Source organism: Pholis gunnellus (assembly GCF_910591455.1).
Source record: "Pholis gunnellus genome assembly, chromosome: 3".
Taxonomy (NCBI): domain Eukaryota; kingdom Metazoa; phylum Chordata; class Actinopteri; order Perciformes; family Pholidae; genus Pholis; species Pholis gunnellus.
This window is the reverse complement of record NC_136529.1, coordinates 7,597,371-7,741,549: the sequence shown is the minus strand read 5'-3', so window position 1 is coordinate 7,741,549 and position 144,179 is coordinate 7,597,371. Positions and strand designations below refer to the sequence as shown.

At 40.1% G+C, this 144,179-nt stretch overlaps 6 protein-coding genes across 6 annotated transcripts; 1 reads left to right on the top strand and 5 right to left on the bottom strand.

Moving 5' to 3' along the window:
* Positions 1 to 36,209: 36,209 nt before the first annotated feature.
* On the top strand, positions 36,210 to 44,826 carry LOC306694230 (synaptotagmin-2-like; the record flags this gene model as incomplete). Its single annotated transcript, XM_079156996.1, has 9 exons — positions 36,210 to 36,290; positions 37,616 to 37,844; positions 37,989 to 38,146; positions 40,570 to 40,689; positions 41,956 to 42,123; positions 42,648 to 42,815; positions 43,220 to 43,337; positions 44,341 to 44,474; positions 44,611 to 44,826. The coding sequence occupies exons 2-9, from the start codon at positions 37,640 to 37,642 to the stop codon at positions 44,824 to 44,826; spliced, it is 1,287 nt and encodes a 428-aa protein (XP_079013122.1). The 5' UTR covers positions 36,210 to 36,290; positions 37,616 to 37,639.
* Positions 44,827 to 50,691: 5,865 nt separating this feature from the next.
* On the bottom strand, positions 50,692 to 58,213 carry LOC306714776 (protein phosphatase 1 regulatory subunit 12B-like). Its single transcript, XM_079184907.1, has 7 exons — positions 57,891 to 58,213; positions 54,755 to 54,771; positions 54,497 to 54,635; positions 52,947 to 53,048; positions 52,483 to 52,533; positions 52,323 to 52,373; positions 50,692 to 51,082 (listed from the first exon to the last, which is right to left on the bottom strand). Exons 1-7 carry the CDS (start codon positions 58,014 to 58,016, stop codon positions 50,996 to 50,998), a joined length of 573 nt encoding a protein of 190 aa, XP_079041033.1. The 5' UTR covers positions 58,017 to 58,213; the 3' UTR covers positions 50,692 to 50,995.
* Positions 58,214 to 65,144: 6,931 nt separating this feature from the next.
* On the bottom strand, positions 65,145 to 80,131 carry LOC306715815 (immunoglobulin-like and fibronectin type III domain-containing protein 1; the record flags this gene model as incomplete). Its single annotated transcript, XM_079186292.1, has 23 exons — positions 65,145 to 65,270; positions 65,367 to 65,693; positions 67,038 to 67,334; positions 67,456 to 67,648; positions 67,735 to 67,820; positions 68,754 to 69,062; positions 69,215 to 69,343; positions 69,829 to 70,005; positions 70,646 to 70,945; positions 71,061 to 71,354; positions 71,460 to 71,601; positions 71,751 to 71,875; positions 72,521 to 72,739; positions 72,903 to 73,175; positions 73,303 to 73,465; positions 73,565 to 73,678; positions 74,975 to 75,167; positions 75,244 to 75,289; positions 75,640 to 75,666; positions 75,805 to 75,904; positions 76,186 to 76,325; positions 76,430 to 76,552; positions 80,095 to 80,131. 23 exons carry the CDS (start codon positions 80,129 to 80,131, stop codon positions 65,266 to 65,268), a joined length of 3,819 nt encoding a protein of 1,272 aa, XP_079042418.1. The 3' UTR covers positions 65,145 to 65,265.
* Positions 80,132 to 84,126: 3,995 nt separating this feature from the next.
* On the bottom strand, positions 84,127 to 98,338 carry igfn1.4 (immunoglobulin like and fibronectin type III domain containing 1, tandem duplicate 4; the record flags this gene model as incomplete). The annotated part of the gene is made up of 22 exons (XM_079185246.1): positions 84,127 to 84,281; positions 84,386 to 84,712; positions 85,799 to 86,095; positions 86,937 to 87,129; positions 87,287 to 87,366; positions 87,472 to 87,600; positions 87,699 to 87,878; positions 88,187 to 88,492; positions 88,662 to 88,955; positions 89,044 to 89,185; positions 89,410 to 89,525; positions 92,276 to 92,338; positions 92,705 to 92,935; positions 93,078 to 93,350; positions 93,484 to 93,652; positions 94,096 to 94,209; positions 94,364 to 94,547; positions 94,638 to 94,719; positions 94,968 to 95,067; positions 96,417 to 96,556; positions 96,859 to 96,981; positions 98,293 to 98,338. The coding sequence occupies 22 exons, from the start codon at positions 98,336 to 98,338 to the stop codon at positions 84,277 to 84,279; spliced, it is 3,594 nt and encodes a 1,197-aa protein (XP_079041372.1). The 3' UTR covers positions 84,127 to 84,276.
* Positions 98,339 to 107,718: 9,380 nt separating this feature from the next.
* igfn1.3 (immunoglobulin like and fibronectin type III domain containing 1, tandem duplicate 3) lies at positions 107,719 to 115,206 on the bottom strand (the record flags this gene model as incomplete). The annotated part of the gene is made up of 23 exons (XM_079186291.1): positions 107,719 to 107,723; positions 107,819 to 108,145; positions 109,027 to 109,338; positions 109,664 to 109,856; positions 110,011 to 110,096; positions 110,178 to 110,486; positions 110,575 to 110,703; positions 110,818 to 110,997; positions 111,107 to 111,403; positions 111,513 to 111,806; positions 111,949 to 112,090; positions 112,179 to 112,303; positions 112,396 to 112,899; positions 113,013 to 113,285; positions 113,417 to 113,579; positions 113,701 to 113,814; positions 113,915 to 114,098; positions 114,169 to 114,214; positions 114,298 to 114,339; positions 114,435 to 114,534; positions 114,645 to 114,781; positions 114,884 to 115,006; positions 115,155 to 115,206. 23 exons carry the CDS (start codon positions 115,204 to 115,206, stop codon positions 107,719 to 107,721), a joined length of 4,137 nt encoding a protein of 1,378 aa, XP_079042417.1.
* Positions 115,207 to 118,393: 3,187 nt separating this feature from the next.
* Positions 118,394 to 143,401, bottom strand: LOC306715813 (immunoglobulin-like and fibronectin type III domain-containing protein 1). Its single transcript, XM_079186290.1, has 27 exons — positions 143,235 to 143,401; positions 139,054 to 139,140; positions 133,579 to 133,698; positions 132,940 to 133,082; positions 132,435 to 132,534; positions 132,255 to 132,299; positions 130,598 to 130,631; positions 130,261 to 130,444; positions 129,988 to 130,101; positions 129,741 to 129,909; positions 129,244 to 129,516; positions 128,664 to 129,100; positions 127,576 to 128,569; positions 127,124 to 127,534; positions 126,462 to 126,566; positions 123,737 to 123,861; positions 123,455 to 123,596; positions 122,972 to 123,265; positions 122,523 to 122,819; positions 121,687 to 121,866; positions 121,433 to 121,561; positions 121,027 to 121,335; positions 120,347 to 120,432; positions 120,048 to 120,240; positions 119,646 to 119,942; positions 119,053 to 119,379; positions 118,394 to 118,926 (listed from the first exon to the last, which is right to left on the bottom strand). Exons 2-27 carry the CDS (start codon positions 139,100 to 139,102, stop codon positions 118,922 to 118,924), a joined length of 5,562 nt encoding a protein of 1,853 aa, XP_079042416.1. The 5' UTR covers positions 139,103 to 139,140; positions 143,235 to 143,401; the 3' UTR covers positions 118,394 to 118,921.
* Positions 143,402 to 144,179: the final 778 nt, after the last annotated feature.

Below are 144,179 nucleotides of genomic sequence, written 5' to 3'. Positions count from 1 at the left end.
CCCAAAGACTGGGTCGGGAGATTTTATTAGGGTCGTCCAATAAATTAGCTGAATTTCTTCCATAATAATTTGTTTAAACATTTATACCTGCGGTACACCTTTAAGCTACCTGAGGGAGGCTAAATGATTGTATTATTTTTAATAAGTGTAGCCTTTTTATAACATTGAATCCAATATGAAAGGCTAGCACACATTGTTTGTTTTGCTTTTGAGAGGAAAATAATGAGAGAACTTCATCGAAATGCATTTATTTGGTCTCATTTATAAAGTATGTAATGTGGGTATAATATGTCTTTTCAATGAAAAAAGCATAAAACGTACATACATCTCTTATAATAATATAAGGTGATACCAGTGGCGGGCCGTGGATTTTATACCTGGGCCTTCAGTGCTGTTCTACACTTCTAATAACCTCATTATGACGTCACAGCTACGGGTTATTATTTGTTTTGTGTTAAAGCCGCATATTCACATAACACTGCAACATATGACAAATGAAATAAAATGTTACATGAAGTTCAACACCTAGCATACAAAACACGAAATGCAGAGTGCAGACACATGAATACGAGCATGACGGAACGCTGCGTCATTAAGGACTTGTACGGCAAGTGGATGGCTCCTGAAGCTAAGACAAAGGAACAAATTGGAGACACTGTCATCATGGAGCAGTTTCTCAAAATCCTGAATCCAGGCCTGTGTACCTGGATTAAAGAGCGAAACCCAAAGACCTCCAAAGAAGCAGCAGAACTGGCTGAAGTGTTTTTAGCTGCTCGCCGTCCAGCAAAAGAGTACCTTCCAGCCAAGTCCCGCCCACCCACCCCATCGAGCAAGGCGTTTGGTAATGAATTTAGAGCTAATACAAGACATAGTTTCGTCCCCTCAAACGCAGCTACATATGAGCCGAGAAGCAAAGCCCTCTTAGCATGTCATTCATGTGGCCAGATGGGTCATTTTAAAGCAGAGTGTCCTAATGTACGTGTTAGTAACAATTACATGTGTTTTGCTCCCCAGTTACTTGTCAGTGAGTTAGAGAGGAATAGTGGCTCGGAATGTCAACGTGACGAACTTACAATAGCTGTGTTAATTGAAGACAGACCCTGTGTAGCTCTCCTAGATTCAGGAAGTGATCGCACCCTAGTCAGACAGGACAGTCTCCCGAGGGATTTCATTTTTTGTGGAGGGACAGTTGATATTTTCTGTGTTCACGATGACAAAGTAAGTTACCCCATAGCTGAGGTAGCTATCCAGGTTGAAGGTCAACACTACTTGCTTTCAGTAGGAGTATTTAAACAACTGCCCTATCAGGTTGTGTTAGGCTCTGATCTCCCTATCCTTGCTGAACTGATAGCCAAGCAGTCTTGTGAGGCTAGAGCTAGCTGCACCAGTGGAAGTTTGCTAGCTGTCACTAGGTCAAAAACCAAGCAAGAACAAGCTAGGTCAACAGCGGAGTGGGAGGAGTTACCGTTTGCAAACGAGGAAGTGCCTAGTGTTGAGCGCACCAAATTGTGTAAGGAAAGGAAAAGCGAAAGACAGAGGAGACGGGACAGAGTAAGGGGAACAAAAGTTGCTGAACAGGTGTCAAAGCCTTTAGAATTCGATCATTTTGCTATTCCTAGTGACATTGCTAAGCTACAGCGAGAGGACCCCACACTTGCAACGTTGTTTGCTAAATGTGTGCCCGAGTCAGCCCAAGTGAGGGATAGGGGAAAGGAAGCATTTGTGGTTAAGGGAGACATGTTGTATCGCCATAGCCAGATTGGTGACCAGTTAGTCATTCCCCAGAGTTTAAGGCCCACAATCCTTAACCTGAGCCACTCTATCCCATGGGCAGGACACCTGGGACAGGCAAAAACATTTGCGAGGATGGTTACCCGTTTCTATTGGCCCCAGCAGTACGCTGACACAGTGAGATGTTGCCAGTCTTGTCCAAAGTGTCAGTGTTCAGTGTTAACTGCTCCAGGCAAGAATGGAGATAGGGCTCCCCTCATTAGCATGCCCATCATTGATGCACCCTTTTCACGCATTGCCATGGACATTGTAGGTCCTCTAGAAAGGAGTAGTGCAGGCCACAAGTACATACTGGTAGTCTGCGATTATGCCACAAGATATCCTGAAGCCTTTCCCTTGAAGAAGATCAAGGCTCGCCAAATTGTAAACTGCCTCATTCAGCTGTTTTCCAGAGTCGGAATCCCAAAGGAGATCATCACAGACCAAGGCACCAACTTCACCTCGCACCTACTAAAAGAGGTGTACAGCCTGCTGGGAATTCAGGGTGTAAAGACCAGCCCCTACCATCCACAAACGGATGGCCTCGTGGAGCGCTTGAACAAAACCCTCAAGTCTATGCTGAAGAAGTTTGTGAATGACTCAGGGTCAGACTGGGACCGATGGCTGCCATTCTTGCTGTTTGCATACAGAGAGGTCCCACAAGCATCTACAGGGTTTTCACCTTTCCAGCTACTCTATGGACATTCAGTGAGGGGTCCAATGGATGTCTTGAAGGATGCCTGGGAGGGTCCGATGCCACGACAGCAGTGCAGTGAGCTCTCATATGTCCTGAAGATGAGAGACAAACTGGACCAATTTCAGGAGCTTGCCAATGGTAATCTGGCTCAAGCACAGCAGCGACAAAAGACGAGTTATGATAAAGCTTCTAAGAGGAGAGTTTTCCAGGAGGGCTAGAAAGTTCTTTTGTTGCTGCCAACGTCTGACAGTGGGCTCCTTGCCAAGTGGCAGGGGCCGTACATGATTACAAAAAAGGCTGGCCCTGTTACGTATGAACTCTTGTTACCAGACCGTCGGAAGAAGCATCAAGTCTTTCACGTAAACCTTCTAAAAGAGTGGGTAGACCAATCAGAGCAGTCTTTAACCATGTGGGCACGCACAGTTGTTGATGAGGAAGAACTTCAGGAGCAGTATTTTCCCACTTCAACTGACACTCCAGTGTTTCCAGATCTGAGTCATCTTACGGCAGAAAAGCGCTGGGAACTCCAGGCCCACATGCAAAAAGGGCTCTTCAGTCTAAAGCCAGGTTGTACAAACCTCATTGACCATCAAATTCATCTGCATTCACCAGAACAGCAGCCAATCAGGGACACCACCTGCCGCATTCCAGCCAGACTTGTTCCAGGACTGAAGCAAGACGTGGAGGAGATGCTGGCTACAGGAATCATCGAGCCTTCGCGTAGTGAGTGGTGTAGCCCTGTGGTGTTGGTTCCAAAGAAAAATGACCCTAAGCTGAGATTCTGTGTTAACTTTTCAAAGTTAAATGCTGTGTCTGCCTTTGATTCCTATCCAATGCCAAGGGTTGATGAACTGATTGAGCGCTTGGGAAACTTCCTAACAACCCTTGACCTGTGTAAAGGGTACTGGCAAGTGCCCTTAACGGAATCTTCGAAGGACTTAACAACATTCAGGGTTCCTAGTGGCCTGTTCAGATTCAGAATGATGCCCTTTGGTTTACACGGTGCACCAGCAACATTTCAAAGATTGGTTGATGAAGTTTTGAGAGGAGCGGACGACTACGCAGCAGCGTACATTGATGACATAGTTATCTTCAGCCGGACCTGGGAGGAGCATGTTCAACATCTTGCTGATGTCTTTCACCGCACCCACAGTGCTGGTCATCAATGCTAAGAAGTGTCACATTGCTAAGCCAGAGGTCCAGTACCTTGGTTATGTGATTGGAGGTGGAGGCATCCGTCCTCAGGCAGGAAAGGTTGAGGCGATTGCAGCTTCACAACCACCTAACACCAAGAGGAGGCTACGATCATTCTTGGGGTTAGTAGGTTGGTATCGCAGACTTATTCCGAACTTTTCATCAAGATCTGCAGTACTAACTGACATGACTCGCAAATCCAGCCCAATGAAGGTTAAATGGACTCAAGAAAGTGAGGATGCTTTCAAGGACTTGAAAAACTGTGTGTGTCAAGAACCGGTTTTGCAGTGTCCAGATTTCACTCTTCCCTTAACTGTCCAGACAGATGCTTCTGGAGTTGGTCTCGGAGCAGTGTTATTGCAAGGGCAGGATGGAAACCAGTTGCCTGTACAGTACATCAGCCGGAAACTCTTCCCAAGGGAAATGAGGTATTCAACAGTGGAAAAGGAAGCTCTAGCTATTAAATGGGCATTGGACACCTTGAAATACTACCTGATTGGCAAAGAGTTTGTGCTTGAATCGGACCATCGTGCATTGCAGTGGATCCACAGAATGAAAGACACTAATGCTAGAATTACCAGATGGTACTTGTCTCTCCAGCCTTATTGTTTTCAGATTCGGTATAGACCAGGACACAAGAATGTCATCGCTGACTTCCTGTCCCGTGACTCTGAGGAGTAACATTGTAAGGGGGGGGGGGGTGTGTGACAAAGTGGGTGAGAACACACCATTTGTCCCCATATTGCATTCATCTATAAATCTAACCATGCTTGACAATTGTTTGTTTATCATACCCACCATGTGTTCCAGAGGCTAAAGGGGAAGGCACCCAACCATTGCCTCTATTTATACACTGGATGATGTCATCCGTGATGTCATTGGGTCAGACCAAGTATCGGGGGGGAGTAGAGTATGTGTAGGTAATTGGTGTCACCTGCACTGAATTAGATCCTGCTGATAGGAGGCTCTATATAAAAGGAGATGACTGTGACTGAACGGGGGAAAGAGAAGATCAGTGTGTAGCTGTGTGCACGTGATTATGTTAGTTTATGATGAGTTGAGTTTATTCAGTTCTGCCAAGTTAACCGTTTGTTTTGTTTGATATATGTTTGGTTACACGTGTAGCAGTGCACTTTTTGTAAATAAAACACCTTTTGTTATTGGAACAAAGTCTCTCGTGTCTGCCTCCTACCACTTCAGAAGCCACTCTGGTCAGGCTTCACCAAAAAGTATAAAAACACTATACATAATAAATAACATAATATGGAGAATGAGTACCTGTGTATGGAAATATTGCACATTTTGAGAGGTGGAAGAAGGTTATGGGATATTGCACAGATAAGAATATTGCACCTTTTCATAGATAATAATATTGCACATGTTAGGTGAAGGAAAGTGGATTATTGTTTTACACATGTTTCAGCCTTTTTATTTTGCCATCATTCTGACTGTGGCAGGGAAGAAGCTGTTGAAAAAACGTGTTCTGTGGGTGATGATGCTGTCCGCTCTGCTGTGCCTCAAGTTATAGGTGCAGTGTTTGTGTCTGAGCAGAGAGTGAGCTGGGTGGAGTGATCTCTCTGATGATTCCCTCTGCTCTTTTCCGGCAGCGCTGCCCATACATTGAGTCCATGGAAGGAAGTGTTGTCCCTGTGATTCTCGCCGCTGTCTTTATGACTCTTTGCAGAGCCTTCCTCTCTGCCTGTGTGGTGTTGCCATACCAGACAGTGATGCCTGTGGTGAGGGTGCTCTCTACCAGTCCTCTGTAGGCCTGGGTGAGAGGGCGACGGCTCAGACCAGCTTTCCTGAGCAGCCTGATGAAATAAAGCCTTTTCTGGGCTTTCTTTACTGTGGCTGTGGTGTTAGGAGTCCAGCTCAGGTCCGAAGTAACCTGCATTCCCAAGAATCTGTAGCCGTCGGTCCTCTCCACCTCGGTCCCCTTGATGATAAGAGGCTGTAGAGGGGGAGGATTCTTCCTGAAGTCTATTATTATTTCTTTGGTTTTGTCTGTGTTGAGGATGAGGTTGTTCTCTTCTCCGTAGACAAGAATGTTATTTACCAGGGTCCTGCACCCTGACTCGTCCCCTCTGTATATATGTGGCCTAATTAAAAGGATGAGACCAAACACTCAGATACATTTAGATTTTATGTGGGTCTGTCGTGTAGACAAGTTAACGAATTGAGTTCGAGGCGTTTACGTAGATTCAAGCAATAGTTTTATTTATCACAGAGATATTAGCCGAGCAGTTAAACGTGCACGGTCCTAACAGTTCCTCTCCGAGTGAGAGCAACGTGAAAAGGCGCTTGGACACGGCAGCGCGGTAAGTTTTGTAGGTTCTCCTTAGAGGAGCCTATTGGTCAAAGTCAAGTTGCAGGCGGGATCGATTTTAGCAGAGCGACGGCCTGGTTGGAGCACTGAGCATATCCGCTCACACTGGCTCTCGTCCGGGATCCTCCTTCGATGCGTCTTCAGTGTGTGTGTATGTTGTGAAAGCCTAGCCTAACAGGCTCCAAAGTGTGACGTCTACGTTTTGCTATCTCAAGCTGTGGTACGTACTGTTCTCAGCTGGCAGTTTACTCCAAGATTTGATATCAGTGTATAGTTGCCCAAGCGTGTCCTTCAGAGTTACAGTTTTCTCATTCCTTTGTACAGGCGAGTGCTAGAGCGCCCCGCCTGGAGTTTTAAACCCTTCATAACCTGTAACTCGCAACTCCGCTAATTAGCACATAACGCTCTGATTAAGTGTATTTACATAACAGGTCTTTTATTTCCCCCCGACTGCACTCACAGAGTACAGCGTTAATTAGTCAGATTTTAAGGCACTTTACAATTTACAGCAAACCTAAACCATTGCTTTTTACTGAATTTAAGGTTACGATATACATATAGCTACATATAAAACACAACAGTAGTGGCTTCCTCCTGCCAAACAGAAACAAAGAACCTCGGCATCTGGGCCATGCTGTTCAACTCTCCAAGATATGCAGATAACATTCATTTACACAATTTATCACTCCCTCACTCCCTCATCAGCAATCGACCTGTGCGCTCTGATCCAAACCCATGGAACTGACGGCAGCTTCCGTCTCCCCTCTAAACGAGGCAGATGTACACATCTCAACACCAGATGCGTACAACTTAACACCAGTTAACAACAAACAGTTAACCCCAATTTCAAGGTGATTCTGCATTTATTCGTAACTTACGCTGACCCGTAGTTCAGGTATTTCTAATCAGCTCAGTCCTCAGCAGCCTCTGATTCCCGCTCTTTATTTACACATGTCGCGTGAACTCAGTCCTCTCGCGTAGCTCACGCTTCACGGTTCTTAAAGTGACAGTACAAAAACCTTCCTACACCCACTTCGCCTGGCTACACATATATATATATATATTTGTGAGCTGTGGCCAGGTTTTAACACGTCAAGCACTTCTACATATCACAATTAGAAGAGCAATATACACTCTAAAAAGCACAACACAGCAAATGTGTAAACCATTCGCCGTCAAGTCAAGGCTCGCTCCGCCGTCAACTGCCGACAGGCTCCGCCCCGCCCCATCCCGCTCCGCCCCACCCCGCCCCGCTCCGCCGTCAAGTGCAGACAGGCTCGACGGGCTCCGCTCCGCCGTCTAGTCCGACAGGCATGCCGACAAGCTCCGCCGAGCCACAAGCTCCGCCTGGCACACAAGCTCCACTGAACCGACAGGCCTATACCAATGCCAACAAACTCCCGAATCCGACAAACTCCGCCGATGCCGACAGGCTCCTCCGATGCCGACAGGCTCCGCCAATGCCGACAAGCTCCACCGAGCCAACAGTCTCAGGAGACTGTCGGATCGGCGGTGCTGCTCCGCCGAGGCTAACGCTCGGCAGAACCTGTCGGATCAGCAGAGCCGCTCGTCGGACGCTCGCGGATACTGTCGGATCGGCGGTGCCGCTCCGCCGAGCCTGATGCTCGGCGGAACCTGTCGGATTGGTGGAGCCATGAAGGCAAAGCTCCCGGCGTCAAGGCTCAAGCGGCCGCCGTCTAGGCTCAAGGCTTCACCGTCTACACTCAGGCTCCAGCGTCAAGGCACAAGGCTTCGCAGTCAAGGCTCAAGGCTCTGCTCCGCCGTCTGTTCTAGGTAGGGCCATCCAATCAATTTCAGCAAACTTCCCAGTATGATTTAATGTAAACAAATTAAGGTATCAAACACGCATTACTACCTTGCAGTTAAATATTTAACATTATTCCAACACGAGAAAAAGCAGTAAATAACATCTTATTTTTGTCACCCTCACAGGCAATTCAATATATATATATATATAATAATAATAATAATAATAATAATGACGACTATAATACATTTAATTTCACTATATTTTTTAAATAAAGATGTCTACATTTCCCTTTCTCTCCTGTAAGCTAAGCTCTTTTTTATTCTACTAAGTAAATAATCAATGTGAACAATTTGATTTTCAAGGAGGGATTTGGTAATCCTAAAATCAGTCTGGTGGCACCAAACATCCTGAGCCAAATAACAAAAAGTGGTAGCAGTCAAAGTCTATTCTGAATCCAAAGTTACAGGTCAGATATGCTACTGGTTTACACGACAGGAGTTTGGTGCAAGTATCTTACCACAGCATCCTACATCAGACCCACGGGAAGCTTGAAGTGAGCTCTGAGGCAGACTGGCACAAAGACTTCCTGCCCCCAGGTAGCACTGAAAACTGGCCGACCATCTTTACACTCTGCTGACGGCAGCCTGCGGCTTGCCCCACCCAGCGAAGTAAGCCACACAGTGACCTATCATTGGCAGGACTCAAGAGCGCGACTGAGTCTTCCCCCCAGTTCAAACACTCACCGTCAGCATTGGCTCCGAGAAGCCAGCTACTATCTGGGGGCAGTTCTGAAAATATGCTGCGGCCTACCTCAGAGCTATCCAGCTGTCCTCTGTGGAGTTGTTTTTTTTCCATACTATACAACATTTCTACAACTGTGTGATTATAAATACCGTGGCTCATTGGGTAGAGAGGGTCGTCCGGTAACCGCAAGGGCGGCGGTTTCATCCTTGGCTGCTACATGTCCTGTGCCAAAGTATACCTGAGCAAGACACTAAACCCAGCCCACTGCTCCCAATATGCTAGGGATTGGTTAAATGCAGAGCTTGAATTTCATATGTATATAATGACGACTATAATACATTTAATTTCACTATATTTTTTAAATAAAGATGTCTACATTTCCCTTTCTCTCCTGTAAGCTAAGCTCTTTTTTATTCTACTAAGTTAATAATCAATGTGAACAATTTGATATTCAAGGAGGGATTTGGTAATCCTAAAATCAGTCTGGCACCAAACATCCTGAGCCAAATAACAAAAAGTGGTAGCGGTCAAAGTCTATTCTGAATCCAAAGTTACAGGTCAGATATGCTACTGGTTTACACGACAGGAGTTTGGTGCAAGTATCTTACCACAGCATCCTACATCAGACCCACGGGAAGCTTGAAGTGAGCTCTGAGGCAGACTGGCACAAAGACTTCCTGCCCCCAGGTAGCACTGAAAACTGGCCGACCATCTTTACACTCTGCTGACGGCAGCCTGCGGCTTGCCCCACCCAGCGAAGTAAGCCACACAGTGACCTATCATTGGCAGGACTCAAGAGCGCGACTGAGTCTTCCCCCCAGTTCAAACACTCACCGTCAGCATTGGCTCCGAGAAGCCAGCTACTATCTGGGGGCAGTTCTGAAAATATGCTGCGGCCTACCTCAGAGCTATCCAGCTGTCCTCTGTGGAGTTGTTTTTTTTCCATACTATACAACATTTCTACAACTGCAGTTGGCAGAGCGCTACAGAGTCTTCCCCACAGTTCGAACGCTCACCGTCACCTTTGGTTCCGAGAAGCCATGGGCTACTATCCAGAATGTAGTTGTTAACATATACTGCAGGACACTCTCCAAACAGCTCAACACAGTGAGCATGAATCTGCTTACATGAAAGGGCAACACCCGACTGTAATAGGTTGAAAAGCCTCAGCCAACTAGCCGGATGATAGACCTTCACGTCAACAGGGAGCCCCCCAGGAAGTCTGACCACAGTCAAATAAAATAAAACTGTACTATAAATTATGAGCAGTTGTTTTCCCACGGCCTACCTCAGAGCCTCAGAGCCTCAGAGCTGTCCGGCTGTCCTCTGTAAAGTTTTGGAAGATACTGAGTTTAATTTGCATATTAACCTGGCTTCATACATAAGATGACACGTCAACATTCTAATTTATTCGAGTCAGAGAACAGTGCGTGTTCCATCCAGCATTCTATTCTATTCTCAAGGGCAGATAATGTCTTCTTTTATGAATTCACTATTTGCTAGTCCAGCGTTCACTATGTTTTCCATGGCACAGTTTTCACAAAACTCCACACATTATGACCTGTTAGCAGTAATGAAATAACACTGTATATTACAAATAAAATGTGTCTATTGCTTTGCAGAGTCACAAGTCAGAACAAAAGTTTAAGCTGTTGCAAGTAACTCAACAAATTCTCCTTTTAACATTGTTAAGCTGTCTATGTTTGCAAATTCATATTCAAATGCTAATATATTGCATCCCGTGTACTTGATGGTAACTATAGCAACATCCAATCTCACCTGCTCCTGAGTTTGGGAATTAGTCAGTTGATTTAAGACCTTAAAACTGTTTTGAACTGAAGTATTTGGTGGTTAATAGTTATTAAGAAAAATAATAATAAGTCTTTCTATTAATTATTTTTTGTTTGCGTGGCACATTTCACCGTCCGGTCTCTACTGATATGAGGTATCGTAGAGCTCTGGGTGAACATAGACGGCTACAATATTTATTTCCAGTCTCGTGGGGAGGGGAGGGGGGAGCTGCTCTCATGTGATTGGTTGAAAATGAGGCTGACATCTGATTGGCTACAGATAGGTCTATGTTGAAAAAAACGCATTTGTGAATCCAGCGACGGCAGAACAGTCTCATGAATCCACAAATGAATGTGAAGCGATTTGCAAATAAATGCAGTGCGATCCACAAATGAATACATAGAAATCCACAAACAAATACATACAAATCCACAAACAAATGCAGAAATATATTTGTGATTTTTTTTTTACATTTATATAAATCGTAATTTATTTATTTGTGCATTGGAATGTATTTGTGAATTGTTCTGCGTGCATTTGTAAATCGAATATATTTGTAAATCCTTCTGTGTGCATTTGTAAATCGAATATATTTGTGAATTGTTCTGTGCGCATTTGTGAATCTTTCTGTTTGCATTTGCAATTATTGCGACTGATCTGACCCCATAGACCTAGGTGAGAAGAACAGAACAATGGGTCATCCGCCCAGGAGGGGCTTATTGGAATCCGGCCAATCACTGAGCTGATCGATTGGCTGAGAAATGTGAAACATGATACTTTTGAGAGACTCAGCAGGGACAAAGGATCTTCGAATTGCAGAAGATCCTCAGACCTCCTCTGCATCATGGGACAGACACACCATTCTGTCCTGTGGTGTGAACGGGGCCTCATATTTCATGGAATATTATGTTTGTTTTACTGTCGATAGTGTAATTCAGTTTGCATTTGTTTTGGCTCCTCTGTTAGAGAAACTTCAGCCTCAACACCCCCTATTGACCAGCCGCCACTGGAACCAATGTTCACAGGGCAGCTATTGCACGTAGAAATGTGTTCTCAATTATATGTTATCTATTTGTATTGTCATATGCAAGCTTTATAGAGTTAATTCAGATACTGTATGATGGACAAAGAGAACAGCCAATAAGAGGTGCTGAAGGTGACATGAGTCAATAAAGTTTTACTTTGAAAAAAGAGTTCCACTGAACAGAAGTGATGCCCCACGTTGTTTTATTCCTCCGTAATTACATTCGGGTTAGCACTGGGTATACACGCCAGCATTGCTGTACAATCTACATCTGCTAACAGGTTATGGGCCCAGAGTTATCCAGAGCTACCCAGGGTCACCCAGAGAAAATTATCCAGCGAAGTACCACCGAGAGAAAAGTCGCAACATACCGCGTGTCCAGTGAGAGTTCGCATACTATGCTAGCACCATAGGTGAAATTATGAACTGTGGGAGACGAAATTTTTGGGCCATCTTCGGTTGCAAGGGCTAAAGGATACTATTTTAAATGAGCCCACCGAGGATGAAGAACCGGCAGCCTACGAGACGAAAAATGCCAAAGCATACGCAGAGCTAATCCAGTTTCTGGATGATAAAAGTTTGTCGCTAGTAATGAGAGAAGCGGCAGACGATGGGCGGAAAGTACTGACGATTCTGAGAGACTATTATGCTGGCAAAGGGAAGCCACACGTAATTAGTGTGTATAGAGAACTGACTTTGCTTAAAAAGTCGAGCAGTGAGAGTGTGACGGAGTATGTTATATGCGCAGAGACCGCCATCACAGCATTGAGAAACGCAGGTGAGACATTGAGTGACGGGCTGTTAGTAGCAATGATTTTGAAGGGACTGCCAGAATCATTTAAGAAGAGGGAGATTGGGAGCTTGTATGTCATATGTGATGAATATTTTCTTGTTGATACAACGCCAAAGTTTATGGGCTGTTAAGTCCCATTAATAAAAATATATATATACATAATCAATCAAGTTGTTGTCTTGTAATAGCTTTGCTAAGTTACACTGACATTCCGTGACTGTTCTTCCTTTTTGTGGGGTTCACCAGAGCTTTGTGTACATTATAGCCCAAACCTGAATGCTCTGCTATACCAAATTGTGAGAAAACAGAAAATCCAGAAAAAAGTATTTCCTATATTTTAAATACAAAATACATGTATTTTGTTACATTTTCTGGCACCAGTATTTTGTATTTTGTTGTAATACATTTATTTGGGGGTATTTTGTATTTTGTATCAAAATACATTTTGATGTATTTTTGCCCATCTCTGACCATGCCACATCCTTTAGTCCTCTCACTCATGTGCACAGACCCTACACTAAAACAACACACCAGAGAGAGATGAGAAAATAAAATTGTTAGGTCTTCAAATTACTGGAAACACTCTTTTTAAATTCTCTATTAATTCGAGTGGCAGTTATGTTTCAAATGTGGAGATGTTGGTTAAGATGTGAATGTCTTTATACATCTTCAGGCTCATGGAGAAATCCTTGACATGATCGTGAAAGGAATGCAGGCTGGACTGTTGATTGGACACAAAGGCAAACTTCATGATGCATTTCCTTTGGAAGTCTTCAATGTGGCTGTGGTAGCAGAGGAGAAGATCATCCTACATAAGCTCAGAAACGTCCACACAGGCGTTTGCCATTTTAATGGGAAAAATCTACTGCCTTAACCTGGAGTACCCCCGGAATTTGAAGTACACCTGTGAGTTCCTTCAGGGTCATTATGAACATTAAACCGGACCAATGCTCATCAAGGATCCATGGGCTCAGAAACAAATTGCTTAAATATGCCTATAAACTAATTAAGGCACATCTGAAGCCCCTGCATATTGTTATATATTGGGTATAGACAAAGCAGGTCAAGTTTGGTTGAAAAACCTTCGTGATGCACTACATTTATAATGAAAGCACACAAATCTTTAGAATTGTGTTTAATATAGTTTTATAAAGTTCTCAGTATCCCACATTTTGCCTCTGCACACCCTACCTTATTTCTATATCTGTCTTTGTCTTTTTCCCATCTCTCTTATTCTCTCATTCCCATTTGTCCCTCTCACCTCAACACTTCTAGTTGTCAACACATGTTGTATGTTAATATAATATGTTAAAGCATAACTGTATTGATGTTAAGGCATGTTTAATCTGTATTAGTATGCAAACATTTTCTGATTGATTTTATGGACCTCTTGTAATTATCTCACATTTGTCACTGTACAACTGTTTGTCCACAACCCCACCTACTGTGTCTGTCCACAACCCCACCTTCTGTCAGAATGCCTCCACTTTTATGTGGGAACATTGTTTTAAACAGATTTAAGTGTCGGTATGTTTGAGATGTACTTAAACCCAATGTTAAAGCTTTTGTATCTTATCTTCAAATAAATGCTATATTTTATTTATCAGAAGTAAGAATTATGGGCAATTTTTCTTTTTTTTTTTAGCAGTCAAGTTAACTTTTAAATGTAAGTTGAAACCAATTTGGAATTTAAATCCTCTTATCTTGAAATGGCAAGTTGTATACACGTGGTTAAGTTATTTTAACTTGAAACTGTGAACTACAATAATGCAGAAATGCGTGTTGGTCTCACTAGGTAAAGAACGTTTTATTAACCCGATAATGTAAAACAACTCTTTGTTTTAACTCAAGTTCAAACAAGTGACAAAAAGTTCAATCAACTCTGACAACTTAAACAGTAATGTTAAGACAACTAGAACATTGCAGTTAAATCAACTTAATGAACTTTAATTTCAAAGTAGAATCAAAGGCAGTCTTCAAGTTGAGTTAACATGCATTTTCAAGGCAGCAGGTGAACTTTCATTTGCAAGTTTAACTGACTTGAAATGTCTTACAGTGTATGGATTTGGGTGACACTTATATTATACTATACTAATATTTTAATATCAATATTTTTAATATCATGTAATTTTCCAAAGACGAGGTTTGTAACCAATTATATGTAGAGATACAAGGGAGACTGGGTCCGCCCACTTACTGTCAAAAAGAAAAACTACTCGCGAGCGAGCGAGCAGGAAAAAGACTCACGAGCGAGCAGGTTTAAACTTCGCGAGCGACTTTCGCTCGCGCGAGACGGACTTTTGCTCGCTGAGTGATATAAAAGCGCTCATCAAAGTAACAGCGCGGCTGTTTGATTTTCGCGCGCGCATGGATCTCATTTGGCTCTTGGATTTTGACAGTGATTTGTCTTCATATTGACTCACCATTCTGAATAATGTTTTAGTGCTTACTTTTTACTCGCTCCCGTGTCCTCTTGATAGCTGGGTTGCAACTACATGATGGTTGAAAGCACTCATAATTATATGACAGTATTATTAGTACACCATAGCATATCATTATTGTAGAAAATGATTAAGGTGGACTCATGATAAGAATAGAGAGAATCACACACAATTTATTTTCACTGCTTCAATTGATTGAATTACTGATTATGAATAATACATATACTGATACGCCCATACACAGATTCGCACACGCATATTCAAACTCCTAGTTGTATATACACATATATATAGTACATGATACATAAGTGCATACAGTACATATATCCTCATAAGTATCTATTAATTCGTATCAGTTAGATACTCTTTGGGCTTGTTTTTATCTACTTATTCTGAAAGAGTTGCGATAATAATTTTCGCTATAAGATCTCATTGGATGATGCATTCCATTAAGCCTACTGCCAGCAGGCACATTTAAAGAAATATCATCTGATTGATTGGGGTGATGAGGCACTTAAAATTAACCTATACATTTTCCCAACACTTACGCATTTAACTTCCTCATATGCGTTCATGATCATCTCCTGCTCATCAGCGGACAAAAAAGAGGCTCTTTCTTTGAGTTTATTTGCCGTTGTACTGTTAGAAAATCATGGTTTCGGTGATCAACGCTTCCCACTTTTGAAGTAGGATGGGCACGCGCAAGGATCATGATTACTGACGTCTGGTTCGAATTAACGAGATTGTTTGAGCGCGGATCAGCCTTTGAGGACCCGAGATAGCCTGACATCAATCATCGGGTTAATTTAAGCTGGATGATAGGACATTTGATTGACTTAGTTGAACCACGTACGAGGAACGGGGCCCAAGCCAGAAGGGGGCGATAGCGGAGCAGCTGATGTCACCCACTCTGACCTCCAGCTGTTCTGCTTTAGGCAAACATTTCACACTAAGTCCTTATAAGCCTCACAAATGTGCCTTCTGATACAAAATTGATAACTTAAAACAGATATTTAGTCCTTTTGCACATTTAGGAAATACAACTTAGCTCCAAACACTAAGAGAGCCCTAAAGCTCTCTCATTCATTGTAATGTTATTTAGTTATTTCACATCTGAAAGTCTGTGACACATTCCCCTGCACCTCAGACAACAGTATGTTGGTTGATATATCTTCTCCTAAAGACATCTAACCAACATGTTTCATTACAACGGCTTACTGACACTATACTCATCTCTACATTTCAGGTTCTTTGGACTTTAATTGGCCAAGACTAATATTTAAAGGCAGTTTAAGATTTTATTGTCATGAACACTTGTATACTAAAAGAAGAAAAGTTCTAAACAAGTTAACTTTACATGTACTTTTCTCAAAAACTGTACAGTAATATCTCTTGAAAATATACATGGGTATAGTGAGAGTCTTCATAAACAAGAATCCAGTGACATATTGACATAACCTCTTAAGGATTAGTTTTAATAAAATGTCAAATATAGGGAAATTATGAATATCTGAATGTCATTTAAGCTAACTTTACATGTACTTTTCTCAAAAACTGTACAGTAATTCTTCAAATTATACATGGGCATAGCAAGGGTCGTCATAAACAAGAATCCAGTGACATATTGACATAACCTCTTTAGGATTAATTAAATGTGGGGAAATTATGAATATCTTAATGTCATTTGAGCTAACTTTACATGTACTTCTCTCAACAACTATACAGTAAGATTACATTACATTTGACATGGAGATATATTGGGTCATCATGAACAGAACTTTAGCAAACCAATGAAGGAAATGTTTTTTTTACAGATCAAAGATTATTAGGTAATATAATTTTCTAACCTTTTTTCAATTAAAGATTATACAGCAGTGTAATTTCAGATTATGTTATTGTTGTATATCACTTAATGTACAATATGACGTTGTTTTTGACTTGTTTTATCAAATTTGACAAATTATTGCTGAATTTTGTCTATTTCTGGGCTTTTTGGGCTATCCAAGCACCCGTACCGTAACACCACGAATAGACGAGCATTACATTTCAAACGCCGGCTGACGTGACCGAGGTTCCGCAGATGACGGACCACTTGACCGCAGTGACGTACCTACTTAGCAGACGAACACAATACTAATAAGGAATAATTGCGGATTTCACCGTTTTGGCTCTCAAAACCGACTCAAGGTGTGATACAGTTATAATATTTTCGCAGTGAGGGAGTTGGGCTTTCTGTGGCTTGTTGGCTGTAACTCCTGAACGCTTTGACGGAGAGTAATGCGGACGATACCGTTGACCTCTGTGTGGAATGCTAATGTTGTTAGCAGTGTGATATGCCGGGTTAGACGCTATGCCCGAGATTAACGAAGCATTCTCTGAGTTGTTGTCTTGCCGGCTGTGGCGTAAAATGCATGATATTGTGGCGAATCTTCTTAGTTAGTTAGTAGAATAGTTTATAATGGTGTTTGAAGTGTGTAGAATGGTTAACGTGATTACATTAAGTAGACTTTTTTCGATAAAATAAAAAAAAGAAATATAATTTCTTTTTTTAAATTCTTTATGAACTTTGCTTTCTATGACGCTCTCTTCGATTAAAAATCTCGCTCTGAACCCCAAATGGGGCTCGCTCGGGTCCAATAACCCATATGGTAAAAGTAATGAGTCTTTTTCTGCACACTGTACACAAATAGGAACTTCCTGCTAAAACTCAAATGTGTGACATGATTAAGTATAAGCAGAAACTGCTCCATCAACAATGATTATAGATGTTATAGATGACACTGAGAGCACCCAGAGGAGTCATCTGAGTACATGGGTATATTTCCTGTTTCAGAACTGACACAATGAAGCTCACTTATAAAACAGAATAGAAAACAAAGCTCCAGACTTTATACTTAAGGTCACAAGTTTAATCGTACTTCCCTGGTTTCTGGCTTCAAGAGAAAGTAGCTCATGTTCACAAATACTGACTTTCCTCGCCCATAGGAAAAACATATTTTGTAATTTTTAATTTAGGTTGTGTTCCCTTCACATGGGGGATACTGTTATATCGTTTAAGGCTTTCTCTCTCTCGTGTGAACAGTTTAAAGGCCATTTTGTACAAATATTGTCTCTGAGAGCTATTATTCACCTGCCTTCACATTTAATATGTAAAATAGCTTGAAATAATTAGCTTGTTTTTGTTTTTCAGGCTGCTTCACAGTGACTGGGGTAAACAGTGATTCCTGCAACATATTGTTTGGATTTCCCTGGAGAAACCTGCAGTGGCAGCGTGCGATGCAGCTGTCCAGTGTAGTTGTCTATTGATTTCTGATGGCAGAATGAAACTTCTTTAAGTGCACTGAGCTGAGGGTCTGAATGAAGGAAATGAAATACAAGAGGAAAGAAATACTTGATACGTGATCGGTGTCTGTCCTGCAGCTCATCCCACCTTCTGCTCTTTTAAATTATTCACCAGTTACATGAAAGACTCCTGGAAACGAGGAAGGGAGGAACTAGTTTCCTTGTGTGCTGCTGAGTGTGCCGGAGCTTCACATCAACTGCTGCTGGGAAAACAGGAAGAAAAAGAAAAAAACAACTTCCCTCTATACTGCAGCAAAACCAGCCCGAGCAGACCGGTACCCCCCCCCCCCCCCCCCCCGTCTCTCCTTCTTTCCTCTCTGGTCCTCACACCTCACTGCACTCAGGTTCCTGCAGCAGGGAGGAACAGGACCCTAAAATCAAGACTGCCGGTCACCATCTTCACCCCTCCATTCATCGATCCCCCCCACCCTGCTTTTGTACTTTCCTCCCTCTCCTCGCTCTCTTCTCCTCCCTTTCCTCCTGCGTCTAATTCTCAAAGCTCAGCACTCCCCTGGCTGCCTGTGCTGAGGGGGGGGAAAGTGATGGAGCAAGAAAGAAAAGAGGAGGAGCACGGTTGTTAGTGCGCCACAGAAAATCTAACCCCCACCGCTCCATGCCCAATTGATGACAAGGAGGGTTTTTATTGAGTAGCTCTTCAGCCAATGAGTGGACAGTGCCGGGAAATACAGCAGTGGAGCTGCACCGGCTCTGATGCTTGCGCTGATTTCAGTGTGTTAGAATAATGTTAATCTGTGTTTCCTCTCCTGTCTGCCTGATCTGAGTACACGTCAGCAGCACATTGCCAAGAAAAGTCTTGTTTAAGGGTGAAACTGGGACCTTCCAGCTCTGGGGTTTTGAGAAGTCTTGGATGAGCCAAAGTGCAGATTGTTAAGAATTTTTTTATTTTTTTTGTTGTTCTTCCTGCATATCTGACCCTGTTCTCTGCTTCCACTCCTTGTTTAGGAGGCGGCACATCTCTCTTGAAGGTAAGCAGCATTTTATTTCACTGTCTCTCCCAGACTGCATCATCAGTTACTGAGGCTTTGCTGCAGGCACCTAGCCTCATTACACACATCCTTTCTGAGAGTGGAGAAAAAAAAAAAAGCTCTGCAGAGAGAGAAAGAGATAATAAATGGCTCAGGGGTAATTAGAGCAGACTGTGTTAGCGTTTTGCCAGTCGCCTCTCCTTTTAATGCACTTGAAGTAATCTCAAATCTGCCAGGGTGGAACTTTTACAGGATGCCGGTGAGTCCTCATGCCTGTACGCACTGAAGCATCATGTAGTGCTGCAGTGTAATGTTACATATCAAAAACAAACGTGTGTGAGGGTAGAAGGTGAGATGGGGATTTCTTGCGCCACAGAAAGAACAGTTACAACACTTTTCATTGGCTGCTTATAATCTGGATATGTGGAGATTGATTAAAGTATTTCATTTAGTTTTTTTTATTATAACATGAAAGTGATTTTCATTGCCTTCCATCTGTACTTCTTTACCGGGGCACATTCTTTTTTTTCCAGTATGGCCGTCTTTACTGTAAATGGATGATGAGAGGCAGCTCACTCTTATACAGTAAAAGCTCTGAGGGAGAGTGTGCAAAGTCAAATCTGCTGAGCCAGCCGGAGTGAAAAGCCCACGTAAGAGTCTGCAGAGCTCACTGTGTTCGTATGAATCTGTTAAGCCAATGAATGTGTGCCAAGTCCGTTACAACCTTTTCTTTGAATGCATTTTAGTAAAAATAGTCCCTTCACTGTGGAAGGTGGTTAAAAGTCAAGCTCTTATTAACATGCTGTTACATTTTGCGCATTACAGACTCTGATGGACACTGATTACATTGAAGCTTGAAATTCGTTACATTTTCTTGTCATTTAGGCAGCACAGTCTTTTCATTTGGCCTCACAGAAATCTCCCATGTAGATATTTCTCTGCTTTTCATATCGATTAAGAGGCTTGAGTGAATGATCCATGTTGGTAGTGCGGTGGCGTGAACAGATCAGGTGGTGCAGTGGTTTCTCTATTCCCCGGGGGTGTTATGAGTACATGACTGGGACACTCCAGAGTGTGTGAGCCAAAGGAGGAATTCCTTTTTGGCATCAGCAGTGGTGGATCACGGTGGTGTGTAGCTGCAGTATGTCCGTACTCACACACGTATACCGACACACGCAGCTCTCCTCTTGATGTCTTGTATGTCCTTGCCTTGGTGCATTTAGTGCTGCAATAGATGTTTAACAGGTTCAAAGTAACACATCTTCATATAGCAGTGAATGTGTGACCTAACCACGCAACAAGAGAGCATGCTTATCAATATTCTCTTTAAATATGATGTTTCCCCTCTATTACCTCTTTTATTAACCGTTAAGACAGTCAAGATTAGGTTGCTCATGTGACTAATTAAAAAGGGTTAGAGAAAGAGCACGAGATTAATCGCAAGAGTACCAAGCAGCATAGCAGCACATTTCTTATTTTTAAACTGCCTGTAGGTTTTTTTGGACTACGGCAAACAAAGACAAAAGAACATTTTGCATCTCAAGTTATGTTTTCTTGCTGAATTTGCATTTAGCGGTTTCTTGGTAGAGGATTAATAATATTGCACAGTTTTGCAGCCTGTGTTGGGTGTCTGGTGATGAAGTCAGCGTTTCATCTCTTAGATCCCTTTCATAAGAACTGCATTCAGTGGAAACCTGTTATAGTGATCACGTCTGTCCGGGTCAAATTGATCACTATAGACAGAAACGCTTTACAAATTACTGTACAGATTAAATCACTGTACTGTGTATAATTCACTACTACACTGTAATACTGTACTACTGTATATACAATAAAGTTTACTGTAGTTCAATTTATAATAGGCTATAGCCTAAAACCGTATTGTGCTGTTTTCAAATTTAACTTTAATAGTGTTAATAGACTACTTAGCCACAGCTAAGACACAGTGCTTTCAGGGCATTTACATTTTTTTTTAACAGGCCTGAAAGTAAACTGTATGTAACGATGCCTAATAATATAAATAAATATACAACATATAATTTTTTTCCCATATGTTGGTATGAACGAAAAGACCCAAAAGTGGACTTGATTACCATAAGCAATTTATTTAAACAGCGTTTGAAAAGAGATGGATGGATCTGTCCCAGGCGCTTGGATCTATAAAAGCGGTTGATCACTTTAAAAGGTTTCCCCTGTAATTACTAGTTTCCTTGACAAATATATGCAAGCAAGCACACTTAGCCATGCTAGTGTGTAGCTGTAGGGATGACGATGCCTGGTCAGCCCTCCAAATTAGTCCAAACTGAAATATAAAACATCACCCCAATCTCGTTAGCACCTTTAAATAAGGGCTATATAAGTGTTCACACCGGGACATTGAAATAAACCTACTGAGGAAAAGACTTATTTTCCCCAATTTAACTCTATGGGTAAAAGTATTTTTAAGCCCAATGGCATCCCATGACAGACCAGTTCCGTGATGCTTTAGGTTGTGGTCAGTTCTTACAGTTAGTCAGGAGGCCTCATCTGAGCTCCTCATACAGTACTGCTCCTCCTGAGGAGAGGTGTTCATGCCCACAGGACGTCTGCTGCTTGATGGTTCATGAAATGAGATTCTGTACTGCAGCCTTTAATCCTGTCCTCTCTAAACTGAGCTCCTCTTTAACAGGCTGTCAGGTGCATCAATGTACGCACACTGTTGATGTTTCTCATTTATACTCCAGACACAGGGTTGTGTGTATCAACAATAGTACTACGGCGTAGGTGTATATTGTGATACCAGTTCACAAAATAGCATTTGATGATATCTTTGTGTTGAGAGACCTTTTACAACCTACAGTATGGCAGACATTGATGTCAGGGGAGATGTTTTATAGACTTCCAAAAATTCTCTGTAAAAGTTGCTGAACTGATGTCTCTTCGGTTTAGCTGCAGTGTGTTTTCTGTCTGTTGGATGCTTTGAACACATTTATCTGCCTGAGAATACAGTAGAGTGGCTTTGTTTTAATGTTTGACCTGCCTAGAAAAGGAGATGTGGATTATGTAGCTTTTTCTTATTTTTTTGCCTAACTGCCTTCAAACTGTGAGTAACACAATCACCAAGCCATCAAAAGTTGACCAAGATTTAGCTTTTTTTTGCCAGTTAGTGTATCGAAAATGGATGTTGATGCTAAAACTTCATAGGCTTTCCCTGAGGAAAAGAGGCAGCGGGTCAAATCCACAATACAGACTGGAGTAACATCAAAGGGAGAGTTACAAAATGCCATACAAGTTTAAAGGGAAAGTGTAGGTGCAGAACCAGTTGTACTCAGATCTACAGCTTCAATTCAGCAACTATTATAAATTAATTTATCAATTAAGTCATTTTTCAAGTATAAACTACAACCATCATTTGGTTGCAGCTTCTCCAATGTTATTTGTTAAACTGAATATCTTTGTATTTTAGACTTAGACAAAACAAGACATTTAAAGATTTGTGAAACATGTGCTTTTTAAAGAAAAACTAGTTGTTGGCATCTTATAGACCAAACAGTGTGGAGTTTGTATGTTCTCTCCGTGTCACATGGGTTCCCTCCGGTTTGTCTGGCTTCCTCCCACAGTCCACAGTCCTACATGCAGCCTAAATTAATTAATGACTCCTGTCCAATGTCAGCTGGGATTGGCTCCAGCCCCCTCGCAACCCTGAACAGGATAAGCGGCTAAAGATAATGGATGGATGGATGGATGGATGGATGGATGGATGGATGGATAGACCAAACAACTAATCGATTTATCAAAACATGCGGGAGCTTACCTAACGGATATAATTCCAAACAATATAGGACTACTGAAGAGGAATTCGGGTCAAAAGAGCGAAGACAGAAAAAAACACATCAATATTTGGGCAGGTTGAGAAGAATTTCTGATTTGAAGCTGCACTAATCAATGATTTTTAAATAAACAATTGGTCACATGACTAGGTGTAATGTTTGTCGCTTGTGGTGACACACATGTAATTATAACTCATCAGAGCATGTTAGCGTCTGCATTATCCGCTCAATCTGTTGGGTTTATATTCTGCAACTTCACTGTTTTGGTTCAAGCTCACCGCTCTCATCAGCATCGCTTCTAGGCAGCAAAATAGCTCTAATAAACCGACTGTACACAACCTGCCCATCGCCAACCGGCAGACAGATTAAAAAAAATTCAACACTATATGGTGCGTTACCGTAGTGCATCGGTCTGCCATTTCCTTTATTTACTTGCCTCAGTGACTACAGTACAGTATGCACATGGCAGTCAGCTTCAGTTTCAGCACAGGAGGATCAATACCTTTCAGCAGATCAATTTTGAGAGCTTCATGGATGAATTAATATATTTAAGTACCAGATTGAAGCAGCAACAGTCAGTGGTGGACTGTTTTGTTGGAGAGTGATAGTCTACATGCTGATGATTTAAAACTGAATCTGATGTCAGAGAAGATAAAGGAACATCATCACATTTCTGGTGAAAGACAGACAAAATAAACAGCAGCTTTCTTGGCTTTTGAGTAATTGGTACCAGTGGAGGAAGAAGTATTAAGATCCAATGCTTAAAGCTGCAATAGTAAATATGTTCATGACACTGTTTCAGTATCACTTGGCTTTGCAGCTCTCACTTGACTTTACAGAGCTTTATAGTTTGTTTTTGCGGATTGTTTATCTGTCCAGTCCACAACTTTATTGTTTTAGCTCACTCTAATCACTTTCATTGCATCGTTTGCAAAAAAAGCTCTAAAACAGCCAGTGTAAACTGCTCAGCACCAAACAGCAGACAGACACAGTTAGCGACTAGCTAGAACACAGTGAAGCATTTAACAGCTTTAGAGACAGGTTTTTCTCTCAGGAATGGGAAGAGACCAAAAACAGAGCTAAGAGAGAGAGAATATTGGACTTACATTCATCAGGTGGGCAGAAACTAAACTCCAGATGAATCATAATGTTGCACCATAACTGCTGGATGTTTAAATCGGAAAGAAAAACCTTTTTTTCCGCTGCCTCCAAGTGGCAAAAAAAATCTGTTATTGCAGCTTTAAGATAAAGCAGCAAACCAACATGTCAAAGTATTCTGTTAAGAGTAACAGTTCGACATTAAAGATCCTAGATACTGCCAACAAAATGCCCTCAAAATATCAAGTAAAGGTACTGCAAATAGTCAAAATATAAATCTAAGGGGTTGTGATATGATTGTGCAAGAAAGTTATGTGACACAAATGTATATTCATATTACTTTTATTTTTTTGTGAAATGCTAGATATTTTTTTCCTTTTTAGGACTCTAGGACTTTAGGAGTTTAGAGGGTAAATGTTTCAACAACTCTTAACTATCTGACACATGAGAAGGGGTCCCCACTAAATACTGTTTTTTTGTAAGGGGCCACATACCTTTAGCTGTTGTATACCTATAGTAAATAAATGTAGTGGAGGAAAAAGTATAATATCTCCGTCTGAAATGCAGTGGTAAAGAAGTACGGACTATTGCACTCTAAAAGCATGATTTTAACAGTAATACAGTGAGTGTGTAGTTTTGATAGACGTGTATGTACTAGACTTTTTGTCATATGTGCAGATACTTAAGATACGGACTGTTTACATACAAAGTGCCCTTAACTGTTTACTCTGGGTCCTATGAGCTGACTATGAATAAAAACAACATTAGAGATATACTTTTGTGTGTTAACTGAATATTTTCAATCTCACACAAATGAATAAGTTATTGGTTATAATAGCAGAACAAAGAGGATCTTTCTTCCTCTTCCTGAGTTGATGCAGAATACAGACCTGTTTTTGAGGACTTGCTGATAAAGCATTTTCTTAATGATACCAATTTGTCATCTCCCCTTCTGGCACGAAACCCCTGACAGATTTGGAAATTTGCTGGAGCAGAAAATGGAAGATGCCACGATTGACACATCCGGTTCTTGTATTTGTTGCCTTGCTTTTGGCCTAGAGACTTGAGTAACTTGAGTTTTTGCTCCCAATCCGTATCACTTTCTGTGGTGACACTTTGACGCCCATGTCTTGAATGCATTATAAATATACTTATCATGTACCCTTTAGGTGGAAAGAAGATAACTGATAACTGTTTAATTAGCAAGAGTCTTGAATAAAATCAGATGTGAAATGCTTTTTGAGGCCAGAGAGAGAAGAGGGAATGTAGGAAGTCAGTGCAGAAGGATCAGATAATTACTCAATGCGCTCGTGTCCCTTCTGGCTTCTCTCTGCTCTTCACTACTCCGCCATGTTGCCCCAGATCTTTGCAGTTGGGCAACACATCCTTCACCTTTTCCTCCCTCCCTGTCTCTTAATGTCGCTCTCTCCCTCCCTTCCCTTCTGGCGCTAGTCAGCCAGGCCTTATTTTAATCACCGGAAGGTACAAAAACACAGTATGTAGTGTGTGTAGATGGACATTTGTATGGTTGTTTGTTGGTGTCAATCCTAATAGTGTGTAGTTAGTCTGTATTTGGCTTATTTGTGTTTATGGTGTGGGAAGAGGATAAGAGGGAAGGAGTGTCCGTGACTGAAGTTTTAGATTTGTCCAATGTTAGAGGCCTTAAAGTGATAGTTCAGGTGTTTTAAAGTGGGATTGCATGAGGTACTTATCCATATTTGTCAGTGTATTACTTACTGAAGACGGGTACCCCCCCCCCCCCCCCCTTATATTTACAATATTTTACATTACTTTGCCTGACAGCCCTTTCTGACAGGGAAGTGAAACATAGCTCAGTTGTCAGCTCAAACACTTCAAAGATAAGTTTCACTTTCAGCTCAGTTCCATGTCGGAAAATATATCAGTTTCACCTAAATCGGGGAGTGCCAACGCCATCTATAACTGACACACTGAATATACGTACCCTAATACAACCCAACTTCAAAACATCACAAACTACCCCTTTAAATTGAACAACCTTTGCACATCAACTCTAGACAACCAACGTTGTCATATCTGTGCAATGAATAAGTGTAATGGGTTAGACCCAGTCAAATCATTTCCATGCAGTGCGAGACATTAGCTAAACTACAATGAAATTAGCGTTTCTTTTTGATGTTCCTGTCTTAATCAAATTGTTCATGACCACAGGGAAAGAATTGTGGGCGTTATAGTTTGTCTTTAAGTGAACGTATGTGAACCAACTCTAAGGGGAAATTTAGTAGAAAGTCATTATGCAGTTAATTACTTTTGTTAGTTTCACCTTTGGGATAAGAATTGTTTTCCACTTGTTTCATGACGTCAGTAGATGGTGACGTACTGTAGCATAAAAGTGATCACGACTAATTCCCAATGGACAAGCTTGCAGATGTTTGGTTTGGCTGACGATAAGATTGTTTGAAAGAGATTTGCATTTTCTAAATGAGTATCTGAAAGAGCTACATTTGTATTCATGTTTTGTGTTTTTATTTTAGAGTTTTAGACCTCCCTCATATAGTGGACAGTTCTGGTTGAGCACAGAAGGCAAATGTCTGACCTGGGAGGGTGGTCAGCTGCTGTACCGCACCCGATCATCCATTGCTCTATAATGGAACATTCAAAATCTGGACCATTAGCTCACTCCGGCCTTATCATCTCATTTTAACACTATTCAGCACCTCCACTCGTCATATTTCGTAATGCTCTGCTTTGATTGCTGTCGTTAGGGCTCATTTTCTGCAACCAGTGTAGCATTAAAGCATGGGGGCAAGCCAGTTAAGTAGCCAGCTGTCCACTATTTAGCCTTGATGCTACATTGGTTAAAGAAAACAAGCCAAACAAAGTTGTCTCTCATCTGGCGATAGCAATGTGCTTTCCTACACTGTGACTAGAGTGAGTGGATGAAGCATTACTTTGTTATATTGTACTCATTTGAATGGGAATGTCTGTTCTACTCCTATTTCATTTCTATGATCCCCACATCCCCCCTAACCCCAAATCATCCTTCTACGGCCTACACCTTCGAGATGTTATAGCTGTTCTTGACTCAGCAGCCCTCATAATTGTCTTTCTTTGCTTTGTTGATACACTCATTTTCACTGCAAATCTGTTAGAGTCGTATTAAATCAGTTGTGGCTTTGCTCGAAGGATCATGTTGACATTGACCGACCACAGCTCTCCTATGCTTCACTGAGGAGACTGACACTGTGTAGCATCATCATGCCAGTAACTCAGTTAGAGTGAAAAGCCGCTGTCGGAACACAAGAGCTCTTCTTCGACAGACGTCCACCCACGCGACACACTCCATAAATATCCCCTCGGTGTTTGCAGACACACTCACACACACACACACACCTACACACACACACACACACACACACACACACACACACACACACACACACACACACACACATAGAGGCAAACACAGACGCACTGTCACGTTGTTGACCAACTGCTACTTCCAAGACACCCAGACACTGAAACTGATGTACAGAGCCAAATCCTACCATATGGTGCTTTCTGTTTACTGTTGTCTACGCTGCAGTAATGATGTGCCAGAATATGACCAGTGCCTTAAGTGTGTGTGTGAGAGAGAGAGAGAGAGAGAGAGAGAGAGAGAGAGAGAGAGAGAGAGAGAGAGAGAGAGAGAGAGAGAGAGAGAGATGGTATAGCAAGGCAGAAAGTGCTAGAACTATAGAGGGAAAAGATGAAAGAAATGAGGAGAGGAAGAAGTGAAGCATGGCAGGAAATGGAGAGAAGAGTGTGAGCAGCTGACAAACTGTCTTCTAGCTTTCGTGTGTTTCTCTCTTTCACCCCTGCATTGCAGCACTCCCTGCAGGAGCTGAGAGGGTGCAGTATTTTCCACATCCTCTCTGCTGCCTCGGAGGAGACGGCTCATCTCGACCAAAACAGGGCCCCGGTGCCGGTAGCAGTTGGTAGCAGCTGCCCTCTGCATGTGTTTGCTATCTGGGGCTTTGATAGCGGCTGTGCGGCTCTTATTGATGTCCCGGCGCCGTGCAGCCCTCATGCCTGACTCATCCTTTGTGTGGAGAGAGAGAGAGAGAGAGAGAGAGAGCGCGAGAGAGAGAGAGAGAGAGAGAGATGCTCTGAAGAAATGAGAGAGTAAGGGAAGAGCTGGAGTGTCCCACAATGCACTGGGAGACCCAGTGAAGCAATCCTACTGTACTATCACTGCTTTGGGTGATAATGCAGCTGCATTGTGACCTTGCACTAAACTCTCCCTGTTCTCAAAACTGCTGAGTCAGGAAGCACAAGTGATTTATAAAACCCGGTCAAGAACATTAGCTGATTACATCTGATGACCACATCCAGTAGAATGACAAATCTGTAACATTACTTTATCCCTAACAAACGTATATGGCTTTCATTAGTCTTTAGTCTTTTAATTATTAATGTTGCATTTTTGTTGATCTTGCTTTTGTCTCTGACATAATCTTAAATCAAAGAGGTTATACCAATATATGAAGGTTATATAAAACAACTGACTAACTGACTGTGTAGCATTTATTCTATCGATTGGCTGAAATGGAATATTATATGAATAAGTATGTTTTCTTTAGTTTGTAATCACCTGAATTACCTGTGTTTTAGTGAACTTTGACTGAGACGTTTGTATCTACATACAGAGCAGGTTCTCTTCTTAGAGCCAGCTGCCATGTTTCTACAGTAGCCCAGAATGGACAAACTAAACACTGTCTCTAGATAGGCCCATTCTTGTTTTCGCGTCTGCCTCCGTAGTTCTCCTATCCTCTTGGCACATGGAGAGGTTTCAGTTGGTTGGGATCTACAACTTTACCACTAGATGGCGCCACATTGCACACATTTGACTGTTAAATCTGCTAAACACTTCAGCATTGCAGGAGTTGCAGTTCATTTTTACATTATAAAAATTGATGGCTGAGAGCAGAATTGTTCTGATTGAATGTTGTTGCTTTATACACAATTGTATGACTTTCATTAAAGACACAGTTAGAAGAGACTTTTAATCTATCATCCTTTCTGCTTTACATCTATCTAAAATGCTTGAGAATTCTGAATAAATAAATTGACTGAAAGTCATTCAAAGATTTTTGAATCACTCATAATCATCATTTTCTACAGAGCAAAGAAATAAGCATTAGTCTTATATCACATATATTGACAGAGCATCTGTGAATGAGTAAATCTCTCTCTCTCTCTCTCCCTCTCTCTCCTCTCTAGAATAGTACTGTTTGGCTCTCTGCCATTAGCATTTTCTACATTTTTACTGTTCGAAATTTATTTCACAATGAAGTCTTGGTTTACTGTTTGAGTGGATTAAGTTGTAGTTTTTGCCAAGTTTCCTCCACTGCCAATGGCGATTTACAGTGAGTGCTGCCATTCTTAGCATTAAATGCTACTGTATAATTACTGACTGTAGGAACTTTCCATTGAGACAGCACAATGAGTGTATATTTTAACTTACAGGCACAGTTTCAACCCCCCAAACAGCAAATGCTCACTCTGCTGTTCTGTTGCCCACGCTGACCTTTAAAGCGGGGCACTAACTCTGTATGTAAAGGCCTGTAAGGCCTGAGTTTGAATCTGTGCTACCACATGTCGATCCTTACTTGGTTTCCCAGTCTCCCTGTCATTCGCTGCCAATATAAAAACAACTGCAAATACAGTAAGAAAGGGAATCTGAGAAAACGTATGGCTGTTTAAAGGTAACAAAATCCAACGATGACTCCCTCCGAATTTAACTTATCAAGGAGTCATTTCTGTATTTTTCAACCTGGACACATTTTTCCACGTTTTTATTTCTCTGTAGGGTTCCATATTGTTGTCAGACACTCATAGTAACAATCGGAGCCTGTCGGCGGCAAAAACAAGCACTTTTAGCGGAATCACGTTGAAGGTGAGGAGTTGCCCTGAGCGATTACATTACATGGGAAAGTGTAACAAAATTAGCTCCAGGTAATCACTGCAACTTTGACACCGCAGCCACCAAACAGTCCAACATATAATCCTTCGTAAACTGCGTCTTGTTTACTCTTCAGTTTTTGTCTTCAGACGAACGCGATGTCGTATTCCATGCTTAAAGGTGGATCTTGTTATCTTCAGACTGTTTCCTGTCATTATGCTAAGCTAATAAACGCTCACATCTGTCCGTTCAAGATATGGGAATTGTATTTCGTCTCATCTTAAGATGCAGTGAGACCAGATGTTTCTCTTCATTAACGGGGCCACACGTTATTGCTTCTAGTCGTGAACCTTGGTTGTTGTTTGTCTTCTTGCTCATTGAACTGCCGGGCAAAATGTGACAAGCAGCAGAGAAGCTTTTCTGCTCTGAATGACTGTTAATGGAGCGTTTGAGAAGAAGCTGTGTGATGTACCACAGTGTGGACCGCTCGTGTTACCCCCACGCTAGCTCCACAGTTTACGTTTACGAGCCTATACCCACGTTATTTATTTTCCTGCCTGCACATGTAAATGTAGCTCTATTCCTTTAAAGCATACCCAAGGTCATTTGTAGTTTATGTTAACTTTTACAGAAGTGACTGTGACAATTTCCTTCTCCGTTTCTCAAGCACCTTTTCCAACCTTTAGGTATCTCAGTCCTAAAAGCACGAACCAACAATACCCCCCTCCTAACTTCACCTTGCTGCTTCAGTTCTGCCGTATGCCACATACTTTTCACTCCCACGACGTCCCCTCATTCCCACCTCAATCTACCAAATTCACTGATTTCTAATTTGAGTTATGTAGCTCGCAAGTAACTTCGAAAGTGAAAAGGTTTAGAGAACCTGGTGAAAGTTGCCGGCTATTTTCACTTTAAAGCAAGTGAAATATCCATTCCAGCCTTAAGAAAGCAAAAGACCGTAGCGATCTTGAACAGTTTGCAGCTAAATGTTTTCTTTCAAAAAACTCGTCTGTGTCACTTTTACTTTTGCTGGAAAATGAAAACTTATTTGGGGAAAGACAAAGATCTCAGGGCATACCTGTGCAGCACGTTGGTATAGAAACAGAAGAAGACAAAAGGATGCTCTGTGATGCAGCACTTTTGTGTGAGATCCCTGCCCCTCTCTGGCAGAAGAAGCTCATTGCAGTGTAACCTGAAGTGAGAGGAGGCGCCTCACACCGGCTGCTGACAGCTGCTGAGCATGAGCATACAGAGAGGTATTTCCCCAAGGAGAGTGAGGAGGGCTCAGATATGTACAGCAGTAACTACATATGGGGACATTTGTATGTATTTGTTGATTTGATGCCAGTTTACCACGCAGAATGCATGCAACACCGGAATTTGAGGACTTTCTGTTTCTACCCAGACTTTCATATTCCAGCCTAATTCTTTCCCTTCTCTCTATGCATGTAGAGATTTCCTGATCACACATTTGTGTCGTTTCGTGATGCAATGGCTTTAAATCAACGCATCTTCTGCATTCTTTGTTTGTATTGTAACTGGAGATTCCGCTTTGCCATCTGCTCACTTCCAATCATCATTGACGAGTCTCCTGAGGGATCAGCGAGAGGCAGACATGTTGACCTAATCATTCTTGATTCCAAGTTGTTTGCTCCGAGTGGGTTTCCCGGGGAAAGGTCTCTCCAGAGGGCTTATATCGCCCTTCTGAGATCAATTGCAGGGATCCAATTAATTGCATGAGCTCAATTTGTAAAACTATTTGAGGCTGATGTGGTATAAAGTCAGCCCACCCTTTGTCAGCCATCCTGCTACCCACCTTGCTTGTTCTCCACCTCTGATCTATTTCTTTATTCAAACACACAGACACACACACACACACTAAAGCTTGTGCATATTGATCTTTTACAACTGCCCTCCAATGATAGACCAAAGTGGCATGCTGCAATCAGCTGCTGTGTGAGCAGCATCGCAAATGAGGTTGGGGAGAGAGAGAGAGAGAGAGAGAGAGCGTGCATGAGTACAACAGGGAGAGAGGCAGGGAGGGAGCAGGGAGGGTGGAAAAGGGGGAGGTGGTGTGCATTGGAGGAGGAGGAGGAGGAGGAGGAGGGGTGTAGTGCTGCAGTGGAGAGAAGTGAGAGGAGACTGCAGTCTCTGCTTATGGGAGAGATCAGACTATGTTACCACAGCTCTGAGGGACTGTAGCTAGCTGTAGTCATTGCTATTGGATGGGCCACCTCACGAAAGGGAATACCACATCTGACTGGTGAGTTTTGTTTTGGAGATCTTTTATTTTTTCTTTAAATTAAGGGGCAGCTATGTGACGTGAATGCAATCGAAACGTATACAACAAGACGATAAGCTGTCTCAGAGGATCTTCCCTGCATTTTCAAACTAAGTGAGTTATGATAAACTATTACTGTTACGGCACACTGTGCCTGTGTTCTCTGTACCTTTATATATTCGTGTGATTCAGGATGTGTCAGAGCCTTTTTTACGTGTGTATGTGTGTGTGTGTGTGTGTGTGTGTGGCTGAGTGATGTTGGCCAGTGGTGAGCTGCAGAAATAAATCAAAGGCAGATAAGGACTGAGTGCTGTTGGCACAGAGGTAAACACAAGGCTAAAACAAGAAGGAGGGCTATGGATGTGTTTTGGGTGTTTTTGGTGTATTTTGCGTTAAACCAGTATCCTTATCTGAGGTAGATTGAGTGCAACTTATGAAAGTTAGAGTGTTGAGTTGATTCGGATCAGGAATAACTGCGCACATGTTTTGTTAGAAGTGATCAGAGGTGATGATTTCTTGTACTGATATTAAGTGACTGTTGCATTTTTTTGGAGGGACCCCTGTTGCGGCTAAAACTCTCATCATATTAATCAGAAATCCCAGCAGAGCAGTCGACGCTCACACGATGCCCACCGCTCCGGCAGTGACTTGGCGCTGGCCTTGAGCCAATTGGTCATTTGATTGGCCGGTCAGCTCGGCTATAGGCAGGTTGTGGGCAATTCTGGATAGCTGACAGACACTACCAGGATTGCTATAGCAACAATAATCTGCCGGCCCGGAGCACGCAGGCCTCTACTGTACTGTTTGTGAACAGCTTCGGATTTGACCACAAATCCTACCTCGTGACGAGTCCACGGTGAAATACACATGTTGGAATGCAGTAGTTATTGATCTGTTGCCTGTAAGTCAGGTAAGATGAGGTTACATCATGATTGTGTTTGCCAGACGTTGACATAGAAACCTCCTGGTTCACTGTCATGTTGTGATACGGAAATCCTCACATGCACTGTGAGCAGATTTAGATAGAAATGTCTCTCCAGCAAAAGACTCACTGTACATCCCTCGAAGATGTGTGTGTGTGTGTGTGTGTGTGTGTGTGTGTCTTTGTGTGAAACCCTGCACTCAGTTGTTGTCCCTGCTCATTTCTTTTAAACTGAGAAGGATCATTTTCTTCTAGTACTTCTATTGTAGATGGAGATTGAACAAAAATCCTCTGAATAGCAATGCACATATGAATTGTGATGACACACACACACACACACACACACACACACACACACACACACACACACACACACACACACACAGACATACTCCCACATGCTCAGACACACACACACTCAATTTGTTTTATGTATTTGTATTTGATATCTCATTTTCTCTGTGTCTCTACACAGTAATTGCTGAACAGCTGTAGTAGTGATATTAAGAGACTAAGGAATTAAAAAGAAAGAGAGTGAATCTCATAATGCTCTTTGTGTGCGCTTGAAAATGCATTATGAAGCAAAGACAAACAAACATGGAGATGTTATAGCTGCAGAACGAGTAAACGGTTGTTAAGTTGACAATATCTTTTTCGCGTTATGTTGAGCTGGTGGGGGGCATGAAAGCATAAAGGCAGCGTTCAAATCACACTAGTAGCTCCCAGAAATGTGTCATACTGCAGTCAAAATGTTCTCGCTGATAGAATCCAAACCACCAAACTGCTTTTGTTCCTTCTTCATGATCCTTATTATTGTAAGATGTATTACACTCTGCTTTAAGTAATCTAAGAAATGACCACAAAAGAATGATTTATTCTTCCCTGCACCAAATTATAATGCTCCGATTCTAATTTAATCCAAAGTGAATTGATGCTACGGTTGTCAAATGCGTCCAGTTGTCTGCAGTATGTTTTTTTCTTTGTTTTGGGAAAAAAAAAACACATAAATAAATAAGGACCAGAGCATTAACACCTTCATAAATACTAATATCTTTCTGGTGTCACTTTGCAAAGAGAAAACGGAGAATAACGTGATATAATGCTCACTTGAGGCTGAGAGGTAAATTGATTTTGTCAGCTGTTTTGCGATGGATTGAATTTCCAGAGAATAGATGTGGTGAAACCAATTAGAATGGCAGCCTCATGATTTCTTTTTTACATTACATTCAGTTCATTCCTCTTTAGAGCTCAAATTATTCATCTGTGACAAACTTGTGACAATTGTGCCAAAGATAATGTCGTCGAATGTCATATTTTATCCAGGAAACAGTTTAAGAACCTAAAGATTTACAATCAGACAAAGAAAAACTGAGAAGCTGGAACCAGTTTGAATGTTTGAAAAAATGTAGCCAATTCATTTTCTATCAATCAACTTGAGGATAAGTCTGCTTATTATTTCAGCAGTTTCTTGAATTTGATTTATTGAGTATTCAAATATTGATTGTTTTTTTTATCAAATGAACATGTCAACAATTAAATATCAAATCCAAATAAGTTATTTTTTATATGTATACTTGCATCTATGTTTCATTCACAGACTTCACAACAGCTTGTCCTCATTTACGATCCAACCAGGGATGCTTAGTTACCAACCACGACATGTTAACTCCACACTGGAGGCATTCATGTATGTATTCGCTAAATAAGGAGATCGATTCCACTCTCATGTCTGTACGGTGAATGTGACACTACTGGCCGGGAGCCAGTTAGCTTATCTTAGCATAAAGACTGGAAACAGCTAGCCTGGCACTGTTCAAAGGTAACACAATCTGTTTACCACCACTTCTACTGTACAGCTCACCAATACACCTAATTTGTGTAATTCAAAAACAGAAGTTGCGGTTTTACTGGCATCAGAATGTTGTTAGTTTTGGACAGAGCCATCCCAGCTGTTTCAAGTCTCCTGTAGCTTCATATTCAATAGACATGGATAGATTTTTCTCTCTTATTCTTTTAACAACTGATCTATCTTCATGTAGAGATATCCATCAATATGTTCAAAGGGGAGATAAAATCTCTCCGGTTTCTGCTCATGGTTCACACCGGCAGTAAAGTCTCACATCCTCAGCATAATGTGTGTGATTAGTTTCAGCTTTCATGGCTTTTATGTCTTATGAGATTCATTAGTTGAGGATTTGTGCTCATTAATGTAACTCATTTCTGTTTAATCTTTCATTGACAATGGAAATTGTTGATTAGTATTCCCAGACTGTCCCTCCATCTTTCAAAGAGCTGAGTAGCTTCATTCCAGCTCCTGATCTCATCATCTCTCAAACAACTGGGATCATCATTATCCGTTAGTCGCTTATTAATATATTAAGGTGCAACAATATCAGGGACGAACATGAAAAGCTTTTAAGTTAAGACTGCAACAAAACACATTGTGTATATATATATATATATATATTGGTTTAGCATAAAAACTATAGACAGGAGAAAACCAGTGCGCTTTCGCTCCCAACTCATCAAATAGCAGCTTAGTAAGTGGCCCTTTGGAAACTATGGAGCTTCACATAGCCCTCTGGAGTCAGTTTTGCATGTGCAGGGCTGCCTCTAGTGGCTGTAGGGATTATGACTGGAGTAGAGGAGAAAGTCAGGCGATATATTATAGACAGCGGCAAAGTCTGTGAGGGAAAGAGGTCAGGGTGGATAGATGGGGCAAACAAACATAGTTCTTTCATTCAGGAGTCTGCTGCTTGTGGCCTGTCAAGTTGAGATCCCAGTAGAGCTGCCTTCAAATTAAAGGAATAAAAGTACGGACTAAGAAGATCAGGCCGAAGAACACAGAGTATATATGTTCATAAGAGTATAATCCAATAATCAATTTATGCATTTATGTATTGTGAAGTAATGTGAAATGATTTAAGTGATTTCACAAACTGTAAAGTGGTCATAATAATGTGTCTGTTGACAACGTTAAGGAAAGTTGGAGATCATAGTGTGTGCGCTGGACAAAACAAATGGTTGCAAAATGGTCGGATGAAATCAGTTAGAGACGGTCAAAGAGTTGCTGTAGGTGTCCTCATTTAACCAGAGTAGAGCAGAAGTTAAGTAAAGTTGTTCTGATTAACCACATAAGGACTGTATATCCTGTTATGTCGTAATGTGTTTGTGTAAAACTCAATACTATGACTAAGAGTCATGTGCCAAGGGTGAGAGAGCTGGAGGAAGGGGGGGGGGGGGGGGTTCCGACAGAGCAATATATTGAGTGACTTGTAAAATCAAGTTGGGATTTGACGCAGGACACAGTCCAGTATACGGCTGAGACTACTGGACATTGTTCGAGAGAAGCATCGGAGGACTCCGTCCCTGTTCACGGTAAGTAGAACGCGGTTCGTGAGCAAGGATTGGCAGACGGAGATTTTCCTCTCCCCCCCTGCTTGAAACTGGATAAAAGAGGAAGACACTTTCTGACTTTGTACTGATTATAATCAGATCGTTATGAATTAAAGTAGAATAGTATTATTTGTGTGAGCTGTTGCTATGCCCTTGATTACAATTAAAAGAACTCAGACAGAGGAAGAGTATTCACCCTGATAAGCCCCTCGAAGAACTACGACCCAATCGTAAAGAAGCCTGAATCATCGGGTGGAGGATGGAGACCGTTATCAACTTTAAGGCCCTAAACCGCAGGACAGTGGCTAATCGAGCCAGTTTAATCAACCCCCAAGGAACGCTAAAAACTCTGAGATTGTTAAAGTACAAGTCCTGTACAAAAAAGATTTTTCTCGCTGAGGCTGGCTAAAAAAAGACGGCGTTCACTTACAAAGGCAAAGCATATGTTTGGGAGAGACTCCCGCGAGGATATAAGAACTCTTCAAACGTTTTCCAGTCAGCAGTAATGGACATCTCGGATGGCCTGGAGGTGACCATATACATCGACGATGTATTCATTGCGGATGACACGGAGGAAGAGCATTTGGAGAGACTGAGAAAAGTGAATCGAGCGACTTACAGCGGCAGGATTGAAGTTAAATCTCAAGAAAGGCCAATTTGGACAATATCAGGTGAATTATCTGGGGTTCCAGGTCTCTACCGACCTGGGATTATCAGATGAATTCCGAGAGAAGGTGGAGCGGATCGACCCACCAGCCTCGCTGAACGAGCTTCAGAAGGTGCTGGGGCTCAGCGATTATGTTAGAGATCATGTGTCCAGCTACCAGAGGTATGCAATGCCGCTGTATGCACGACTGAAGAAGAAAGATCCTGAAGAAGCACGCCAACTGTGGGAATGGACAGCTACAGAGCTGAGCAGTAGAGATGCTGGTGGAGCTTACGTGTTGCTGTTTACCCGTTTCCAGTCTTCGTCCAAATGTTTTTTGTTGTTTAATGTATTAATTGTATGTATTAATTCATGTACAAATCTTTTCAGCGCTACATTTAAGTTTTTCCTTCTACTCCATTATACACATCGGTCTGGTATTTTCCCAGTACCACTCAGCCAGAAGAAACTATGAAATGCTAAAGACATATTAATGTGTTTGAAATTCAGGAAACTTCTGTGACATTAAGCCTCAGGAGAAAGAATATCCTGAAAGTCTTTTATTACGATTTAATTCGCTTTTGTTCCATATCTCACCAGTGAGGTCATGACACTACTCTTTTATCTGATCTCCCCTCTCTATCTGATCTGTGTGCCTCAGGGACGCTGCACCTAGCCTTTGACAATGAAGTTCAACTTGTTCAGAAGGCCACAGGCCGTGGAGGCCGCCGAGCCCACCGGCGCCACCACCGCGACCATGGCCCCCACCCAGGCTTTCGTCTCCACCTCGGTGCCAGACACCTCCGGCTCCAACAACACAGAGATCAGCAAGAACGACATGTTTGAGGAGATCAAGAGCAAATTCTTGAACGAAATTGATAAAATCCCATGTAAGTAATGCTGCAGTGCATCCCTGCTTCCTACTGGGATTCAAATTGCTCTTTATTTGACAAAAATATAGAATTCATTTTGTGACAAACATCCAACCTAGACGTCAATCTCAATCATCGCTCTCTTGTCTTTGACACTGACAGTGCCTCCTTGGGCTCTAATCGCCATTGCTGTGGTGGCCGCGTTGCTCATCCTCACCTGCTGCTTCTGCATAATCAAAAAATGCTGCTGCAAGAAGAAGAAGAACAAGAAAGGGAAGAAAGGCAAGGATGGCTTCAACATGAAGAACATGCAGGGCGAGGTATGACGCCTTGTGCTTCCTACGTGCTGAGAAAGTCAGGGTAACAGGATGTTCTGGGTGATGTTTGGCCTCTTCTTTTCTGCATCTCATTTATCATTCAAGTTTTTATTGTTCTACATAATGTATTGCTGCATTTTTCTTAATTAAAATATGTCTCTAGCTAACCAAATTTGATCTTTCACCAGCAGCCTTTGTAGCCCAAGCTGTAGAGGACACAAGGAGAGCTCTCTTCCCCTCCATTTATTTTATGTTGTTGTTGTGCTCGTCAAATGTGTGGTGCACTCCATTGTGGCCCTGTGGTGAAAAATAACACACTTTGTCACAGGGTGGCAAAGAATAATGAGCACCGTGAGAGCGTAAAGTTTCTTCTGGCAAGTTGCAAAGTAGAAAAAGCTGCATTTTCTTTTTAAGCTAAAGATGATGGATAAAGGTCTGACACCTGCAGATATATTGGGAGATTTCCGAAGCAAAGTGCAGTAAATCAGAGGATAAATAATCGAAAACCAGTGAATTATTTGAGAACTTATCAACGTCACCGTAGATTGCTCTGAACTCCAGTGACAGTTAATTAAAGCAATCAATTACTTGTGTCCACGATGTGAATTTATCGTCCCCAGACGAAAACAAGAGTGTCATTTCTCATCATAATTGTGGTGGTGGTGTTGACTGCCTCTTTTCTTGTAGTGTGTTTGGTGTCTTGTGAGTTGAATCTCTTCCTCTCTCTGTCCCCCCCCCCCCCCGCTTTGTGTCTGTCTTGTGTGTGCCTCGTGTTTCTTGACTGTGGTGGACTCCTGCTCTACGGTAGGTGGATATCTCACGTCGACGCTCTCTGGCCCCCCCGGGCGGAGGGGCTTTCATGGAATGAAAGTCCTAGCTTCCTTTGTAACTCTTTTTCTTTTTTTGAAACGTTTGTTATGACGGCTTGAGAATGTAACAATGGAAAGCTATGATCTGCTCCATAAACCCCAGAGAGGAGAGTCTAACCATCTAGACACGTTTAACACTATTAGCCGTGCATGTGATAAAGGGCATGGTTGGTTGTTTGGGAGACATGGAAACGGTGATGATAAAACTGCATGAAGAGACAAATGAAGCTCTAGCGTACGTTCAGACAGGAAGAGTATACTCTTGCATGCCTAAGCCCATAGCTTATTTCTCATACATCTGCCATCACTCCTCATGCAGGCACACTCATTATTTCCTTGCTGTCATTGTTTGGGGCTACCAATCATGATATCAGCTGTCTAGATCAGCTGGTCTCTCTAGCCAATAGCATAACGACACAAGGACATCGTTAGCCTATCATCTTGCTGCTGTCTCTCTTAAAAATGATTATATCTCTACCTTAAGTACGTTCAGGCTGCTGTCACGCAACCCTCCACCTCCCCATCTCCGCCCAATCTTTGTAGATTCATCAGCTTCATCAACTCATCATTCCATCAGCCTCATCAGCCACCATCACCACCATGTGTCTGGACTCCACGGGGGGATTGATATTGTTGCCGCTCAGGGAAACCACAACTCGATCACAAATCTCCTCGTCGAGTTCAAGCGCCAAATAATTTCTGTGTAACTCATTAACGCAGCATCTGTCATAATAAACCTTAACTACGAATCATCCGCTTGTCTCTCCTGATTGAAATTACTTGCAAATCTGTCCTTTTCATTATAATGCCAAAGGAGGAGGTGAGATGTGGAGATGATGGATGGCCTTAAAATAAAGACAAGGTCGCCTTGGCAATAAGGCTTTAATTTAACTACAATAATAACACTGCAGCAATAAGACGATGCATTATTCAAACTTAAATCCATAAACATTTATTGTAATAGCGGTGAGCTGGTGGAGTTTATGATGAAATATCAAAGTTGTGAATAAAGGGGTTATTTGAAAGCCAGCTCCTTGCACTGAATATCGTGTCTTATTTGCCTTTCATTATTTTAATATGCATTGCATTCGCTGTTGTGAGCTAGTTCCTTAGGGGTTTGTTTTATATAAAGATTTTGTGAAATCAAAGTCCTTAGACAAACAAGAGAGCTATGCTAACATCTGATTTCAGTGGAAAACTTTTGCATCCTTCTTAGTGGAACCAGCATGCAAAGCCTCCACTGACTCTGGCTGTCACTGTTCTGCATAAGCATGTTGAAGGAATTGATCCCAAAAAACACTGGGAGAAATAAAATAAAAAAAAGATATTGTGGGTTCTCACCTTGTAAGTAATGAATCCTTAGTTATTATCATCAGGTGCTGTGTAGGTAAGCAGTAACCAAAACATGTATCTCCCACGTAAAAACTTCCTGGAGCTCCAGTGTCCGTGGCATGCTGGCTGTTGAAGGAACCACTGTTAGTCTTATCCCCGACCCCCCTGATCTTTAACACCCTGCTTTGTTTTGTCACCTCCACACCACAGGCACACCAGGACGACGAGGATGATGACGAGGGAGAGACCGGACTGACGGAGGAGGAGAAAGAGGAAGAGGAGAAGGAAGAAGAGAAGCTGGGGAAGCTGCAATATTCTATAGAATATGACTTTGAAAATGCAAAGGTCTGTGGTTGTCCCTTGTGAATACATTACACAAGCTTCATAAGAAACACAAGTCTTTTTAAAGCATCATGAATAATCAGATAAGATTGAGACAGTTTATTTTAGTGAATATTTTTCATATCCTATCTACATGAAAGTTTCCAGTATTTAAAGTTTAACATTTAGGAAAATACACAGATCAGGTTTCTTGCTGAGCGAAACAAAAAATTGCTACCGCAATTAGTTTAGTTTATTAAGTTCATTTACATCAGGGTCCATGTACAAAAATACACAAAGAAATAAATAAAAATAAGAGATGCTTTGTACCAGATTAAGCTACTAGCTCATTTCACGATACAACACCGAGCAAAACCTATCATGTCCACTACAATTGGGCCAGCGACCTATTAATGCCTGCAAGCTGAATACAAAGTTACAGCTAGCAGCTGGTTAGCTTAGCTTAGCATAAAGACTGGAAGCAGGAGGCAACAGTTAGCCGAGCTCTGTCCAACGGTAACGAAATCCATCCATACCAGCACCTCTAAAGTTCAAGATATAATGTGTTAATGTTACAGATGTGAGAGTGGTAACAATCTCCTTGTCTCAAAAAAAGCTTTTTTCCCAAAATGTCAAACTACTCCTTCAAGGTCTGATACTTGAACATTTCTGGACAGCTTTTTTGTAAAACCTCAGCAGAGCAACCACAATGATCAATCAAAAAACGACACATGTAAGAAATACTTTTTCAATATTTTTTGCTTACGGAGAGGGAACGCATTTGTCAAAGGTTCTGCAACTTTATCATCATTACTGTAATGCTCTCGGCAGCATATGGACACACATGGTCGTACATGACATGAATATATGAGTCTTTGAGTGCTGAATCAAAGAAGACGTTCCTTAGATTTAGTCACGATAAAACAGAGCAGGGACTAGAAAAATAGGTGTGCTGCTTTATATGCGTCTGTTCCATTTGTCCCTGGAATGGTATTGTGTATAGCTCAAACATATCTCCACAGATCTTACGGGACAGAACAATCACAAGGTGACAGTTGTGTGACATTGAAGAAAAACCCTCTTGACATTCAAAAACGTCTCCAGTCGAGCACGAAGTTTGTGGAGAATGATTGCGAGGCTTAAATTGTCAGATGATTGTATACAGCCAATCTCTGCAGCAGTGACCCTGACACAAATGAAAAATCCCACAAACATTGGATTTTTTGGGCCTGATAAAATTGTGTTTCCCGTCCCTTACATCCTGCCCACCCCTCCTCTACCCGCACACAGCTCACAGTTGGCATCCTTCAAGCTGCGGACCTCATATCCATGGACTCAGGCGGAACCTCTGATCCTTACGTCAAAGTCCAGCTCCTACCTGAGAAGAAGAAGAAGTATGACACCAAGGTCCACAAGAAAACACTGAACCCTGTCTTTAATGAGACATTTGTATTCAAGGTACGTCTTGTCGGTAAATAAAATATGTCTGCCTTTTCAGAATTTGTTGCAGAGCAGGTGTGCATCTTGCTTTCTTCTTACTCTCTGAACCTGATTAGACGGTTTCTATCCATCAAAGGATGGTAGCATGCATAATTGTCTTCACGTTTGTAGATACAGGGCGTCTTTTCTCCGATCATTTATATTTCATTTCCACTTTTTGTTTCGTCAATTTCTTGGCAGCTTTTAAGAATTCACCCTTTCACTGGTAGTAGCTGAAAAACATCATGCACATGTATTAATAATGTAATTAAGTTTCTCCAATCAACATGGCATACCTTTTTCATTTTAACATTTCACTTACTTAAACTTAATTCTTTTACTGTACCTTTCAACTACCTTTTTTAAATTTGACCTTATTCACTGACTCACTATTTGAGGATTTAAGTTGTTTTTAGAGACACTAATGGAAATGTATAATCCCTAATGGAAAAAACACGAGGTATTAAGGTATAAAACAACAAAGCACTGTGTCTGTCAATCAGGTGCCCTACGAGGAGCTCGGTGGGAAGACTCTGTCTATGTCTGTTTATGACTACGACAGATTTTCCAAACATGACGTCATTGGAGAGGTGAAGATTCCCATGAACACCATCGACCTCGGACGGCCAATCGAGGAGTGGAAGGATCTGGACAGCGCCGATCAAGAGGAGGTGCTGTTAACATTCAACTTTAGAAATTTTACTTTTAAAGAAGACTGTGATGATTAATTGATTCACAGCTGTTCTTATAGTAGTCCAATCATTTTTGATCTTGTCTTGTTAATGTTACGTGACCTTGTAATTCTGATACTGAGATATGTGATTTCTTTTTCATGCAAAGATTAACCCTTCGAAGCAAAAAACACCATCTCATTCATCTCAATGGGTGGTTGAAAATCATAACGGTCCTCATTTCGAGCACAACTGTTCTATTAAGCAATGTCAATGTTATCACGAGGACAAAAATACCGTAATTTCATCTCCATCCATCATCATCTTCTAAAACAAGCAGTTCGCTGTTGCCGGCTGATGAGCTCGTGTCATTTCTGTCTCTTCTTTCTGTGCTGCCTGATCAGCCTGAGAAACTTGGAGACATCTGCATCTCCCTCCGTTACGTCCCCACCGCCGGGAAACTCACCGTCTGCATCCTGGAGGCAAAGAACCTGAAGAAGATGGACGCCTGTGGACTCTCTGGTAGAGAAAAGTCACAACTGATAAACAGAAGATGTTGAATGATGTTTAAAAACACATGATATAGCAATGAACACATTTAAAGAATTTAAAGGATCACTGCACATATAAATCAATTCTGATGTGCAAGAAAGCCTAAAACATCAAATATGGAGAAAAGAAGGCAATGCACACTTTCCATGCAAGAATTAAAGCTAGGGTAGGTAATCTTTAAAAACTAGCAAGAATACGCTAGATTTTTAAATGATCCAGCCCAAAAACCCAGTGTTGTCAACCCTTTTCCAATGTAAACCCACCTGTGTCATTATTACTCGGTAAGAGCAACTAAAGTAGGAAAAAGAGCCAGATAGTCTAAATTGGGCAGGTGGGAGGGGAGGTGTATGTGTCAAACCAAAACAGGACTTTCGTCCAGGAGACTGCTGTTTGTTTCCTGTGCAAAAGTAAAAGTAAGCATTGACAATTTGTTCAGTGAGTCGTTAGTGTCATTAGTCCATGACTTGTTTGTCACTCGGTAGTGACGGGAGTAGCTAAGTCAGTCAAGCTAACGTCCACCACGCTGTTTTCCGATACCTAACTAAGTGGTTTTGTTGCCTATAAACTTCCTGTAAAGACCAAAGTTCATTTTGAAAAGACACTATGCATATGTAACGAGCATATATTGACACGCTGCCCCCCACATGTAGAGGGGTACATAGAGCATCATAGTTTAAAGCTTGACCAATTGCTTGACAACTGTCATTATGAGCATAAACAACGAACATGGCATATGTTAGTACTAACCGCTGTTAAGCTAGCAGCTTGTGGAAGACCTGGATGACAAGAAATGAGTACCAGCAGATAGACAAGCAGGCAGGCAAGTAGGCTTATTGGTGACAACCATAGATACCAGGATGTAAGGAGAGTTTCAACAAATATAGGGAAGTAAATACTGCAGCAACAACACGAACTGCTACACTACAATAACTTGATGTTTTTTTATTGCTGATCATATTGATGCCCTTTGCAGATCCTTATGTGAAGATCCAGCTGCTGCAGGGGGGTAAGCGTCTGAAGAAAAAGAAGACTACAGTGAAGAAGAACACCCTAAACCCTTACTACAATGAATCCTTCAGCTTTGAAATCCCACTGGAACAGATGCAGGTACGGTGCAAGTCAAACCAAAATATTCTCCTTTTGCAATAAGTTAAACATATCTGTGAGTAAAGCAAAGTGTTGTTTCTCTACTTTGAATGACTTATTATAAGAAGTTACACATTCTCTCTTGTTCCCTTCGTAGAAAATCTTAGTGGCGGTCACAGTGTTTGATTATGACAAGATCGGTAAGAATGACGCCATTGGAAAGATCTTCGTGGGCAGTAAGGCGACTGGCCTCGGTCTGAAGCACTGGTCCGACATGCTGTCCAACCCGCGCCGCCCCATTGCCCAGTGGCATCCATTGCAGCCAGAGGAGGATATAGATGGTCAGCTGGCATCCTTGAATGCAAAGAAGTAACGTGCTCCACCAACCAGCCAATGCACTAACTCAGAAATCCAACCCCCATCCCCTACTTTGCATGAAACCCATGACTTAACACGTGACTACTCGTCATGAAACCTGCTCAGCAAAAAAGAGACATCTTAGAATATCCGCTCATTCACGGTTAAGTCGAAACAAACTCTTTTCAAGCTTCACATTTCACACATTGATGTTTGCTGGGAAGAATGGCGTTGAGTTATTGAGTGACTGGTTCATGAATGATCGACTGTCGGTCTTTCTTTCATTCGAAGAAACTTAGAAACTGATTCTTAGGGTGCTGACACTGAACGAAAGTCTCGGTGAAGACAATGCCGGAAAAAAAGCTTTAGTTTATAGGGCATGCTTTACTTACCTCCCCGCTGCTCTGCATACACCACGCCCAGTATTGTATCTTGCTAATAAGTGTGCTATAACTTGCAATAGAAAGTACTGTAGTATTGGGTTATTTCCTGCATAGAGTTTGTTTAAGTCCAAAAATATTTAATTGAGAATGAATGAGGTCAAGGTCACTGAATGCAACAATCCATGTTGCAATGTATTTTCAAGATAAATCTGCATAAATGATTGTCTTCGTTTAATCAGCTCAGTAGAATGCAATATGGCGTAGTTGATTTTAAGTTGCTTGTTTTGTGTTGCCATGAAGGCACATCTATGCATTTAGGTTCAACACACACGTCCGTGTCCTCACACGGATCTAATGTAGGACAGGAATACAAGGGTGCCTTTCCTGATACAGTACAATACAGTAAGCTTCATTGTTTTTGTGTTGAAGAGAAACTTTTGAAAGTCATTCAAAAGTAGTCAGGGACACTGTGAATGTGCCATCTGGAATCTGTCTTGAGCTGTGTTGACCACTTGGATGTAAAACCTTACTTATCTGTGGACAAAGTAAGGACACGGGAAGGCTTTTCAGTGACGTTTAAACCATGACTATGCTTCTTTTAGATTCTGCTCTTACTTTCTAAAAACTGTGCCATCTAACCATTTTTTTTGTATCGATACACACTTAACGGACTACATGTCTTTCTTTGACGAACGTTGTAGTTTAGCAAACATACTGCAGTACACTTCAATACTTTAAAAGTTTCTGGTGAAACATACGGAGGATTTCTGTCAAAGACAAGATGTTTTTATAGAGAACTGAATTTGAAATGTAAGATGTAGCTGCACTTTTTAAGAGAGCGAGGATTCAATTACAAAACGGCAGGTTTGTATAAATCTCAACAGGGCAAGTGTTCCATCAAAACATATATTACAATAAACATATCTTGGACCATTTTGCTTGAACCAAATAGAGCTGCAGAATCTAGCATGTATCATGCCTCGCAGTATTTCATGTTGTTTAGATCGCTCACTCATCGACCACAAGCTTTGTAAACCTGGAGCCAAAGTGCTGCGACATTATGGTGTCACAACGTCTTCACAGACATACTGTGGTAGACTGATGTGCACAGGCACAGAGGCCAAAAAAAGCTCAAATGGATTTAAATCTTATAAGCAACTCAACACCGTATTGTAAAGTTTGAATACTACTGAATACTTTTAATACCGCTGAATTTATAGCATTGAAATATTTTACTTAGAAAAACATATTTAGATGCCCCACCTTGAAATTTCAAAGACTATTTAATTTTTTCTGTATTCAATTCACAAAATGATTTCACAACAAACTATAATCAAGTCGCTTAATATCAATTGCTCATTTTTTATCTTAAAATTCAAGTCAAGCTCATTCAGATGCCAAATTCTAAGATGAAAAATGAATATCTTGAAAATGTGGACTATCAAGGATGTCATGAAGCCTGAAGGAATTTATGATTGACAAAAAACAAAACAAAAAGGAATAAATCCCCCTGTTAGCATCTAGGAGTAAAATGAAGACAACATACATTTGCAAATATGCGTGATGCCGATCTTTAGTATATTTTGGTCAAAAAAACCTAATAGTTTAAGTGAGCATTAGAAAATTAGAAAAAAAGCTCAGAATATCTTGTTTTAAAAAAGGTATTGTAACATCTGCATTTATATTATTAATACTGTTTGTGTCGATGAAAGGGAACTTGGTTACCTTTTGTCCGAAATATAATCGACAAAAGAGAAGCTCAGATGAGAAAACTTTACAACGAGCATGCTTGAAGTATTTTCTATGAGATTTTGTGAAAATTTAAATTAAAAAAATCTTTCGAAACTGCGCAAATTATGGCAAAGAGGGAAATTCAAACCATGTGAATTCAGAAAGATGATTTTCAAAGTGAAATATTTAAATTCTCTAATCTCATTGATATATAAAGCGTCATTATTCATTACATTTTAGAATTAGGTGTTCAGTTGAGTATAAAACTCAAATTATTACAGCCTTTCTTGCTTCTACAGGAGCTCATATATACTCACCAGAAGTAAAAAAAATAACTCTGACTGGCCCATGCACAGTACTGCGTCTCCCTAATGTTGACATTATGCATCGCGCAAATTTGTTAATAGGCTACAGCATGTACTCACAAGATGATGTAAATAGTAGCATGATTTAAAGAGGAACCATAATTATAACGTGTATGTGTGTTTGTGTTCTGTGTCACTTTTGATAATAAAACGGAGTAAAAAAAAAAGAGTATGCACTGACTGCAAAGAGTATGTATTTTTGCTGAATGGGACTGAATGTATGTCTGAATAATCCATGTTAGGGTTCACAGGCTCCCTTTAATGCCCGGGATAGAAGCAGGGTTGCTTTGTGTATCCGCTTCGTTATCCATAATACTGCATGATTGTCTGGTTTTCTGTCACTGTTTGTCCTCTGTGCTGTGATATGTTACGATAAGCTTGGGCTACAAGTTATGTAACAATTAGTCATTTCTGCTTGCACTTGATATACAGTATGTGTTGGTCACTGACCAGTGAACTGTATATATTTCAAAAAAGGAGAATATTTGCCGGCTCCTTTATTTTCTATCTCAGTGTACCGTAAGTGTTTCCTTCATCTACTCCTGCCAGATGGGTGTCAAGTCTTTTAAAAGTGTATTAAATGTAGACACATTGGACGACATTATTGACTTGTAGCCCCTTTTTCCATCCGTACTTCATTAAACTGTACCGTCACATCTTATTGCTATTCAACTAAACCTGCTAACCCGTCCAATTATGCTTTTTACAAAATGAAACGAGTCAGTAATTTGCTTATAAACTATATCGTAGTTTTTTTATTATTAATATTGCTTTGCTGGATTAGTTCTGTGACATATTATTGCTGCATATTATTGCTGCAGAGGAGCTCCAGTCATGTAATTAATTAAGCAATCAATAATCTTTTCATTCCAAATGTCACTTCATGAGTGAACACACGGTTGGACTAATGGATGGCAATGGGATGAGCTGGTTTTTGTGTCACTGTCGCATGCTCTGAGATATTGATGCTGTGTGCTACCATGGCATTTCTAATGTGGGGATTTGTGAACCCCTGTGTGCTTTTCATTGGAGGCACTGTCATTTTCTGGTAGATGAACCGTTATTTACAACACACAAGTGCATGAAGATGAACAATCACAATCTTCATCACAGTCCATCTTTCAGAGTATAATGTAGCTATCTCTCTATGTTTGAGGGGCTGAGAGAAATACATTCTCCATCCAATATGCAACATTGTTCTTTTCCACAATGTGTCTCAGGTCATCCTGTCCTGGGGTCATTTAATACACTCACTCTCATTTACGTGTATATAAGCTGCCATCAGATTCTGTCTCCTATTTTCGTGTATTTGCCATAGGACCAATAGAGCCCGTATTTGTTTATCGGTGTGCTGTTAATGGACTATATGAGTCTGTCACTTTTCTGCAATGCAGGCAACAAAATCCCCGTCTTCCTGGGTCTCACAGGCTAGCGGAGCACAGAGCAGACCCAAACAGAGCAGAACATCATTCGCAATGCAATACTGCCAACCTGCTGCTTCGATAACGGTTCCTCTTTAGTCCTCTTATGCGAACATAGCCATGATACAGAACACCCAAAGACCTGATCATCATCCGACCTACTCCACCAGGCATTCACTTCCCGAGCAGCAGAGACAAGGGAAATGCTTGGACGTCTCTCTTGACTCTTGTTTTGTGTTGTTGTAGAGGTGTGTCAATAGTTGTGCCTTTGTGTGATCTGCATGATTTATTTCCATACAAAATCCATGTTTTCCAGCAAAAAAAAAAAAAAAAGAGGGAACAAAAAGACCATAGAACTTGTACTCATATGTCGCTCTATGTAGAACTGAATTACTCAAGGAAATCCAAAATATGGGATGTGGTCAGGACATATCTGTGTGTTGTGAAAATGTAATCATAGGAAATAAAGGCATTTTAAGTAGACTCGTCCTGTGTGGTGTGTAAATGGTTCAGAGGGTGCTTTTCCACTTTCAGTCAGTGGGTGGCATCATATACAACATAAGGAAAATACTTGAGAGTGTTGAGTAGCACATTTTACATGAAAATGAAATCTCATTCTGGCAGGGGTCCCATGAATGTGAGATTATAAATGAGGCTGATTAAACAATTCTGAATGTAAATCAGAAGGTGAATTATGAAAAGTGTGATACTTCTAAAGCTTTCATGACATTTTTTTATTTTATTTGTAATGATCAAATTCAATTAAAGGGAAATACCCATACAAAAGAGAATCCCCTTCATTTCATTGGGATGTTTTTATACAGTTCTTTAGCTTCAAAGTTCCCTATTGACATTTGCAATTGACAGTATCAGCTGTTCTGGAGCTTTGGGTCATATAACACGATCTTCATCAGAACTTCTCATTTGTTGAGTTCAAAGGTTCTCCATACGGGATTCAGATCAGTAACAAAACAGCACCCAACTATTTGCTATGTAAAGATATAGTGGAGTAATGTCTACCTGAATAATGAAGTCATCTCCCTCTTGTGTGTGTTGTTTTTCAAGCTGTGCTTTGTTGACAAAGCCAGGCCAGCAGCGTGTACCTTTATATGCATGTCTCTCTCTCTCTCTCACTGGTTAGCTCATGGCTGCCGCTCCGCACTGCGCTCATACGGGGGTCACTGCTGACAATGCTGCCCCGACCGTCGCCGTCAAGGAAGCGTATGGCGCACACCCTCTGGTTGCCCCTCAGGTAAACATTGTTAGCACTGTTGCACTTGATTGCACTCTGCGCTGTTAGCACCGTTAGCTGCTCTAGCCGTCGGCTGAGCCGTCACCATGTTGAGAGCCGTGTGGAGGCAATAGATGCGCCTTTGAGGTTGAGGTTCAAAATACACGTTTGATCTTGGAAACTACAACTGACAAAACAATCTCACTTTGGCCATCTCACCATCTGCTGATAAAGATAATGATCTTCATGTGACTGAAAGCTCCAGAACAGCTACTTGTACACATCCTCATGGTGAGTGTGTTTTATGAATGTACATGACTTAATTCATACTTTTTACATGCACGTCTGCTTTTGCTGTAGTGCTGACAGCTATGAGGCAAGGCATTTAAAAAAAAGTGTTATTATGTAATATTTTATTGCAGGTAAAGGGGAAAAGCCTGTCATTTGTGACATCATACTTCAAGGTAAATCTCTCGAATCAGAAATGGAGCTCCCACGCGCCTGAGAAATGGAGCTCATCCATCATCCGCTGTCCCTGATACCTCAGAGCCAATTTTCAAAGTCTGCATATGGAATGTAAAAAAAATAAAGAATTGCAGTTTCCATGGTAATACCTACTTGGAAATACCTGCAATATTTTGTCCATATATGTATGCAGGGATCTTGAGATGATTACGCAGTTTTATAAAAGCTTTACTCCTTTGTTTGTTCATGTAAGCACAGAAGAGAAAAACACATGAAGTGGTCGTGTTGGCATTTGCCTTTATGTAGAAATATGTTATGAATATACAATATGAACTTTAATTTAATATATTTTCTGTCAAGGAATGTGCTACTACTTTAGATACAGTACAGTGACATGAAGCTTTCACATCTGATGTAAAACGTGTCTTTATCCCTGCAAATGTAAATGTACTCAACAGACTAAAGTTTCCAACATTACAAGAAAACTCTGAACATTCTGTCTCAGGATCGGATGAATGTAAGAAGAATGCAGGTATAAGATGGCTTCTGGTATCTGTCCCTCTTCTTCTTATCTTTCCTGCTTCCTGTCTCACTTGGACAGTTTAGTGATGACCCGGATTAAAGCTCCATTCTCGTCCTTCAGTCTCTGGTTTTCCATCTTCAGCTCTGCTTTAACCTAAAGAAAGCGCACGAGACAATGGGCACAGATGTAAAATCACATGTTGCTCATAACCCGGAGGGCTCATTATGCTGGGTGGAACATGTCTTTGTGTAATGGTCAATATAAGAAATTAGAACATTAAACAAACAGTAAGCAACAATTCCTGCATAGTATGCCTTTGAACAGACAGGTCGACCTCACATGCTGCATGTGAGTCGCCATATGAAAACTGTACAGTTCATTTTTTCATGGATGGATTCTTACTTTTAGTTTTGAAGTCAATTGATATTTTGGTAGTATTTTCATATGCCATGCACAAAATCCTGGTTTTGATTGCCACAAGATTTTCAGCCTCCATTACATCAAGTGTTCTAATGTTCAGCTGAATCTTACGGGTCTTCTTCAGTCCTTTACGGAAAATTCAAGCGGGTATTTTCCAAAGTTAGTGTTTTTAGTTTTTTTGTGTTTCTACAGGCAATGCTTTTTTGCTTTTTGTTGTTGTATTTTTGCTGCGTTGCATTGGAGAGATAGAATTAAGAAGAAGGACTATTTTTTAACTTTGTAAAACTCAGTTTGTCTAACTTAGACTGCTGAAGCCTTATTTTGCCTTTAGTTTAACTAAATCCAGAATTACCAAACCAGAAGGGAAATTAGCTTCACACAAAAAGTGTAATCTAGTCTGAATGAATCTGGGCAGTTTAAAACAACAGCATCGCATATACACAAACACAAAACCTTTCAACACTTGCATCCAGCGACACACAGACACAACTGGAACCGACTTGCTCATTTAAATACACACAACAACAGTGCTTCTCTGTTGTGAAAATCTATTTTCAAACCAGCCTCCCGTGTTTGTTTAGGCCTCTTATTCACAGATAACAAGAGGTTTCTGTTTGCATCCTCTTGGGCAAAACACAGCAGACATCTGCAAGCGTTACACTACAGATGAATACTGATGGCTCGCTCGCAGTGTCAAAACGCTCACACATTCCACAGCCAGCGGAGCATAATGGTGACAAATGATGTCAGCGAAAACCACCGCAGACACAGCAGCGAACACCGTCGCTCCAACTCCCGCAGACACTTTACACTGTTTGGATTTGAGTGCTGGTTGTTTTCCTCATGTCAAATAGGCTTTACTTTCTCCTGTGTAGGGGATTCTGCAATGTTGTTAACTATTCATATTTTTAAATGAGACTGAATATGAAAAAAAAAAAAGTTCATCTTAATGTAAATAACAAATCTGAAGTACCTTCAACTGTTCTTCCATATCTGATATTCTCTTTCGTAGACTCCGACTTTCCTATAAAGAAGAACATTCAACATAGTAATTAACATAGTAAAACCAGACAAACACTTTGGATAAAAACTGTAAATGTTTATGAGCATTTTGTATAATCCTGACTTTATACCTGTTTTTCTGTCTCGAGCATGTTGGAGCCACAATCTCCCGCTCTTCCCTTCTGCATAAACGAAAGGTTATCAGGAAAAGTTTACAGTCCAAAGCCTTGAAGCAGTACGATTATAGGCGCTACATTTTTCATAACAGTGAGCACAAGTGTCTCATGTAGGATATCCAATATAACCCCAGTTGCACACATAAACTCTTAAGCGGCTCACTGTTATTGTTCCCAAATTGCAGCGTCCTTGTATAGCCGCAATCTGTCATGTCACATTTCCCCTCCCATTACAGCATTACCTGATATTACCAATGAGAATGTATGGGTGCATTTCTGTGTGCACTGACAAGTATAATCGGAACGATGACTTGCAGAAACTTTCAGGTACTTTTTCAGGTGCCTCTGCAGCGACCATTTCCATGAGTTCTTTCACTCTCATGAATCTGGATCTGGCACATTAACTGCGTGTACCGTACCTGTGCTCTCTGCAGCTGGTCCTGGATCATGGCCAGTTCCTGTTTACTTGTTTCCAGCCTGGACTTCAGCCTTTGATTGGTGGCCAGTGCCTTTTCATACATCTACAAATATATGAACTTGTTAGCAAAAAGGGAGCGTTTGATTGACTAACAGAACATTGGCGTCAACAGCTAAAGTGATGGTTTGTGTGGTAGTTTTAACAGTTAATATGCAATTAATGCTTTTTTTTTTTGGTTGCTGTGCATGAGGTCGTCATTTTTATCTCAACATTGTCTTCTGTGAAATGTGGTACAAATATCCCCGATGCCGTGAACCCTAATGACTTTGTTTCTCCCTGAGAGTTTAACAAACAGGTCAAAGTCTACATGTATCCACTGAAATATCTTAACTTCTACAGGCTGGTTGGCATACAGGTTTGTATAGAAATCCGTCATTTCCATCAGAAGTTCACATTTGTACAATTCCCTTTGGTGACCCGTTGGCTCTCTGTGGCGCCATCGTGAGGTCAAACTGTTTATTTTGTCTAATACTTTGTTTTAAGACCAAAAGTTTGCGAAATTAATGTCATTGTCATCAGTCTCAGCTGATGGGGAGCATGGTGAACATGTATCAACATGTTAGAATTATCATTGGGAGCATGCCCAAGTACAGCATCACAGAGCCGCTAGCATGGATAGACTCTACTCGCTTTAGTCACTTTCTTTATTCACTGATATGAACTTCCAGCAACAACAACTTCAGTAGTTTTTTTAAGCTACAGATCAGAATCAGAATCAGAATCAGAATTGGTTTGTTGCCAAGTATACGTTTGCACATACATCCAAGGAATTTGGCTTGGTGATTGGTGCATAACAATAAACATAGTGACAAAACATAGTAGATAGATACAATAGTAGAATAAACAAACAAACAAATGAAGAGAACGTTAAAATAAGTATGTTATTAAAGTGTATATTTAAAGTGAAGTGTTGTAAATGTAAATGTCTGTGACGGTCCCGGGGATGTAAGTGTCCGAGTCAGTGGGGATCCTTAGCTTTGGTGATGAGATTTGATTTGAGATTTTGGATTTACAAAATCAATCCTTTAATCTATAAAACGTCAGGAAACAGTGAAAAATGCCAAAAGTCAGAAAAGCCAAAGATATTGAAATGACATCCCAAAAATTGGAATATATCAGGAATCTGCATAATCAAGGACATAAATAGATTATCACTCACAAAACTTGATGCCAATTTATTTTCTGTGGACGAGCTGATTAAATGACAAAGACAAGTCAATTCTGCTCTACTGTTTATGTAACATTTAGTTGTGTACTTTTATTTTGTGTACTCTGCGGTGCAACATCCTTTGCAGGCCAGATGTTCTCATTGGATAATCGACTGAAGCTCGGCCATCCTGTGGTGTATTTACAGGAGGTCTTTCTAGCCTCTCTGTAAAGCACCACGATGACAGTCCTGTGCTGAAAACCACTGGTTGAGTTTAAAGTTTAAATTCTGGAAGTGAGTTCATTAATTGTCAAAGTGTTCAACGTGCAAAGTGCATCACCTGCCTTTTTATAGTCATTGTTTGCTGACTCCTCTTCTGCCCTTTTCCTTGCAGACAGTCTGTTCTCCCGTCGTAAGAAGTAGGACTCAGCGTGGTTTGTTGATGGGTCGTTGGAGACATCCGAGGATCCAGAAGAGCTCAGTCTGAAAACACAAGAGAGGTATTATTCAGGGTTTAGCTCCGTTGCTGTCACAGACATCCTGTGTTTTTTTCTCTATTGAATGTCTTTTGTATATTAATGGTGTGAATTAGATTTGCTTACCTAGACAGTTTCTCGTGCTGAAAAAGAGGGGAAATGTTTTAAAACCGACTATCTGACCAAAAGGGAAAATGCAACAACCACAACAATGTTATTTTTGTAATAACATTCCTGATTATCTTACGAAAGGTTTTAAACTAAGTCCCAATTTAAGCGTGACATTAGCATAAAGAAGTCATTCAACCCCATCGTGTCCTCTAGATGCTCATTACTGCACAAATAATGACGTCACACAGCTCGACTTCATCATTTGTTTGACTTGCTCTTTGGTCGTGATTTGAGATTTATGAAGCAAATCCACGAACGAGGTTGTGCTTCGTACCACGTTGACCATTTCCTCTGCGAAATATTGCTGCAATGCTCACAGGCCATCTTTTATGTACAATGTCAGCAAGTGCATTCATTATCAATAGATCTAGAAAGCATAGCTCAGTTGTTCTTTGAAGTGACATTACCATGCAGGAATTCCTCATGAAAGACTTCTTTTTTTTTTTTTTTCAGCTTTCCAAGAAAAGGTTTATGGCAGTCTGAAATACCAAGCCGAGTCAAAGAAGGAGAGAGGAAGTGATCTCTGAAATAAACTGACAAGCAGAGATAACTAAACACATCCAAAAAAGGTAATAGCTCTGGCAGTGGCTTTCACAATGTGTTCATTATTGCCTGCTGAAGTTCGAAGGGTTATACGGTTTCCTTAGCGAGAGGTTTTCACTCGGAAGAGCAGAACAGCAGCTCAACAGTAAAAACTCCCTCATGAAGATGAGAAATTGTAGCCTGGCGACTACAAGGGACAAAGGTTTAGTTCTTACATCCCCAGTACGAGTGATATGAACCCCGATATAAAATGCAGATACAGATAACTGACAAATTAAAGGTACATAAAGTGTCTTAGTAAGGTGTTGAGCCACCATGAAATAGATCGAACACTGTTCTTGCAAAAGATATTTCCTTATTTAGTGCTTATGATGGCAGAGAGTGCTGTCTAACACATGGTCCAAAACCTCCCATAGGTTTTAGATCTGGATTTCTTCTGGTGACTGCAAACGCCATCGGTTATGATTACATACATCGTTTTTTACATATACTTTGTCAAGGATTATGTTTGCTTTATGTTTCACAAATAAGTTTAATAAAATGAGCCTGTAGAAGACTGCATGGGGAGGAGCTCCGCTGTACTAACTAGCATGAGCTTGTTAGCGTTGTCACTGTGAGCACGTTAGTATGCTGATGTTAGAAATGACATACGCTCTGCCTTAGCAAAGCCTCGCAGAGCTGCTAGCATTGATGCAGACTGGCACTTTACAACAACAAAGCTATTCAAAGTGCTTTACATAGCAGATAAAATGGCATTACGATATAAAACAGTGTCGCCATATATCGTCTCTGAACCTGCTGAACCCATCCTCTCCATCTTTAAATGCTCTCATATTAATCATGAGAAAAGCTAATGCTAAAAATCAATATGTATTAACTTAGAAGAGGTCATTATCCACTATCCACTATTATCCACTATCCAGCAATTTTACATCAGCATGTATCAGAATAATGATGCACTGAATTAATTATTGATGCTGACACAACTTCTAAGACAGTACGTGCAGTTCCTTCATGCATTGTAGTCTATTATTTCAGACATAGAGCCTTATTGTGACAGTCACATAAACTAAAGCCAACGGCAGACTGGTGAACAGTTACACATCTAACTAAATCATGGAGATGGCAAGAGGAGTTACTTTAAAGAAGAAACAGGGCTTTCAGTTACAGACACCGCGTGTAAACACAGTGATATGCCTCTCCTCAGACATTTACAAGATCTCTGGATCTTCCCCAGACTCTGATGTCAGCTCCTTTAAAACTCTCTCTGGACACTTGGATATGCTCGGTAAACGGCAATTAATGATATACAGTATGCAGACTTGGAAAAAGCTCTGGTTTAGATTAAGCGACAGCACTTATAAACAGATGCTGATGGAAACACAGGCCTTTGTGTCCCGTGCATGTGAGCGACTCTGTCACTAAGCTGTCCTCCAGCCTTTCTAGAGCCATAGAGGCACTTCTTGCTTGCTGACCAGCTATTCCCAAGTGGAAAATGTGAGCTTCCCGTAGGACTAGCGGAGAGATAAACATCCATAAATACTGCGTCTGAGTTCCCACAAGCCAGTCCTATGCGCTCTATCCCTCCTCCTCTCTGTTCCCTGTCATCCTGTCTTTCACCCCCTGCTCTCTTTCTCTCACTCTCTCTCTCTCTTCCTGTATCCCTCTCTCTGTGTCTCTCCATGAATCTTTCCTAAGTGGATTCTAGAGATAAGACTAACTGCTCACTACAACTTTTCTACGGTTTCACTTGCAAGTTTTGTTCCTCCATGCTCACGCACATCAGCATGCAATTTAGTTTCACACTTTTTGTGAGTCATTGCGAGCCATTAGAAGCATGTCAGAGTTTTAGAAGAGATCAATCTTTATTGTGGGGTGGCTTAGGGGTCCAATATGCGTACCATGTAACCACAATGTCCCTGGTACACTAATGGGGATTAAGGCAAATGTCCAAAACATATTCTAAAAAAATACTTTATAATCGAACAAATTAAAGTTTGTTCGAAGTTTGTAACGTTTAAAGTTGTACAAAAAACATGTGTCGTTCTAATCAGCAAGTATAGTGCATGATTTTATAAATATTACACTGATAAATCTGGCAAATGGAAACACCATCTTTAATTGTTTTTATATGATTAATTGTCAATTATAGCACCCAAATAAATGCGTAAAATGATAACAAAGCTTGAAAAGTCACTGATTACGCCATCACTTGAGAAATTCTGCTTCTACATACGTTTTTTTTTGACTGCAGCACAATATAAATGAAACTATTGCAATAATGATAGTGCCATTGGCAGTTTAAAGTGGACTGAAGGACATTAGAAAAATCCTTAGTTGCATTCCAACAGCTGTCATATGTAAACAATGTTGTTGCTTCTCAGATTATATGTCAGAGCATACAAACACACAGGAGTACTTCTGTGGCTCGTTACAGACATGTGTTTGACAGTGAATGAACTCCAATGTTAGTGTTTGCACTATGTCAGCCGTGGCATTTCCTCTAACCAAACAGACACTGCAAAGATTAAAGACAGTCCGGCCTTACCCTCAGGCTCTTGGTGGTGGCGGTGGATGAAGTTGGAGAGTCAGAGAGTGACTTTCTGATGCGTGGCTGATCTTTGTTGTGAGAAAGTAGAGATGACATCGCTCCCAAAGCTGCTGGCCTCCGCATGCAGCTGCAGTTTGGTCCAAAGTACCTCCAAAAAGTTATTTTTTCTTTTTTTGTCTTCAACAAAAATAAAGCAGCAAAGAAGAAGTAGAGGGATCTACTTATAATCCACCGACTGATGTCAAATTCTGTGGCTGTTTCCTTAGTTTAAGTGAGAAAGTGTGATCTTCATGTGATGGTGAGACGTTGAATATGTGATGAGCGTGAAAGAACTGCACAAATGGGAGAGCTGTGGAGGAAGTGGTGGGACTGGGGAGTAGGCGGGCTGTAGTGTGTGTGTGTGTGTGTGTGTGTGTGTGTGTGTGTGAACATACGAATCTGACAGCAGTATTGTTCACAAGGGCTCTCAAGGGACTCAGTCATTCAGCCAAAAATGGAACAAGTAAAGCAGCATTAGTCTTAGTGTTGTTAGGGTAGTTTCTGTAGATGAAAATAGTTTACACAATGTGTGTATTATTTACAACGAAGCACTCTATTTTGGTTCTGTGTGTAATGCACACGAAGGTGTGCTTATTATAAGCGTTATTTCCTTTGCAGTAAAAATAAGTGTGATTTTATTACACTTGTTGTACAAAGAGGAAACTTTGAGAACCAGTGGTGGAGGAAGTACTCAGATAGAAGTAGAAGTAGCACAACAACAAAGCTACTTTGTCACAAGTAAAAATAAAAAATGTTATTTAAGTAACAGTACAGAAGTATCAAAATGTGCCAAAAGTAAAAGTACTCATTGTGCAGAATGGTCCAGAATCATGTTTATTAATCAGATTTATGTTGCAGCTGGTAAAGTTGGAGCTAATTTATTATTTTATATTTTTGGTTCATGAGTAAATGTGCTCAGTTACATTCCACCACTAGGATCAACACTGTTAAAAATGGCAACACCTCAATTAAAACAATTGGTAGAAGCTACATCTGGAAGTAGAATGCAATTGAGTTGGACAAGCACGCATGTTTGTGTCGGTGTGAGATAAGAGTGTATAAAAAACAACAGGTTGGTCAGAGGCCCAAATATACAGTTCTTAGGGTGAGACCTGTTGTTTTAATTTAATCAAGCTGGAGGCTGCATGTGTTGACAGTTAAGACGAGTTTACATACCTTTCGGAGTATGTTACGTGACACAGTTGCATTCATTATGTTAGCACAGCTCATTTGTTTGCAATTTATTCTCCTAAAAAGGGAGTGCTATCTGTGTTACTCATGCTCAGTAAATGCTTGTGGAATGGGACAAATTTATTTCAAAGCAAGTAGCCTACACTGTAAAGTTTCACATCAAATATTGGGGTTTAAAAATAAAATCTTAACGGTCTGAATGTTGTCAAATTGATGTGTAAAGTGGTGTCAGGTGGTGATACACACCACATGTATGGTTCCATGTCTCCATTTTCACTTTGCTTCTAATTATTTCCAGCCTGAGTCAGAGTTGGCTGTCAGAGCGAGCCCCATATTGCACCTGCTGCAAACTAATCATGGAATTACATAAGACAAATAGTTTCACAAATTTCCATTCCTACAGTGACACTGATGAGTGCACGTGTAGCTCCACTAGCAAATTGTTCCAAAGTATGTTTTTGGATAGAGGGATATTTTCAGTAGGAGTCGAGCTGACATTGAATGGTTTTCTGGGATAGAGGCGGAGGGACCGTCAGGCCCAGCATTGACGCTGGCCGGCGGCCCGCTGTTCGGCTGGTTTTCTGTACCCAGTGTAGCAATAAAGCATGGCAGAATTAGCAAGCTAGTCCGCTAGTCTGAGCTAGCTAGCTGTCCACTAGTTAGCTTGTTAATTCCACCATGCTTTAATGCTACACTGGTTACAGAAAATAAGCCAAAGTTGTCATTGATCTGGTGATAGCAATTCTTGACTTGCTGTACGTCGTTTTAGTTGGTATAGGAGTTAGCCCCCTCAAGCAGTCGCAATGGCAACGGTACACATGAAAATGGCCACCGTTCAGACCATCCTGCTACATTGCTTTGAATGGGAATGTCAGTTCTACTGCTATTTCAATGTTGTTTTTTTATGTTCTTGACAAACATTATTGGGGTTGCTATGCCCATATTTTAGCTGCACATGTAGCCACTGTTTAAGAACATCATCATATTAAAGATATAAAAATGATGTTTAACATTCAACAGTGGAACCTCTCATTAGGTTTTGCTTTACGACACCCGATACCTGTACATTAATACCCGTCAGCTTGTCATCATGCTGCCCTTTTGTTGTTTTTTCCTGAGAGATTAATGTAATTACTGTCATTAATAAAATCAAATCACTATTTAAGGTCTCGTGTGTAGGATCTGGTAACATTTAGCGATAAAGTTGCAGATTGCAACCAACTCAAACTTCTCCCTTGTGCCAAGCGTGTAGGACCCGCTCCGTATGTAGATAGAAAGGGCTCATTGTAAGGTGAAACAAGACACTGAATCCTATTTTCAAGAGATTACACACAAGAGAAAGCGTACTTGATATCGTATTCCATTCGTGCCAATAGATCCCCCTAAATGCACAACATGAGAAGGCTAATGATACTAATTGTTAGTAGAGTTTCCCTTACAACTAAGATAAAAGTCATGAACCACTCAGATATCCCCTCCTTCAGACAGAAAGTTTTGTTTGTTGATTATTCTTTATCATTACGGTAGTAATCAGGCACCACCTGCTGGCAGAAAATAGCACCTTAACCTTTTCACAAAAGAGGTTCATGACGAGAGAACACTATGTACCAATGAAATCCTATGTACCCATTTGTACAGCATGTACACTTGTGCCATAAATAACGTCACTGAGAGAAGCACTACATATGCACTTGTATTAAATTACGAGCTATAAGTACAGGCACAATCGTGTTGTCTGTCAAATTGCAAAAAACACTTTACATTTTATACTCTCATACTCTAATCTCGTCATGCGTAAACAGATCAAACACAGTTAATTGAATTAAAAATTATTATATCAAATGTTTTTGTCACATGCCAGCTCTAAAACAGTTTGTTGAAATTACTTTACATGAATTGTGTAATTTCCATCAACACTTCAATCTCAGTAACCTTCTGCATTAACAGATATTGTAAATACATTTCCAGGTCTGACAAAGGAACTCTCCTTTTTTTTTTTTACTGTTCCCATGTTTCTACTGACTATACATTTTATATTTAACTAACAACAGCGATCGTATATCTATACTTGTTGTCAAGACTTAAATTTATAAAATTTAAGAAATTTGAACAAAACAAATACTTGAAATAATTAGCAAGAAAGTGTGCCGCGTGTAAAAATGGTTCCCATTGATCCAAATAAGACTTAAAAATCACAATCCTGTGAACTAATGATTTCCAGGAGCATTTCAAATACTACACGTCCTCCTCATTTTCCTCCATGAAGACCTCCCTATTTAATTCACCGGAATCTTCCACTACAGTCTCTCCAACTTCTTCGGACACCTCCTCTTCCAAAGGCTGGTCCAAAACATGACCGTCTACAGTCTGTTCTGCGACCTCCTCTTCTGCTGCCTCCTCAGCAACCGCCTGCTCCTCACTCTGTTCTGTATTTTCCTCGTCGTCTTGCTCCTCTGGTGTCATTTCTTCTTCTTCCTCCTCCTCCTCTGTAATTTCCTCCTCCTCTACAACGACCCCCTCCACTTCCTGTTCCAGTGGCTGCTCTTCCTGCATTGCTTCCTCCTCCTCCTCCTCTGCCTCATTTTCTGCTTCATCTTCAGTATCCTGCTGCTCGTCCTCTTCCTCAACATCTTCTAGCTTCTCCTGCACCTCAGTGGCACTCTGTGTTGTAGTGGAGATGAACTCTTCTGCTGCTGAACCCTCCTCATTTGATTTATCTTCCATTGAGAAAGGAGTTTTCGCCAACTGAAATAGACAGATATATTATTCATCCTAATGGAGTTTGGCTTGAAAAACGATGTTGTACACCGGCACTAAATACTTTGATTCATTGGGTATTTGAAAGGATAGTCTTAGAAAAAAGTAGCAGGGCTTTACCTGGGAGTGAAAAGTCTGCAGCTGAGTCATGAGGCTGCTGCGAAGTGTCTGTGAAGTGGAATACTGCTCATCCAGAGTCATCTGCACTGAACTGAGCATCTCCTCTAATGCCTGGGCATGCATGGCCTGCATAGCCTCGACGAGCTCCCTGAAAAACACACACACAACATAAATGAACACTTCTTTGGAAAGTCAGCAAATATAAATATTGTTAAGGCATGCATATTAGAGCTGTTAAATCAAACGGAGCTCACTTTATTGCAGCCATCTCCTCGTTGTTTGTATGAAGTGCATCTTTATGAAGGTACATTGACTCTTTCAGCTCATTCAGGTCTGAGGCTTGCCCATCTAATTGAGCATTAAGAGCCTCCACCGATGCAGCCTGATCATCAACTCTGGAGCATGCACTGACCACAGCACTGGCTAACCCAGCCACGTTTTCAGCCAGCGCTGAGCTGGAGCTCAAACCGGCCACTACGCTCTCCTTCACGGCCTCAAACTCATCACTCTGGTTATTGAACATGGCCTGGAGAGTTGTGACGGACAGGGCGACCTGCTTTATCTCAGTCAGTCGAGTGTCCATCCCGTCATGGAGGGCCCAAAGCTGCGCATGGTCGGAGTTCTTCAACTTCTCTGAAGTGGCCAGGGTAACCTCAGCCTTCTCCTGAGCCTCCTCCAGGGCAAAGATCCTCTGCTGCACACCCAAACCTGTATCCGTCTAGAGAGAGAGAGAAAATATTTAGCCATGTGGTTTGATTTCAGTTCAAACATTTGAAATGTCTGAGCTGTCTTATTGCTGTAGCAAGTAGGGTCGGTATAATATGCCAATATATAGCCTTCCATTGGACATCAATTTGTCAGAGAAATGTAAATATTGTTTATTTATATATATATATATATATTGTTGATATCCTTGGGTGTATTAGGCTATTGTGGGTAGTGATCAAAACCACTGAGCAGTCTTGGAGTAGTGTTGGATGATTTTTGGATCAATGTGATGATTTGTCAGGTATTAAATAAACCAGACATTTCAAACCAATTCATTGTCTAGTAAATATATTATCCTGATAAGCCTAAACACGGGCAGCAATCACTGCTGATAATGCAAAAAAAATATTTGGCATTAGGCTATTCATATTTTTACAATAGCCGTCTGGGCTCTAAATGCCACTGAAAGTCAGGTCGTGCTAAAATTAGCATGTGTTACTATCAGTGTCAAGCTCACTATTTTTAAAACATCGTACATCCACAGCTTTTCAAAATAAAGTCCCACACCTAGATTTTCAGTCATATTATCCGTCATAAATTACAATAACTACAAATGACTGAAAGCACTTAATTCATACACCTCATTTTTTAGTTGTTTGATTATTCATATTTACTTATTAGTTTAAAAACGACTATGGTGATACAATTATTCTGAAGGCATTTCACCAACATCCGGTATCGTACACTCTTTAGCGAGTTAAACGCAGCTGTTGCACAGCCATGCACTAATCATTACACCCCCCCCCCCCCCCCCCCAAAGTCGAAATAACGTCCAAGTAAAACAGTTGATTTATTTGACCTTGGTGCACAATAAAACAGAAACAAAAGCAGTAAATGTAGGCATCATTTCAGTATTTAACATGGTCCGTGACCAGCCCAGCAGAAACACACAGAAAAGCAAAGTTAACTGTGTAAGTCACCTGTGCGTCAGTCACCGCCACCACCTGCTGGAGGTTTGCGATTCTCTTCTGCATTGTTGTAAAGGACTCCGACAGTTGGTCGAGGCTCTGCTGCTGCTGTACACAAAACCACCCCATTAGAGAGGCTCCGATAGTGAAGATAATAATGAACAGCAAGGCTGAAGAAACATGGGAGTTTGTCTTGCTCCTGGACTGTGGCACTGATGAGTCCAATAAAATGGAGGTGTCTTCTTGCGGCTTCTTTGACTTGCGCTTGGCCATGGTAGCAGCAGGAGGAGGAGAGGAGGGAGACTGGACGGAGTTGAAGACCTGCTTGTCTTCAGTGAACTGGATTCTGTAAAGTGTGGCTTCTCCTCTGGAGATTCAAAGGTATCACGTTTTTTCTTCTGCTAGACCCTTTGACCTAGTCATTCATTGGACCCCCATACCAGCCACAGCAACTGTTAGTGTGGGTGTGGGGGGAGTGACAGCATGTAATGTAACTGCAGTGGCTGAAGAAGAGCTAAGATCCACCACTGAAGTATAATACCACTGTGTAAAAATACTCACTTAGATGCAAAGGTCTAGCATTCATAACTTTCAAACTTACTTTCAAGTTAAAGTGCTGTAGCATTAGCAACAAAATGCGCATAAATATTGTAATAAAAAAAAGCAACTCAATTACTAACTTTCAAAGACTTAGAACGTGTAATGTTAAGCAACACAATACTTTTAAAGCTGGTCCTGGTGTGGCCAGGTTATGTGCTGTTGTGGTGTTTATTTGTAGTAATTCATCACATTTGTCAAACTTGTAAATATACATGAAATTTAACTACCTAAATAACACTGTCAGTTAAATGTAGTGGAATACAAATTACAGGATTTCACTCTGAAATGCAGTTTGAGTAGAACATTAAAACACTAAATCAAATTCCAAGTACCTCAAAACTACTTATGTAAAACATTTGAACACATTTACTTATTTATTGTCACACTTCTGGTGCCACTTCTTATGCACATGCACCTCCATGGAACTCACTGACAGCTGTCATTTTCAAACCAACCAATGGCGTAACACTGGTGGCAGGAATGTGGATCATGTTGCTTTTGTGTGTAATAGATCTCACTGTGGTGTAGTAGCAAGTATCACAATTCCCAGGGCTGTCTTTTAGCAATTGAATGTAAGGCACCAGCAATAGCGACCATTCTGTATTCATAGAGAGACTCCAGTCTACTGTATGAGAGAAACAAAAGATCGACAGTGTCTCTCTACCGTAATGTTAACAGCGAATAAACTATAGGCGGCAACCTCTGGGTCTAGAAAGTGAAGGAAGCTGCTAAAAGGGCTTGTGTGTGATTCAAATCATTGAACAGTTAACATCAAACATGTCATTTTGTATTTGACCTAATTTTCAGTAAATAGAAGCAGAATGGTGAAATATCTCCAAAGTTTAATAGTGCAGGATAAAACATTTTCCCGAAGTAAGTAGTTTGAAATGTAATAACTTAAAATGAACGAGTTGTCATTTGGGATAATTGATTTAAAACACAGTAGAAATCTTTTGGTTCAGCTCCTGTTTGGCAGCTGCAGCTCCTCTTCACTCTGTAAAGGAACATATTGATACTTTCTGTTTGTTTCATTTACATACTGGTCACTCATTTTTTTTTTTAATGTTAAACCTCATACAAATGTTAATACCTCTGACAATCAGCGTCATTGAGGACTCGACCGTCCCCAGTTTGTTCTCGATGACCACTTTGTATTCCCCGTCGTCTTTGGGTCCCACCTTCAGTATGAGCAAGGAGCAAACTCCACACACATTGGTGATGTGGTAGTTGGTGTTTGTGTTCAGGCTGATATGGTTGTGGTACCATGTCACACGTGGAGCTGGATCCCCCCCAATTGCGCAGCTCATGTAGCTCTCGTAACCCCGAGGAGCTGTGCGCTTTTTCAGGGGAACGATAAATGATGGTGGTGACTGTAAGTCAAGGGATTTTGTCTCTGGCATGTTGACTTTGAACTTTCCTGAAACACAAAGAAACTCAAAGTTTAGGGTTCCACAAATGGCCGCTTATAAACTTATACACTTGTATTGCAAACTAGCTTTCCTAGTTTCCTACAGTGAAAATGGCATCCCAAAAAACAAAATGTGTGCAGAGGATGTTATGAACGAGGAAAAAAATGTACAGTGTTTTGGCTGACTCGGATATTCAGCCGTATTTATTCGAGCTGGGGTATTCTGCCAAAGACATGCAGCACAGAGAGGCCAATGCTGCTGCTGCATTAGCCATGCAAGAGGATAGGGCAATGTCAAATAAGCTCCAAGGCCACAACAATTTCTAAATCCAGTGTTATATACCCATCCAGGCCATGTTTTGTTTTGCATATGTATACTTAATATGATTATAAAACACAAAAGGTTAGTTATTTCAAAATGCAAAGAAAAATGTATTGTCAGTAAGTAAATTGTTGTACTTGATCCCATTTAAGGGTCACCATAAACCTTTTGCATGGGCCACCGCTGGGGGCCAAGAGACAGGATCGTCTGTCTGTAGCCGTTAACCCCCCCCCCCACTACAATATGCGTCAACTGTTTGTCCCTTATACTCTCTTCTAATGTCAGCTTTCCAGCTTTTTAGCTGTAATCTCCTTCACTTAAAGAGGGTCTGTTCAATCATCCCTGTTCTCACGTAGGCCTAGTTTAGTAGACCACAGTTAAACTGTTCTCAGTCTGTCAAGCTGGGATGACATTTCACCAAAGAAATGGGCTCGAGGGAAATGGTGTTCGCAGAGGGGCTCTAAAAAGTCTTAATGGGACACTTCATCAAGTTTACGCTTGACGTTCTGTTTACTCTTCACTCGTCTGGATAAATGGAATGAACTTCACAATATACCTTTACTAGTGAGCAAGAATATGTTGTCCGGGTTGAATTTTTGCAGTATTGCATGTCAGTGTTTCTTTGAATGACTCTTTCTTTCTTCTGGAACAGAGCCCAGTAGTTCTAATTAGGAGTTTTATAAGTATTATTACAGCAATACTGTTCTGACTAAGTGGTTGAATCCTTAAAGGAGTTAAACGTTTGAAATAAAACACCCAGGTGAGACATTCAAGTTTTAAAATCCCCTGTAATTCATTCCACGTATAAGGTGCCTGTCTATCCAAGGTCAGTATTGACCTGAGGGATCGGTAGAGTTAAACTGTCCTGAGTTGTGGTTTGGTGAGCAGTGGTTTTCAATTTGAAAATACAAGTGTTTTACTGAGGCAGCTTCTGCAGGAACCTTAATCTGTACTTCAGCATAGGAAACATGATTCAGTGAGTACAGGAGAAGTGATTCAGATGTCTTTGTGATTTAACCAGAGACACCAACCTTTTTGCTTTATGGTTCCAAACACGGGGGATTCGGAAGGTGGTGAAAGACCCATGTCATTTTTAGCAAATACCCTGAAGTAATACTCGCGTCCAGGCAAAATATTGACAACTGTGAACTTATTGTTGAAGAGGTTGTCGGCCACTGTCCTCCAAGTGCATTGGAAGGAGTCCCGCTTGGATAACATATAGTGAAGTCTGTCGTCCCTCTTCTCATCTGGAGAGGGAGTCCAGGACAGAGTCACTGTTTCTGGGATGTTCTGATCCAGCTCCACTGGACCCGGAGGCTTGGGATCATCTGCATCCAGATTTGGAGAGACAGAGGTCTGAGTTACAAAAGTGTATCTGCTGTGCAACAAACAGTACTTGCTGTATGCGGCTCAGTTTCTCAGTTCATGGCCAAGCACACTGAGACTCACCTGTGACTCTGATTTCAAGATTGAGGCTCTCCTGGCCGACAATGTTCTTGACAGTAATGGTGTAGATGCCACTGTCGGACCGCTCAGATGTGGGGATTAATATTTGAGAGCCTTTATCAGAGTTGGTAATAGTTACATGTCTGGGCACTGGAGTACCATCTTTTATCCACAGGATTTGTGGCAGAGGGGAGGCCTGTAGGCAGTAAGAAAGAAAATGTATTAGTTAATTAGATTAAATACATTTCCAATTAATTAGGAGGAACATCTCTTGCACAATACCTCAAAGTTGATGTTCAGACGGACTGTGTTTCCAGATCGTACCACCACAAAGGTCTTCATGTTGCGATCTTTAAACTTTGGCCTGACTGTGAGGGTGAAATTTAGAATAAAATGTTTAGATTCTTGTAATCATACAATTTAGCAAACTGGTAGTCTTTCAATTTTCTTGAAATAATGTTTTCAAATTCTTTGTACTGTATTGCAGCGTATATATTAATTTTGGCAGCAGCCTCTGGGCCTGAAGAGCGAATCCAATGCTGAAGTGCCTTAAAAATCAGAGGGCTGGTTGCAAAAAGAAGTCTGATTGAATAGAAGTTTATGAGAAAATTACTTCTCACTTAATTTATTACATCAGTAAACATGGTAAATATAAGTTTATGGTCTCAATCGCTATAGTTACAAGTCTTCTAATACAGCATGATGTTCATTTAGTAAACCATGGTCCCATTTAGATAAAAAAGAAAAACACAAAGTAGGGTATGTTTTAGGATGTGGTATACCTTGTGATTGACAGGTCACTACTACTGTGCTGGGAGTTGACTGGAGTTTAACCCTTTCATAGTGTGTTTTCACTTTGTGAAAGTTAGATATAACCTTAGTGGTAGCCTAAAACTGGCTTATTCAGAGTTTAGTCGTATTTAGCTCCACCCTCTCTTTTCACTTCTGGTTTAAAAAACTAAATGGCGACAGACCTTTAGACTGAGCCATTTATACATAGAGAGTGAGTCCTCTTCACGGCGTTCGCCATGTTGCACCGCCATGTTTCTACAGTAGCCCAGAATGGACAAACCAAACACTGACTCTAGCCAGAGCCTTTCGCGTTTTCACCTGAAGACCACTGTAGGAGTATTCAGTCTGATGCAACCTACAACCTCGGCACTAGATGTCACTAAATCCTGCACATTGCTCCTTAAACTGTCATGTCACATCAATTCCACCCTTTAACTCCAATGTCCATGTATATGAAACAAAATATTGTTGGACACTCTACAAACACTATAGAAAAAACTAAATCTTACCAGGAGGAGGCATGGCAATGACGTAACTGTCGAAGCCTTGAGGTTCTCCATCACCTCCATAATTGGTGGCAATTACTCTCACCCAGTAGCTGGCCATCGCCTTCAAGCCAAGCACGGTGTAGGAAGTTAGAGTAATTGGGATGGCATTACAACGAGTCCATTCAAGGTTTTCTATTGGTCTGATCTCCACGTAGTAGCCTTGGGCTTCATCCTCCACCCCTTTCATTTCTTTAGGTTTAGTCCAAGCCAGTGAAAATGTGGTGTAATTGGAGGATGTTAACTTCAGGTCTGTGACTTTGCCTGGAGGTTCTGAAAATGCAGAAATGAGAGGTTATTGGCTCAACATTGTCACGCTTTTATACTAACCAAAGAGGTTCAGACAGCATTATGTTGAACAGGTTCACTGTGATGCATGACTTGCATCACTTTCAGTGGAAGATAATTCAGTGTGACAGGCTTACTCATTGGATCCCTTGCGATTACTGTGTCACATGGAATACTAGGATCTCCAGCACCAGATAGGTTGATAGCAGCCACCCTAAATTCATATGCTGCCCCTTCAAAAACATCTTTCACTGCATACTTTGTATCTGTGGAAAAAGAAAATGTTTTGTTGTCATATTACTAGAAATGTTAAATTGTGTAGGCGTATGCCTTAGAGGTATGGATATTTCTCGATTCAGTTGATGCAGTGATTATACCTCATAAGAGAAGGAGAGCTGTGAGAAAGGAAAAGTAAATAACTAAAGTCCGCTAGCTGCTAGGCTAGTTCATGCGGTGTAAAATGCAGCAGGCATTTAGGAAGTGCCCTGTCTTTGAGCTGCTGAACCCTATTTTTGTAGATTTATGTGGTTTTTGTAATGTTTAATGTACTGAGGCGGGTAAAACTGATAGGTATTGAAAAGATGCAGCTTTGAATATTAATTAAAGAATGTTGCAGTCAGGTTTTTGAAAGCACTTTCTAAATAAAACAGTGTTCAGAGGCCAGTGAAGATTCACACCTCTGCATAGCAGGCATTAATATTCCCACTGGGTTAAATATTTATTTCTGCAGCTTGCCATACGAGTTGGATACCTGTAATAGGCCCCCCTTGATTTACAAGGCTCCAGTAATTTGTGCCTTTCTTGTTCTTTTCCAAGTTGTATCCCACTATTTTGGTTCCTCCAGTGTCACATGGAGGACACCATGCCAGATTGATGCAATCTTTAAAGGCACTGACCACTTTTGGTGCTGCTGGGGATCCGGGATAACCTGTGGAGGAAACATGACATTTTGACTGTCTGTGTTATGTTATATTGTTCCAATATTCTTTTATTACTGCCGAAATTAAATCATGTCAACTCCAGCACACCATGTTTTATTCACCAAATATAACCAGCAGGAGAGCTGACAATTGTCGGGCAAATGTAGCATGATGTACTGGAAAAAGAGTGTTTTCATTTTGATGGACACACAGTGTACACAGTGTCTGCACCTCGCTGTGAGTGTGTTCTCAAAGCCAGACATTTCAACTTTTATCACCTCCACTGGGAGTTGGATGAAGCTTTCCTCTAATTAATGCAGAAATATTTCCGTGATGCTTTATGTAAAGGTTTGTCATCGGGCCAAGTTTAAGTGATTAAAGCCTGACTCTGATTTCTGGCAACCCCCTCGTGGAAGCATCAACAATGACAATCCACAATAATAATAATCCTCTTAAATTCAATGGCGAGAGAAAAATGTATCAGAGTGAATAATGAAATCATGAAACAACTTAAAATAGATGTGAAGAAATGTAATCTTTTGTTTCACTCGATTGTTATTTTACCTGCTAGAAGCTAAGGGGTTTTCATCAGACAGCAGTGAAAATATCCCTCATGAAGCCTGAGTTAGGCTCAAGCTAAAGACTTACGTAAGACACCAGCTGCTATGTCTTCTGTCTGCAGGTAATCGCTGATGCCTTCTGCGTTCTTGGCTCTGATCCGGTAGCAGTATCTCCGTCCAGGGTTCACATCTGAATCTTTGTAACTTGGGTTGCTGCCGGGGATCTCACCGAGATCTGACCATTTATTGCGCCCGACTTGTTGGCGTCCTATGATATAGTTTGTGACCGGGCATCCACCGCTATCTTTTGGTGGTTTCCATTTAAACTCAACAGATGTTACAGCACTTTCCATAATGTCCACCGGTCCTTGTGGTGGTGTGGGTTTGTCTGTTGGTGAAATGAAAGTGGTCATATTGGGAAAACGGGGAAAAGCTTTTATCTTCTTACATATAGAACAATGTGCAACACATGGAAACTGGAATGTCTGTTTTTCACAACTCACCCAGTACGATAAGTTTTGAAATAGCTTCGATTGTACCAAATTCATTTTTTATTTTTATTTTGACCTCTCCACCATCTTTCCTTTGACACTTAACAAGGCGTAGCTTGCTCTCGGTAGCTGATGCTTCAATCTTCACATTGAGAGCGGGCAAAAGCTCATCGTCATCCTTGTACCACTGTATCGTCATCGGAGCCCCACCAGAGAAGGACATCTTCCATTCTGCATTTTCACCTGCCTTTATAATGACTGGCTTTGTGAATTTTGCTAGCACATCATCATCGATTATTGGTGGATCTTCAATGTTAGAGAAAAAAGTCTTTGTCAAAAACCTTAACCCATTTAACCCAAGGGGTAATTTATCAATTGATACCAACCCATGTTATTGATTTTTATTCTGACCTTGAATTTTAAGCGTTGCTTCTGATTTACGGCCTTCAGCTTCAAAGCAGTACACAGCCGCATCGTCTTTGTTACAGCAATCGATCACCAACCTGTGACAGGCTCCATCTTTGATAATTGTTACCCCATCCTCACTGGTTAGCTTGTCAGATAGAAATATTCATCACACAAACATTAAGATAAATTAAGGTATGCAATGCACTAATGCTAATACATGCACGGGGTCTGCATCAGGGATATCATGGCAGTAGTCCTGTATACAAAAACATTCTTCAAAAGTAATTAACTTACCAGCTTCCCATTTTTATACCAACGTCCCTCAGAGGTCTCACTGCTTAGTTTGCAAGACAGCTCTGCCCGTTCACCAATAATAGCAACAGTATCTGACAGTCCACAGACGAACCGAACACCGCGATCTGCAAGTAAGAACAAAGTAAACGTGTTTAATGTATGGCCATATGCAACCTCTGGTAAATATAATAATGTCACTCTCTAGTGGTCAACATGCAGCACTGCACAAGATGTTTCCTATAGTAGATCATTAAAGTCCTTTATAATTATTATAAATAATAATAATCCTTTTACAAATGTCGTAAGAATTTAAAGTCTCTATTGAATTGTCCCAATTTTTTTGACTAACAGTTCATTTTCTGCCACCAAACCTCTGGTTGTAGTGAGTTATGTGTTATTGGAAAATCCAAAAGCTATATGATTAGTTTGATTTTAAATCCAGAATTGAAACGCCACATTTAAAAAAAACAACCTTTCTGAATCCATAGATCTGACCTGGGGCCAGTCCACAAAGAACAGTTTGAAGATGTTTCTTTTAAACAATAGGCCTTAATTATCTTACACATCACATCGACCCATACTATCACTCATATTTTACTCTAGGTTGGGACCGACTGTATTTTCTAGTCAAACCTCCAGTCCAATACCGTGGATTAATTCTGATCCACTTGATTAATACGGGCCCAGATAGCAAAGCTGACAAAGTACAGTCAACGTTATGACAACTGGCAGTAAAACTATAGCAGTGACACAAAAGGCAAGGATTTTACCTATAACAGTGTCAGGAACCAAAGGGCCATTTCGTACTCGCTTCTTTTTCTTATCATCTGCATCCTCTCCTCCTGTCAGGAGGTTCTTATTCGTGCCGTCTCCACCATCACCTCCATCACCTCCATCCCCTCCATCCCCCGCAGCTGGTTTTTGTAGTTTAGTCAGGTCATCTTGATTCCCAGTTTGGGTGCCCATGCGTCCTTTACCATTTGGATCAGCTGAATCACAGCGAAAAGCATACAAGTACGGATAACGAATCGTTAACTTTTCTCACACTTTTTAAAATAAACAAAGATACGAAGGAGTGCATATCCAGGTATCGCACTATCAAGCTGAGATTATATATTAATGTATATATCTATACAAAGAAAATTGTCCCACCTTCCACTTTAAGAGAGGCACAGCTGGAACATATCCCAGCAATGGCATAATAGGCTCCATCATCTCCCATTTTACAGTCTTTAACTCTCAGCGTGTGAATTAGCTTGTCCTCTGAAACGGTGATCTCATATTTGTCCCCATGTTCAAGGGATGAATCCTGTTTTGACCAGGTAATTCTGTTGAGGGGTGTTGACAAGACGCACTGAAAGATGGCGTCCTCACTTTCAAAGGCCTTCACATCCTTAATCTTGGCTATGAACTCCACAGCAGGCACTGAGAGGAGGAAGGGAGGGTGTGGATTAACGGACTGAGGTCTCATTCCTGAATGTGCCTTGCATTGTCTCAACAACTGCCAGTGCAACCATCCTGTTTTCTTACAGTTGCATTAGCTACATTGTACCTTGGAAGTCAGTTGCAAGGACATTTGCATCTTCAACATCGACCTGGTAAAACCCAGCATCTTCTGGCTGAGGATCTTTGATGCTGAAAACATATTTTGTCCCTGTTGTCTTAAGGCTATGCTTTGAATTTTCATCGTCCCCATATGGAACCAGTGTCCCATCCTTTTCAGAGAGAAGTGCTTAGATTAGATTTTTTATTTCCTTTATATTTCAACAATGATTGGTTGTGGATAGTTTACCTTGTACTACATATTTACTCACCTTGTATAAGTTGATTGCACTGTTGGGGTCATGTAGTGTCATGTCGAGGCTAAACTCGGCTTTCCCGTTTGATTTCACTTCTATTTGTTTCACATTGTTCACTTGCTCTACAACCTGAAAAAGAGAAATGAAATGTCCTGTGTATCTGTCGATTTTTCACTACATTTCAACTTCAGCGGCCTTGAGCGGACCGTGGCTGTTTTCAAGATGCATCACACTGGTAGAGCCTCAGGCAAACCTTGAGGAAAACAAATCCCCAGTAACTTAATACCCCTTTAAAATGTTGTTTTTCAGACATCCAGTGGTTTAACTTCTCATCTCTCTGCAGTGATGTGCAAGTGTACTCCTGTGACATCACTATTGGTAAATGGTAGCTAGCCCTTAGCTAGCGTTAACGCTACATGTTGTCGTTCACCCAATCACACCCATTGTGAGGGGCTACCATGCAATGATTCCACCTGCCCATCAGGAGTCTTAACTAATCATACACCGCAGGCACAGCTTGCGGGAGCAATTCGTGGTTAATTGTCTTGCCCAAGGATAGATCGACATAGACTAGGAGGAGCCGGGGTTCGAACCGTCGATCCTCGGAAAGACGACCTTGCTCTACCACTGAGCAGCTGTCGCCCCATATTGGGGGTGTGGTTACAGGTGCAACACACTTCTGACCACAACCAGAGGTGAAACAGGCTTGAAAATTGGGGAGAGAAGGCAGTGAAACACTACTTCACACACTGGTGTGGAATTACTCTCGAGCGGAGGCCTCAAAATAGGCTTAGGGGGTTAAAAGGTTAAAGTCACCAAAAAAAAGCAAACTACAAGTCAGTGAATCTCAGAGTGGGGTCCATGGCACCGTGTTCATGAAAAGTTTTTAGATAATATAATGCTGCAGGAATGAGTCCTAAAACTCCCGGTTTCCTTGTCTCAAAATCAATGTTTTTTTTTAATGTGTTTTTGGTTAGATGACTGAAATAGGGTTAACCAATTGTGGGTTATATTCAGTCGATCACACAATAAAGCAGTGGACACACCTGACGTCGATCTGCACTCTACTGCCTTTCTAGTTCTAGTCACTGCCAATTGCATTTACACTTCAATATATACAATACATAATGAAAGTGCTGTTTAAGAGTATCTTGCCGAACAAGTGTGAGAGGATCATAAACTTGTGTTTGCCACAGAGCCATATTTTCTGCAAGTATCCAAAATCTAATGGAAAAATCCCATTTGATTTGTGTTGAGGGACCTGGTGCAACACTAACTTCTAGGGTTGGCCTCGAAAAATATGTCATCCCTGCAACATTCTATTTATTAATATTAAATATTGTGTGACTTTGCTTAAAACCTAACCAGCATTTCGCAGGTTCAAAATACATGGCCAGTTATTACAAGCTGCATACAGTACAGTACCTTTGCCTGCTCATCTTTCCTTTCCTTTTTCAGCTGGTTGAGTCTCTTAAGCAACCAGCGGAAGTCGGTAACACCAAAGTCAAAACAGATTTTTTCATAGTCCTTCTTTGGTGCACAGATAAGCACTTCCATTAGCTTGGGATCAATTTCTCCGTCTTTTTTTGGTGGGAGTTGTTTTTTTTTGGTGACAACACTGAAAAGAGAATAATATATGTTTTTGGAGATCTACAGCTGTACATATTTAGAAAAACACTCTGACTTGAACTTACGTCTTCTTGAGTATTTTTCTGAAATCTTGTGGTGGTTGTCCATTTGCTAAAAGAGATGTGAATTTGAAGGAAAAAAAATGAGATACAGGTTTTCTTAATTGCAAATAACCCCACTATCATATTTGTTTACATTCTATATATGGTTCCATCTAAACGTTAACATGCAAAAACAACAATCCCCTGGATCAAATTCATTTGTAAATATGTAAGTCTTGCTCTGCGATTGCAGGGATGTTTTTTTGTTTTATTACAGCATAGTATTTTACCATGTTCAAATTACATTATTGTTGTTGCTTCTGAGATTCAAATTCAAGATCATGAAAAAAAACCCAAAATGTATGGATGGCAGAAAGAGAAAACGTAAGCGTCTTCATAGATCTGTGGTGAATGTCATACCTTCTTTGGCTTTCTTCTTAAAACCAACTGGGGGAAAAAAAAAAAAACATGAAAACAATAGCAACACAATAAATGATTAGTGAATAGTCACATCTCCTGTATATTACACTTTAATTTGATTAATTTACAATGATCATATGGCAGAGTAAGAATCTAGTCTTGTACCTTCAATAACATGGAGGGTTGCAGTGCAGACAGCCATTCCATACTCATTGGTGGCAAAGCATTTGTAGGTGTCAGCTTGATCTGGATTTACATTGAGTATCTGGTGGAGCGATATTATCAGGGTTAGATTACGTCTTTAGTGCTGACTAATACGTTCTGTCTCACATTGTCGCGATCAATGAGCTCTTTTAATTGCGTACTGTGAAGTTGAGAACAAATCAAAATCAATTAAGTGTACGTCATACTTTTAAACAATTCAATTAAAATATGCATATTTACGCATACAGGTCAGCAAGTGTGGGAGTACAGGAGAAAGGATAGAACGTATAAGTTTGTGTTTTATGAGATGTGGAGCATTTTGTTTAGATACGGTCTTCTCACCTCTAGAATGTACTCTTGAGCTCTGTCATCGTATCTGGTCTGGTATCTTTCTGGGTCGTCGACCTCTCCTTTATTACGTCCCCATGTCACAGCTGGTGCCGGCTCTCCACTAACCATGGCTTTGAAAAATCCTTTTTTACCTGGAAAAATAAAACCACAGAAAGACTTGCGACAGTGATACGGTTGTAGGTAGTGTTTGATAACTTTGTTGCAATCACACTTTTACGTGGGTTGTGTTATTTACCCTCCTGAGTAGTAATAGGCATTGGTTTCCGGTCAAAGTCGGGTGTTGACTTTCCTGCAGGCAGTATCTCAACATACTGAGTGATCATAACCCCGGGCACTCTGGACCTTTTCTTGATAGCCACTGTTAAGAGCAGAACATAACAGTTAAACTCTGCTGTGTGATGTTGTTAATGTGTCGATCCTTAAGATTTCAGTCCTGGTTGATTTGGCGACACCCTATCTACTGATGGTATGAGCGAATACGCTTTAATCCTACAGGTCCTGTATACTGCTTCCATCATTCTGTGAGCGACCGTGATCTGATTGTTATGCAGCACACGGCATGAGTCTGCGAACAGCGGAAGTAGTCGGTTACCTCGCTGAGAAGTCGGAGGTGTGCAGCCTGTCGCCTGCAGCTCTTCATCTAACGGCTCGCTGTGGCTGCTCCTTCGTGTTCCATTATTCCCTGCAATATTTCAAACTGATCCGCTGTCAGAAATTGCCTAATATAATCTTTTTTTTTGTAGATGTATTTTTTGATAAATGGTTGCTCTCAGTTTCCAGCTCACTGACACTCACATTGCATTCCCTCATGACTACTGTGCTTCATAATAAAAGTCAACTCACATTTCGCCAGATAAATGCTTTTAATGTGAAGCTGTACCCGAAGGAGATGTTTGATGCAATAATTATTTTCTGGGAATCAATACTGCAAATATATATATAAATATTGCAATACGTTCATCGGTGGGCAATATAGGCTCAATCACCACTGTGTTACCTCGTTCATGATAGCGTCTTAGCAGACACGTTTTTAAAGGAAAATCTTAGAGTTTGCCACTTTAAAGCAAACATAACAAAGACAAAAGAAAGCATAAATGTTATCAATGCTTTGTTATATGCACACTGTTAAAACATGCCTGAGCAAAACCATGGGATTGGATATCGTTAAAAATATTTGATGAGCTGCAAAAGTGATCACAGTACACAGTAACATTATCTTAAATATCAGTTATACCCAATATTTGGAAGAAAGCATCATAAACAGTCACTTTAGATGGGCGTTACACACATTACTAGTGCTTTTACTTTTGGCTGCAGTTAAGCTAGAACTTCACAAGAGGTCAGTATTTCCTCTCTTTCTGTGGCAGCTGCCACATCACCAATGCCTTTTAACTCTTGAACTGTGCTAATGTATTTGGATTGAACTATCTATTTTCGTCTCAAGGCAAACATATACGTCTCAAAAACAGTTAAAATTAAGTTATTTTGTCATTGCTTTATTGTAATATATATTCAAATAAACTAATATGTTCTATTATAACTCAAGCAAGTTCATTTTATTTATGACAAATTACATGAAGGATGATATGGTGGAGGTGCCAAAATGTAAACTGCACGATCACCCATGGGACCATAGACGGATCCCACCTGTGGTGGAGTTAGCAAACGAGATATGGGTGACGCATTTTGTCAACGTTATTCCTCTCTAGGATTTCAACTGTAGGACGACTCAGCATCCAACTGTAAGTTCATCCAACAGCTGTTGAAATCAAAAACGCCAACCCCACACTCAGTTACTCCTTTTGTCTGCACCGGCATCACACCTCGTGATGCTTCATTCACCCATTTAGCAAAGACTTTACTGCTGATCGTTGTCGGAGCTGGCAGGATAATGGCCGATGCTACGCAATGATTGGCCGGTGTGTGTTTGAATATGGGACTTATCGACCGGTCAATTTTAGTTTTTGAAGAGATGTGACATACTCTGGTGAGTTAGAGGCCACTAAAGAGCCATTTTTAGAAAAAAAAAAAGATATTCAGACCAAATACCAGCAATTACACTATTTCAACAACTTAATATGCCGTTTCATTTGTTTTCAGTTTCAAATGCTGTACCTACTGTTCAATAAAATAATTCTGCCTCTTGATCAAGTTTCTACGATAGGCTCTCGCAGACCAGATTTAATTGTTCTCTAAATGTTTCAAACATTGTTACATCACATTCTGTGTATCTGTCAATCATTTTCAAATGTATATATTTCACGAGTCATATCCACAACTTGTTTGATTTCCTAGATACAGGCAGTTAAAATATTGCCAGCCACACTAATCACACATTTTGGAAGTTGAAGTATCTTCTGCTAGCTTCATGCTTACCATCATCTATCTACTGTAGTTGCACAACACATGTGCGGCAGGTGATAATCATCAATTAAATTACTCTGACAATGTAAGAATGCAGCGACAACGTGAACTGCAAAGTGGAACCAGATCCTGCTTTAAAAAAGAAGATTTGCCATTTATAACATACAGTAAACTCGAGGTTTGACTTATTATTTCACTACTTCTAATGTGTGTAACTTTTAGGTTACCCATTCTTCATCACTTTTCCACAGCAGACCTTCTCCAGTTAGAGGGCGTACATTGAATATTCATCAAGCCGTATGTGTCATCTCTCAGGGGATTGGCTTACGCTCTTACACTATATCAACCGAATGCAGGCAGGATTCTTGCTCCTCAAGTATTGATTCACACATAATCCAAGTCTGGTAGGACAGCAGTCAGACGTTTGCCTCTGCATACCAATCACTCCAGGAGGAAACTGTTAGATTTGAACACCAGCAGTATCCTGGACACTTTCAATATGATTTTGTTGGCTTTTTAAAGCAGATATCATTTCCATAAACCACTCTGAGTCACCAACACGAGGCCTCTAGAATGAGTGTGAAAGGTTGCAGACACTCTCAGAGTGTTCATGGAGGTATAACATGATATTAGTACATGATATTAGTCCATCATATGTATTTGGGATAGACGTCACTCTATTTTAAGTACTAAAGACGTGGTATTTCTGATGTCAAATGAAGTTCAGATACAAGTGTAACTATTTTTCTCTTTTGCAGTCATATTTTAAAATTGTATTCAATGCTTTGGAAAATTTAAAGCAAAGCTTATTCTATTCAGCTGGATTTGTGAAGGGCTTGAACTTAAAGGGGACATGGGTTGATTGTCACGTTCTTCCTTGTATTTTGGGTTCCTACTAGAATATGTTAACAAGCCTTAATGTTCAAAAGAACACTTAATTTTTCTCCTGCTGTCTTTTTGAAAGGTACCTGTATTCACCCTCTGTCTAAAACTCCCCTTGTTAGTGCTTGTTTCTTTTATTCTGCTCAGATTGACTTGTGAAAAAATATGGTGCACCTTTGCAAAAGTGGTTCTCAAGCTGTGAGTGGAGATACTCCGATGGGATGTGGGGGTATATCGTAATTAGCCTGCACTTAATAGGAAAGGGGGCCAAGTGTTATTTTATTTATTTATTTGTAATGAATTTTTCGGGCTTTTTTTGCCTTTTTTATTAGAGCAGCTGGAGAATGACACATCCGATTGGCTTGTTGAATCTTAGGTTTTCTGATCCAGACAGCCCCTTAACAACTGTCTGGGTTGTCTTATGTCACAGTTTGTGGATTGGTAGGCACTGGCAGATACCAAAATGTTAGAGCACAAGCATAATAATTAATAATGATGAACTCATTTTCATGATGAATCCCCTTTTAATCCCCATAACTTTGTTGGTCAGGTTTATGCGGACATATTGATAATACAACAAGCTAGTTTATAACAACCACACCGTATCTCCTTGTACAACATACAGAATAAGTCCCTCACATTTTCCAAACTTACTTAAGGCTTTTGGGTCCTGGTTTGTTTCTGAAGTCATTGCCGTGACGTTGGTTGTTTGTCAACTCAGAGTGTTGATCTCTTTTGGCTGAAACAAAGGAAAATTGTAAGAATTGTAAGAATTGTAAATGCATCACTTTTCATTTGTCTGTATTCAAAACCAAGCATATACGTTTTCATTGTTTGCAATTTTCATGGCCGACATTGAATTGTATCAAGACAAGTAATTCTTTGTATTTTGGGGTTTTACACTGTACTCCAGAAAGTATTATGTCCAATTGCCAATCAAGTACTAAATCTTTCACATATGTTTAAATAAAATGTAAACAGTTAAAAGGTCCCTGCTGCTAACATATTTGGAATAGTTGCAGTGTTTTTCAGTAATACAGGAAGAAAAAATATATATACTAAGATAATGAGATACGGACGAAAAACAAACAAAACCTAAATAAAGCCGAATACAAACTTCTTTTTTTTTTTAAAGAATTGCTTCATTTAAAAATAGGTCTATTGTTATATGGCATATTTATGAAAACGTATGTCAAAAAATGACTTAGATGATTAATTGATTTTGAAAATAGTTGCTGATACATTTTATACAAATGTCCAACTAATTTTTTAGTAATCATCAGTAGTATTTATGTGATTCACGTGGAGCTCCCCACATGGTCACGAGAATACTCAAAGTCACATAACTCAACTTGACCGTTCGGGTAACTGCTGGCGTCAGGAGAACACGACAAACCTCAAAATGGGGAGATTGACCGGAAAGGGTTCAGAGGTTCTCCTCATGTGTCATCTATGTTACCGTATGACATCAGCCTGTCAAAGTGGGGATGCCTCGACTCCTGCGTGATGTGAGCGGACACTTGGAGACATGCTGGGACACACAGTAAATGGGGAATGTGAAATTCCACCTAGTGGCTGACTCTGCCCAACCGCCTGCGGAGTCAAGTGCCTGTGCCAGCTATTTAACTGCTCAGGTCCAAACATAGACGGGGGCAGAATGTCTTCCAATCAAACTGTTAAGCCAACGCACAGATCTGTAAATCTCTTTTTTACGCTGATTATGTTTGGCACAGTTAGGTGCCTAGTTGTTAACTACCAGCGAAAGACTGAAAATAAACTTTCAACTCAAACTGCTTGTGCTGAGCGATCATGTGGATTTGTTTTGTGTTGGATGGCCAGGAAGCACCGATTGGGTACTTGATATATTAATTAAACTCTCTCCAGAGAGTTAATGGCAGACAGATTTGTTTTTACCAATTATAGAACGATACTAGAGATGGCATAGACCTAATGTGACTGTCGCCCACAATACCTTTTAGGTCAAGTACCAGTTGATGGCAATGACATAAAAACTGTTAATATGGTCATTTTATTTTGTTAGCTGAGTAATTTGTTTAGTATCTTCGGTGCTGAGGGGATTTTAATGAGAACTAAAACGGGCTTTATATCAAGGTAATGGCATAAGGCTTTTTACATGGCCCTTTAATTTTAAGGACCATAAGAGGAAAACTGAAAAATGTGACAAAGAATATCCGACCTTGATCATCTACAAGTCAGCAAGATATTTACATTACGGTTTTAATGTTTCACTAATGTGAATACATCATAGTGTCCTGCTCAATCCTTTTTGTTAGTCATGGGAAGCCAGTGGGTAAGGGTACATTTGTGACTGAAATATGGTACACGGTTTAGATCTTTAACATCCGTATTACAGCATGTCCATTCGTTTTTTTTTCTTATTTTACAGAATATCAAAATCTGTCCGTTTCACTGCAGTCATTCTTGATATATAGCACAATAACATTTTAGGGTCTATTTTTATACCACTGTGCCTGTGGCAGTACCAGCAGTAAAGTATATTTTGGCAGGTTCTTGTTGTTATGGCCCACGTTAGTGATGCTATGCTAATATACCAGCCGTACCATTTTATTAAATACCACCATGTCTTTCTTTGTCTGCAGGTCATTAAATAGAAACATTAAAAAAAACATTTAAAAATGCTAATCTGCTCATCTTTTCTTTTCATCAGGATTCATAGATTTGTGCAGCAGCAGAAACAAATACTTTAACAGCCATAAACCCAATCTAATGCTTATCTATGATAAACAGATGCTTGTACTTATCTTTTTGATGATGATGTACTAAACACCCACCTGATCACTTATAGCACTATGTATAAAGAAATTTAAAAAGACTGAAGAATGTAGCTAGTCCGTACTGTTTTTCTGTCCTGATTGGCAACAAATGCTGCCTTTCTGTTCAGATAATCACACAGTTGCCCTGACATGTACCTCTTGTTGACTGAAACCGTCCTGCATGTGGCTACACATTGTAAGATGCTGTTGTTGCGTTTGGTCAGGATATTAATTCAATGAAAATTTTTGATCACAAGAAATTTGGTACAAAAAATTAAAATCTGACTTACTTTCAGTTCTTCGCCTATGTTCCGCTATCTGTCTTCAGCTTGTGAACTCTTCTCACTGTCCAATATTGCAGAGGTGCAACCCCTTTTTGTTCGGTGATAAAAGTTCGGGGTGCATAAAAACCCATACATGGGTGAAATGTAGTTGCTAAAAACCCATATTACAGCAGTGGTAAAGGGTGGAGGTTCGTCTTACTTATCCCTATGAAAGCGATCACTTTGCAGTTCGCACTGGAAATACATTATGACTGTACATTTAATCTTGTATCGGACATATCCAGTCAACGGTTTTCCACAATTACTGTTGACAGTATAAAAACACCAGGGCCATTAGATACTAATATCAAGATTCACACTTAAAACTATTTCGAATTGGTGACAGATATTGCCGTGCATAAGTGGTTGATGGTTAAGGCTTCATGATTTATGAATCCACAATAGCCATGAAAGACTCAATGCCTCTAACCAGAAGCTGTCGACTGACAGCTTCACAAGCTCTCTTGTAAGAGGATCGCTGTTCTATGGACTTTATAGGCCTATAAACATTTTATTTGGTAAAATAATCTCTGGTTGATATGAATGAATTGGCCATTCCAATTAGCCTCCAAAAGTATCTCACGGCGTGCCTGTGGTATTGAGTGCGTCACACTGGACCTTTGGTAGCATTATAAAAAGATGGTCGTTCATGGTGTGCTGGGGTGATGAACTCGTTGCACTGAGCGGGCTTTGGGGTTCACATTGTCAGAGGGTAAACAAGCATGACTCATCCAGACTGTTTGAATAGTAACCCCGACCTCATAAAAGAGACTGTGGCATCACTGCATAAAAAACCTGATGACACGCGCGGAGAATAAACACAAATATATCGCCTCTGTCCTTACCTTCAGGAAACAAGGTAAGGACGTAAAAACTGCACTAAACATTATCGATAGAACAATATTGCATTATATTGCTCTTATCATTGAGTGTGTTTCTATCAGAGAAAATAGGCGTCTTGGCTGTATGTGTTGAGTCAAAAGGTCTTGTCCAGCAGTGGTCCTATGTTTTATAGCTGTCACACTATGTACAGTATGGACTTTATTTGTGTTGGCCTTGTAAGTATGTAATGTGAATGAGTGTGTGTATGAGTGTTTCACATGCGAGTCGGTAAACGGTGGTATCCCTGAAAGCTCCCCCTGTAACGGTTATTTGACTGTAGATATAAAATGGACTCATTTAAGGTTTGCAGTTGAGGATCTTGTTACAGACAATTTACTGGGAGGCTCAGGTGAATATACAGTGTATATATATATATATATATATGTGTATATATATATATATGGAAATGCAATGAAAATGTACACCCGGTTCATAAGGGCTTAATGTGATGTGCATGATGTTGTGGGCTCAGATGTTGGAGACATGTGCAAACACATGCTGGAAACATCTGTTGCTTTAACGACAGCCACCAAGTTTGTTTTTGTCAGTGAAGTTAGTGAAGAATATATGCAAAGTTATTGATAAAGGAATAATTCAGAGACAAAACAAGACCAAAAAGAAAGCTACACACTTGTCTGGTTCTGGATTTATTGGAGTTGCCACAATAGATTTTGACAGATGTCTTTGAACTTTAGTGTGTCACTTCACACAATTGTAAACTGTCACATTTCAAATATATGAATGCAGTCTATGTAGTGAAACGAAAAGCATTCCCCTTTCTTATTGTCTAGAATATGTCGGTATGAGGAGAGGCTGCTTCATGTCTTCACGTCATTTCAATCTGTTGAGAAAAAGTAGAGAGAAGAATAATCATTAATAATCATCATAAGCATGAACCAAACCGGATCATTCTGAAACCATTCCAATTCTAAAGTTAAATCTTACCTCTAACAATAAGTTTAGTAGAACACTCTGCCTGGCCAAAAGAGTTGACTGCAACAACTTTACAGACACCGCTGTCTTTTGACCGGACTCTGAGAATGTACATGGAGCACACACCAAGTGAGTTGGTGATGTAGTAGTTGTTGTCGAAGTTGATGCAGACGTCGTTCAGGTACCAGGATACAGTGGGCGTCGGGCATCCCCGGACAGCACATGTCATGTACATTTTGTAACCTTTAGGTGGGGTGTGGACTTTCAGAGGCACCAAGATAGATGGAGGCCTCTCAAAGCTGACCCCTGATGATTTACCTCCTTTTGAAGGGATTGGAACTTAATAGGGGAAAAAAGAAAATCAAGGATTGAAAATGTCATTTAGGTCACATTATAATCTTAGCGAAAAGAACAAGTGCTGCTGAGGGTAGTGGGAATGCTGTTAGTTTGACAAGTATACATTTTTGACCTGATGATGGTGCTATGTTAAAAATCAGGGTACAGCTAAAGTCCTCACAATGCATCGTCTAGGAACCATTAATGCTGTGTACCAAATGGTGCACTGATCCATGTAGTAGACGTGGAGATATTTTACTGGGTAATTAAAAACCTTGACTGTACTGATCTTTGGACCGACCTACGTTGCCATCCTTAGAGCCCTTTTTATTTTTTACATAGCCTACTAGCAGGGCTAAAATTGGTGTTGGGGCTCTGTCCATGACACATTTACTCCAAATTTGGACTGTAACCACCACTGATATATTCAATTTCAACAGTTGGGCAAGTTATTAGTGTATTAGGGCAGCTAGGGAGCATGTACAGTACTGTAGCTAAACTGTTACTAAGGGAGTGATTGGGGAACAGACAACTTCAGAACTGTTGAGATGGTGTAATTGTTCAGTATTCTGGCGAGTGATCTGATTACTGAAGTAGTTATCATCATGGAAATGGACAGAAGCTGGAATATTCAACGATCATCAGGGCACGACATTTAGCGCTTGTCCTAATAAGAGAGTGCTTTTTACAATGACCAGTTTCTGTCAATGGAGTCTTGGGGATTTGAGGAAAACATATTAATTGTATATTTTGTAAGTTAATAAATTGTAATTATTTTACAAATATATATTTATCAACTTTTCGATAAGCCTACATTTTCCATCTCGGATAAGTAACTTTGGGCAAGTAAAACGTCTCACCCGAATCAAAAGGTTAATGTCAAGCCCTGATCATTGACATCAGCTATTGCACATTGGAATAGCTCTAACCAATGTTAGAATGTTATTGGACACGATGATTCAATATTCCTTTTGTAGCGCAGAGTACACAACGTTCTAACAAATAGATTACACTTTAAATTGTCAGCCGCATGTGCAGTGCATGGTGGTTTATTGTAATAACTAAACATGAACAACTACAGTATCCCACCTCTGTTGCTGTTGGCCCCCCATGTAGGTGACTGAGATGGATCTGAGAGGCCCATGTCATTCTTGGCGTAGATCCGGAAATGGTACTGTACCCCAGGAAGGAGGTTGTTGACTGTGTATGTGTTAGCGAAGAGGCGGTCTGCTACGTTCTTCCACACTCTGGTGTTGGAGTCGCATTGAGACACCACGTAGTAAAGGCGGTCGTCGAGCTCCTGGTCTGGAGAAGGAGCCCATGATATCGCCACTTTGCCGTAGACTGTTTGCTCCAGCTCCACTGGCCCTGGAGTTTTGGGTTCATCTAGCAAATACGATAAGATGCAGAGCATGTAAGAGAGGACAAAATCAATTGCTCAACATTGGTCCTGTTTTCCCTTTTTTTTTTTTTTAGAAGCTATTTTCATTTATTTCTTTGCACTGTGGCTGCTTTAAAACCTTACATAATCTCACCATACTTGAGAGGCCTTTCATTCCTCTGTGGGTGTTGGTGAGGATTACATTTGCGTTTGTTAAGATAATCACATCTTATTAGTGCATGTTACACTGTAAGAATTAGGTTTCTCATTCCATTAAAAAGTTGTTCACGCTAATTAGGGTTTGACATTCGGATGCCAATACATTGGTGTGTCATTGGTATTTAATTGGATAAATATGACCCAATTAATATCGTTGAGTGTTAATATTAATGATGTTCTCTTCTGGTCGGTGGAACACAATTCAATTATTTCAACAAGTTCAATCTTAATTTAAAGGAGAGGATTGTCAAACTAACTTGCGCATTCTACAGAGAACTGTGCAGCTTTCTCATTCTAAAAACAGCTATATTGTACATACTACAATTATATTGTACATTTTTTTAGAAGTAGTATTTATTTTCTTTGTCTAATTTTTATTGTAATTTTTCTGTTCTTGACTTTTGCAGTAATTTGCCTGTATTTTTATTTTCTCTTAATGTTTAAATATGATATGCACGAAACACCAAGGCAAATTCCTTGTAAGTGAATAACTTTACAAAAAAAAGGTATTCTGATTCGTATGCAGATAATGTCGGAACAAAATAATTGTAGTTTCAGTACAAAAGTTTGACAACTTTTTCCACAACATTTCTGCACTCATCATAGTATGTCATTGTTTGTCCTTACCTGTGACTCTAACCTCAATGTCAAATGAAGCCTCACCCATGGAGTTTTTGGCTTTAATAGTGTAAATGGCTGAATCGGAGCGCTTTGATGAGGGGATAACAAGCTGAGACATTCCCTCTGTAGTGGTGATATCAATCCACGGGGATATTGGCTCATCATCCTTCAGCCAAGTGATCTGAGGTGGAGGTTCAGCCTGAAGATATCGCGTGAATGAGATAAAGTCACACTGTAAGAAACTCATCACTCAAGAATATGACATGGCTGGAATGGGGGAATGAAATGTGAAATGCACTGACTTGAAAATATTTAGTATTCACACCATGGAAGAATGCCTCAGCTTTTAGGCTTACCTCATAGAAAACTTTGACACGTGCTGAATTTCCTGCTCTGACAACAATGAAGTCCTCTGTGTTTTTAAAACACGGTCTCACTGGAAGAAAACACACGAAACATGAATGCAGACGGGGAGCAAACATTGCTCGGGATAACAAAGTTAAATTATTAATACGCACAACGGGGGAAGTTAACTGCTTACTGTTGGGATTCTTTGCGCACACCATTACAGAGGGAGGGCTTGGGTCTCCTGCTCCGGACTCATTAATCGCTGAAACCCTGAACTCGTACTCTGCTCCCTCAGTGACCTCTTTAACTGCATAGCTCACGTCTGACAATGAAAATCAAAGCGTTTCAGGAAAAAGACATGATGAAAAAGAAGCAAATTTCCCCTCAATTGAAACACGATAGCATGTGTTTCTGACAAACCTTCAATCGGTTCATTGAGTGCATTGAGGGCGATCCACTGGTTTGTGTCCTTCATTCGTTTCTCCAATTGGTAACCAATGATCGGTACTCCTCCGTCGTCCTCTGGGGGGGTCCAGGTCAAGGTGATGCAGGTTTTAGAGGCACTCACGACTGTGGGGGCGCCAGGTGGACCAGAGAGGACTAAGGAATGACAAATAGTTTAATTAATTGAGTAAGCTCATTAATTAATAGTAAAGAGGTGATTAAAGCGAGGATATGATACCACTGCAGGATATTGCAAAACTATTCCTCTTGGAGATGGAGCAACCTTTACAGCAATGATAAAAGGTAGGTTTTCTACAGTGACTAAATAGTGCTGGTGACAAACGATTTGAAGCAATCACAAAACTATCCAGAGGCATTTTTCATTTAATACAACCTGAGGGAGATTAACTTGGGATTTGCTGAGGAATGCCGAATGAGACTTCCTTTTTTTTTTCTGCACTTACTCATTATGCCAGCCATAATGCTATCAGCTGTCTCCAGGGTGTCACTGAGGCCCTGTGGGTTTTCTGCATAGATGCGGTAGTTGTATTTCTTTCCATGAGTCACATTCCTGTCCCTGATGGAAGTCGTCTTGTCAGCGGAGACATCCCCGAGCTTCGTCCACAGAGCTTGTTCTGCCTGCTGCCGTTCTATAATGTAGTTGGTGACGGCGGAGCCGCCGTCGTCTTTTGGAGGGTTCCATTTAATCTCAATTAAAGTTGAGGTTGTTTCGACAGTCTCCACTGGACCCTCCGGAGGACCTGGCCGATCTATCACAAAAACGCTGTGTTACATTTCAAATGTAGTGATATAAATGTGAGGCTTAGTAAGGTGATGGTTGTGTTTATGTATGAACATGGCTCTGAGTGGAGGGGTAAACTAATACTAAAAATCTTTTTATCTCTCAGTATTTCTAACTTTTTTTTTTTTTTTCCCTACCAAGCACAATAAGCCTAGATGTGGCCTCCACGGCCCCAAATGGGTTTTTGAGTTGGATCTTTATTTCCCCTGCGTCTGTCCGCAGGCAGTCTCTGAGCAGCAGCCGGCTGTGATTGGGCTCCCTCACGATCTTAACTCCTCCTCCGTCTTTGAGCTCAGTGTCGTCCTTGAACCAACTGACCACCAAAGACTCCTGAGTAGGGAAGGGCATCTTGAAAGCAGCATTCTGGCCGACTCGTATAATCACAGGTTTGGAGAACTTGTGAAGATCGTCTGGGTCAAATTCAGGTACGCCTGTGAAACATGAAGTGTAATTCAGTGTAATGCACAGAGACTGTTGTGGCATTTAATATGTTCCACACCAGAGGGGAGTAAATCATACCTCCGATAGTGACCTTTCCTTGTGTGCTCTGATCTCCTGACGCAAAACGATGGACTCCAGAGTCGTCGTCTTTGCAGCTTTGAATTGTCAGCTTGTGAGAGGTTCCTTCTTTGGTTATGGTGACCCCAGCACCTGAGTTCAACTAGCAAATCAAATGTTAAAGGGAGATTATACTTGCATTGCATTACTAAATTTGCAAAATGACAAAACCTCCCACCTAAAGATGCAAGACTATTGGTTACTTTGTACTTCTTAATTTGTAATTTCTAATGCTTAAAACTTAGGAATTCTCTTACATTTACTCTCCCAATTTACTCTAATTGTAAAGTGTACATATTGTAAGTATGTTGATTCATGGAGCCTTACCGGCTCTCCGTCTCTGAACCAGGTGCCGTCGCAGTCCACGTTCATCTCCACCGTTAACTCAGCCGGATTTCCACGAAGAACATAAATATCGGAAAGTCCACAGGTAATTCCAGGCTCTGGGCAGCATGAAACAAACAAAGTCACTGCTTTGCACCTTCATGTGCAGCATCTTTCAGTTAAGGACTATATGTACGCTCAATAAAAGTACCCAATGATAAATCAGTTACCTACCCATATGCTTTTAATCTTTACTCATTAAGATGTATATTCATCAACAATATCAATGATTTCCTGTGAATGTCATAATTGTACCTACCATTGTAAAAAGTTATTGTTACTGCTTTGAAAAGTTTGTGAATTCTTCCACTGTGTAAAAAGTGAGGAATTCAGAGTATAATCATTAAACAATAAATGCTTTGAAAATATTAGTTCAGTGTGATAGTGTGAGAAAGTTTATGATAAACCCAAGTTACAAAGCATGGACATGACATCAAAAGCAAACACAATGACGAGCAGCAAACATAAAACTTTACAAACGTTGTTAACAGAAACCCAATGAGGTCACAACACTTTCTAAGACGACATGAGCAAGTTTGAACGGTTTGAGTCTTTTTATCAGTATTATTTAAAAAACGGTGTTTACACATGCTCGTTAGTGTTTCACACCCTCTCCTTTATGAATTTACATTTGATTTTAGAGAAACTATGTTAGATTACCATCATTTGATCATATAATGATTAGTTTATTTTAAAACTCTTGTGTTACCAATGCAAAGTTATTTTTTAGTCGTTTAATATCTGTGTTAATTGTACTTTCAGTATTCGATATCTGGCATCCCACCTCCTGCATCTGCAAGTGGTGGATCAAGCCTTTCACAGCAGCTAACGGCTTCCTCAGCCGATTGGCCTAACAGCAATGACAACAGTAAGTCATTTAAACTTGATTTAGTAAATGACTCCCTCAATTTGATATGCTCCCTTGTTGTCGCACTTACCACTTCCTGAGACTGCAGCTGGTGCTGTTGATGATTGGACTGAATGACCTATCAGTGATCACAGACAGTATGAAAACAGTTGAGATTTTTTATTTCTGATAAAGGGTCATAGTCTTTGGGATGTTTTAGTGCAGTTTTTACAACTCACGTGTATTTAATATTTAACCATTTTCCAAAGTATGCCATAGTGTTGTACCTTTTTAAAATGTCTTTTAGGGTTGTGGAGTTTGAGGAGTCTAGGTCTTCCATTGTAACACTGCATTTGACATTTTTTAAAACCTTTTATTGAAAACTGAAATTGTTCTCAATGCTCTCCTGGGTGTTTTAGTTGCCAACTGCCAATTTCACCGGTCACAGCCTGTACCGTTACTGTAATTTCATTCTGAATCATGCTGCTTTGCGTTCCAAAAATATTGCCAGCTTTGAACGTACAGCAATGAAACGAAATCAGCTCCTCTCATTTTGGCTTTTCTTTCAAAACGGCAGTGGTGGACGGCAGCAATTAAACGGATTAATTGGCATTTTCTCGGAGCGCTCCAGCCATAAATGCATGTCAGACTTTGAATTACATTTTCAATGTGGAGTAAAATGGATTTGGTGAATGGACCCTCATTTATATAGATACAATATATAGATATCCACGATACAAGACAGTTAGACGGGAAAACATTAAACTGTTACTTCATCTTACCACTTTAACTTTTTCTCTTCCAAAGAATGAAGCCACAAAACTATCATGAAATGAAATCGCACACTTTAGGATTCTGCTTACCAGATTAATTTAGGCTATTTATTTTTGTATTTATTGCTTTGAATTAGATGTTCAGATTTTGTTCATTCAGATTGATTGATTGTTTTTTTTTGCAGGGGAGGAGTGTTGGCCTATTAATTGTCTTTTTTTTTTGCTACAAATGTATATATATATATTGCATTTTTGGTAGTTTTAACTTTTTGTCCAAATAGTTATTTAGACAGTACTTTAGAGAAGTAATCCATTTAAAGACCAGGTCTCTATTATTAACTGTTCCAACCAGTCTGCACATACAAAGACACAAAAGCGATAACAGCATTAACATCAGACCAGACATAACACTGAGATGGATCAGGCAAGTTTCAAATCTCTGCAAGATGACTTACATATTGCAGTGAAATGTCTGCTTTTTCAATGGTGGAAAACAATCAAAAATCAAAAAAAACATGCAGAGGCACTATATGAAAGTAAGAGAGTAAGATGAGAGTAAGTTGTGGACCGGTGTAAAGAATTTACTTCCATTAATTTTCATGTTGCGATATTCAATTTTGTTTTGCATATGTCAGTACAGGACATCAAGGACAAAAACACTAAACTGACATTTAAGCAGTCAGCAAGGTGCAGACCACAGCACACGGCTCTGTAGAAGCATGGCAACCTGTCACCCTTACAACATTGATTTTACCAGTAAATCAAAACAAGACAAATACTATTAAGCAAAACCCGACTTTAAGGCTTTATTCACACAAAATCAGGCGCGGCGGCAGAAAAGCCAGTCCTCCCATTCATTTTAATGTGTGTAGTGCGTCTAAACTGCGTGCATCACTGGGCTCACGCAATCAATCCTGTGGCGAAAAGTTGTATCAACTTTTGGGGAAACACAATGCGACGTATTGGGTTGATGCAGCCTAAAGAGGCAGCCAATCACACAATGAGCTGACAACACAACATAGAATGAAGCCAAAACATTACAGTAACAACATTTTTGATGGAGAATTTCTTTTTTATCAAAGTATATCAGGATAAAGAAAGTTATTACTGAACCCATTACATTTCAAATAGCTGTCATATTCACCTTAGAAGGCATGCAGAGGTTGTCACAACAATTCAAGTTTCTTACCAATGCTTTCTACCTCCACAGCAGGGGGATCCGCCGCCGCTGATGCTGGGTCGCTTACAATTCCTAACAACCATTAAAAGTAGTTAGTGGTTGCCATATCAACAAAATATCACACCAAGTCATTTATGCAAATCTTTCAAATATTGTAATTATCAACTTTCCCCCAAACCATTGCAGTTACTGAAATTATTTTTGACTTAATTTATTATACTGTTAATACTGTTGCTGCCTATGGCACCATTTTTGCAACATTCAGATGATGCAATTAAGGAAGATGATAATCACATAGATAGATATTCATGTCGAGAACTACAGTTTTGATTATCACATTCGTATTATCCTTAACTAAAGTTGAGGAGTTTCCAATACAGCTTCGTTGTTTGTGAATTGAAAACACTGTTTCATAAACACTGTGGTCGGCATTCTTACTTGGCTCAGCCTCTATCGGTGCCTTAGGTTCAGCCTGAGCGGGTGCAGGAGCTGGAAGAGATTCAGGTGGAGGTGCCGCTGGTGCAGCTTTAATCTGTTCTATTCTTTCTTCTCTGTCCTTCACTAATTTTACTTGCTGCTCTTGGGCAACCTTCTGCAGATCCATCCCAGATCCTCCTGCCCTTGTGGTTTTCCTTGCTGTTTTTTTGCCCTTTTTTGCATCTTTATCAGCTGAATAAAAAAATAAAAAAAAGAATTGGTAAAAATGAATCGGACACATTTTTCTTTCCTATTATTATTCCATGAGAAACCATTGTCACTAACCATTATTGAATATTATAGATTAGTGTTCGGGTGGAGTATAATATCTTACCTTCAACAACAAGCCATGCATTGCAAGATTTGATTCCTGCGCAGGCGGAGTAAATTCCTTTGTCTACTATCATGCAGTCTTTGACCACCAGCCTGTGGATGAGCTTGTCTTCAGAAACCTGGATATCATATTTATCGTCTTGTTCCAGCGGTAAATTCTTGCCAAACCACAAAATCTTGGAAAAGGGATTGGACAGGACACACTCGAAAACGGCATCTTCTCTCTCTATTGCCTTCACTTCCTGAATTTTCACCAAGAATTCCACCATGGGGACTGAAAGAAAACAAGCACTGCATTTTAGATTCAAATTGATGTTATATTTGCACTTCAGAATTTTGTTTTAAGCATCCAAAAAAATATCTTCCTTTGCTTTTTCAAATTAGTTGTGTGTACAAGTGTGACTTACTTTTAAATTCAGTGGAAAACATATTCACATCCCCCACATCCAATTGGTACAGTCCAGCATCGTCTGGCATAAGGTCCCTCAAACTGAAGATATACTTTCTCCCCACTTTCTTAAGAGTGTGCTTCATCTGATCTCCCAACTCCTTTGTATATGGAACCATTACACCATCCTGTGGGGGTAATAATAATGTAAATTACTTTTGGTATGCTTCAAATTGTGCCTGCAAAATATAGCTGCAAGAAAATAGCTGAATCAATGCCACTCGTTTGAGTTCAAATCGAAAGCATCATAGCAGGATTTTATCCCCAAAAAAGTCAAACGTATAACCATAAACTCTACATTGATGGTTGTGTTTTTAATCTCTTAGCAACATGATAAAGCATCTCAGTGGTGTGAGTTAACCAGTAGATGGGCCCAATGATGCTGATCCATCTGTCCATACTCCAGAAATCTTGGTGCATATTTACAAGAACTGGACAGATTGCGATTAAATTAATTCATTAATTAATGATAAGGGTGCCTAGAGGATGATTCCTGTTGATTTATGAGGGTATCTTCCTTATCTTTATTGTGGTAAGGCTGCTATGACAGTTATCTTGTTGTCAGACTAACCTTGTACAGGAATATAGAGCTGCTTGGTTCAATAAGGTCCATGTCAAGCTCAAAGGATGCAGTGCCATCTCCATTGACCTGTATGTGTCTCAGGTTGGACAGGCTGCTCACAAACTAGGACACAAACGGAATAAGACATAAGTATTGTTACAGAATTGCCTTTTTTTTTACGAGAGTCATTAAACAATTTTAATGTAGCTAAGCAGATTCAAACCTCATAATCAGAAAAGGCAATCCTATCATAATGAGAACATCCCAAATGACAAACCTGAGCTTGTTCTTCCTCCCTTTCTTTCTTAATTTCATTAAGTTTCTTTAGCATCCAACGGAAGTTGGTCACTCCAAACTGGGCACAAATGCTCTCAAAGTCTTTCTTGTCGGCGCTAATTAAGAGCTCCCAAAATTTAGGATCGATCTCTCCGTCTTTTTTCTCAGGTTGCTCAGATTTCTTACTGGAAATTTAAAAAAGGGAGCATTTAGTTGAAGGACAACAGAAACCTTTTGGAACACGGAAGCCGTCAACACTTGTAACACAACCCCACCTTCTCCTTTTTAGTACGGTCTTAAAATTCCCACCGGGGGCTTCAGCTGCTTCTTGCGGGGCTTTGTTCCTTTTGAAACCAACTGAAAGCAGAAAAGAGGGTCCTCCCATTAGTAGTACAATCATGTAATTAAACGGACAAGATGGACTGCAGAGTGATAAGTGGCATGAAGTGGCTACATTTCTAATTGGGATCCAAAGGTACTTAATTTCTTAATTTGAAGTATATTTGGCAACGCTTGAGTCTACATGTTGTTTCAGATTAAATGACTCTGCATGATATTACTTAAATGTATTTGTCATATATCCATAGCAAGCAGACAGTCCTTACCTGCAATCACGTTGAGAACAACCGTGACCACGGCTTGTCCATATTCATTTATGGCAAAGCATTTATAGGTATCGGCTTGATCTGGCATGACATTTGGCATCTGGAAGACATGAGACATGCTCAGTAAAATAGATCCAGTGGGTGAAATAGTTGGCTTTGTCAATAGGTTTTCCCTAACGTTTTTAGTCTTGTTATGCACCGACACAGAGCCATCAGATCAGCTCAAGTACACATTAATCAACACCCTTTTTCACTCCTGATTTCTTTTTTTCTGGTTCCATTTGTACTTTTTTCAATTTTAAGTTGAAGAAGCTGTATTTTTCAACCATTTAACCAATTCCTTTAGAAAACAATTCAACTTCTCTGCTCCCTTGCTAACTAGATTGTATGCCCTCACAATCACTCGCTATCATGTGGTGTTAAGGTGTTAACGCTCACTCAGGGCACTTGTCAGCCTATCATAGCTAGTTCATTAGATTAGTGGATATATTTTTTTCACCAAATCATAATTTTAGGAGAGACCGAAAAGTCGTAGAAGTACGTGAGTCAGAGAAGTTATTTCACATGGCGTTCTACAAAAAGAGAAATGTGGACAGTTTAGCCAGAGCCTTAAACAAGAATGGACAGATTCTTACATGTTCATTCATCCACTGGGCAGTTCAAAACCAGTGTGTTGCATATGTTTAACTACCGTGGCGATTATGAAAGGGGGAATGTGAAGCGCCACTACGTGACAAAGCGTATGCATTCATTATGATTTATCGCGTCCAATTGGAAATCTGACAATAAATATTGTTGAGATATTATTCAATTGAACGTTCTTTATTTGATTTGACTGTCAGTTGTTGACGACATACAGATGTTAGTACTGCTAGCTAGGTTACTTTAGTATACATGGCACTAAATCAGAGTGCAAGTTAGACATTACTTTGCACGAGGAAATTCTCTCTAACTGGACCTCGTTGAATTTGAATTGAATACCCCTGCACTAGGGTATTACCCCTGTTTGGGATCACAGCTATACTGTATCCAATAAATAGTGATATAATGCATATCCCAATGTGACATCTTGCACCAGACAGACCAATTTAATTGAAATATACTACAATTTCCAGTCCTTGCACTCTGCTTGATTAGTAGATGGCCTCTTGATGTGTAACCGCATGCCTTTTTAATTTACATTGACTGGATATTTTGGTGGACGTGTTCAGTTCGTTTGATGAAACTGACGTTGGAGTGTGCTCCTCCCAAGATCAGTTCAATCACCTTTTTGTATAAAATATAATTGGCAAAGCAAACTGATGTGTCAGAAGGCTGAATGACATTGATATTATGAAATGGCTTTTTTTCTCCTGTGAATTAATCTATTTTTCTCTGGGCAATTTTTACCGCTCCCTTACATCAGCATGTTGCTGTATCACTGCCATTTGATAGCCCCTTTTCACTTACCTCAAATGTATGCTCATTGGAAATGGGATCGTATTTAGTCTGATATCTTGACACATCAGACACATCTCCATTATTTCTGCTCCATGTTACGGCTGGCTCTGGGTCTCCAATGACAATCGCTTTAAAAAAAGCAAATTTGCCTGTAAAAAGAAAAAGGAAAGACAAGGTCACCCCACAGTGGATCATTTGTCTTATGCAAAATGATACCAACACAGATTTTGATAATCGTATCACTTTTCCAGGCTTTAAATCGAAGCCAGTGTGTGTTTTAATTCTATCTGACTAGCACAGGGGTTTGGGTGTTTATTGAAAGTGCTCTGCTGCCGCTGGCCCATTGCACAAAAGTCATGGATCGAAACCATTATGCAGAATCATGGAAACTCCACCATAGAACATTTTGTGATGTTAATGTTTAAAATGATTCTCATGCTATTGGACCTACCCTCTTGGATGGTCAAAGCAATCGGCTTGCGGGTGAAGTCTGGATGGGTCTTTCCCTCTGGCAGCTCCTCGATAAACTGCGTAATCATCACCCCGGGGACCCTCGATTTTTTCTTTATCCCCACTGTCGTCATTAGCAAAAGAAATGTCAGTGACAACACATTTTACAATTGAATAGAGAAGAGAATGAAGAATGTACCATCAAAATCTGTTGTTGTTTTGTAATCAACTCATCACCCTCATAAATCCATGCTGAAAACCATTCTAATACATGATATATTAGAATGTTTAATGTTACTCACTTTATCAGTTATCACTCAGAGCTGTGTGTTTGTGGCTCTGGTGTAAGTCTTGCTTGTGTCACATGTTCACGACATTTACATTTCAAAAACTTTATCCCGTTGACCTTTTTTTGTTTTTCTTCTTCTTGGGAATCCATGCCTAACGTTCAACCTGAGAACAGATATGTAGTGATGCACCTACATATCTACGCACAAATCATATGTACGCTCAAACAGTATTAATAAACCGATCAGTTCGTCATGCCTTCGTGAGCAGTCGGGAGGGGAAAAAACGATTGCTGAGGACGAGTTCCCTGTTGTCCGCTAAGCCTACCTTCTTTACCATTCTCCTCAGCAGGATCTGATAAGGCACATGTTAAAGAGCATATTCAGCACGTCAGCATGGTTTTTATATTTGATTAAGGATCAGACTTAAATAATGAAACTGAGTTTCAGGAAATAAAACACAAACATAGAGCAGCATTTGGCGCAGCCCAGGTAAAACTGAAATGTTTTCAACAGTTTGTTTCTTTCTCTATATCAGGTTGCAGCTATATACAATGGGATATATGTGTACTGTGACATATCAATGCAAAAAACACATATATCAATATGGATATCTGATTCTCATTTTCAGATGCGGAGGAGCGCTAACCCAGTACAGTTCATCTGCTCCTTAGTGTGCAGTGTTATGATCAGTGTGCTATATATGTTTACTTTATGAGCTCCTGTTGACCTTTTTGATAGACGTGTACATGCACTCTTGGAAAATCTAAATATGGTTGCTAATGGACAAATTCTGATTTTTAGTAGCATCACTGGGAAAGGCAGCTGAAGTCTTTGTAGGTAAGATGTAATCTTTATACTAGCAAGTATTCAACCATGCAGACAGTTATTAGATACAGGCTATTCACAATTTCCTTAAGATTTATTCATAAATAGTCTCCTTGCCAACCTCATTCTATCAATTCTGTTAGACTCTGATCTGGAAATGTGTCATCTTATTACTTTGTCAGAGTCTGTCAAGGAGATCAAACTCACTTGTCACATCTGTGTGTTTTTAATTGATCTTCAGAGGTAAAAAAAACAAACGGAAGTAAGCGTGATATAGGATGTTCCTGCTGTAGGAAATGAGCTCCTGCTTGAGTGCGTACCTTGGCCGGTGGCTGTCCCATCCGTCACTTTTGATCTTTTAAACATCTTGGCTCCTTTTGATTCCTTGATGGATTCAGCAAGATTTCCCCAACTGTAATAGAGAATGGAAGGGATCTCTTCAAATCACAAAGAGTAGGACCGAATGTCTTGCGTATTTTCTCAGAATACAGTTAATAATTCACTGGTTACTTTCAAGTATTATCTTGCTGTGAATTCGTCGTATCTTTGAAAGAGGTTGTATCTGTGTTAGGATTCAGTTTAGGCAGAAGAAGCCCTGCGTAAGAGCCTCAATTGATGTCAAGGAAGTTCCTCTTGTATTGAACATCTTGTTTTGATTCAATTTGACCAAGACTTGTACTTTATTTGTTCAAGTGAAATGTGCTCCTCCAGTTTGTTTAGATATTGTGGAGATAATAGAAGATGTGTTAATTGTGTGTGAATTACTGTGAAGAGACTGAATATTTGATTATTTTAAATCAGTACAAATGTAAGAAAGTTAGAGCTTCTCCAAAAAACAGGCACATATGTTATACAATGAAAACAAAAGTAAAACCAGATATGGTTGCAAATGTTTTGACTGTCACAGATGCTTTTTGTTTTAAAAGAAAGCTCTCCCCAAACTTCACCTTTGGCCACGAATAACTGCAGTAAAAACTCCAAACATGATCATCTGTGGGTCCCTGCCATGCAGCTGCTTGCTGTATCTTGAGTGTTATCACATTCCCTAGATTAAAAACCTCTTAAAATTTGACCTGGAGTGTATAATTACATCAACCTCATGATGTAATTTCTCAGCAGGTTTTACATTTCAATATTCAAGGGTTTTGTCACTTTAAGCTGCAGCAGGCTGGCATGATGTTCAAATGACCACAAGCTAATCAAGTGAACATTTTTTTATGATCTGTCAGATCCAGTCGTAGCACGATCTCTACGAGTTCATAGCAATATTTCATTACCCACATGTTGCTAAACTTAGAATAATGAATGTCACTTCACTAAAATAGACTGATGAACATTAATTGTAGTGGAGTAAGTGTTGCTAATCGCTTAAGTGGATTTACAGACATATTACTATTTTTTTTAGAACGCCAACAATATGATAGTTATATGAAGTGAATATATATATATATATATATATATACTGTATATATTATGCTTGCCTGAGGGGCATCATTTTCGCAAGAAAACCCCTACTGGCCTCTCTCCAATATCTGTCGTATTGTTGCATTGTGATTCGTTTTTAAAGTGACTCTGTGGAAGACACAATAAAACCAACACCAGTAAACTTTGTTGACTAGAAAACTCTAGTCTAAAAAGAAAACCATTAATTGGTATTTGATGGGAGTAGGTTCAGCTAGCCGTTTTGGCAAATTAAATCAAGCGAGAGCAAAGAGTACTTGCAATTAGAGCAACATGCCTCCCTAAGCAATTATGTTGACATTGTTAAGACAGTCAATCAATAAAATATACCTTCCAAAATAGGTAATGAAGAAGTAAATGGAGGAAAAAAACCTTTGGATGAATTTTGCAGCAGTAAATTGTTTAAAATCTCATCTTTTCCAAGCTATTCTCTATTGCATGACACTCGTCATAATTACAGTGTAGGTTCAAATGTTAGTTTTGTAATAAATGGTAATAATAATGTGACAACAGGCAGAGCACTGCCTGGAGCTAGAATATATTTATTCTGCTACAGCTACAAGAATGTCCTGCTGTTTCCTGCATTCATTTGTTAGATCTTTGGTTTATAGCTTTGGTGGAGAGATGGTCATGTTCCCTCATGTTCTCTTGTAGATTGTCATCGCAGCACCCACCGCTAACATTAACACCACACCACACACACATATTTGTAACCGTTTGAAATTGATTAAAACAATCCCTTTGCAGATTGAGTATACTCTTCAGGTGCATTGCTAAAAGTAAATGTGAGACATTCATTTGGAAACTTAGCCTCAGCAATATATACATTAGGGAAACTGTCTGAACTCTTTGCTCTGAAACAATTTCCCTTGTCACAACCATTTCCCTGTTAGACTAACAGCCCAATATGCCCAACTGGACCAACCTGTTGCACAGTAGAGGTAATCACGACTGGGCTGTGCATTGTTTATGAGTTATGTATCTCTGATCTAATGGCAGAGCCTGGTATGTAAGATATAAGAAGTGGACATAGTCACTGTGACGTTTTGAAGCCTCACTTTTGGCATTTTGGCCTTTGTCATCTTGGCTGTTGCCATCTGGGTTTTTTGTAATCAGAAGTGGCAATCACAAGGTAGCCTAGCCCTATAGCTTATCCTGCTTTATGTTCTATTTTACTCTAAATGGGACCATCATTTACTAAATTAACATCATGGTGTGTTGGAGAAAACTTGAAACTGGTGATTGAGACCGTAAACGTATGTTTACCATGTTTACTGAGGTACTAAAGCAAGTAAGGAGTAGGATCCTTATCTCATAGACTTCTATACAATCACATTTATTTTTGCAACTGGAGGAGTCGCTGGTCATTAGAAAAAAATGCAAGTTTAAGGTAGAACGTATTGGCTTCACTTTTTGTTACCTCGGGGGTTAGGGTTCCTAAATAGAACAGACGCACAGTCTCACTGGCTGACCGAGCAGCTGAATGACGAACAGACCAACTGACTTCACTGCCTGTGCTGTCGATACTATTGCTGATATGCTACTGCAGCTGAAGTGTTTTTTCAACACCAAAATTGTTGACAGTGTTGCCACAGTGTTGATAAAATAGACACTTTGAACTTTTATCACTGACATGCTTGACCTCTCTCATGTCTAGTATTTGTACATGTCAAGCACCACCCAGTATAGGCGTGTGATATTCTTAGGTGTCGAAGGACCGTGGCTGTTGGAAGATGAGAAAACTGGATTGTCACATGATATGTCACATGCCACATAAAACTGTGAACATCCCATCTTGAATGTCTTAATATGCAAGTAAATCACTGTTGACATTATGAGTGAGTCTTGATGATGTGAAACCTGCCTGTCTAGCTCAACTTATTCTTATTATGGTATTCTGTGTGTGTGTATATATATATATATTTATATATTCTGTGTATATATATATATATATATATATATATTTACACACACACACAACGTAACTCTCCGTCACACACATCAGAGTCTAAATGATTAATTATATATGATTCTCAAGAGGTACTCTATACGGTAACATAAATTGTCTTGTGCTAAATATACTGTAACTTTATAAAGTCTATCGAGTATATGACGAGCACTTCACATGACTACAAGTCGCCTGCTATTAAACCTGATGTCGAAGATATTTTTGAGCTACTCTCTTTAGCTTTAAGACTTCAGAACTGGTTATGTGTACAGGCATGGTTACTAAGTGAACAGCCTCCTTGCTATGACAGTTGGTTTTTATGGGGTTCACATGGCCCATGTTGCACACTGATGTTCACGCTACCAGCTGCTTATGTTGAAACACGGCACGGGACTCAGGGACTGAGAGCATCATAAAAATTATTGGAGGCAAGATACTACTAAGGGCATGTTTAAAAAGCATATGGCTATCTATGGGGTTGACGTTGATGCTTGGCATGTGCAATAACTGAGAGTGGCAGGTTTACTTGATTTGGGTTATCACCAAGCTCTCTTTTTGCCTTAATCACAGATACATTTTATGGTTTGCAAGTTATCGTCTTCAGTGAACAGCAGAAACTGGGCAGTGTTGTGATAAATATAAAAATGAAAGCTTGGAGTTAAAAAGAAAAGAGAAGGATGTCCAGTCATTTTTTTTAAGACATTTCTTTTTAAAACTGACTCCCCATAAAGTCGTCAAAGGATTGTTAATGGTTTTAATGTTCATTGTCTAACAAGTGTGTGATGGGAAGTATAGATACAATTATGAATATTAGTAAAAAAAAAAAATGTTGCCAACTTGCCAAAAAACAGTGACCATACAAATTAGTGAGGTAAGAAGCAACTGTTGCTATTAGAGGTGTTACATTAGCATATATTTGCATTTCTAAGCTCTCCCGATGACTCCGATAACCTTTTGACATCTGATTTTAAATTTGCACAAAGGTTATACCTAACAAGAATACAAAAAGTACACATGCAAGTAAACACTCGAGCAGCAAAATGTAAAAGACATTATATCATGCTTTTAAATGATGTGTGAATGATGGAAAACTAAAATACTGCACTGTACAAATCGGAGCACTTGCTAAAACAATGCAGCTCCATTGTGTTCATAGGCAAACACTTTCCGCAGTTTGCGACATTAAGTCAATGTTATCTTTGGACTTGAGAGGGAATCAGCCACAAGATTTGCTCAGTGTTGACTGTAGCCAAGTCTAAATATTCAACACCTTCTTCTAAGAGTGGTGTTGTATGTGAGATGGATGATGAACTTACCTCAGTACTCCTGAGATCCTCTTGAGTGGTGCTACTTCCCAGTCTGATATTTGAGTGTTGCCTCTCTGGTCTTTCAGCTATTAAATGCTTCCAGGAATGCGAATGACTCTGCGACAAGCACCTACGTTGTAATGACAGGGAGCCTGCCAAGAAAGGGGATTGCTTTTTTGTTTTTGGCATAAATCAGGGGGAGGGGGGAAAGCCAAGGATACAAGCCTCACTGTGGGATGACCATGACTCTGGCTTCTTCTGACAAATGCACGAGCTTCCTGGGGCGACTGTTGCTCAGGGGTGGTGCAGGGTCGTCCTTCAATCAGAGGATCGGAGGTTCGATCCCCGGCTTCACTAGTCCAAGTCAATGTGTCCTTTGGCAATACACTTAACCACAAATTGCTCTCACATGCTGAACGGGTGTGAATGGTTATATAGTCCTGATGGGCATGTAGCACCTTGCATGGTAGCCCCTGCCATCTGTGTGCGAATGGCTGTGAATGATGACGTAGATGTAGTGGGAAAGCGCTTTGAGTGGTCAGAATATTAGATAAGCACTATACAGTCCATTTACAATTCCTCAGGAGTTCTCTGACTGATACAGATTTTCCATCTGAAAATTGGAATTGTCATCTTGATATCAATACATCCAATGTGGGCTATACTACTTGTATGAAATTTGTCTTTTGAGTAGACTTTGTTTTGTATTAGTTTCTCCAAATGATCGGTATCCTGAACCTTTCACTTGATATTTTACAACCTAATACTTCCTCAATGTCTGTGTTGTCTTTGTTTTGGCTGTTAGATTTGTGAGTTATTACATTTTATTATTGCGATATTATGTTTTGTGATATTGTATTAATTCCCCAAAACACTGTATTGAAAAAAAGAGATATACATATATTTATATTTATATAGACTGTATATTCTTAATTTAAATGTACACACACAGACACACGCACACAAAGTTCAATTTTAGTAGTAGCACTCTGATGTTGGATGTTAAGACCCTGACTATTAACCATCAGTTAGCGTCTGGTGCCCTATTGTTTGCTGTGTGTCCCGCACCGCTGTCACTAGTCTGACCCTGTGGACGGCTTTTGGGCCGATTTTAGCATGTTGACTTGTGAGGGCACACATAAGGCTCTTCTCATGTTTCATCTTCATCTCATCTCATCCCTTCAATACACATGTGTTTTCACAATGACATGGCCATCTGGATTGAAGCAGTGAAGTGGTGAGTGAGAGTGGTGTGAAAAACGGTTGGCGAACACTGCTTTATTTCACGTTTGTATTATGACAATGGCTTATCGATCCGCAGTCTTGCGTCTTCAGGTTTTCCTTTTTCAATGATGAATGAGACTTGTGCCACCTGCTGATATGGAGAGTTATTTCCTCTGACGCAGGTGCAGAATGTAAACGCTTACTGGAACTTTTTGGGCAAAACACAGGCGATGTCAGGCAACACACCAGTCGGCCTTCGTGTCCAGCTTACCTGTGTTTCAAGGTTGGATTCACAGGTTTCTGAAAATTTTACATCATAAGAAAAACAAAAAAAATCTGAGCTGTTGTTTTTTTTTGCTAATAATTAAAAAAAAATTCAACAATTTTCAACAATGCAACATGTACTGTATATCTCTTACATACACACAAACCACCTTGAGGATATCAACTTGCATCAAAGAAGTCATTGAGATTCCTCATGGAGTCTGGGTTGCTGCCACTTTAAACCACAACCCAGTTATTGTGGTCTTAGTAATAACAGAGCTATGTTCAGTTTGAGCACGATTATGCGTGTGTGGATATTTCAAGCAGTGTAATTAAAGCGGATCCTTGGCCCAAGGATTATGACTGTTCTCAGGCATGGGCACCTGATATGAGAGGCTTGATGTTGTTGAAGGCATTTATTGCAGAAGGTCACTGAAGTCAGGAGCTTAGAATTTTACCCTGCAAAAGTATGACAAAACAACTGGACATCACACAAGCCAGCGCTATGCATCATGGACAAAGGTAACCTCATACGTGCGTTGGCAACATTCTTTTCATTTATTTTCCGATGAAAGTACACTTCATCGGCCTAAGTAGTTACTAGACCTAAACAGCCGTTATGTGTAGGTTTTTTTTCTTTGTGTATCACTACATGGTATTGTGAAATACTGTTGGCATGTGGTTTGAGGCTTTTGAATGTCAATGCCTAGTACAATAAACTCCCAGTTAATAATCGTGTGTAAACTAACAGGACGCCATGTGGCCTATGATAATATTAGTGTGTCCTAAGACTTAACACAGGAAGAGGCACAGGTGTTTGCAAGGTTGCACTTCGTCATGCACATGAAATGTTTCTTTTATGACTTTCCATAATAGACTCGCTATATGCTCTGAAAGCATTGCAAACACATGCAGGCAGTCAAAGAGAAATTTGAAGCCCTGCGACAGGTGGCAAAGCAGAAGCAGTGCGCAAAATGGATATACATTATAATAATAATAATACATATCTCACTGTATGCCAGGCATTTGCGATTAACTAAATGTGATTGCAGAATACAAGCTACTTAATAATAAATTACTGGATAATTATAGCCAAAACAAAATTACATAAGTGATCGATAATTGTGTACAAAAATACGAAAAAATGTGTCACCAGGGCATGTTATTGTGTTTGTTTGTTCTAAGCCACGCAAATGAATGAAATAAACTGACCTGAAATATCGGATGTATTACCACCATGGTGTAGACATTTTAGTTTTTTTATTTAACTGTCTAACATAAAATGTTATATCTAAAATAAAACAATGACATACAAATACATTAATTAAGGGGCATGAAATTGTCAGTAATGAAAATAAACAATATAATAAATTAATCCATATATATATGTACACATGTTCTTCAATTTAAATTGAAGGTTAGTAAGTTAAAACTCAATTTATTTGTATAATCTTACACATAAAGGCAGTTATTTAGCAGAAAACTAATTTCAAGGATTTCATATATGAGGATTTCATTGTTAAAAGCATAATAGCAAAATATATTTTTTTATGAGTTTGGCTTTATGTAGGCCTACACTATACAATATTTACCATTATGAGAATTGTGTTAATCAGCAGTTTTCTAGCTTCTCTTCCTTAAGATGTCCATACATAACATCTACCTATGATTCGATTTCGACAGATATATCCTTTTTGTCTTCGATTTGTATCCCATATTGTTGGGAGAGAGAAATCAAATATGGTTCGTAGATTCATCTGTATTGCAAGTCGGACAGACGTTACGTTTAAAACTGAGTCTTCATGTCAGTATTTGGTGAGAAGGATAAATATTATCGATTCTTTTGGGGATTTAGCTTTGAGTAATATAGGATGTAGAAATTCAGTTTTAAATGTTCGTGCTTTGCAAGATCCATTTCTTTTAAATCAAGCAATGTTGAATTGGTTTGGATATAAGTCGTTGGTCATCTTCTGTCTGGTAAGGTGGTGGTTACATTTCTTATCATGAAGTTTGAATTCGCCAATAAAGATGGTCATGGTGATATTTAATTAGAATGTAAAATGACTCTTTTGGCCAAAAGAATGGCTCTGGTATATCATTATTAAGGATGAAAAGTTGTTTAGGTATACAGAAGATTATAAAATTTGACACGAAATTGTAAGTTTCCATTGGTATATAACAATTAGAAACTTGATCAAATATTTCTGTCCATATATTCTCAATAGAACAAGCATATATTTCTGATCGAATGTCTCTTTCTGGTCAGACATGTTGGGTTGCTCCAAGCAGATGCTGCAGAACATTACCCCTTCCTCTTTATTACATATTGGCACTAAAATAAAATTCATAAATCTAATTATATATATGTTGATATTGTTTGCTTATCATGCTTTCATCTACATTCACGAACAATATGAACAAAGTGAATTATTGTCATTTTTACCCGGACAAGTAACTTTTGTGCCTGGACAAGTGAAAGGTAAATTAACTTGCATGCCTTAAAAAGTCAATGTTGAATCCTGATTGTAATGAAATTTGTTTTTGCAGAAGTACCACCACGTCAAAACTATTTTTAACATTTGGAATCCGGTGCTCCACCCTTTCGTTTTGGCATTCTTTGCTTAATTCCTTGAACCTTCCCTTTCAATTTCTGTGTCCACACCAACCTGCAGTCTCACGCCCTTTTATTGGGATTGGCAGCGCGTCTATCTATGCTAGTTAGGATCAACTGGTACATGCTTTTGATTTTGCGAGGACAATGGAACACATCATTATAAGAACACTGACACAAACTATTCTGCAGTTTACGTCTGACGTAGACTTTTCTTTGGACCTTTCTCAAGAAAAAATGAAGAACAGACAGATACTGGTGAACAAGGCCAATATGCAGTGATAGCATGTTGGCGTTAGCATTTAGCTCAAAGCACTTCAGTGTCTAAGTATAGCACAGACCAGGTAAAGTGTAAACTCGTTGTCTTGGTATATCAAGTGACAAGCTCAGCATTCAATTTAGGGTAATGATTGACAAGTAAGACAGTTCAGTGTTGAATAAGAGGGCTTTATTTACATTTTTGGAATAATTATTAATAATTTATACAGGGAATATGCAAACACTAAAACATACTCAGTTATAGCCATATTGTATACCGGCAATTTTCCATGAGGAAGCCAGCTGATTTTTTGTTTCCTTTACATGAAACAGCAGAGGAAAAAGAGGTCAATGAATAAACATGTTTGGTGCAAAGATTAGCATGAAATTACTGTCTCCTATCAAAGTGCTCTTTGCATCCAGCCGATGCATTTTGTAAAATCTACACTCAAATACGACATAATCGAGTTTTATCCAGTACATTTGTTTTATTTTTAAACACCAAGAGCTCTTTCTTTCTCTCTTTCATCCTTAATTTCTTCTCAACAGTTTATTGAAACCCAGTAATACCGTAAATCACAAAAAGCAGGTTTCAGAAATTGCCAAATGTTTCTTTTCCATTCATCTTAAATGGAACATGGCATCTTCAGAAGTTCAGGCCCACTGCATCATCCTAATCTGAAGAAGGATGGAGAGAAGAGAGCATTATTCAAACATGTAGCCAGAGGAGTAGAATTTAAGATGTAACAAATACATATGCATTATGTTTCTACCTTCCACAACAAGTTTAGTTGAAGAGTCCACTCTGCCCAGAGGGTTTTCTGCAATGACTGTGTAATCCCCGCTGTCCTTCGGGCCAACTTTAAGTATCCCCATGGAGCAGACGCCACATGTGTTTGTGATGTAGTAGTTAGTGTTGGTGTTGAGACCGATACTATTTCTGTACCAGGTAACATGGGGTTTGGGGTTTCCTGTCACAGCACAACTCATGTAGCACTCGTAGCTCTCTGGACTCTTGTGCATTTTTAGCGGAACAGAGAATGAAGGAGGCGTATCAAAGCTGCAGCTTTTAGTGGCAGGAAGGTTCAAAGTAAATGTTTCTGGAAGGATGCAAGAGAAAGGAAATGAAAGTTAATACAGAGTAATCCATAACTATTGATACATTTCCCATCGCTTTAGTCCCAAGTTTTTGATTGATTAATTTAACTCCCCTCAGTGTCTATGGCAGAATATGTAGCAATATAAAATGCTATAACTCCCATGGTATATTTCATAAGGCAAACAAAACATTTATTAACAATGATAAACAACGTCGCCATACAGTATGTCCTAGCCATATGCACAAAAGATGAGTTGAGGTGACAGCTCACACTTGACACTTGACCAGTTGATGTTCCTAAATTGTCTGTTGATTTTCTTTAATTGCATTTTTATGATCATTTTATTACTCCTTTTATGCTTTTATGAAGTACATCTAATTACTTGTTTCCTTATAGATTTCTACACATCTTGGGCTGTGATTTGTTTTGCAATTGCTTGACTCGTACCAACAGTCCAAACCCCAAAGAAAAATAATTTGCTTTTTTTTTTATTTAAATTTTAGAATCTGGAACCAGCTAATTTTCTGCATTTAGACTTAAAGTTCTTTTGGACTCAACTACTTGACCGATCGACTTATTGTCTGCAGCTCTATCCTCATCTACATTTATTTAGACCTGGGTTGATGTCTTTTAAACTGCAGTGAGGTTGCAACCAACAATTATTTTCATTGTCGATTAATCTGTTTGGTCAATGAAATTGTGAGAAATTCCCGTCACAAGTTTTGAGAGCCTTTATGACATCTTTACATGTCTTGTTTCATCTGACAAAAATACCGGAAACAATTTTTTAGCTATCAAAATGGTTGCCATTTAATTTTCTGTTGATCAACTAATTGAATACCGAACTACTTGTTTCTGCTTTATACACACTTTCGTATCACTTTTGTTAGACCTGCCTTTAATTCTCTTCACTTCCCAGATTGTGGACTCAGAAGGTTTGGAGAGCCCCATGTCATTCCTGGTATAGACCCGGAACTTATACTCCCTCCCCGGCATGATGTTGATGATAGTGATCTTGTTATTGAAGAGATGGTCTGCCACAGTTTGCCAAGAACACTTAACAGAGTCTCGCTTGGTGACCATGTAGTGTAGCCTGTCATCTTTCTTTTCATCTGGAGAGGGAGTCCAGGACACCGTCACCGTTCCCGGCACAGTCTCCTCCAGCTCCACCGTCCCTGGAGGCTTGGGCTCGTCTAGAAACGGATAGGAAAAGGTTTGTAATGTCTTGCTATTAGTGTTGGTGTCGTTGCTCTCTTAACTTTCCCCACCCATCCCTTAAGTACAAAGGTACACAAAATGTAGTAGACACAATATTTGTAGGCATGTTTGCTATTTTATGGTTTAAGACATATTTTAAAAATCTATTGATTCTCAATATATGAAAACTCTTTTTGCTTCCTTTCTAAAACTACATGAACTTTGCAATAATCTTAAAAAGCGAATGCATAGCCATTAACTATTGGTCCTCAACTTTTATTTGTTATGGATTAGTTAAAAATGTTCCCTTTTCACTCTTACCTGTGACTCTTATCTCAATACTGGAGGTATCCTGACCAACAAGGTTCTTGACAATGATTGTGTAGATCCCAGTGTCATGGCGCTCTGCTGCAGAGATCATCATCTGCGATGATGAGTCTGTGTTGCTGACTGTCACATGCTTGGCAACAGGATTATTGTCCTTGAGCCATTTGATAACTGGTATTGGAGAGGCCTGCCAACAACAGGAGATACAGGGCTATGATGTGGGTTCATACCTTTTTTGTAGAGCAGCAGAGAAGTGTCTAATCTGGCACTTTGAACTGGACTTTGAACAAAACAACGTGGTGTTTTTATGCTCCGAAGTTTTTGCGTGAGTTTTACTGAACCTTAAAGTTGAAGTTGACTCGAATAGAGTTCCCAGCTTTCATCACCATAAAGGGATTCATCTTTTTGTCAGTGAATTGAGGTCTCACTGTAACAGTGTGGGAAAGGTAATTCAATTAAGGTGAAATGTATACAATTTTCAGACAGTTCACAATTTCCACCTACTCACCTGGAGGAGGCATTGCAATGATGTAGTTGTTCAACTCTTGGGGCTCCCCGTTTCCACCCTCATTGGTGGCTAGAACTCTTACCCAGTACATGGCCATGGACTTCAGACCCATAATAGTAAAGGAGCTCACAATGATAGGATTGGAGTTACAGCGACCCCATTCTGGGTTTTCTGCTGGTCTGAGCTCCACAAAATATCCTTTGGCCTCATCCTGGACCCCTTCCTCCTCCGTGGGTTTGGTCCAGCCCAGCGATAATGTTGAGTATGTGGAGTCTGTCACCTTCAGGTCAATAACTTTACCTGGGGGCTCTAGAAGCAAAAACATTTAAGCATTGAGATTTTAAACGATTAAGTGTTGGGATAATAATATTCTAGCTTTTATCGGCTTATTACTCACGCTTTGGATCTCTGGCAAACACAAAATCAGAAGGCGAACTTGGCTCTCCAGCACCAGAAATGTTGATAGCTGATACACGGAACTCATACTCAAAGCCTTCAACAACATCTTTCACTGCATAATTTGTCTCTGTTGGCATTTCAAAAAGTATAGTTCAGACTATACAATTTAGAATGTAATTCTAGACTTTTGCACATTTCCAAATGACAATGCTATGACTGTATTCAAGATGCAACACTGTACCTTTGATGGGCTCATTGGGAGGGTTGACATGGCCCCACAGATTACTGCCATTCTTGCGTTTCTCGATGTTGTATCCCAAAAGGTTGGTTCCTCCAGTATTAGTGGGTGCAGACCAAACAAGATTGATACAGTCTTTGAAAGCACTTTCAACTTTTGGTTTAGAAGGAGATCCAGGGTATGCTGAGTAATGAAATAGAAAAAAAAACATTGTCACTCTTCACAGACTCACACAAAGCCCTTTGTATTTGAGACACCGTCAAAACAAGTCGTCGTGCTTGTAAAGACTCACCCTTTGTCCCTGCCTGAATGTCATCTGTCTCCATCATTTCACTGATGCCTTCATCCGTTTCCGCTCTGATGTGGTAGCAGTACTTTCTACCATGATCTACATCCGCATCCCTGTATTTAGGCTCTGGGCCAATCTTGCCTAATTTCTTCCAGCTGTTTCGGCCAAGTTGCTGGCGCTCCAGGATGTAGTCTGTGATAGGGGAACCTCCGTTGTCTTTGGGAGTCCTCCATTTAAATTCAATGCAAGTTGACGAGGCTTCGATAATATCAACCGGGCCCATGGGTGGTGTTGGTCTATCTGTAAGGAGACGAAATAGAGAACAAACACACTCATTTCCACTTCCGTTATAACCTTCGTACAACTGAAAACATGCAGTTTTCAACATGCAGTGTTCAACAAACCTTACCTAAAATAACAACCTGGGTTATGGCCTCAGTTGTTCCACATTCATTTTTAATCCTAATCTTAATTTCTCCTGTCATTTTGCGTTGGCACTTGGTAAGCACCAGGCGGCTGTGTGAGGAAGACTTCTCTATTCTGATATGGTTGTCCTCCAAGAGCTCTTCGCCCTCGCTATACCACTGGATCTTCATGGGTTCCCGGCCCAAAAAGGGAATATTGAAGGCTGCATCTTTCCCGACTCTGATTGTGACAGGTTTTCTGAACTTGGTGAGGTCATCAGGGTTAATTCTTGGAGGATCTAGCAGAAACAACATACATATTATTAAACTGAAAACTTTAATTGCTGGGCTGAAAAGAATATTGTTTTACACATTTTCACAGTGGCTGCCTTTTTGCTCGGCTTTAGTTGAAGTGCCTCAAATTGATTCTGATTACAATACCTTCAACACTTAGTGCAGCTTCTGTTTTACGCCCATCAGCTTCACAGCGGTACTTTCCAGCATCATCTTCTTTGCAGTTCTTGATAATTAGTTTGCGATAAACCCCGTCTTTAACAATACAGATATCTTCTGTAGCCGTTATCTGAAATGCATGGACACACACATGTAAACACTCTTAAATCTCATGAAAGTGAAAGATGACAGCCACTCCTCTCTCAATTCCTCTTCACCTCGTTCCCATCTTTGTACCAGACTCCATCACAGTCCTCACTGCTCAGCTTGCAGACCAGTTCTGCATCAGTGCCAATGATTGTGGTTATATCTGACAGTCCACCCGTGAAGTATACTCCTGGGTCTTAATGGAAATACAACGATATTGTTAACCAGGAACAGGAATCTATGAACGAAGCAGTACTTGGAATTGAATTACTATGTTCTAATGCATACCAATGACTGTATCAGGGACGAGTGGGCCTGCTCTCACTCTCTTTCTTTTCTCTTGAGCCGGCTCCTCTTCTTCAGTATCAGCAACTTCAGCAGGAGCCTCTCCCTCTACATCTTCTTCATCATCCTCTTCCTCGTCAACAGTGGTTGCTTCTGTTTTTTCTGCGCCATCTTCCACTTCTGCCTTTTTCTTTTTCTTTGTCTTTGTCTCTGCCTTTGCTTTTGGCTTGGCTTTATCTTTGGCTGGCTTCTCCGCTTCCGCTTTAGCTTTAGCCTCTGGTTCCGCAGCTGCAGCCGCGGCGGCTGCGGCGGCTGCGGCCGCCGCGGCCGCGGCCGCCGCAGCCGCGGCTTCAGCATCGGCCCTTGCCTTTGCAATCAACTTCTCTCTCTCTATCTGTATCTTAGCCTGTTGCTCCTCAGCAATCCTCAAAAGGTCCTCTCCACCACCACCTGCTCTGGTAGTTTTGCGAACTTTCTTCTTTTTGTGTGAGTTTGGATCCTTGTCAGCTAATAAAAAATAGACAGGACAATGTTTAAGGCTTCATGGTACACTTATTGGTATTAGATAACATTATGTTGAACAGTCTGACAAGATGCAGTTTAAAATATGTAAACAATACCTTCCACTATAAGCCAGGCATTACAGGATGCCTGTCCAGTCACAGCCGCATAAATTCCTTTGTCCAATACCAGGCAGTCCTTCACCACCAATGAGTGAATCAGCATGTCCTCTGACACAGTGATGTCATATTTCTCCCCTTGCTCTAGTGGGTTATTCTTTCCCATCCATTTCATCTTTTTCAGGGGCTGTGAGATGACACACTCAAACACAGCGTCCTCTCTTTCCTCTGCTTTCACATCTTGAATCTTGACCAAGAAGTCCACAGGGGGAACTAGACAGAGAACATTATTATAACCATAACATGGTATTTCAAATTTCCTGTCTCAGGACAATCATGTAATCAAAGCTTTTTTCGACTTCTGTGTGTAGTGTGTAGATAAATAAATTGGTGAATCTTCTTACGTTTGAAGTCAGTTGAGAAGATCTTAACTCCATCAACCTCCACTTGGTATAACCCTGCATCGTCTTGATCAACACCGTTGATGCTAAACACAAACTTCTTTCCCACCTGCTTCAGTCCATGTTTTATGTCTGTGTCCACTTCAAAGGGAATCATTATTCCATCCTGTTTAAACATAAGCAGTCATAAATGTTTGAGCAGTTTGTAATTTAAGACTTTCAGCCCCTTTGTTTAATTAATTCACCATTGGGAAGAAAATGTAAATATTTAAAATGAGACATCTCACCTTGAATAAGAAGATTTTGCTTTTAGGGTCTTTTAGTGACATTTCAAGTTCAAACTCTGCACCACCATCAGCCTTCAATTCAATGGGCTTTAGGTTGCATAGCCTTTCAACAACCTGTATTAATTGGAATTAAGAAAAATAAGTTTTAGAGTTTGTACTTGTACTACATTATTTATATAATTATAGATGCCACTTAGATAAAGCAGAAACATACCTTTGATTGCTCTTGCTCCCTCTCAATCTTCCTCGCACTTAGTTTTTTAAGCATCCCACGGAAATCAGTGAGGCCATACTGACCACAGATGGTCTCATAATCTTTCTTCTCTGCACTCATCAACAGTTCCCAAAACGTTTCATCAATTTCTGGTTTTTTGTTTTCTTTTGCCTCCGTGTCAACCCTACAAACCCCCCAAAAATATTAGTAAACACCATATGGTAATAATCATACAATGTAAATGTACTACTTACCTATTTTTTAAGGCCTTTTTGAAGTCCTCAGGTGTCTCTCTGACCGCTACGACAAAACCAACAGCATGTTAACAGCTTTTTCTTAATGACTGACATTGCATTATTATAGATTAAATGTTGGCTGTGTACCTGTTCTCGATTGTTGCATGGCTTTGCTCTTCTTAAAACCAACTAAAATGAAAAAGAATTCAGTGAAGTGAGACAGAGGTTATTTATCTTAACTTATTTTAAAACAATGTATAATGCAATAGAAGTGAGTAACTGACCCTCAATAATATTAAGCGCAGCAGTTACAACCGCTTTTCCATATTCATTTCTGGCAAAACACTTGTAGGTGTCTGCTTGATCCGCCGATACATCAGGCATCTATCGATCAATACATGATTATCAGTATTTTTGCAACAAATAGTGCAAGACGGCTTAATGTTTAGTTATTTGAATAACTATTCCTTATGACACATGGCCAGTGATCTCACCTGTAGTTGGTATTCACCAGCAGTCTCATCAAAGACCTTTATGTAGCGTTCTTCATTCATTTCCCCATCATTCCTCACCCAGGTAATAGTCGGTGCTGGGTTGCCAGTAACGACTGCTCTGAAGACAGCCAATTTTCCTACAGAAAATGGAAACAGACAATGTAAAATGATTTTATTAATATAAAAAATCAAAAAGGAATACGTTTGGACATGTGATTAGAGGTGGAATTTTACCTTACCTTCTTGAATAGTTAGAGCAATAGGTTTCCGAGTGAAATCTGGGGTGGTCATGTCTTCGGGTAGTTCTTCCACATACTGCGTGATCATAACTCCAGGCACCCTTGACCTCTTTTTAATTTTCACTGTCATTCAATGAGATAAATTGCATTATTTACAAATATATGAACATTTAACAGCTTTATATGTCTCAGAAAAGGCTATATTTTTTTTATCACGTATCCTATTGTCTGTCAGTAATTTGTAATTTGTGTTCAAACTCTAGTTACTTACCCTGCCCTGGAGCAGTTGGCTCCTCTTGCTTTGCTTTACGTATTTTAAACATCTTGATCTTGACAACAGCTTCTCTGTTACTGCAAAAAAACAACATTACAATGCACTTTTAAAACACTTAATATTTAATAAGGCAATACTGTTAGGTTTGCTTATCCGTTGGTACACTTGGTTTTCACATTGATGGTTTCTTTGGTTGTATAATAGGCTTATTTCCCTTTGTCAATGCCCAACATATCCTAGAATTCCAATGTAGTCTGGAGCTGTTGGCATGACTTGACCACTGTTGGAAACAATCTGTCTGACATGCAGTTAATCTCTACCAGATGGTCTGAATCTGTAATGGGTATCACATCATTGTTTTAACTAGTGGCTTAAGGCAGTGCGCCCGCTTTTACAACACTATGTCGATGCACTTTTAAGTAAAGCTTATCCTTTGAGAGATCGTTAAGATGTAATTGGACACCATTTATTTCTACCACCAATAACACGTGCTGCTGACGTCTGACGTCAGTGTTAAACTATGAGAGTAAGACGTATGTCGCAAATGGTGTAAGGGTTACATGCGTTTGTAACTCTATCTGTTCTATATGTGACAGAATTCCTGAGATCAACCATTTGTAGATTCCTGTAAGTGACTGGCCTAATTTGGCAGGCAGTAGGTCACATACCTCATAAAACATCTACAGTACTGTATCCTTACTCAGGAGGTGGCACACGTGTGTGCCCTACTGCAAATATCATTTATTAGTCATAACCGTCATTGCATTTGGGCTTTGCTTTCTTTTTAGCCCTGAATTATCATCATCATCAAAGGTTGAAATTTGGTTGGTTGAAAATATTCTAAATTTGTTTACATGAATCAAAGTTGTTCTGAAACTATGAGATGGTCATTTTGATGATCACATTTCCTTTTAATCAAGTCATAATTAGATTGTCGAAGCAAGCTTCAGTCAACACTTCAGTCACACAATCAAATACTATTAGAAGCATTTCAGAAATTATAGAAAGCTAATCTATTTTTACATCAATGTACCCATTAGTAGTTCCTAATTTGATTTATATTTAAGTATAAATAATTACTGAAGTATGAATCAATGCTTAAGTATATCAGACAAAGGGTGTGGACTGATTCTTGAAAAACTTGTCAGGTCTATGTCCTTAATCTCAGAGCTACATTTAATAGCAGAGGTGAGCATATACTTTTTCTTTGTCATTTGTTTGTAAATACAAAATAAAATATCACATTAAAACTAAGCAACGTACTGTAAACCTTTGTTGCAGGAGGAAAGTGTATAGGACCAATTCTAATTTGAATAGACAAATATGTTTTTATGTTTCTATAGTTTGACTATCTGTTACCGCTGATCTTTTGAAACTGAACAATCATTAATCTGATCCGCATATTTTTTCAACATTTTCCTGTATTTTATTATTTCTCATCAATCAATTATTCTTGCCTAAAAAACAAGTATCATAAACAGCATTATTAAAGGTCATCATATTGGTTCTTGTCATATCAAACTTCTGAGACACTAAACTGCTGTCAGCATTCAATAATAATTCAGATTTAGGCTAACTAGTAAGATCTCATTACCATTTATACCAAAGGTTAATATACATCAACATGCAAACTAGTTTAGCCTAGGTTAGCCAACATACACGTATATACATACATTGGCTCACAGAATAAAGATTTTGTAGGGAATTTCCCCAGTATTTGGAAAATGTACTTACTATTTTTTTTTCAAGTGTACTGCTGTTCCCTGATGTCAGTTGCAGGCCAGGTTCCAGCTGATTCTTGAGTAAGGGCTCTTCCTTTTGTGAGGCAATAAAGTCTTTCAGAGACACACAACCTAACCCACTGCTTTTTTTTTTTTCACTGTGGCTCCTGGGGATAGGTTTACTGACATGCACTTTAGCCCTAAAGTCCTATAGGTTCTTGAGAAAGGGGCACCAGATCAAATGCAGGAGTGAAGCTCCTAATCCCTCCCTCAAAACTGGAATTCCAGCTGCAGGGTGATTTCTATTCAAAAGGGAAGTCTCATTGAAAGTGACATAGAAGTGCCATGGGCTGAGCTGCCTCTCCATTAGCTTAATTGAACATGTAGGTTGCTGATCTTCATCCCAACATTTAACAAGAGGTAGGTGTCAATTAAATTGTGATTTTTTTTCCTTGCATTAGTTTGTTAGAACCGTGAAGTATGCTCCTGGGTCTTAATGGAAATACGATATTGTTAACCAGGAACAGGAATATATGAACGAAGCATTACTTGGAATTGAATGACTATGTTTTAATGCATACCAATGACTGTATCAGGGACGAGTGGGCCTGCTCTCACTCTCTTTCTTTTCTCTTGAGCCGGCTCCTCTTCTTCAGTATCAGCAACTTCAGCAGGAGCCTCTCCCTCTACATCTTCTTTCTCATCCTCTTCCTCCTCAACAGTGTTTTTTTCTGTGCCATCTTCCACTTCTGCCTTTTTCTTTGTCTTTGTCTCTGCCTTTGCTTTATGCTTGGCTTTAGCTTTGGCTGCCTTCTCCGCTTCCGCTTTAGCTTTAGCCTTTGGTTTAGCTTTAGCCATTAGTTTGTTCTAGAAATGTAGTGAACCATCATTGTAATGCAGAAAGTCTATCCCAAAAAATGGACAATTTGCATGAATGTTCGTATTTTCTTATTGACACTGCAAGCTCTGCACTCACCAGTCAAAAAGCGAACGCAACAATTGAAAACCTAAATGTAATACGAATGAGTCACTATTATTTTTGGACTGAAACCCAACATAAAGGATGTTTATGTAGTTGCATATATTTTAACATTGTAACTAGAACTTCATTTTGAAACTGAGAAGTGTCATCCTGCTCTCGTCAGACATGTTTTAGCCCAGGGTGCAACTGTTGGCCCTCTCTTCTTTAGTGATTCTAAACTTGGACTTGTTGTAATTCAAGAAGACTGGGCATAAATTATTCACATAAACATTTATGGAGTTGAACAAGTGGTATGAAGTTTGATACCCAACTTGCTATGTAAAGGCCTGACTATATGCTCATGTCTATCATCATATATGGATATATGCATTTTTGTTTTTTTTTGTAAAAGAAAACAACAACATTTTTTTTTCAAATTGACGTGTAGGTCAGATTAAAAATCCCACCTGACAATAGCAGTATGAAATATTTATTTACACTAAACCCACAAATGTGTTTTACATGCATAACAAACCATCACAGTCATTATCATATACATTTGTTATCTCAGTAATTTATTGTCATTTCAGTTTAGAGGATAAGTAATTGCAAACAAACAATCTCTTCATTTAAAAATAATTGAAAGACACAAGTAGATAGTACCATTAGGGTTACACAAACATCTTAAAATAGAACTATTCAAATCAATAAAAAACATGTGTCCTGTATTTCCAGAACAGGACACTGTTTTTGGTATTCAACATGCATACTACCTGTGTTAAAATATGCGGCATTGCACACTAGTATTTAAAGATTCCATTTTATTGAGATTGCCCAAAACAAACAAACCAAGTCTGTGGCTTTTATTTCAGCAAAATGTGCATCTCTAAGACTTTATTGTGAGTTTAACTTTGAATAAATGCCAGCCTGTATAGGGATTAGTCAAGTAGTTAGCAACCTATAAGAAAAGCATCACGGCAAAATAATTAATCATACATTCTACATTTGACAATATGTGAATTACCAACAAATTGGTTTATGTAAGCATTTTAGAGCAATTCTTCCATCTTCAGTGTGTTGATTTATTCTGTAAAAAAAGACAAAGGCAGCTATTAGTTTTAGATTTCAAAGATCATCACTGTATAACATGCCAACCCATGCAGACATGGTGAAAGCATCTTTAGAATACAGTTCCACTCTGGTAAAGATTTACCTCTGACTGTCAGGTTAGTGGAGCACTCTGCCTGCCCCTTGGAGTTTTCTGCAACAATCTTGTACTCCCCGGTGTCTTTAGCTCCAACCGTCAATATGAGCAGTGAGCAGACTCCACAGGTGTTGGATATGAAGTAGTTAGTGTTGGTATTCAGACTGACATTGTTGCGGAGCCAAGTCACATGAGGTGTTGGATCCCCTTTTATAGCACAGCTCATGTAGCATTCATACCCTTGAGGAGCAGTGTGCCTTTTCAGTGGGACAAGGAACCTGGGAGGACACTGCAGATCACATGGCTTTGTTTTTGGCACATTCACAGTGAACTTTTCTGGAAAAGAGAACATTTGCATTGCATTAAAATAGAACTGTAATCATCGAACAGAAGAACATTGACCTATATACAGTATATATATACTGGAGTTCTTCATGATATTACAGCAAAACACTCTCACTCTCTGTTTCTGTGTCTGTGCTAATAGAGTATGTGATGGCAATGGTACATCTCCTTAATTCTTTGTCTTGGTGATACATGTTTCTTCAAATACAGATATTTGTCTATTTCTTGACAAACTAGGTGATCCAGCATTCACATACCTTTTTTGCTAGGAATCAGCCACTTCGGTGATTCGGAGTGTGTGGAGGCGCCCATGTCATTCTTTGCAAAGACTCTGAACTGGTATTCTCTGCCCGGCATTATGTTGCAGACTGTGAATCTATTGTTGAAGATGTGATCTGCAATGGTTTGCCAAGTGCCTTTACTTGAATCACGCTTATTCACCATGTAGTGCAGCCTGTCGTCACGTTTCTCATCTGGTGACGAGGCCCATGAAATGGTCACTGTGCCAGGCACGTTTTCGTCAGTCTCTACAGGACCTGGTGGCTTCGGCTCATCTGGAGTTCAGATAGAAACATTTATATTTGTAGCTTCAGTATATGGAATAGAAGGAAATTGTTTATAAAGTAAGAAGGTATTTAGAAGTATTTAGCCAAACTCACCTGTGACTCTTATTTCAGTGCTAAATGATTCTTGGGCGATAATGTTCTTGACAATGATGGTATAGATTCCAGTATCTGAGTGCTCAGCGGAAGGAATTAGCAGCTGGGATGTTCCCTCTGCATTGCTAATGGTCACCTTTTTAGGCACTGGTGATCCATTTTTCAGCCAGATGACCTCAGGCCAAGGAGATGCCTACAAAGAATATGGAAATATGATTTTGTCAGAAGATGAAATTAGATCCCTATATATTAATTGTCATGGATATACTGTATGCCATCTAAAGTTCTTCCTAAATTACCTCAAAGTTAATGGTGAAACGTGCAGAATTCCCTGCTCTCACCACCATGAAACTCTTGATTTTGGCATCTGTGAATCGTGGTCTCACTGGGTGAACAGCAGGATAAAAGTTGGTCATTTATTGTCATTGTTTTAGCTGTTTACAATGGCTTTTTAAAGATAATGTGCAAACCAGAAACATCAGACGACTTCGCTGCAAAACTATAATTTTTTGTTATAGTACAATATGCAGTAGGTCTACTGCTACAATCATTTGTGTTATTCATTTGACAAGGATTAGGATTTGTACTGATCCAAACATAGCCCCACCACCATAATCCAACCAAATTGTAGATTAAAGTCGACATAAAACCCGGTTCATCATTGTATTTATCTTAATTGTTCAAACCAGGCATTAGTGATCCTGATCAAGTTAACTGTTAGTTGGGTTTGTAGAGTATCTATTAATGTCTTTAGGTCGATTTAGGTCTGGATTTTCACAACAACCCTTGCCTTTATGTGCGCTCCCCACATCTACATAGTTGATTTAGATCAGTTTAAAAATTCTGATTGTTTTCATCAGTAAGTTAAATTTACTGGTTGTACAACTACTGGTTCTTTAACTATGAAGTGGTTTCCCTGTAATCACAATATTTATATTATATTACAGTTTGACAGAAGTAACTGAAGTGATTTTCTTACCTGGAGGGGGCGTAGCGCGGATGTAATTATCCAGTTCCTGTGACTCTCCCTGTCCTCCATCATTAGTAGCTATGACTCTCACCCAGTACATGCCCATTGACTTCAAGCCTTTCACTGTATAGGAATTCATGGTTACTGCGTTTGCATTGCAGCGTTCCCATTCTGTGCTCTCTGCAGGCCTGATCTCCACAAAATATCCCTTGGCTTCATCCTCAACCCCCTCAATGTTCTTGGGTTCGGTCCAAGACAGGGACAGGGTTGTGTAGGTGGAATCTGTCACTTTGAAGTCTTTGACTTTACCAGGAGGCTCTGTAACACATGAATCACATTCAGGGCTGCAATTCGTAGGCTATATGAAGTGTTGATGAAATAATGACTGTGATAACAGTTTTAAATGTCCACCTACTTTTAGGATCTCTGGCAAACACAAACTCAGATGGTATACTGAATTCACCCCCTCCAGAGTTGTTGATTGCTGACACTCGGAATTCGTACTCCACGCCCTCGACCACATCTTTAACTCCAAATCCCTTACCTGTATAGGGGAAACACATATGCAATATAGGGATCGCAGCAATAAATCATAAGACGTTCACTTTTGTGTTGAAACAGATTGTCAAAACATGATCAAACAGAAATAATGTATGCATAATCATTAACCTTTGATCATGTCATCATGTGGATTGACTGGGCCCCACAGGTTGCTGCCCTTCTTGCGTTTCTCAAGGTTGTATCCCAGAATATTGGTTCCTCCAGTGTCAGATGGAGGAGACCAAGAGAGGTTGATGCAGTTCCTGAAGGCAGTTACAACCTTTGGTACTGATGGAGGTCCAGGGTATGCTGTACACACAAAAGATTGGGATCTGTTATCATTTCTTCGTCAAAAATGTAAAAGTATTTGTGGTTAGTCAAGACCCAGTCACACCTGAAAAGTGGCCGAGTGAAATTCAGGGTGATTTCATGAATTGGGGGATGGTAGTGGCTTGATGATGAAGGATCTACTCACCAGACTAGTTGGTGAACTACTGTTGCTGGTCAGATAACCGCTAACATGCTAGCAAGCAGTGAACATGCTAGCGCGATATGCAGTCACAAAAGCCCTCTGAGCTTCTCTCTATTTCATCTGTACTGCGGCGTTTTATCCCCTAGGACTTTATTCTCAGGATAATACATTGTTTTAGTTAATTAAAAATGATTGAAGCATTGCTAACAGGACCATACATTTACATAGTTAATTAAAGAGATGTAAATGCGCATAGCATCGACTACTGAGCCATAACTTGTCTGAAAAGCATGCCTTTTTGGTGGAGCAGTGTGTACTCTAAACTGGATGATGCAAAACAACTAAAAAGCTACAATAGAGACTATCAGACTATCAAGATGATTTGCTATTAGTCAACTATGCAAATTTGTTGGTTCACCAAAGTTGAACTGTTGCAGCGGAAAGTGAATCTGACTACTTTGCATTGCAACTTCAGACATTGGTCTGAGTTTACCTTTTGTTCCGGCCTGAATGTCTTCTGTTTCCATCACCTCACTGGTGCCCATTTCGGTCTCCACTCTGATGCGATAGCAGTACCTCCTGCCGTGGTCTACATCAGAGTCCTTGTATTTGGACTCTGGACCAATTGGCCCCACTTTCTTCCAGGTGTTGCGGCCAACTTGTTGACGCTCAAGGATGTAGTTGCCTATCTTGCAGCCACCGCTGTCTTTTGGGGGCCTCCACTTGAAATCAATTGCAGAGGAGGAGGCTTCCACAATCTCCAGAGGTCCCATTGGAGGAGTAGGTTTATCTGCCAGAAAAGAAAGTAGCACATAGAATATGAATCTGTGCTGAACATGTTACCTAAAGTGTAACAAAACAATTCAGTAAGGCAGGTATTTTGTTGGCCACTTACTCTATAAGTGCATACAAAATACTGTCAAATAATGTTTGTATACATACCCAGTACAATAAGCTGGCTGAAGGCCTCAACAGTGCCAAACTCATTTTTGATTTTGATCTTGACTTCACCACTGTCCTTGCGCTGAAGCTTGGCTAGAATCAGACGGCTGCAGCCCTCCGAGTGATCTAACTTGATATTTGCTTCCTCCGAAAGCTCTTCACCCTCAAGGTACCACTGAATTTTTAGAGGTTCCTGTCCAATGTAAGGTAGTTTGAAGGTAGCTCTGTGTCCTTTTTTCACTGTTACAGGTTTTATGAATGCTTCCAGGTCTTTAGCAGGAAATCTGGGTGGATCTACAGTGATTGGTAAAACAATAAAGAGAGACATTTTAAAAACTCCTACACTTTCTAGTTATGTACTTAAGATCAACTTCAAAGTAATCTGCAGAAAAAATCTATTTTCATCACAACCTGTGTGTTCTCTAATGACTGATGCAACCTCTTTATGCAAATGAGTAATTTCTGTTAGGAAATTATTCCTACCTTCAACAACAATCAAGGACTCTGTCTTCCGTCCATCTGCTTCAAATTTATATTTTCCAGCGAATTCCTCTGTGACTTTGTGAATTTTGAGCCTGTGGAAAGTTCCTTCCTTTGAAATGGTTATACCCTCAGATGATTTGATCTAGAGCAAAACAAACACATTTCTGTAACATCAAATGTGAATCAATTCTCATTTGAAGCTCTCACATATATGAATACATGACAATCCTATTTGGCTATGTTACTGCAAAAACATCCAAGCCATTTAGACCCTGGGCTTACCTCTACTCCATCTTTGTACCAGAGTCCCTCACAGTCTTCGCTGCTCACTTTACACTCCAGCTCTGCTGCTTCTCCAACAATGGCTTTGCAGTCAGAAAGCCCAGCATGAAAGTGAACTCCTGGATCTGAGGATTCATCAACCACTAAGTTATCCAATGCACACGGCCAACAGCTCACATCTGCATCCAAGTTGTGTCAAGTTTTTGTAATGCATCCATGTATGGATGTTTACACACTTACCTCGCAGTCAACAAACTTTTTTCTTTGTGCATTTTTTTTTATATCATGTATTTAATAATGCAGACATGTCAGAAGATATCATACTTGAACAGACTATATCCTCCAGGTTTGTAAGGGATGTAAGAGAAGCGTATTTGGTGTTTATTTGAAACTTGATGAAGATGTCTTCTTGGTCAGTGTGTAGCTTTATTGTCTTGTTTGGGAGTGGCCTTTCTTCAACTTGAAACAGTTTGCAGAGTTGAAGCTCATAAGAATGTCATCAGCGAGGCTCTCATTTGCCTCTGTTCATTTAGTTACACTTGAAAGAAATACACGCCCTTAAAATTAAAAAAAGAATCCCACTCAAGCCTGACATTTCCTTTGTCAGTGGAAGAAATGAGCATTTTTGTCTGGTTGATCTGAATTCAGTCTTCACTGTGCAGAGGTGGGTTTTAGCACATTGTCATCCTCCAAAGTCGGTTTGCTTCGTCTTCCGTCTTCAAATTATGTAAGAGTGTGTTTACGTACAAGTGTTGCAGTGATTGCATCAAGAACAGGATCAGTTCTGCATTTGCTCATGTAAATAATTCACCTCAATGCACCGACTCATCCTGAATTACCATTTCAAAAGGCAAGCAAGATTGTTAACACAGAGCACAGTAGCAGTTAAGCATTACACACACACACACACACACACGCACACACATACTCACAGACTCACGGTCTGCAAAATAATACATAAGAGACGGAGGTGGAAGTATAAAAATCGCCCGCTGATATCCAACCTGTAAGTCACAGAAATACAATTGTATAACCAAGTCTACAAAACATAAGACTTAAGTATGTTTTGATTCATTGCACTGTTGTTATATGGTGTGCTATTGACAGAACCATTAGTGCATCGAATTGTCTTAAAAGCACTCTCAAGGTCAAATCCACTCTTGCTGATCATTCTAAAAGGCCATTTAACCATTTAGAGATCACATGTAGCATTCTGCTCAGTGGCCACACACTTTTAGTGTTAAGCCTCAAACTTCTGAAAAAAGTCATCTGCTCATAAAAATGACTTTATTCAGTGATAGTGCTTCCCATGCAGCAGTTAATGCAGCGCCAGTAATCTTACCACTAACTGTCTCCACGATCAATGGGCCTTGCCGTGCATGGCCTGAACACTTGCCAGCTGCTGCTGGCTCACCGCCGTCTGCACTCTCACCATTTTCAGCAGATTCATCACAGCCTGCTGCTGGCCTGGTGCCATTATCACCACTGGCACCACTCGCTTGTCTGTTTTTCGCTTTATTTTCAGTTTCAGGGGATATCATCGTAATTACCATCAATCCAATGTTTCTCATATGCTGTTGGATATGCCTTTCAAATAACATGAATGGAAACAGTAACAATTCAAATGTTAACATGGAGCGTGAAAGCAAGATCAACAGCAACAACAGAACTAACAAACATGAACTTCAATACAGAAAAAGAGGGTGGTGGTAAAGGTGATATATTGAAGATCGATTCCATAATGGACTGTAGTCTAGTGGCTAAAGTATAACTTGTTCAATTCAATTTTGTATAGCCCAAAATCACAAATTACAAATTTGCCTCAGAGGGCTTTACAATCTTGTTAAGTGTAGACGTGGTATCACAAAGGAGTGAGTAATATCAGTGGATAATTAATTTAAATGTTGGTAGTATTCAACAACAATATTGTAAATTAATTGTGTAACAGTTAGTATTTCTGTTTCTCAAGTATACCAAACTACAAAATCACCTTTTATGATTTCAACTTGAATACACCTTTAGTTAATTCACCTTTTCCATTTCCCCCCTTTAACATAACAAACTTGAATTAAACAAGGTATTTATAACAACAATAAGACAAACATGTACACCCAAAACACAAATACAGACCATCTATATTCATCTAAGTAAAGGATTAGTTGGAAGACGAAGCAGAATTTAGCATAGCATATAGATGTTATGCTACTGTCTGTTTCTCAGAAGAGGCATGAAAACACACAAACATAAAGACATAATTATCTTTTATAAATCAACGTTGTCAAACTTGTTGATTGATAGATAATTGCAAAATTTAGCAGTTAGCTAATAATAAATAGTTAAAACCCCGGGTTTTCAAATGATTTTAATTGAAAACTGTGAGTTTCCTGGGACGGAAAAAAACTAAACTGTACTGTAGTTTTTAGAACTGAAATGATTTTCAAGAATTTGTAAACCTAACTGAACCCTATGCTAAATAAGTAAAATATAAAATTAGGTAAATTTCATCACTGAGGCTCGATAAAATCTTTCTGAACAATGTTTTCAGATTCACTCGGCCCACGCAGAGCTTTTTCGCTACGATCTGCGAAGCGGAGCAGCGCAGAGCTTTGTCATGTCAGCGTGCATCAAAGTTTTCTACATTTGTGACGTCAAAGTCATTTTCATTCCCAAATGACTTTGATAGTCAGTCAATTGTCTACAACATGCAGCATTTGACATCTCTTACCAACAACAGCTGCTTCAACCTCCACATTTTTCTTTTTGAGACGTTTTCCTTTTTTCCCAGATTTTTCACCTGGTTGATTTGTGGTTCCCTCATCGTTATTATCTCCTATTAGTGATGATAATTACCAACTTTATTCAGAATGTCAAGCATCTAAATATAATAATTTACTATCAATGTTAAACTAATGATGACTTGACTCTCACTAAAAATACATGTGATATACATACTGACATTCATTCTGCATGATCTTTATCAGTTTCTCTTTTGAAAATACAGTATATGTTTCAACGTTTTCTATAACAGTATTGTTGATTAAAGACATGTATTTTCAAAGATATTAATTAAACATCAATAGACAAATAGACTTTTTTAATGAATCTGAAAGTTAATGGAAAAGACAAACAGTAACAAATAAACATCAAAAGAATTGTAAAATGTAGATAAGAGAAATGAGGAGACTAATATCAAATCATAAAAACATCAACAACAAAATACAAACACCTGCTACTGATACCACTATTGGTAGTGTTAATCATGATGATTCCAAATTTAAAGAAGTTTCTGTCTAAAGATGTTTTATAGCATTTGGGAGAATAAAGGCCACATTTTGGAACCAATTGTTTGTCATTAAGTCTCAACATAAATTGCAGTATAGTTCTTACCTATCACTGTATCTGGAACAAGTGGACCTTCTCCCGCACGTTTCTTGCGTTTCCCTCCTTTTCCACGTCCTTCTCCTCCTCCCTCTCCATCTCCCGCTCCTTCTCCATCTCCGGCTCCTTTTCCATCTCCCGCTCCTTTTCCACGTCCCGCTCCTTTTCCACGTCCAGCTCCTTTTCCACGTCCCACTCCTTCTCCGCCTCCCTCTCCTTCAATTTCTTCATCAGAATCTTCAAATGAATCGTATTCTTCTTCTCCTTCAAGTTCTTCTCCCGCGCCTCCAGCTCCACCTCCAGCTCTACCTCCACTTCGAGCTCCACCTTTAGCTCCAGCCGCAATTCCAGCTTTGCCTCCACCACCGACACCACCATCTGCACCTTTGCCACCATCAGTTCCATCAGCCCCTGCCCCCCCTGCAGCACCACCAGCACCATAAGTTCCACCAGCCCCTGCCCCCCCTGCAGCACCACCAGCACCTCCAGCACCATAAGTTCCACCAGCCCCTGCCCCCCCTGCAGCACCTCCAGCACCATAAGTTCCACCAGCCCCTGCCCCCCCTGCAGCACCACCAGCACCTCCAGCACCATAAGTTCCACCAGCCCCTGCCCCCCCTGCAGCACCACCAGCACCATAAGTTCCACCAGCCCCTGCCCCCCCTGCAGCACCACCAGCACCATAAGTTCCACCAGCCCCTGCCCCCCCTGCAGCACCACCAGCACCTCCAGCACCATAAGTTCCACCAGCCCCTGCCCCCCCTGCAGCACCTCCAGCACCATAAGTTCCACCAGCCCCTGCAGCACCACCAGCACCTCCAGCCCCATAAGTTCCACCAGCCCCTGCCCCCCCTGCAGCACCTCCAGCACCATAAGTTCCACCAGCCCCTGCAGCACCATAAGTTCCACCAGCCCCTGCCCCCCCTGCAGCACCAGCAGCACCTCCAGCACCATAAGTTCCACCAGCCCCTGCCCCCCCTGCAGCACCATAAGTTCCATCAGCCCCTGCCCCCCCTGCAGCACCATAAGTTCCATCAGCCCCTGCCCCCCCTGCAGCACCACCAGCACCATAAGTTCCACCAGCCCCTGCCCCCCCTGCAGCACCACCAGCACCTCCAGTACCATAAGTTCCACCAGCCCCTGCCCCCCCTGCAGCACCACCAGCACCATAAGTTCCACCAGCCCCTGCAGCACCATAAGTTCCACCAGCCCCTGCCCCCCCTGCAACACCACCAGCACCATAAGTTCCACCAGCCCCTGCCCCCCCTGCAGCACCTCCAGCACCATAAGTTCCACCAGCCCCTGCCCCCCCTGCAGCACCACCAGCACCATAAGTTCCACCAACCCCTGCCGCCCCTGCAGCACCACCAGCACCATAAGTTCCACCAACCCCTGCCGCCCCTGCAGCACCACCAGCACCTCCAGCACCATAAGTTCCACCAGCCCCTGCCCCCCCTGCAGCACCACCAGCACCTCCAGCACCATAAGTTCCATCAGCCCCTGCCCCCCCTGCAGCACCTCCAGCACCATAAGTTCCATCAGCCCCTGCCCCCCCTGCAGCACCACCAGCACCATAAGTTCCATCAGCCCCTGCCCCCCCTGCAGCACCTCCAGCACCACCAGTACCTACACCTTTGCCACCAGCACCACCAGCACCCCCTGCACCACCAGCTCCGCCAGTGCCTCCACTACCATCAGCAGCACCAGCTTCTTTTTTCTTCCTGGCAGCTGCATCCTTGCTGGCCATTTCCTTCTTTTCCTTAGCCTTAGCTGCAGCTGCAGCCTTAGTCTCCACTTTGGCAGCTGCTTCTACCACTTCTCGCTCTGCTTGAGCCTTCTTGGCAATTTCCATTTTCTCTCTCATTTCTTTCTGATATTTTTCTTGCTGTTCCTTAGCTATTTTCATCAGATCTTCATCATTACCGCCTCCAGCCACTGTAGTTTTGCGAATTGCCTTCTTGCCCTTGTTGGCAGGATCCTTGTCAACTATAAAAGATAATATGGCAAATGTATTTATAATTTCTATCCAAATATTCAATTCCGAATTTAACAAATAGTTGGTGTCTGGGAAAAGTATTTTCAAGGTATTCCATATGTATGCATGCAACTGGAATTTGTAATTTTCTCACCTTCAACTACAAGCCAGGCATTGCAGGATTTGATTCCTGCCACAGCGGCATAGATGCCGCCGTCCAAAGGCATACAGTCCCGCACAATCAACTTGTGTATGAGCTTATCTTCAGATACAGTGATTTCATGTTTCTCGCTATTTGTCAGTGGAGTGTTTTTGACCAACCATCTGAGCTCATTCATAGGTGCAGTCAGGACACATTGAAAGCGGGCGTCCTCTCGCTCTGCTGCTTTAACTTCTTGTATTTTGACAGCAAAGTCAACTTCAGGCACTTTAGGGATACAGAAAGGCACAACATAGAAAAAAAGAAGCAGATACTTTTTTAAACTTCATCAATCTATCCCATCCATTTCCTAAACAATATGTTCTGTACAGACTCACTGCATTTAGTTACAGTTATTAAAAGCATCTGTGGTCAGCAACAATATATCAGTGATCCTTGGACTGAATTTACTTAAACCCAATTTAATTTGAATCACTTGATTGAAGACATACCTTTAAATTCTGTAGAGAATACATTGATGCCCCCAACATCCACTGAGTAGAGTCCAGCATCCTCTGAACCTAGATTTTTAATTGTGAATACATATTTCTTGCCAACTTGTTTCAAATTATGCTTCTTCGCATCGCTTTCGTCTATGGTGAATGGAACCATGATGCCATCCTGCAGAATTGATGGACATGTTAACATCTTGATAATCGCAGCGAGATTATACTCTGGTTAATAGTTAACGCCCCTCACCTTGTACAGGAAAAGTTTGCTGGTAGGGTCCTTGAGGTCCATGTCCAACTCAATTGTTGCACAGTCGTTGTCATTGACTTCAATATGTTTCAGTGTACTGATGTGTGAAACAAACTACAGTAGAAAGAAAACAAAATGATCAACATTTTTAATGAGTCTGCTCATACAGTTTAAGATGGACACCAAAAACAAACCAATTCTACTAAACAAGTGAGAGATGATTGGCTGGGCATGCTTTTGATAGAATTACCAGATAATTAAAAAGACACCTACCGCTGCAATTTCCTCCTCTCTCTCCCTCTTCATTTGAGAGAGTTTCCTCAGCATATGGCGGAAGTCCGTGATACCATACTCCAGACAGATGCGCTCGTAGTCTTTCTTGTCGGCACTAAGGAGAATTTCCCAGACCTTCTCATCTGGCTCCATCTGCTTTGTCGCACGTGTTCCATCATCATTACTGTTGAGAGCTATTTCATTAAGCCCTACACACCCATGTGTTTTCACTGAAATAATAACTCTCAAACTGTCATAGAAAAGGAATCACCGGCATAATACGAATACCATAACAGTTCATTTAAGCGACAAACCGATATGGTTATATTTTACTCACCGTTTCTTGAGGTTTTTTCTGATGTCCTTTGTATCTGGTAAACCACAACAACAAACATCGGTCCATTACTGAATGTATGTCATGATCGTATTCAAAAAGAGCAGGATCCATTTAACTTCATTATGAGTTTACATATAATAGTTGGATTACATTTTCTATTCTATAAAATAAAACTAACTAAAAGAAGTACTGAACACATATACGTAGTTGTTGTTTTTTAGCTGTAATCTAAATGATACGACTTTACTTTGATGAAACACATACTAATCTTATTACTGACATTTCTTACCAAATTTATACATGAGACACGGAATTTCATCGGTTAAAAATGGCTCGACACGCCACCTGCTGTTCTTAACCAGGCTTTAACCTCCTAAAGCCAATGCTGAGATAGAGTCGACCATTTGAGACTAATTTACACCCTCTAATCAGTGAGCAACTCCTGCCCTATACACCCCACCTCCCTCCTCAGACTCCCCTCTCAGCTCAGCCCCTTGAAAAAACTATGCAGTGGGTGGAGTTAGGCTCACACCTGGGAGTGAAAATGCACTTAATTGGCTAATCGAGTAGAGTCTAATACTATTTATTATGCACCACATCTACACATTGCATAGTATCCCTTTATGCGCAAATACAATTCTACTGTGCACATTTTTAAGTCAATTTGTTGGAGATTCATTCATGTGTCATGTATGCAGTGGGACTGTACTAATATGACAGATGTTTCATGACAGGAGGATTTTTCCCAATAATTCCAATTAGTGAGAAAATGTCATGTTGCAATGAAAATATATGGGCTAGGTTGTAGCACAGAGAAATTGAGCTGCTGCATCATTCAGAGTATTGATAACTTGGATAAGAAGCATCAACCTCTATTCATCTTTGTACTCAGCTGGTTGCCCAATCCCCGAAATGTATCTTCTTATAAAAGAAAGATAAATGTGTTTTTAATTGCCGTGCTAGTTTGTTCCATACACTACCGTTCAAAAGTTTGGGGTCACTTAGAAATGTCCTTATTTCTCAAAGAAAAGCACTGTTTCTTTCAATGAAGATAACATTAAATTAATCAGAAATAAACTCTATACATTGTTAATGTGGTTAATGACTATTCTAGGTGGAAACGTCTGGTTTTTAATGAAATATCTACATAGGTGTATAGAGGCCCATTTCCAGCAACTATCACTCCAGTGTTCTAATCGCCTTAGAAGACTAATTGATGATTAGAAAACCCTTGAAAACAGTTATGCTGGTGAGAGAAGCTATAAAACTGGCCTTCCTTTGAGCTAGTTGAGTATCTGGAGCATCACATTTGTGGGTTCGATTATACTCTCAACATGGCCAGAAAAAGAGAACTTTCATGTGAAACTTGCCAGTCTATTCTTGTTCTTAGAAATGAAGCTATTCCATGCGAGAAATTGCGAAGAAACTGAAAATTGACACGAAATTGTCTGGGTGACCCCAAACTTTTGAACGGTAGTGTATGTGTGTGTCTGACGAGGGCAAGGAAATGTGTATCAGCTCTCTTGTTGCGATGACTTGACCTTAAAATGGTTAGCCTTGACCTGACAGCCAATAACATTAAACGTCTTGCTAAATAATATATTCACAAACCTCTTTTAGAAATAACTTTTAAAATGGCATGTGTTTTAAACCTCACCTTCTCTTTGTTTCTTTTGAAGTTCCTTGGTCTTGGAGAATCCAACTGTAAACAAACAGTTCATTTCCATTCTGTTTGTCACAGTTCAACACAAATGTGCCAACGTACCAAGAGTTTAATTCAATTTGTTTCTATTACCCTTGATAAATACAGTGATTCAAAGAAAAATAAGGATCTTACCCTGAATAACATTCAGGACAACAGTGCAAATAGCCCTTCCATGGTCATTTGTTGCAAAACACTTGTAGGTGTCAGCGTCCTCTGGAGCGACCTTTGGAAACTAATGAAATGCAAACACAGAGTTAATGGCATTTTATTATTATCATTATATTATTGAGTCTCAAGGCATTGTGACATTACATTACTAGTGCACGAATGTTTGCTCCGTCTCATATTCACTTCCCTTGAATCCCAAACTACGGACAACTTCAAGCATGTTTCGCTGCAATCTCTTATTTTATCACTTTTTTTCGTACATTATCGGACAACAAATAGCTGCGACGCTCTCATACACCGTTTACATGTCTGTGATCGTTGATCAATATTTCTTTCTTGTGATATCACATCCATATTTTTGGGCGGAGTGTGAATACATTTTGTTGATTGGAATCATAATGTGACCATGCCATTAGAGTTTCTTGCAGATTGTCCTCATTTATACCTCACGGCTATATGTAAGGCTTACCTCAATGGTGTGTTCATGAGATGTTTCGTCATACTTTTGCAGGCACACGTCGGGGTGAAAATATATTTCTCCATTTGCTCTGCTCCATGTTACAATAGGTGTTGGGGTGCCCACTATTATGGCTTTAAAGATAGCACATTTACCTGGAATGGGATAAAAAGAAGATTTCCTTATTAGTGACAAATCATTCCCAGTGCCTGTAGGCTTTATCGCGACAACTACCAAAAACAGTCCAAAGTTGTTACGAGCATGCACTGTCCCGTGACATTACCTGGGTCAATGACTTGACACCATTTTCTTTCCCATTATGTTTAAGTTAAATTTAAAATGTTTACATTTTGAATATATACTTACAAATACATTCTGTGTTTGAGGATCTAGTCTAAAATTTCTATTTTGGATCAATTTTGAGAGAATACATGGGGGATGATGGCAAAAAATGTCAATGTGGTGTAACCTTAAAAACTTTGTACCAAATAAGTCAACTTGTTTAAAAAGGGTGAAATCCTCAATAAAACACCCAACCATCTACTCTCTCCTGGTGACCCTAACCAGTGCACAAAAAATTGCAAAAGAAAAAGCAATATATATTTTGTTAATGATGGAATGAGTTCATCTCTCAAATACATGAAGACTTACCCTCTTGAATAGTCAGAGCAATGGGTTTGCGGGTGAAATCTGGAGTTGTCATTCCCTCTGGAAGTTCCTCCATAAACTGCCATATCATGACACCAGGCACCTTCGACTTCTTCTTGATGCCTGATCAAATGAAGAAAAAAAAATAGCAATAAGACAACCTTAAATGTATAGCGGGGACAAGTACTAAAAGATGCAGTATGTGCAATATATTGGTCAAAGTATGAGAATGTTAATCTTATTTTAGGAGCCACCACTGTATATCAGTGAACTTGACTGAGTACAGTATGTTTGAAGAAAAAAAAGATATTTTTAAGAAAGACTTAATAAGACTGTATTCAGATTTAGTTCAAAAGCAGATAACAGAAAACAAATTACAACCCAGACAAAAACCCAGTTAACATATGTCAGCGTAAGCTTCACACAAAGTCACATTTAAACGTTTGGTATAAAAATGCCACGATAAAGGGTCTAAGATTATCTAGCATTTCACGAATAAACGGAGTGACATCTAAATATGGATGACTTAAGCAAATACAAAAGTTATACAATATTTTCGCATAAGTCTCTCTGCCACCTAAATTTGACCCGGACAAAAGTTTGTTACACTTGTTCTCGACTTTTGCAATAATCCTACTGCTCTTTTTGGAAGATCAGAATGTAAGTACGGAAATTTGCATCCCCACCTACTCTAACGTCTCCTGTGTGTTGGCTTCGCTCTGACACTATACCCTCAAAATAGAGTGCTCATAAGGAGCAGTGCAAACGACCAACAGTATGGTCAAAAGTCAGAAACCTTTCCAAAAGGATTGTGATTGTCTAATTTATGCATCAAGACAATTTCCAAAACCACAGTTTTTAAACAACTTTGGAAAAGATGTGTCCAAGTTTTCTGTAATAATGTACTTTAGACTCCCACCTCATGGGCCTCTTGACATTAGTAGCGAGTGTTTGATTTTCATAGAAACATGCACCCCAAAGTGACCTTATTTATGTAAGTAGCAGGCGTAATAAGCTAATATTCAGTGTTGTAGGACTCTTTCCATAAACACGATGTTTATGTCATGTTGAAAACGTGAGTGGAAACTTTGAGTTGATGTTAATTACAATATGAGACAATTCCTATTTACTTTGAATTCATTTTGGTTGACTTGACGATAGTTGATACATTTATCTTTTTCTACTGATTCTTATTTCAGTCAAATTACTGGTTAATTTATTCTGTTTGTCCACATTGCATAAGTGTAAGTACATTTCTAGAATTTCAAACTTTCTGTGAAAAAGGTATATGTTGTAAATGGATCAAGTTTAATAAAGAAGCCTTGTGCTAACTTATTTTAAATATAGGCAGTGTAGTTGTTTGACTTAATAACAGAATGATTTTTATTCTGTATATAAGCCTAAAGAAGCAGTCCATGGCCATGATTAACATAATGTTCACAATCTAGACATTTTTCATTTGAACTATTCATTTATGTCAGCATGAAGGTTGACATCTGTAATGAATTAAACCCTCCATATCCGTATTGTAACTACAGTACTACATAATATTCTTATTTTCTGCACAGTTCAGTCTAAATTCTGGCCCGAAGTCTTCTGTGTTGGGGAAACATGCTACCATCTGCAGTCTCCAGAGGTCCGCAGGATACGAAGTATGATTCCAGCTTTGGCTCACTTTTAAAGCCATGATAAACTCTAGCATTAGGCGTCATAGCAGGTTCAAGTGCTTTGCAGAAGTCCCAGAAGTCCTAAGAGCACCAATATCGACTAACCCATAGAAATCTCGAGGGCGGCATCACTGAATGCTGATCACAGGGGTTCAGCTGGTCCGGGGATCTTTAATTATTTTCTCTTGGCATGAAAGACCTGGAATAGGCAGAATATATACTATGGAATATATAGTTTAAGTATGAAGAAATGAGCAGGGAGACGCAGCATTTTGCAGGTAAAATGCTTGCGGCAGGAAAAACAGTACTGTATGTGGCAGAGCGCTGATAACACTACATGAGTTTTGCTGCTGTTAACAAGCTGGATGTTGTGGAATTGTGAAGATGAAGCCATTAAAGGCAATTTGTTTGCATGGAAAAAATGTGCCGATTAATAATGGACAGTATTTAAAGTTGCGTGTTTAAGCTGGGCATTGATTTCATGGGTCAGTCAGCGAAAAGTATTTTTTGCTGTATAATTTGCATACATTTTGAACAGAAAGAATCATTAGGATACTGTCATTCCTAAGCAGATTTAACATGATTTACGTGCTTGGTAAATACTGTGCATATTTATGTATGTGAGTCATATTAGATGCAAATATCGTCAGATTCTTGGAATGGTCAGACTGATGAGCATGCACAAGCTGAGCGTGTTACATTCAGTCCTTGTCTGAAAATCATGTGAGTGAAAATACCGTAACTGCTCTTATCTGCACCGGAGGACTCTGTACTTGCTTTACTTTTTTATTAAGTCCTTTTTTTCAAAATGTGTTGTAGTTGTAGTTTTTTTGCTTGTGCATCATGTTTATTGGACTCCTTTTGTTGTAGCTGGACTTCATGAGGATGAATCAACAGGGAAAGCATTCCCTAAAAAGGAATGGTTCTTTGTTTGCAGTTTTAACCACCTGTTTTTTATTTGTATTGTATAATATTTTTGCACTTGAATTTATATTTTCACTACTTTATATATTTATTTTTTTTACCACATGTACAGTATGTTGACTACAATGCTCCACAGAGCTGGAACCAACTCATGGGAGATATTTCAGTGTTCTAACTGAATGTTAAGAACTTACACCCTATACCTGAGTGCTGCACTTTCCTTTACTTATTGCTTTGTGCTCTCATCTTTTTTTTAGATTTCCGTTTTCCTTATTTAATGTCTTCTATGGCTTTTAAAGCACTTTGAAATGCTTTTGTGAATGAAAGGAGCTTAATAAATGCATCTGGCATTGAATTGCCAAATGAATAAATGATAAGCTCTCCAGAATGTTGTTGGTGTTGACTCACCAACATGTTCCCACTGTTGTGTGATGTGTCTATTGACATCAGTGCAGCTTTATTCATTTCCATTGATGGCTGTTAGAATTTTGACATTTAACTATTTGAAGCTAGAAAGCATGTGCAGTAAATACGGATGACTAAGGACTCTTTATTTGTTTATGTCCCTATGTAATTCGATTCACTGTTCTTAATTGTTACTAACATTAATCAAGGTATTCTTGAGATTTACTTTCAGCACCAGTTTTTGTTTTATACATGCAAACTAATAATTTTCTGATTTACCGTTCTTTCTAATTTATTTTACTCCATGGTCATGTTAACAGAGAAAGACACTTGTGTTGCCCAAAATTCCTCCAAAACAGTAGTCAAAGGAATACAAAAAAGCAAAGGATATTGAGAGTTGGGTGAGGCCCAAAGGGCTCCCAGAGGTCACAGGTCTCGTTCCAGCTGATTAACTCCAGACCTCAATGTTCTCTGTTAACTAGACAGCATATGGTTCTCTTAGATCACCTTTGAAATACAAGGATCACAGAAATTGCAATTTTCTATCCGTGACAGTCCCGGTCATCACATTGAAGCCAAGGAGCGCATGAGGGTCAGGCATGAAAGAAAGGCTTAAAAACCACAAATAAATACAGAAAGAGTATTAAAGGAGTGACTCAGTTTGCCTTGGTGGTCGTCGTATGAGAGTACTGCCTCAAATATGTTTTACTTGTAGTCTACTTACGGATACCAAATCCATGCTGTTTGCAGCTAAACTTACAAGTTAATTATGTTGAAGCTTGAAGATTTATATGATTTCTTTTTTTAAGGGGCTATGAGGTGGCCAGTCAGTTTAGCTTGATTTTAGGAGCGATCATGCCACTCCTTTGGGGGTGTCCCTGCAGAGCAAGTTCACTTTTTAAGACTGAACTGTGCCAACGTACTTTACGGGACTAATCAACATGTGGACATACGTTCAAAAAGTGGCATTTTTCCTTTAAATTACAAGATGAAGCAGACGCATGTAAATCAACCGCAGTGCCCGATAGCAACAGCCTTAGTATTCATATGGAGGTTGAGTAAAATGTCACAATGAAAGGCATCCGTTGTGACACTGAAAGTTGAATCATCCATTTCGAATGACACCTTTCAAGGCGTGATGAAGATCACATACATGCAACTCACCCAACGTGGAGTCATGCACTTACAGAAGGTGAGTCGTTTGTGTAATTAGATTTTTTTTTTTCGCTCGCATACCTTTGTCGTCTGGTTGAACTCCCTCTGAAGCATCGACTAAACACGCAACGTCACGGCAGGAGAGGGAACAGGACAGGTAAATATTAATCCTGACAAAAGCACCATGGCAGGTTGGGACTTCGACAGGATTATGGACACAATAAACATAAAACACCACAATATACAGTATAACCCAGGAATGGGAAGCACACACACGGACACAACTTGAGCAGAACAAAATATTCAGAGACACGTCACACAACAATGGTTAGTCATAGACAAAGTGTGCTACAGTATGTTAGCACTATGTTGTTGCAGCAGCACGCTAATTTGTGCTGTGCAACTGCTGATTAGACTTAGATTAGTATTTTCTCACAGCTCTCACAACACCTCAGGATGATTCCTACGCAGTGCTTGAGAGAAATAATGTGCAAACACTTTGTGGAAAAGCAACGTCTTGGAAATTGATTTAAAAGAGGCCTTAACCTTTTCTTCCATTTCTTCATCCCATCTCTTCAGTTGTAGCAGCGACTAGCAACCCTTGTTGTTGAGATACACTCAGAGTGACCCGGAGTGAAGGTTCTTTGTCTGGCTACTTTTTATCATGAGCCTTTTTTCACAGCATACAGCTCCAGTGGTTTCCCAGCTTATTTGCATCTCATCTTCTTCCATCTCTGACGCCCTTGTTCATTTAGTTGACAGAGATCTTCGTAATCACATCTTTAGGAAAGACACGTTGATGAATCGTATGGCCGGCGTCACATTCAAACTTGTTGCTGCTCGTTTTTTTTCACATAAAAAAAAGCTTCCTTTTGAAAAGTGGCATCTGTTTCATCTTTGATGAAAAAAACATTTTCTTTGTTGTTGAGTTTTCTTGAAAAACCATGAATAATATTTGGACTGTTCCACTTGACAAAAGAAAAATCTTTGTTGCTTGTCTTCCCATTCTCTCAGTTGAAATGGTCTGCAGTCAATATAATACAGCATCTTTCAGATGTCTTGGGTATCCCAAGTCCTCTTAAAAGGATGCATTTTGTAGACACCGACCTTATGTGATCTTTGACGGGGTATGCTTCCCAGGTTTTTTTTTTTTTCTTGAATGCAATTTCCCTCGAATCTTTTATTTTGTGTATAGATTAGTTGTGTGGGTCAAATAGATCCCGTTTGTCATCATTCCTCAGATAAGAGGGAATAAAGGCGGAGACAGCTGCAATACAAACCCTTGGACTGACCCAACCACAGAGGGCGTCCATCACCTTGCACTTACCCGTCTGCCCAGCGGCAGTTTGATCGGTCACCTTTGACTTCTTCCACATCTTTCCGTTCTTCTCGAGCGCCGCTGATTCAGAAGGCTCTGCAGCAGAAAAAGAAAGACAAAAGATACAAGAGGAAGTATTTAGCACTGCATACTTGCATGGCTCAAAAGCAAATCCGTGATCTTGACTGATGTTCTCCTCGGACTTTGAGGTGTCAGTCTTTGTTTCAGTTGGTCACTCCCTTGAAAATGTAAGCAGATGCCACCCAAAGGTTGTCATATATGTATTTAATATGTTTGGAGGAAATTCTGCTGCTCTGAACGACTGTGATGTCATTTTTTTCTAAAGCTCACTGCAGTTACTCTGACCAGTCAGTATGAGGCAGCAACCCATGTCATTCACAGTAGCAGTTGGCCTCAACATGAGATCAACAAGTATCTCAGCCCTAAATAAGGGTGAAGACTGAGGCTTAGGTTCCAAACACTCACACTGCCACTACGATAGCCTCACTGTCCACATTTAATATTAGTAAGTGTTAATATGAAATACTATATTTGGAATTGCCTCTTCACAGGCTGTAGAAAAAGAAATACTAAAAGATTAATAGAGAGATTTCTCTGAGAGGAAATGTATTCTCCTCCACCAATATTTGAATAGAAGGTTCTTTAAAGTTCTAGAAAAGTTGTGTGTATATATAAACACCAGGTGTAATGTGTCACTTATGTTGATCACAGTTGACTCACAACCGTTCGATGAGTAATGTCTCCTCTCTGTTATGAAAAGTCACATGTATCGCTTCATGCCATCACTATGTATTGTTCTTGTAAAATCTGACCTAATGACTCAAGTTAACTGGTCCTAACGTTCTCATTGGACAGGGACTTAGGCGTGGTTACGTGCGGGAAATGAATATTATTGTCCTTATTATTACTTTGCAGCTTAGCAATGAATTTTCAGAAATTGTTGTTGACATGAAGAGGTGAGTCCTGTTTGAATTCTGCTTCTAATGCTCAGTGTGAATAACAGCGTGCCTCTGCATTTACTTGGATGACCTAATACGATAATGCTGATTGTTTCCACCAGGTAGCTTGAACTGTCTATGATTAGGATTTTGTTTGCTTGCTATTTTGCACACCTCACTTTCCACAAAATAGTCCTAACTTTTGATTGCATGACCCTTTCATTAATATTATCATGTCCGTCTTCTGTAGTAGATACAAACCCAACGTAGTGTGCTGCCTGGTTTATCAAAGGGTTTTACATTTTTCCAACAGCATGTGCATTCAACCTGTTCGTTGAACCCCGTGAAACCTTGGTTTCACATTTTCTATTTATCTATAATATAAAGATTATTAACAGGGTTAAATACACTGTAATTTAAGCAACTGACATTTGATAGCACATCAATATTGTACTCCCGAGTCACTTCATTGCTCTTTAAACACCTTCAAGTTCAGATCTTGTAAAGGAAAATAGAAGCATGTATTCACTGCACCCTTTTTTATGCTTTTGAAAGAAACTTTTACTGCGACCATTTGTGGACCTGCTCACAAAATGTCTTCCTAATGCAAACAGTGATGGTACCAGGATGTACCATCATATACCATACAATGTATTTATTATACAATAAATACATTGTATTTATCCTGATTTGGTTACATGGGCACATTTTGTATTATTATTATTAAGTATTTGTGAACAAAAACTAAAATAATCTGTGATTATGTAAGACCATAATGAGAGGCTGTTTGAGGAAATACATTTTTAGGGGCGAAAGCTGAAATATCAAACAGAATCTGAATCTTAAATATTTCACCTCAAAATTTAAATATTTCCAGCCCATCCTGATTTCTCATACTAAATACAACCCTCTGTTTTGAAAAGTAAGCATTTTATTTTGAGTTGAGCTTGTGCTCAGAAAAGGCTCTGGGCTCCAGCAGCGATCTTGGCTGTTGTTGGATCTTGAAAATGAACCACACAACACATATGGTAAAAGCAAAACAGCCTGCAACAGGAGACAGTTTGGCGTGCGGCCCTTTGCAATAAAGGAAGCACACTCCTCTTCCCACCCACTGAATAGTTTTGCCGATTTAGCTCATCACATTTATAATGTTTGGCTGAGGCTCTCATCCGATGAAATGAAATCTGACTCGTGGGGGAGAGGACATTGTAGACAAAATAGCTGTCAATAGATACTGAGCATCTTTTCCAGCCGCCATCCCTGAGTTTTTAAAGATCTGTGCTGCAGGCTGCATTACAGTAAACACTGCAACAACAACAAAAAATGCTACATAACATCATTACGGCTGGCTGTCACTGCAGGCAACATACTGTAACAAGTCACCAAGCCTCAAATTAGAGACAGGCTATCTGAAATGTTGGTCCACTGTGGCAGAAAGAAAGTATATCCTGCTTTTCACCCCGAGTCAACCCTCAGAGTCTGTACATGCTTTCCCTTGTCATTAACTTTGTGTGTGTGTGTGTGTGTGTGTGTGTGTGTGTGTGTGTGTGTGTGTGTGTGTGTGTGTGTGTGTGTGTGTGTGTACGTGTGTCTAACGCCTTTCAAGAGATCCTGTCAGATGGATGAGCATATACTTGTTTCATATATATACTGAGTCGCATATACTTGGCCTGATGTCACTAACAAGCTGAAGGTGTTACATTCAGTCCTCGTGTGAAATCTTACAGTATGTTCCGCACACACAATCACGGAGGACAACATTGTGTTAATATAAATATGATGGATGTTTACCGAAATAGATGTTAGTAACTTAATTTAAAAAAAAAGGTCCTTGTGGTGATTATTTGCTCCCGTAGTATTGTGACAGATTGTGTCATAACTAATTCCACTCGATTCGTTGCCGTCTTTAACAGAACGAGTTTGAGTGTGCTTCTCTAGCTGTCCACGCATGGTCAAGTCCCTGTGATAATTGCCTGTAATGTCATCTTTGCATGCGCGCCGAATCCCTTGACATTACTTGAAGTTGACCTCTTATCGAATGAACGACATGAATTACATTGTCTGCAGTGTTTTTTTGAAGATTGAAATAAATATAAGACACTCAAGATGCGACACAGCGGACAAAGAAATTGGTCTCAGTCGTACGTGACATGTCTGTGACATTCACCCAACACAGATCTCTGCACCACTGACCACATATTCTTGAAATGTTATCTGGTAGCTTCTCCAGTGTCCCTCACTGCATTTCTCCACACGTCGCCGACTGCAGCAAAGTGTACGTGTAGAAAGTAGCTGTGTAACTCACACAAAACTGCACCTGATGACAGGGCTTTTTGGTGTCAAATGAGCGACAATGGTGCTATTTCAACTTCCCAGTGGATTTGCTCAAGAGGGCTGACAAGTTGATATATGTTGTTCAAAACACGTAAGAAATGCCTATGCTGTAGCATGGTGGGTGGCAGCATGCTTTTGATCAGTCTGTGTGTATTCTCATTTACTTTTTGGTCTTATCTGAGAAATTAATCGTGTTCGTTCAGATCTGTGAAGCGTGACTGCGTTGAGGATAATTGCCTTTCACTAAAACACATTCTGCGTCTGCATAATGTGCGACTCGGGCAGAGAGAGAACGGCTGCAGCGCGAATAGTATCAGCCACAGCCCTGTGCGTTTCTTTTAATGTGAAAAGAGGTCCTATTTTCTGCCAAAACACAACCCACACCCTTCACGCAGAACTCTATTTCTTGGGCTACATATTGATTTGATACCTCCATCTAAAGTTAGTCATCAACCAACCAGCCTCACAGCTCTGACCTCACCGCTGTGATCCAGCTTCCCGGATTTAAGACCGTGAAATTCAAACTGTGAAGCCTGCATGCCTTACTAAAGTGATTTCATGCTCCACCACCAAATCTGTGTGTCCTGTACAACGTTCAGTGAATATCAAAATGATTAACATGGTAACATACACTGTCATTTGAGCATCTGGAATTAGATAGCACATAAATGCTGTACTCTGAGTCACTTTATTGCTCTTTAAGCACAAGTTCAGGTCTTAAAAATAGAAGCGTGCAAAATGCTTTCCTGATGCAAACACTGATGGTACACGTTGTAGTTATCCTGTTTATGTTACAGGGGCTGACTTGCAATAAACAGGTTGAGCAGTAATCCATTTCTCCTCTCTGCTCACAACATTTTCTCATCCAGCATGCCTTTTGTTTTGAGGGCCACCTACCTGCTCACAGTCCTCAGTGCTCTCAGCGCTGTTCCCTTTCAGGCAGCAGTTCTGGTCACACTGTGCCTTCTTCTAATATTTTCAATGTAATAGATCCCTCCGGCAGCGTGCAAGTCTGTGCTTGATGCTCCTCTACTGCCTAGAACTCTACTGCCAAAGGCTGTTTAGGCTTTTTTGTATTTGTGGTGACTCCAAAGACATTGGAGGTTGGGTGGGCGGTGAAGCACAGAGGGGGCACAGTGAAGGGTGGGTCAGGGAGCAGGTTAAATACCTCTTTGAAGTATCATTTGTTCCCATTAACCAGATGTAGTGACGCAAATGAAGACTATGTTTATTTGTTTACAAGCCTCAAATCTAGATTTCGCAAGTGTAAGACTTGATGAGGTTAGCTGCTGTATGTGTAAGTGTGCTGTGGATGTTATTGTGATTGTTTAACTCTTTAAGTACTGACTTAATGTAAATAAAGAAGGTAAGACTGAGTGCAATCAAACCGTTGTTTCTGTTTTTCCAAGAACATTTGAAAGGATATTCATATTGAATACACATGAAATGCAGCAGCCTATATAAGAATAGACATACGATTAACAATGCACCTGCTCATCTGACGCCATTCAGCACACTTTTATTACAAACTACAAACTGCATAAAACCAAACAAAAAGTACATTAACATGAAGTCCATCAACATTTGTTTGTGTGCAGGGATGATGTCAGGATGCTGTCCAATGTATTTGCTTATCTTGTAAGGCTGATTACCTGTAATTATGTTTAGTAGAAATGATTCATTCTTAACGACAACTGGGACATATTAATAACCATCCTGCCAACTTCAATTAACAAAAGAAGGAATGTGTAAATGGGCAAAATTGATTTTAACAAACTTGGGTGGAAATGTATAATGATCATGTTCACATGAAGTTGGATACCAAGGAACTCTTTACAGCAG

Excerpts from the sequence above, each read along its gene's own strand:
- LOC306714776 (XM_079184907.1), bottom strand. The coding sequence starts at position 58,016 with ATGCGGAGGCCAGCAGCTTTGGGAGCGATGTCATCTCTACTTTCTCAC. Across the intron at positions 53,049-54,496 it reads CAAACAATGACTATAAAAAG|ATGTATGAAAAGGCACTGGC; the intron begins GCAGGTGATGCA and ends ATATATTTGTAG. Across the intron at positions 51,083-52,322 it reads ATATGGAAGAACAGTTGAAG|GTTAAAGCAGAGCTGAAGAT; the intron begins GTACTTCAGATT and ends CGCTTTCTTTAG.
- LOC306715813 (XM_079186290.1), bottom strand. The coding sequence starts at position 139,102 with ATGTGGAAGAAGTCAAAGGTGACCGATCAAACTGCCGCTGGGCAGACG. Across the intron at positions 132,535-132,939 it reads CTCATGAACACACCATTGAG|TTTCCAAAGGTCGCTCCAGA; the intron begins GTAAGCCTTACA and ends GCATTTCATTAG. Across the intron at positions 126,567-127,123 it reads TGTTCCAGATACAGTGATAG|GAGATAATAACGATGAGGGA; the intron begins GTAAGAACTATA and ends CATCACTAATAG.